This window comes from Oxyura jamaicensis, chromosome 5 (assembly GCF_011077185.1).
Source record: "Oxyura jamaicensis isolate SHBP4307 breed ruddy duck chromosome 5, BPBGC_Ojam_1.0, whole genome shotgun sequence".
Lineage (NCBI taxonomy): Eukaryota > Metazoa > Chordata > Aves > Anseriformes > Anatidae > Oxyura > Oxyura jamaicensis.
The window spans coordinates 44,330,964-44,475,142 of record NC_048897.1 but is presented as its reverse complement, the minus strand read 5'-3'; the positions used below and the strand labels follow the sequence as shown (position 1 = coordinate 44,475,142).

The following is a 144,179-nucleotide window of genomic DNA, read 5'->3' as shown; positions in this document are numbered from 1 at the left end:
GTAGTGAATTCAAAATAAAATAATAACTACTAAGTGGCAGCTGCACTCCAGAGCTCAACACAAACCAGAACAGGCTCCTAAAACAAGCAAAGCCCATCAAGCCATTTCAGGCTACTGAAATGAAGTGCAGTCATGATCCAGAGAGAAAATTAGCTGTATTTTCCAATTCCCATATTCTGGAAGTCTTCCAGCTCCTAGCTTGAAGTGCCTGATTTACCCACATGGAAGTACCCTGCTTGTTTAATAGTTGTTGATTTCTAATTTGAATCTTTTCTAAAAGGTGTGTCTATGAGCAAAAGATCATTCCACAACCTTCATTTGCCTAGTTATTCTCTATAGGTCAGGTCAGAAACTAAGTTTTACAGGTAGGCTAAACATGAAAAACATCCTACCTACAGACTCATGTTAAATCTAGGATATATTTACAGTACTCTACTGCAGCAAGAAAATGTTATGGTAAGGAGAGCAAATGGAAACACTTGCAGACACAAACTGCATCCAACACAGAAAATATAAGAAAGAAAATAATTTCTCATGGCCTTGTATGTGTAAGTGGAATTAAAATGCGTGTGCATAAGACAGATATTGCTTTCAGTTTCACTAGGATAAAATGTACAAACCAGGATGCAATTAATGTAATGATTATTGAGATGCCCCCGGGGTAGAACAGCTGTCACGCAGCCCCATTCCACATGGCTGATGCCTGTTTCTTGTGAGACATTGGTACGAGGCAGTTGGAGCCGCTTAAATCCGGGACTGCAAACACGTGCTGTTGGCACCTGGTGCTGCTTGCCCCTTTGCAGCAAAGGCCACACACCCAGGAACAAAGTGGCAGTGCCACACTTTGCCATGCCACCTCCAGCACGTCCCCGAGCACACAGACCCAACCAGCCCCAGTGAGCCCGCTGGCAGCCCACCATCCCCAGGGGCTTGTGCCTCCTCTGCCTACCTTATGCCAGGTTCATGCCTTGTAACATGCATCGTGGTGGCATAAATGGCAGGGAAACATTAATTGAGGCCCCAGGGGTGCGTGGTGGCCCACACACTGCCCCACGATGGGAGTGCTGGAGGTGAGCGAGCAGCAGCCAAGGGCAGAGTCACCTACAGCTCCATCACCAGCAGAACAAAATAATGCTGTTCTCCACCACTTTTCCACCCACCAGCCTTCTTCCACATCAGGTACTAGTCATGTCGCCAGCAGAATTAAGAGCCCTTTTTTCAGGCCATTTGAAGAGGCGCTCAGTACCTCTTTAAGTGCCAAGTCACAGCAGGAGGCCATTTCCTGCTCTGGACAACGCCTTTGCGTTTAACCGCAGTGTGGAGTGCTCTGGACCGATTTTTGCTTTTGTTTTGTTGTAATCTTGTAGTATTGCCCAAGTGCTAAGTGCTTGCAAGAAGAATGAGCTCTCCAGTTTCCAAGAAGAGGGCTGGTGGGAGCACAATGACATTGCTTTGCCTCCAAAGCATTCCAGCTGGGCAGGCCAAGAGAGGGTAATTTGGGCAGGTGTTTTGGGTCTGGGCCTGGGGACTGTGAGGACACCACCACGCAAGGCCAGGGAGAAATCCCTGCTCCCTTGGTGCCTCCAGCTCCTTCTGCATGGCAGCAGCCCTGGGGGATGCTCGTGTGCCAGTGCCACATCTCCCTGTGGCCACGACCTGCCCTGCATGCCCAGGTGGGGACAGGGCACATCCCGGAGGCGTGAGCCCAGCCTGGATGTGAGCTTCATCCTGCCTACAGGGCACCTGCTGCCCCCGCCTGTGTCCCTCCCTGCTCTTCTCTCCCAAGCCCCTTGCTTCAGGAGGGCAGGCGTGCTCGCTAATGGCAAGCTGACAAGTGAATCAGTGCATACGTGCAATCAGCGGTGCCGTGGGAAGGAAACAAGGGCTTATTCTCCCCCTGTTGTTTTAGACAGTGCTTCCGCTTGCAGCCTGAGCTCCAGTTAAGGACGTTTATTGATTGTTCCTTTGGTTTACTACTGGCTGCCCAGGGAGCAAATAACAACATTTTAAATTAGCAGCCTGAAATATGGCAATGCAGGACTCGGCAAGCAGTGATTAAACAGCTCTCTGATCCAGAAGAGGGTAGGAAATAAATGGCAATATATATGTGTGATGGCAAACACAGCAGGGGAGAAAATTAACTCATTGCAAGAAGGTGAGGGAGCTTTCAGCTACTCCTGTTCCTGTCTGATGATTAGGTTGCCAGAAGGAGGTATGAGCCCAAGTACATTTTTAAAAGCATCGCTGCAGAGCACTACGTAGCCCTGTTCCTGCAGGACTTGAAGAAATGAGGCGCTGATTGAAGGGCTGCTGAAGCCAATGTGAAGGTTTCCAATGAAGTCGGTGGGTTTAGATCCAGACCTGAAATCCCAGGCATGGTTTCACTGAGAAAAACACTTCATACAGGGCAGCTTTGGAAAGTGGTCCCCAAACCATGGTCCTTAGAAGAAAAAAAACATTGGACTCCAGCGGCTCCTGGGGGCCACAGTAGCACTTTGGATCATGGCCATCCAGTTTTATACTATATATATTCATGTTGCATTGCTCATTTCGAGTATTTAAGGGATAAAAGGCACATTTCCTCCACCCTGAACCTGAACTAGTGCATTTAGGCTAGGTTGGAGGGTCCTCTCAGTGGTGCTCTTTAAAGCCTTTAGCTAAATGGGTCATTTGTGCTGAATGGGTCATTCCTTATAGTTAGTGCAAATAAGATTGTAGACATAAAGAATCCACCTGCTGTCTGCACAGTACCATGTACTACGGCTGTGTCACCTCGAGCCCAGGTACCGTAATCACATGTGCCTGGTGGTGCAGGTGGATTTATCTGCTGATAGGAAGTATTTGCATAAGGCAGAGAGATTTCCCTTTTTGTATACATCCTGATAGATGAGGAAATAGGTTGCTGTAATATTGGCAGAGGACAGGAGAAATACCCTAGTTCCTATGCCATCCCACCTCGACCTTTAATCTCTCTCTATCGCAGGTATTGCCATTGTTGGTGGGGCTGGAAGGCATTTCAAAGAGCTCAGGAGCAGGCAGAACAAGTGCCAGCTGCTGGGGCTGAAGGTTATGGGCTGACGTGGGGCTGGCAGTGGCAGGTCTAGCAAACACTGGAAGTCAGGTGCTCACCTTGCATTTTTTTTTTTTTTGCTGCACATGAATTCAAAAGCCTTTGAAGGTCAAGGACAGAGTTTTCTAGTAGGCTGAAGGTAAAGGGCTGTCTGCAAATAAAGTTTTCACCAGATGCAATGTTGCTGTAAAATCAAAGTCCTCTTCGTTTAACAAGGATAACAGGTTTATAAAGATCATATCGCCGTTAGGAGACTACTGTTGCTTAGTAAAAGTACCCAGCAGGTTGTCTGAGAGCACAGGAGTGACATTATAACATATTAAAACCTACAAGTAAAACGACAGCTCTTGCTTGGAAAAAAACAAACTGAGAAAGCCAATTCTTCAACTTTTTGCAGGCAGGCAGAATGCTAGGGGACCTCATGGAGGTGTAGCAAGTTATCTGTGTCACAGGATGTTGGACTGAACCTTAGAAGAAGCCAGAGAGAAAGCCCAGCGAAGGCTCTTGTACGAGTTGAGCCCCCTGGGTATGATTTTCAGGGGTCCCATGGCAGCAAATGGCTTCCACTGATAGCACAAGCTAGCTTTCATCTTCTTCTCTGGGCTTTTTCCCTGCTTCTCATTAAAACTAACATTCCCTGCTGCTATTTCCTCATGGCTGCTATTTGGTAGTATGTTGGACTTGCCTTGTGGTGAGTTAGGTGAAAGGCTGTGTCATCTAGGCACCATGGACTTTGGAGGATGGTGGAAGAAAAGGAAGCTGCAATTCTGAAGAGAAGCAAAAAAAAAAAAAAAAAAAAAAAAAAAAAAAAATTAAAAACTGCTAATTAAGTTTTAAAAAACAAGGCATTTCTATGAATAAAAGCTCATTAAGACCTCTTTATCAGTACTAGCTCTAAGGAAGAGGCGTTTTCAAGAGGCTGTGAGGAAGAGTGTTTGAGATTCTTGATATTTAGACTGAAAACTGGCTATAATTTATGAAGATCCGCAGAAAAATAACCAAACACTTTGCTAGCTAAATTGAAGCTAAGACCTAAAAGCTAGCTAAATGGAAGCTAAGACAGAAAAAGACCTGGGAACATTTGAGCAATAATGCAGCACCGTTGGCCAACCATTTGAATACCTCTCCGGGCAGCTGGGATGCCAGGGGTTTGTGCCCACCACACAGTCAAGAGCACCAAAATCCATGGTTGGACTTCCTGGGTGTGATCATCGCAATGGAAATCAGGGGGCTTCAGTGCTGGTTTTGGTAGGGTTTATATGTGGGCCTTGCTGATGGCAAGACAGCAGGATTAGGTTCTCTCTGGGGATGGGGTAGGGAGGGGAAGGAATGGATTAAAAGTAATTAAAAGGGTTTCTTGAATTTTTGTAATACAGGATCTGGTAGGCAGGAGCAGGACTTTGTCATCTTTCAGTTCTGGAGAGAGGGCCTGTGCAGGAATCAAACTGTCCCCCCCCTGTAATTGGCCCTAATGCAGATGGTGTGGCTCGCCATGGTGTGCACTATGGCTGAGCTCAGCTACTGCAACCCTGAGTACTTTGCTTTCATATTGCTAAGACAATGAAGAGTACAGAGAGCATAGTTTGCATAGAGATAGGGCTGAATTGTAGTGGATCATTCTCTGGCTTTCAGAAAGTTTGAATATAAATTGTAGACCTAATGATGTAATGTATGACAGACCCTTCTTTCAGTGCACTTAAGCATTGAGGAAGACATTAATTTAGTGAATAAACCACCAAAATATGCTGGCTTTACCAACCACCCTTCTCTTTGCTTTCTGCATATTATCTATCACCAGGTCCATAAGGCCTTGTAGAACAGAAACACATGTTGTAAACAAACATGTTAAAAGACTTAATATGAATAATAAATGGCTAGCACGACGCTGGGGGCAGAGCACACAGCAGTACCAGCCCCGTGGTGGCTGACTGTGATGTCCTTGCCCTGGACAGCTTGCTGGACCCGAGCAACCCATCCAGGGTCATACAGCAGGGTTCAGCTGCAGAAAAAGGGATGCTGGCCCTGCTCCATCAGATGAAGCTTTCCTGCACAGGTATTCACATTTTCCTTGATTTCCTTGCTTTGGGTTTGTGAGAAACTGCCTGTGCAGTGGGAGGGATTCACTGCCCAGATGGGAAACATCCTTCCTCTCCTTGCTGCCCATCCATCACTTTGTTAGTGTGTGCTCACGACAGAGCACATATATTTGTGTGGAAGGTACAATGCTTTGTTTCCCCCAAACAAAACCTTTAATGCAGAAGCCACCCTTACCTAACGCCTGAAGTCGCAGCACATGACGGGCCAGGCAGGGCTATCGAGGTGATTAAGGAGATAAAGTCGAGGCTGCTGACTGCATTGCCCTCACATGTGCCAAAGTGCCAACACGCCTTTCAGGGCACAAACTGACTTAGGAGGATGCACAAGGCCGTGAGGTGATTTGCAGGCACTGGGAAATTTGTCCCCATGGTGCCACCCCCACATGAACTCCTTGTGGCCCGGCTGTCCCTACCTGAATGGCACCAAGCAGCCAGCGCACTGCCTGAGGAGGGACAAACATTTGAAGGGACACACTAAAATGAGCCCCAAATGAGAAGCTGGGGGCGAAGTTTAAATTAATGCTTTGGAGCTGCTAGAGCTTACGCTTGAAAATAACACGAGAGGCGATTTTAGGCCCTTTGCTGTATTTCTAAATGGCTCTTTGGATAAACAGATGAATTCCAGAGGGATTTTCAGTACGAGGTCCAGGATCCAGAATCTCTGCTCAGCCTGCAAACAGGCTTAATCCATGCAGTGGAAAAGGCCTGATTTCAGCTGCAGCAGTTGCATGGGGCAGGGGCAGAAATCTGGGGAAGGAGCGTGCTGATTATATGTGTTTGCACAAGGTTTATGAGGATGACTTTTAGGTATATTTATTGTATCTGGCCAAAAGTGTATGATGCGACAAACCCATCTTTCAAATAAAGGACCATACAGTTTTCTGAGAAATGGCAAAGTGTGTACCTAGTGAGAGGCCCAGCAAAAGGGTTAATTTTTATTTAATCTTCAGCTTGATTTTCCTGTTGAAGAACTAACTCTGTCGTTAAAAGTCCACTCACAGAGAAGTGTGGCCATTTTCTGAAACCAACTTGAATCTGCATTATGGGGAAAGAGCCTGCAGGAAGAGCTGGTGCTTAAGTGCTCTGTCTTTCCAAATAGTTCTTTTTTTTTGGAGGGGGGGAGCATGAGGAGGAAACAGATATGAAAGTGAAGTAGATATTATTAGGCTATGGTTAGTTCCTGCTTACTTTTCCCACCTACTATACCACAGCACAAAACCACCCTGATCTGGGCAGCCCAGAGCTCTGCAGCCTTGTTTCACTCCGGGTCCAGCTGAGGTGAAAGAGGAATTTGTCCTTCTGCTGAAGCTCGGGCGAAACTGATCGCCCACGCTACCCCCCCAGCAAGCTCTGATGCAGTGTGGGGGGAGCTGGTCAGAGCAAATTGCCAGCAAGCTCGAGCAGGAGGCTGCCTGTAAAATCAGTGGTGGTGGAAGCAGGGAAGCATCTTGCCCACATGTGGCTGGCCAAGTGGGAGCACCAAGACACCTCTGAAATTCATCTGGGATTTAGCAAACGCTGTCACACTGCACGTGCCGGGTCTGATTCTGGAGAGACCTTCCCATGCACGCCCACGCTATTCCTTCAAACACAGAGTCTGGGGAGCAAAAATCCTCCGGGACCAGCACCGAACCTGCATTTCCAGTGCAAATTTGTAAGTGCCTGGCTCTCGGTGGCAGTTGTTGGATGGAGCTTGAATGATGGGGCCGTGTTTACTCCTTGTGCTAATGCCACTGCTGCAGTCAGATGGCTGGGTTTACCTCTTCTCTGAAATTCTGTGAATTTTGGACTAGATTCAAGACTTGACAGAATCAACTGGGGACTTTCCATTGTTTGCAGTGATCTTCGGAGCAGCTGTTATTGTTCTTCGTCATCTGCTGGAACATTTATTGTGGAGTTATTGTTGTCTCCTGAGGAAACTTTTAGAAAACTTTCAGAGTGAAGAAGCCTTCACATATTGGCAAAGTGATTTTTGGGTTCATTCCCAGTGCAATAGTCATAGTTTTTCCTTTTCACCGACGTCATAGTTTTCAGATGCACTTGGGCTGACTTGCGGGTGAATTCAATATTCGTCTTCACAGCTTCTGCTAGGTTTTCCCTTTTACCCCACGGCAGTTTATGTCTACTGCTTCCTACCAAATCATGTTGAAGAGTGAACTTGAGTCAGAAAAAGGTCTTCATTCTTGAAATGTTTAGGGAAAAAGCATAAATGAATTGCTGTTGCCTTTTTCTTTTTTCCAAAGAAAAAATTCTCACACATATTTCCATCTGTAGCCATTTTTCTGGTGTGTCTGGGTTTTGTCTCTCTCTCCTCAGGGGAACACTGATGGGCATTGTCAGCTTTTCCAAAGCTGTGGACATAGAGATCCAGAAATCTGCTAATTAGTTCATGTTTAATCTGCACGATCTGCAGAGCACTTCTGGAGTCTTGTAGATTTGTTCCAGCACAGTCAAATTATGCTGATTAGATTGGTAAAAAGCCAAAAAAATGCATAAATAGCAATTATTTTAAATAAATTCCAAGCACATAAAGACTGATTTTAGCCTTGGGTGTTGAAAAATATTCATGCAAATTGCAGTGTGCGTTTACTGCATTTTTTTTTCCCTTCCAAACCAAGTGTAAGAGTTGGACTTCGGGTTGCTCCAGCTGCCTGGCAGAGGAGCAGGGCTGCAGCCTGAGCCCTGTGCAGGTGAACAGGCAGAGAGGTGTGGACGCAGGACAGCCCCGTTTATCCCCATTTAGATGAACAGCCGCTCTCAGACAGGGAACCCTGCTCTGCTGGGAACCATCTCCTGGAAGAATAACGATTTTTTGGCATTAATCTCCAGCATATTCCCAAGGGGGCTGCCACGCTCCCTCCATCCCCACAGCACATCAATGCAACGCAAGGTGTTGCTTGACAGAGCCTTTCCTGTCACACAGAGGTTCCCCCCTCTTTATGGGGGAAAGAAAAGAGCTTCAACAATTTCAATGCCTGGCCTTTTGTTCTTCAAAAGTTTGGGAGCAGGGGCCAAGAGGTTTGGCAGCAGGTAGGGGGCTTCTCCCATCCCCAGTCTCCCGGGATTGCTGCATTGGAAAAACAGCAACAAGCACTCTCAGAGGATAAATACAGGGTACAAAACAAGGCAAGCGTAATCTGAATGTTTATGGACACAGCTGAGCAAGCCCTCTGCTTTTCAAAGGCTTTCACGTGTTTAGGAAACAAAGTTGTAATGAAAACCTCCCATCTCGCAAGTGGGCAAAGGCGCTGCTAAGCAGCACTGGAGTTTTGCAATATAAATCTAATTGCTGTGGTCAGAAACAACTGGGACTTTAATCCGGCTTGCACCCAGCAGCCATTACGTGTTTCGGGAGGTGTCACGCGGCTTTAGGCTGTTATAACCAGGAAGGTGCAGAGGGAGGACGGGCATCAGCTCTGGGGCTGTCTGCCCTTGGGCACGCTTGGCCAGGAGGCTTTGAGCAACTCAGAGGAGGAGCTGCAGGTGCTCACCAGGAGCCCTGGCCCTCTCTGTGCTGTGCCAGCCACATCCCCAGCACCTGGTACCCAAGCACCTATCTTCTTATTTTCAGATGGGGTCGTTCCCCTTTCCCCTCACCTAAATAGCCCCTTGCATTTATCTATAGTGAACTTCATAATAGCTTTATTGCCCAGTCAGTTGTAACAGGGACTCACCTGTGAGGTCTTTCTGTAACCCTTTACAACCTGTCCTCCACCATACTACCTTAATATCTCTGTGCCATCAGCAGACTTCCTTGGCTAGCTGCTCCCCCTTTCTCCAGCTCATGTACAGCCGCCTTGGGCTGCACCAGCATGGACACACAGACACCAGCGTGACCTCCGCTCTCCCTCGGGACCCAACCAGCATGTCCCCGAAGTCATCCTCCAGCCTTCATCTCACAGCTAATGGCTTCAGAAAGCGCCGTAATTCCATTAGATCCCCCTGCTTCTGCAGGGCTGGCTCTGCAGCCTCGCTCATGTTCTTTTAATATTATCTTGGGGTGTAATTTAATACAACCACTGGTACGTGCTCTGTAACAAAGTGGGGCAGGGAGGGAGGAAACCACGGGCTGCGAGACGTTTGCAGTAATTAGCAGTCTACGTGGTAGTTCTGCCTTGTTAATTTTTACTTGAGGAAATCAAGTGCTGGCTGGTATTCTAGGGAAGCATACCAAAATGTGATGGCTAGTCGTACTGCACTGGGTACAGACCACCTGAAACCAGTGCCACACTTTGGCTGCCTGGGAAAAAGTACAGGATCTGTCTGTAGTCATGGATCCATCTAATTCACAGGGAATTTAGGGTGTTTTTTTCAGCTCTGATGAAAACAATGCAGCACATAAGCCTCTTTGAGTCATCCTCTCTGCTATAAGATCAGCCACAAACAGCTGATTTCTGCAAGGCAGATGTATTTATAGACAGAATATAGATTTAAAAATAGCACTTTTCTGCTTCAGAGGGATTGACTCCCAGTTTAATCTGTATAAAATTAGTGAGAATGGCTATGGAGTAGAATGGATTCAAGCTTCAGAAAATCATTAAGCGCTGTCACAGCTGCATGCTCTGACTTGGTGATGATCTGTGACATGGGGAACGTTCCCCAGCCCTGTTTGCATCCAGGTACTGTAGGAGCTGGTGGGCAGCCACGTGTAGCCAGGCAAGAGCAGGGACAGCTCTGCTCTGGAGGAGCTTCGTGCTGAGCACTGCAATGCACAGGAGAAAGGACTGCTGTGCCCGGGCCCGGAGGGAGCTCTCGGTGGCTGACACTGTGTGGCATTGCCCAACACTTCACGGCGGATTTACTCTTGGCCTGCTTGGCTGGCAAGCTCTCACTGTCAGCCCACCTGGGCCTCTTGGTGCAGTGCTCATGACCCATCCGAGGGGCGTACGGTCCCGTTTACGGTCTAAGTAGGAAACCTCAAAGAGCCCAGTGCCGTCATCCTCGCCCTGACGTGTCCGCAGGCTGCTAATCACCTGTAACCACGTGAACTGCTGCTCTCTCCACTGAGAAAAGGCACTTTTCTGGTTTCACGGTACTGCTAAGGCCACTGAGAGGACATTAACAATGAATTATCTTTCTTAAATATTTCCCCATATTTGACAGAGAACACAGAAACACAGTAAGAGAACTTGCAGAGACTGCGACCAGTTTCTTTGCTAGCCCTGATTTCTCAACACAGGCAGTCAAATCTCTTTCTTGTACCCAGCTCATGCCTGTCAGTATATTGAAGTGGGTGATCCTTTCCTGTAGTATATATATGTTATATAACCATACTGCTTATTTTGCTAAGATTTGAGACCCACAGTTAATTTAGACCATAATACAACTCTTGTAACGTGCCACACAACGTACGTGCAGTCCAACAGGTTGGCCTGAATGCAGACCCTTTAAAAACTTTTGCTCTCCTTCCTTTTCACTCCATCAATTCTAGACCCAGCAATGCTGTGGCCTGCATGGCTTGTTAAAACAGGCTGATTAAACTGAGTCAGTACAATGCAAGATTACAATCATCCTCATTAATGAGCATTTCTGATCCACGATTTTTAAGAAAACATCTGCAACCTTCTGGGAAATTGCCTCTTCATTGTAAAACTCCAGGAAGCCTTTTCCAAGAAGTCATTTCCTACCTTGCTGCTGGTCTTTCCTTTTCTTCCTCCATGCAGATTTGGTTTTCAGATACAGCCAATTCCTACAAACAGATGTCTCCTGATTATTTTTTTTTAATATTTTGAAATAGTGCTGCATGGGCAATTCCTAAGGGCATGGGGGGGAGGGAAGGGGGGCAATGTAAAAAGGACCACGGAGCCTATAATCTCATCACCTCCCTCACCCCCACATGGGATAAAAGAACATCTGGCTCAGAATATTCTGGCATCACAACCTTTCGTTCCACGTGCCCAGGGACCAGCCACCCCGAGTCCCACACACCTGCATTAGGGGTAACCTCTGCTGAAGGAGGGGGATGACAGCCCCCCAGAACAATGTGAGGGAGGAAACACCCCCGTAGGCTTCCCTGTCCTGCGCTGCACCTGAAGGGAGGTTGATTGTGCAATGTGCAATGTTTCTGCTGGCTGACCAGGACCAGTCATGCGCATGGGCTTCATGCTGAGTCAGTATCAGTGCTGTATCCGTGCTATCTGGGTAAAGATGGAGAAAGCTCCTTCTCCACTTAGATAGCTTTGGCTGAGCTTAGATAGCTCAGCCAGAACCTCTGTGATCTCTGAAATCACCTGGTCCCGGTCTCTGACATTTATTTCCTGCAGCTATCCAGACCCCGTGGGGATACTTCCCTGCAGCTCCAGGGCAACCATTCATGCAAATCTCCCTCTCCAGCACTAGAAAGAAATATGATATTCAGCATCAACCCCCTCGGTCCCCTCCGAAATAACTCCAGGCTGAGGTCTCCAGTGGCTTGAATGACGCTGTGCAGTTGCCAGGGCAGCACACCACCTCCACGGGGTGCCCAGGTGCCAGGAGCACGCAGCGCCTCGCAGCAGCCGTACCTGTGGGGCCTCTGTGGCCACATGTCCTGATGCTGGGGTGTCAAACAAAGGCTTTGCCCCCCGCCCTGTGGGACAGAAGCTGTAAAGAGAGAAATGCCTGCCTCTGCCAAAAACCTGGCTGTGAGGTCTGTCGCCTTGCAGCACCACCAAGAGTTCCTGCATGCATGCTCTGTTAGCTTTGAGTTTGAAGGGAAGGGACCACGTCCCGGTAGGTTGTCTGCCTTAGGAACCAGGTGAGCAACACGGAGGCACAGTTAAACACTCTCACAGGCTGCTGCTCCCAGCTGCCTTCTGCATTTATTTCCATTAGTCTATCATCCAGCTAACCTAAGAGTTCAAAGCCGCTGCCCTCCTGCAGAGGAGAACAGCGTGTCCTCAACAGCCACCAAGGGGACGCGGAGCTCCTGGGGGACATGCAGGTAGAGGGCTGGGTACCAGTGAGGAGGATTGTTTTTATGTGATAATTTAATTCAAGGTTTATTTGTTCCCTGCATTGATACTGAAGCCGATTCATTCCAGTTCAGAAGCCGTCATGTAGGGAGAAAGGAAATAACACAATCTGGCTCCTGTGTTTTGGCATCTGAACAGCATAGTTGTTCAGGAGCACTCAGGAGGCCAGCAGCATGTGAGCGCTTTCCCTCATGGCGACACAGACAGAGCTTTCTGGTACTGGAGTAACCCCCTTCCTCCCTGCAAGGAGCTCACAGCTGCACGTACCTTTGGTGTAACATCATGGTTATGCAATGCTGACTCTCCCACTTCGCTCTCATGGTGCCTCTCTCACACTTGTGCAAGCAGGAGCTGAGGTGGAGCCCTGCAATGGTCTCCGAGAGCCCAGCCATTTTTTCTCAGCCCTCCTTTCCTGAGCCTGCCCTGCTCCCGCTGGCACCAGAGGTGAGCTCAGAGCACTGATCACCCCCACACAGCAGTGCAGGATCAGAGCTGTCTCCAGTCTGTGTTCAGAAGGAATCTGGCAAGGCACGAACACGCGGGCTGCCCGGTGCACTTGTGCACCTCGATGCAGACTGCTGGGATGTCTGGTAGTGTTTGCGAGGAGGCACGCTGCATCTCTGAGCCCCCCGCCTCCCTGGGTCACCGCGACTTCCGCAATCATCCCGCTCACCAGGACTAATGGAGCACAGATGTGCTCTCGAGGGAGAAAGTGAACCAGAACCCTCATCTCTGGAATGCTTCCCAGCAAGAACCATCTCCTCACCATCACGTATCCCACAGTACCTAAGGAGAGCTCAGAGCGGGACACTGAGAAAAGAGGAAGTTCATAGCATTTTTGCTCCTTTACCCCTTTAAGGTTCTCCAGCAGGATTTATGATTAGAGGAAAGGTTCTGTGCTAACAGGTAAGCAGGAAATAACCACAACGAGATAGAGATCTGCAATACTTTAATTAAAGCACAGCTAAACAGCGAACAACAGCAGGCCTCTCAGTGTTTCACAAGCCTCGTCTTAGTCATGACTGTTTGCCTTGTAGGTTGCAAGGTGCCTGAGACTGCTGGCTTGTAGGGCATGGAGCACAACGGGACAAGTCGAACCTGGCTGTCAAGCAGAGACGTGTATTGGTGCTTGTCCATAACAGCTGAGGGATCCAGGCGCAGAGCCAGCAGTGAAAATGCGTGGCCTGACAACGTGTGACTGAACTGTGTCAGGTCAGGAAGAAGAGATGTTGTGTTCTAGACTGAAGACTAAAATGCATGAGAAATGAGTCTTTGAAAGCGTGGCCCAGGCAGATTCCCCCAGCATGGCAGGAAAAAACCATGCTTCTGATTTACCACTTTTGGCAGCAATTGTAGGCAGAATGTAAAACATGGGTGATCCTAAGCAGAATTAGACAGCGGGATGCTGGCAGCACCGTGCCGCCCATGCTGGATAGCATGGGGTCCTCCCTGCGACCCTACAACAAAGCAACAGCAGGAAGCGGTGTGGTGCTGGCCATGGCCCTGATTGGCAACAAAAACACAGAAGCCTTTTTAATATTGCAAAGACAGAAATTAAATCCTCTTCTTACGCAATGCTTGCCCTTCCTCAGCAGGGATCAAATCAATATGGGATCATGCAAAGTCAATGGTTTATTTCAAGGGGTTTTGAATTGGGCTTTGTAGGCAAAGAAGCACCAGCCTTGTTTCGAGCTCCATGAAGACATCAGTGTTTCCTTTCCATGTCTATTTGTAAAACAGAAACGTGACTTTGTTCCTCTTTAGTCCTGTTTTAATGTTACACTATTTTAAAATACAGTCTGTTGGAAAAGAGAATCAAGTCTAAGGCTGGAATCATCCCTAGTGAAGCTTGGGGACCCCACGTGTCAGAAAGTGAGGATCACCTTCAGGTGAGTTAGGAACGGTCTGGTAGCATTAACTTTGCATTTCCTCGTGCTGTCTTCTGGCTTACCCGAGTACCTCAGCGTTACTTCTGTAGTGGCAGTTTAAGCACACGCAAATGTGCGTATGTGTACGCAGGCAAGCACATCATTCTAACACAGACCTATACCAAACCCTGCTAGCACTGTTAGCAGTTTACTGCATGCCTTTCTGAAGGACCTCCACAGCAGTAGAAACAGAACTTCCACATAATTTCTGGAGAAAAGCTACAATAGCAGGCCTACTTACATAACTGCTTTACTTCAACAGAATTGCTTTCTGCCTTTAATCTGCTCAGCAGTTTATCTTTGCTGTCGTGATCGGTTGAGCTTTCTTTAAACCGTTATGGATTAGCATTCTGCTATAACACGTTAAAAGCTTAGCTTTGTTTATTTTTGTCAAGAATGGGGGAGGGATATCAGGTTCAAATGTTCAGGCAGCAGTTTGTGAATGGTTACTTTTCTTACACCGTATGCAGGTACCAAATGCAAAGCGCAGCCAAATACTTCCAGAGACAGCACTACCGGCTGGAACAAAAATACTTGTGAATTCATTAAAAAGAAAGAAAGAAACAAGGGACTTCATATATTTGCATAATTATTTTACTCTGTGAATATAAAATGTAATCCAGCATTCAAAAAGTTCATCACACCCACCAGCTTTATACGGAAGACTGAAGAGTAAATGGAAGAGTAAAAGTCTAAAACCTTACTTAATAAAGCTGGTTGATGATTTTACTAAGTTTGCATTATTGTTGCAGTTTGGAGACAGAAATCCCATCGAAAGCAACACTTTTGTCATTCAGCTGCAGGAATATAACACACCATAATGCACATAAAACACCAAGCAAACTGAACCTCAGCCACACTGCTTACAAAGAGGTGTTCAGGTAATACTAACCAGCCATTCAGTGAATTGTCACAGTGGACTCATCAACAATGGCAGCTGATGATCTATTAGAAGATTACAGTACAAATCCAGGTCCAAATTTCTACTACAAATTGATCACAATCTACTATTTTAATCCAAATCCAACAATTAGCACGCTTATTTGACCTCTGTGTAACCGAAATGATCTGCAGATGCCAGAATGGAGTAAGCTGCAGTGCTCCCGACTGCTGCCAATAACCCTCTGTGCAGCTGAACTCTGTTCCAAGGAAACACTGATTCTGTGATCAACCATGTTGGCACACGCGTGACCTTGCAACTTTCATATCTAAAACGAAGCAAGTAGGCACTTTCACATTCCTAAGAAAAACGCACACACTAGATAGTGAAAGTGTGTTAAAGAGAAGGGTTTTTTTAAAAAAACAAGGTATCTAGTGGTGCTCAGAATAAATAAAATATAAAACCAGGAAAGTAACTCAATAAAGAGGAGGAAAAAAAATGCCAACTTATTTGTTATTAGCATGCTTTTGTTTTACTTTCTTATCAGGAGGGATCTTTATTCTGCAGATTCCAGTGAATGGCCCTTCCCTATTAATTTATGTTCTTTCTGATGGCAAGTGGAGCACTGTTCCAGAGTTCCAACATTCCCTTAATGCTGCTCTGCTTAATGCTTGTGTGCTATTTAAACAAAGCATATTCCAACCAAATCTGACTATATATGGAATTCCCTGACAAGTTAAAATTTGGATGCCCTACAAAAAGGAACCATGAAAACAGCAAACACACACAAACACACAAAGCACTCCAAACTGCACAAACTCAACATGGACTAAAAGAAGCTCTTGGTGGCAAAGGTCAGGTACCCAGTGTGACCGACCATTTCCCTCTGTGGCACACCGCTTTTGAACTGCGCAGTTCCTTGCTGCAGATTAGTGCACGGGCTACCTTGGTTTGATGGGTTGCTGCTGTCAAAGCCAGCGCTAGAATTATCCTCAGCTGCTTTTCCAAGGTCAGGGATTTGCAAGCTAATTGTCCTTACATTGTACACTCGGAGCAGAATTTCCAAGGTGTTAATCTCTGTAAAACCATATTCCTCCATTGCTAGGCAGGTTCTTTGGACTTGTTCAATGCAGGGGGAGAATGAGCAGATGCGGCCACCTACAAAATAAGGCAGGAAGTGGAAAAAGAGGGTAAAAAACAAAACGAAGCACTTTTTTTAAAAAAAAAAAAAAATTTTTTTCAATCCTCTCAGCTGCACACAGAAATACTGTTATACGGGAGTGTGAATATTCTGAAAAAATCTTCATGAGGCAACTGTGCGGGTTTTAAATGTGTCAAAATCAAACACGGATGACTTTACAAGATGCTTCAGACCCTTTAAAAACTGCAGTGACAAATTCATTCATCTTCCAAACCCAGCGTTGCCCATCACATTTGTTCATGCTAAAACTGTTAACGTTGATCCCTTTAGAATCACTACCCACTACTCTGGACTGAGGCACTGAGCTGCCGTTGGCACCTACACAAAGCCCGAAGTCATTCTTCACACACTGTACAGAGTTGCCTTCATTAGAATATAAGTGTGCGTGCACACACACGCTGACAAAAGCGGCTGTGTTTATTTGAGAACGATGGTATGCGTGTACAGAATAAAGTAATCTCTCCAGGCCATAGATGGAGTGCTGCTAAGACTTTACCCTTTTAGTCAAGATGACCAGCGTGTCTCTCCAGCATTAAAATTTACTGAATAGCACATCAGGCAGTTTCACAGCAAACGTTTCAAAACTCTAGGATAGGCTTTTAAGTGGTAAACGAACACTTGTCTCCTCATCTGCGCGTGGTTCATTTTTGATTCTAAATAGAGTCCTAATAGGCCCCTACAACTTTCTGCTGGCTCCAATGTCACCTTAGCAGCTGAGAATAGAATGATTCAGATTTACTCTGAAAAGCCACAGCCAAATCAGATCAAAGAATTATAAGGACACTGTCTGCCATAAAGCCAGGGCATGTGCTTTCTCCCAGGACACAGTGTCCCACAAGGCGACTGCCCTTCCTGAAAAGCTTTTGTGCTGGGGGAAGGAGAGCTGGACAATGCAGCTTCAGCTATTGTTTCACTTATTACAATTAGATGAAAATGTTTGCTGACCTGATTTGCATTCCTTCCCAGCCCTCTCCCATGCTCATCCAGTCGAGCCTTCCAACACCAGTTGTCTGAGCAGTTAAAGAACCCATGCAAGTGAGAGCAAAGCCTCCTGCTAAAAATAGCAGTTATGCTGGGACTACACGAAGCCTGCTTTATCTCAAACTCTCCCCGTTTTTTTCCTTTCTCGTTTCTAAAGTCATATCTCTAAAAAAAGAAAGCATCAGGTCTGAAAGCGTCAGTGCAGCACTCCAGTTACTGTGCAGCAATGATGTGCTGGGTACTGACTGGGGAAGAACATTTTCCATGACCATTAATCCACCACACACTAACAGGGATTTAATTTTAGTCCTGGAATAAAGTCTCTGCAGCCAGGGGTTCTTATCATGCATCTTCAGAACAAAGCACCCTGGACAAGTAGTTCCCTGGAGTGACAATTAAAAAACAATCTAATAATCACCTGCAAAATTAATGCTGGTATGTGTCATTATTAACCAACTCTGGTGATGCCAATTTAATTGCATGCCCCTTCTGCTAGTTCCTGAAATTAGATTTCTGTGTTTATCAGGGTGGCCAGGGCTACCAAAACGATTTTGAATCCAACAGCTCGTCCCTTTTGGCCAAAGCAGTGCACATTTCTGCCATGTCTGTAAATGTAAAAGAGAAAAGCCCAAGAAGAAATTCCCGTTACATAATTAGAAAGCTACTATAATGTGCATAGGGTACAAAGAAAGCTGCTGCATTCTTACTGTGTATGGAACTGAACAAACGTCTAACTGAGCTAAATGTCAGTTCACAGTGACTCTTTGTCTGCAGAGAAAGAATTTGTGGGGAGATCAGAGACTTACTACTACTTCATTCACGCTTTGCTTTTCTGGTGCTTTGCACTGAAACAAAAACTGGAAGTATATTTACATTTACAGTACGGCAGCTCTCCTGATTTATCCCGACCACAAGGATTTCAAGACATCCTCCGGCTTTCGAATGCACATGCTGTAGATTTACTGAACAGTAAGGAGCCTGCACACAGCTGCTGCAATACAAGCTGCAGGCCCGCCTACGGTTCTTGTCGAGCCTTCAATTAAAGCCCAAGCAACCTTCATTTTGCCTCAGGGCCGTCAGCTGACCGCGGCACGTCAGCACCAAACTTGGTGCTGATTTATCAGGCTGCCCTCTTGCAGGGCAGGCTGCCTGGGGGAAGGAGGGTTACAGCAAATGGGCTTTCAAGCCACTTCGTAGAGAAGAAAGTTCTTGCTTGTAATAGCTGATATCCAGGTGGGAAGTGCAAAATGAAAGTTATTTCACTTACTGCACTGCTGGGAGATTCCCAGGTATGAAGAGTGAGAAAACTGGGTAACAGCCGGTACTCCACATAACTGAGTGGGTTTTATTAGCTTTGCCAATTGCATTTTTTCCCCTTAGTACCTATTGTTTTGGTTGTTATTATACATTCTTCCCAAATAAATGTACCTACAAGTAGCTTAGAAGCAGAACCACCAATTATCTGTCTTTATGGATCGCAGCAAAGGGAAAAGGGGGGTGTCTTCTGCTTTCTCCTCTCCACACCATCAGCAGGATTTACTCACAGGCTAGATGTGTTTGATTAAGCAGGTGTTAACAAAAGGTTGGAAGGCTGCAATTAGCAGAAGGTTGGAAGGCAAGCTTCAATTGACACGATGCTTTATGAGTTGCAAAAATGAGGACTCTGAGCAAGAGAAGGCACTGAGCAGGACATGCTCTTCTGCTCTAGGAGCAGTGATGCTGTCCTCAGCAACCCAGATTCTTCTGAATTCTCTGTAGGCTGCCCTCTGTACCCGGCCGGCTTACCAGCTAGGCAACACCCTTTCTGTCACAATCACCAAACAGATACAAATCTAGATTTCAGCATTCACAGTGCTCAGATTCTCTGAGAGCCCTCTTGTCCTTTACACATCAAGAGGCATTTAGGGCTTAAAGGGCTTGAATATGCCGTGCTTTGTCTTGCCATGCCAAGGATTCCTTAATGAAGGAAGAAAAGACATGTACTGCCTCCCTTTCAGCTCGCTGGGGAATGCTGCGCTGTCTGTGGATGACAAAGGGGTAGACTAGACTACAGAGCAGGAAAAACAACTGAACTCAGACTTCTAAGTACAAACTAGGTTTGTGTTCTCTCAGAGCTCTCCTTTTCGGAAAGCTACCATTCCTAAATTTGTTTAATGAGATCTGTGTGTCATCATAAATTGATACAGTAATTATCTGAGATTAATCCTGTTCGCATTGGGAAGCTGTGTGAGCTTTTTGATCTGAAGAGCTGTCTAAAAATGTGTTTATTCATGTATAATGCATCTGACAAGTGCTACAGTTGAGAAGAGAATAACGAGTCTGTATTAAAGACTTAAATTTCTTTTTCCACCTTCAATTTTACATGGAGTGAGTTTGAAACATTTAATGGAGAGGTTAAACCTCCTGAATCTGTAGGCTGAAACAAGCCCACACAGTCCTGGCAGTCATTATAACCAGCAGTAGGGTCAAAAGCGTATGAAAATTAAAGTACAATTGGAACAATTAGAGAGAGAGCTTAAGGGAAGGGGGGAAATAAGAGAGGATTTGCATCTACATAGCACTGTACATTTTTAAAGCACGGAACAGACAGTATCTAACTCATAATCAAGGGACACACCCTGCTATCTTAGAGATCAGAGCCTTGAAAGTTGCTCCTCCAAGAGCAGTTCCTGGTATGTTCCTGTGCAACGAGCAATTTTGTTTCTGGTTTGTCTGAGCAAGGACTAGCATCTCTACCAGTTCTACTTAGCTAAACTCTGCCTTAGGTTTCTGGTATGGAAAATCTGGTAGCGCTACCCAACTGACAAGAACTCCAACTCATGATATGAAAACATGCGTCCAAGTTACATACTCTCTTCTGCAGGTTGTAGCATGAGTCATGAGTGCTCTGCTAGGTTTTTTCATCGTCACAATATTATTCAGAGGATGTGAAAAGAACATATGTAGTGCAGCACCATTAAGTTCTGGAGCCCATAATTTTGGAAATGATTCCGTGACGTGCAGAATACAGCACAGCATTTTTATTTCTGGTAAAAGAACATGGCTTTGGGTTTTGGGATCTCAGTGCATCGTGGTAATTGGAAGATTGCGTTACAAAGATCTCATGGAAGAAAAAGACGACACAGGCATTAACATTATGTAGGGGCGAGGCAAGAAGAGTCATTGAGCAGCATCACCATGGCATTTACTCTGAGCTAGTAGGACGCTAAAAATATTGCCTCTGTAAAAGGGGACAGAACGTCCTTTAAGTGAGTGTGCTCGTGGGCGATTTGATGTAGCTTCCCTGACAAGTGAAATTAGAGGATTTGGCTGTCGGAAGAAATTAAAGGATGTTTCTTGATTCAGAAAAGAAAATTTTCTCCAAATCACTTGCCAGCTCATTAGTAGGAGCTTGACTAGTAGGAGCTTGTTTTTCTGCAAATGTGACCTTAACCTCCATGTTTGTAGGTACATCCTTCAAGATGAATTCATTCCTGCTCACTGTTACCAGGCTGGCAAAAGCATGTACAAAAAGTTAGTATCAGTTGGCTCCAAACTGGGGAATAAAACCTAACAACTTCCTTTAAGGTTCCTTTCATCCCCAGCTACTTCCTACAAGCTATGCAAGGGCCAATGATTCGGGCCAGCATTCCTCAACATGGATTATGATGCAGGAATCCTGCTGGTCTTACATGTCAGAGAATCACTTCTGCTTCTGGATATGGGGCCAGACCCATCGTGTGCACCTGACCCAACAATCCCCGACGGACCTGAGCTAGGTTAATGCTCTCCAACAAGACAAAACAACTGGGGCTGGCCCAGCAAACAGCCCGTGCTTGGGAGCCGATGAAGGTGCTTTGTGAGTTAGCCCCCACTTGCTATTAGACCCTAGTGGAGCAGCTCTGTGCTTGACCAGACGGCCCCTCAACACTGAGAGGCTGTCTCAATTTAGTTAGTGGATCTTTAACCCCACCTGGAGTGAATTCTCCTTCAAATCAAAGCAGGTACCACACTAGTAAAGGCCCGTGATGACATTTTGCAAGCACTTACAGCTTCATCCATTTATCTCAAAACAATCTCCTGTGGACAGAAGCATTGATACTGCCTTGAGTACCACCTGCATGGGTGGAGGAAGACCGTCTAGACAGCATGCTAGACTGCTAGGCTCCACTTCCTGCCCTAACACATCTCCTGTGCGTTCCCGAGGGAGCCTGAGCCCAACCAGCACTGGCCTTGTGTTGCTATCCTCTTGGCGTCATTCAGCCTGGGGTTCTCCCTACCCTGAGACTTGTGGCTGGGGATTTCAGCTGCTCCTCAAAGCCACACCTGGGTGGTTTAAAAATGGGACCATTAGTAACTTCTGGGCCTCAAGAAAAATAGCCAGTGAGGCTTTTTACATGGAACTGGTATTCCCTGAAAGCTCAGGGGAGGAGGGAGGCAAGCCCAAATGAAAATTGAAACTAGTAAAACCAAGCAATGCCTTACCTACACCACAGGCTACTGGGAGGATGAGATATTATTTATTTGCTTATACATCAACTGGAAGAAGCAAACCTGGCAGGTTAGAACAATTGATGGCTGTGCTAGAGGAAAAAATGCGAGCAAGACCTACCTGTTTGAAGTCCATTGTGAACAAGCAAAACAAACAAAAGACTTTGGAAATAAAAAACAACTACAACTGCAAGGAGTAGAGTACTGCTGAAGGGCATCTGTGATGGCAGGAAAATACATATGGGGAGATGGTCAGAGGGGACTTCCCCCGCAGAGTTTTGGGGGAGATGTGACAGCACCACGTTACCTGATTCACATGATCTATCATGGATCACAATTTGACGAACTCATAATTTATGGGCTTTATGACACTTAAAAGGGAGTGGAAAGTCTGGATGTAAGAGTAATATCATTAATATAAAGAATGGAAATAACAGAGGGGTGGTTGTAATGTTTGTTACTCAGACTGCTAATTTAAGCACCACCAAGGACTGATTTATTAATGCAAGAGGCCAATCCAGCCTAATATATGGCTGTATTTTTCCATCTCCCTATCTGAAAATGTAAGACCTGTAGGAAAATTATTATACAAATGCTTCATCTTCCACGGCCTTGGAAGAAATAGGCAATATTTATGAGAGCAGAGTAGGTGGGTACAGAATTATAATCAAAGCACTAAAGCGTTCAGCCGTGAGACGACTGAGTCAAAAGTTTCAGGGTATTTAAGAACTGTAGGATATGTTTGTTACCTCACTTTTTTCCCTATTGTGTTAATTTATTTAAAAAAAAAAAAAAAAAAAAAAAAAACCAAAGAGGTTAACAGCAACTTTGCAGAAACCACCAAGGTCAGATAATACGAAGAGCAGCCATGACTATAGAAATGCATTCACCAGCTGATGCTCCTAAAGGAAAACAGTGCAAGTCTGGGAACAAAAGCAAGTTCTGCAGTGCAGCAGCGCCTGAGAGGTATTACAAGCAGCATTTCTGCTTGGAAGTGTGACTGGTGAAATGAGCACAGAAGGATGCAGCTGAGATGCACGGCTGAACATCAGCAGAGCACATCACCAGGGAACAAGAACCTTCTAGTCACAAACTCACTGTGCATTTTTATCCTTTTAGCTCTTCACAAACTGGCAGTGCTTTAAATGGGAGGCCAAGCTATTGTAAGCAGCACATTTACAGCCTACTGTAAGGCATAACGTGAGTGATGAGTGTACCCTGTGAAGAGGATCATTAGCACTCAGCCTACTAGGAGCTGCAAGATTCAGGATCTTGAGCCTAAGTAGGAGAGAAAATACTGATTTGATAAGGATTTGTTAAGGTTAAGAACTCTCTATTACACACTGTCTCAGCTGAAAACTCCATAATGAACAGTGTGGTTTTAAAGAGGAGGCTAGCTGATGCTATGTATTGAATTTCTTTAGCCCTGACTTCATTCAAAGTACCTTAAGACTTTAGGGAATGAATGACCACTGTCTGGCAGCACAGCTGCAATATTAGCATTGTGCATCACAATAAAACCCACAACGTGACCCTGTCCAGATGTGAGAGAGGGCATGGAGGGAAAAGAATGGAACAACTCCTTTTCTCCAGCGATGCCCTATCATTATACTAACCCTTGGAACAGCGGTGAACATCAGCAGTATGTGCACAAACTGTTCTTACTGCAGAAGAGCTTTAACTATTTAAAAACAAAACAAAGGAGCACTATAAAATAATCTGCTGGCAGTAGGGAAAGAGAAGCACTTACAGATATTCTTTTATCATATTTTAGATTTTACAGCAGTAAAACAAACAAAACCAAAACAAAACAGAAAACCAAACCAACCAACCAAAAACAAACAAAATACAACCCACATGATTTGGAATAAAACAGAAGTATGTGTAAGTCTGTATCCATTACTATTGCAATTGACTATACACAAAAAACAGCTTTTGTTTATATGCAAAAACAAAACAAAGTAAAAGCTCTACAGCTCAACCAGGTACTATGAAACATAAAAGATGAGCCATAGTCCTACACCAGGTCTCAGACACTGGTGGCTATTTGCAGCAAAAACTGCAGCAAGGATCAGCAGCTTTCCCTCTTGACTGGTACCCAACATGCACAATGCCACTTTACAAACACAGGAATGTGGGGTTTTAAAATATATTTTATATTGGCTAAGCACATGTAACCTTGTAGCACAGGAAAATATAGCCAAAGGATGTGGCCAGTTTGGCCAGATTTAGAATATACCGAAATCCTTTCCTAGGATTTCAAATGCTGAAGTGAGACAGGGATTCAAATCCTGGAGCTGCTCAAGCAGCTCTGCTTAGTATTCTAAACATGCACCACTTAAATAATTCAAATTGGGCTGCGCAATGCAGCGCCTTCTAAGCTGGGAAGTCAGCTGAGTGTTGTGCTCACTAGATTAGATAATTTGAGCATGGGAAGGACATTGTACAGTGCAGTGAAAATTATTTTTTTCCCAGGACACACTGGAAAGCAGCTACAAATTCAGCTGTAACCCTTGCAGGTAGAGTGCCAAGGAGTCTCTCTTTATTTATTTACTTTTTAAAGAAAGAATGGATTACACTGGTATTGGAAAGCTTTCTTGACATTTTTCCATAGTAGCTGAGGGCGTCTAACGCTGGGGTTGGTCCTGACTCAGCAAGGTAGTGCACATTCAGTGACCTTTAAGAACAAGTTTAAATGCTGTGATTTCAAGAAGACCTAGCAATTTACCTAAAGTCAGTATTCTACTAAACTCGTGTTTAAACACCCCACCCCCCCAGCATGGGACTGGGTTTTGCACTCTAAACTTCCTTCACTAGCAAAGTCACTTTTGCAGATGGGAGCAGCCTGGCCTTAGCTCAGATTCACACCGGTACAGCTACAATGGTAGAACAATAATTAGGGGAAAACTTGTTCCAGGATAAAAGAATGATTTGTTCACTAAAGTTTATTTTTCAATAGGGAAAAGATTTATTATAAACTGAAAAAAGCCATCCAATCACTCAATAGCAGCTCAAACCACCTGCTGTCACTGTCCAGGAATAGCTGGCACAAGCTGGAACAGCCTTTATGTTCAATTTCTACTGTTACCAATGGCAAACTTCTCATTACCTCCAACAGCAGAGATTTAAGGCAAAAATTGGCAAGCATATTTCAGAACAACCACATTTTCTTTAACATTACCGATGGAGAGCTCTGTTAAATAGGTCCAAATCTGCAATGATTGATGTAAAGTGCTTCTGAACACCTTTTATACAAACACCTTTCCACTGAAGTGCCAAAGAAATTTGCTTTCAGCATTCATTGTTGCTGCTGCTGCCCACACACTCTCAGATCTAGCAAAATGCACTTGACAAAGCTTCAAACGTGTTTTTTTTTTTTATTATTATTATTATTATTATTATTATTTTAAATACTGCCCCTGCTAATTGTAGCAGCTAGCACAGGCCTGTAGGAAAAAGTTGTTTTGCTCTTTTCAAATCTTTCGCTGTAAATCACAGACCTCTTTTGAAGGTTTTTCATCCTTAGAAATGCCTACAGACTTTGACATTAGAGAACAGCGATCACACAATGGAAAGGAGCAGATCTAGCATATAGCTCAGAGGCAGAGATGTGTGCATGCACAGCACTTCCTAAAAAGAGATAACTGCGGTTACCTTCAGCTTTTAACGCTGCCTTTGCATGTCCTATGGCTTCCCATGGAGATGGAATATCTAGGAACACAGCATCTGCAATGTTTGAGACACCAAACCCATTCTTGCAGACATCCTGGTTGGTCACAGTCACCAGATGCTCCACCCCGTGCTCCCGAAACTCCTCCCTGGCCTTCTCAGCCCTCTGTTGGTGGAACTCCACCGTGTACAGGTGCCCTGTGGGAGCCACTGTCCTGATGAGAGCGTGGGAGAGGGATCCGCTGCCTGTACCTGGAAAAGAAAAACAGCTCGTGAAATGCCTTTTGACAGTGCTCCACATTAGTACGGTGGTCTTCTCCATCAGTCCGACTGCTTGGAACACTACTCAAAACCAAAATGAACACAAACCATTGGTTAAACTACCGAAAGAGAGCAGTCCTTCCCCAACAAGGAGACTGAATGACCTAGTAAACAGTCTTCAGGGTCCTCAAAGCATTAATTAAAATAATGCCAAGGGCCAACTCTAGCTCGAACAAGAGCCACAACGGGACACAAGGAATCAAACCCAACAGCAAACATTCAGGAAAATTAACCAGAGATTTTTTTTTTCTTAAAGTGCCAGACTCTTCTAGGGTAAAAAGAGATAAAGGCAAAGTTTAGCGTTTTCGAAACCTCAAACTTCGTTAAAACAAGGAAGAGATGTTGGCAAGGGTCTATGTTTAAACACCCCACTGGTCCTAAAGGCCATTTATTTACATGGGCACATTTAGTGCCTCTTCAGACATTGGGCACCCTCAGCTCACACTGGAATTATCCAAAACTAAGGCCTTCAGCTCCTTGCAGCCACACTGACCAAATGAGCTGATTATTCAAGTGACTTACCTATACACGTGCTTGCACAACCTGCATGAAGTTTAACGAGAGCCATCACATACCTGGAACTGTCCATAATTACAATGTATAGCAAGGGACTAACTATTAAAACAGACTTTTTTTCTTGTTTTAATTTGATAATTTAGGAAACTTATTTTTAATGATCCATTGGCGTATTAAATAGATGAATGACTAATAACCATTTCACTAAAAAAAAACACCCATATACCAATTTGCCTTGCAAATTACTCACTGAAATGGCATTTAGCAGAATAACCCCCCAAACTCAAAACCCCACAGCTACCCCAAATTATCTGTGTTTATTGACTTACCATTCTGTACTGGGAGCACATTTCTCCTGTAAAAAGAAAATCTATTTCTAGCTATCTTCAGTGACGGTTCAGGCTGTATGTCAGCCTAAAGCAAGTTCTTTGAACTAGCATAGATCTTTAGAAGTTTTTTTTTTCTTTTTTTTAAAGACAGAACCTGAAGTACAGCAGTAGCAGAGAAAGCTTAGACACTGCAGAGAGGAAGTTAATTAGGGGACACAGAGGCTGCTGTGCTGCTTAATTGGAGCAATACTTCCCATAACCATACAGGAAGTCAGAGCTTACTGACAGATCCAAGGCTTTTTCCCTCTAGTCACATAAGGGAAGAAATATTGCTGTGGCCCTGTATTTAATCTGACAGCTCTGAAAAGGGAGCCGTTCAGACTATAAACAGAGCTCTGGGCCTGTGTTTGCCATGGGATCAACCAAATGAACTGCAGAATGGGCACCGCTCCTCAGCTCCCCTCTGAGAGGGCTGCGACCCCAGCAGGCAGGCCAGCAACTCCCCCAGCTTTAATGGGGCAGATTAGGCAGTGGAAGGACCTACAGTTTCAGCACTGGCCCTAAAGAGGTCCATGGGAAGAGAGAAACTGTGGCACAAACATTTATTTAATGTGAAAATGCATGCATACATGCCAGGATCAAAGCAAACAAAAGGCAAATGGCAGCTATGTGTGCACATGTGGAAAACTGTCTGCTCACGGCACCAGTCGGCTCTAAGCGTCGACATTTTCATTGTTCAAAACAAGTAATGGTATCACAGTAGCCACATGGTTGCAAAAACTCAATAATATACTTACATAGCAAAGAAACAGCATGTCATTGATTTTCTGTTGATGATAAAAGCAGCGATGCCCATGGGATGCTAAAATGACTGAAATTCTGCCTTTAGGTTTCATGCCAGAAGGCAGGATTGCACAGCTGAGAACTTTTGCAACCTCACTGAATTTAATTATTTTAACTTTCAAATGGGTAATGCTGCCCACTTTCTGTATCCTTCTCAGCTAATCTGTAAGAGTGAGCAGAAGGTCTGTCAGCACAGCTGGGATGTGAGCAGAAGAGAGGGGCAGCTTGCGCATGTATCCGATTCCCTTGTTCATACTCTTTCACATTTTTAATCACTTTCCTTTCAAATTAGCTTTTAAAAACACCAGAGAAGATACTGGAAGGAAATCCCATTAAGATTTTTTGGCTTATTTTCTGTTACTCTTTTTTTTTTTTATTATTCACAAACACTCCAAGCCAAAACCAGAACCAAAAACAGGATGTTGGAAGTCATTGCTTGCAGGCATGCCTTACAGACTGAGCTTTTGTTAAACAAGGTTGCCAGGAATTATTTGTTGTTGACTGGCTGCAGCAAACATGAGAATAATACATACGTATCACACTTTACTCCATCAAATTCTATCACGCTAACATCACTAATGAGAGTATTTCTGAAGATGCTGCCTGCCTTCTCCTTGACAACACTCTCAAAACTGCAGGAAACAAAGAAGATGGCTATGAATCACCCACCATTGCAATTTTTCTTCTTTTCTTCAAAAGACCGGAGATTCTGAACCCAGTACTGTGCGATTATGAAGACCCTCAACTCTCATGTGCCTGATAGCTTGATGTGGTTCATCAACAGTATCCTCACCAAGGGTCTGGCAGTTCAGCATGAGCCTGTACTCAAGCACAACCCCTAAAACCCAATCAGCACTGTCTGTAGAAGGGAGGGGTTCAGCCCTATGTTTCTCTGCTGTTATAGATGGGGAAATGAACATTTATTTTCACCTCCTCCCTTGCAGATCTGTAACATCCAACATCTGAGTCTTCTCACCACCTTCTCAACTCCTTTCCAATTTCTCTCTGTCCTTATTTCAAAATCACTGTGGGGTTCAGCAACATGTGACACCTAGGCACCAGCCTGAAATAAGTTCCAGCCAGGTTCAGAATTCCTTGGGAAATGAAAGGTAGCCTTAGCATGATAAAGCACCAGCCAGAAAAGCAGCAAAATGTAAGGAGCACTACTAAAAATATGGACTGGAAGAACGCTACCAAACCTGAAATACTGTAGCTCAATTACCTGTGTACAAAGGAACAAAACCTTGAATGCCCCAAATGAGTATTTTCTATGCTCCTGATTTGCCTGCTCCTAATTTGGCCCTGAAAGCAGAAAGTAAGACAACTTTTAGAACAAATGCAGTTTAGAAGTTTTACACCAGGATACTCACCTTTCTGCAGTTTGCACTATAAATACCCTTAGAAACCGTTTGCTCTCTACCACAGGACAATAGCCATTTAACTAGAGCAAATTAATCATGAAAAGGCTCTGCAAGAGAGGTAAAACTGGAATAACTCAAACTGTACTGAAGGCATTCTTACCAGCATAGCTGACATTTTAGAGCTCACTTAGATGAAGAAACGCGATCTGTGAATCTCACCCTGGCCGTTGCACATATGACTTGTGAAAGTATAATGCACTTTTACATTGATTTTTATGACTTTAAACATCTCGGTCAAAAAGCAGACATCTGCATTATAGGCATTTAATGAGACACCACAGGCTCCACAATATGCTATCAAAGCTCAAAGCTCAGAATTTGAGGAAGAAGAACTATGCGGGGAATCAGGATGTGGACCAGGAAAGTAGTCCATCGCAGTCCAAAGGCATGAATTAAGATCCCATGTTAAACCCATGGTTAGCTGGCTGATGGCCCTGTGGATACAGCAATGTGCTATTCGTCCCTTCCCAGGCTCATCTAAGCTCAGGGGAATGTTTCTACCCTCTCCCAAGACAATGAAACCAGAGCAGTTCTAGAAGGATTTATATCCTAAAAGTGGCCACTGAGGTGAAACAATAGCTCAGTACCTATCGATACGTCCTTCTGATTTAGAGACCGCAAAGTATTGATCAGATGAAGAACTCTCTAATTCCCCTGACCTCAAAAAGATTTGTTCTTCCCACTCTCTGCTTATTTAAGTGACAGGTTTTCCACAGAGAAACCGACGCACACCTCAGCCACCAATGTCCACGTTAAGATCATTCCTTTTCAAAGCTGCTGCAGACAACATCTGACCCCTTCAAAACTACCACCTGCTATTTCAGTACTGGATTGATACACATCAAGACACCGTCAAGATAAAGGCAAAGTGTTACCCCAGCACCACACAAAGCACTTGACTGATAGCTGAGTAAGAAAGTACATTTTTACACTGTTTTCTGTTCAGTCTGATTTTCCTATTACAAAGGATATCTGCCTACACTCCTGCAATCGCAGCCATGCTATGATATAGGAGACCTGATGTTGTGTTCCACTACGTTTTCTCAGTGCAAGCTATCACTTGGCTTGCTTTCCCCCCAGATTTCTCTTCTTGGATACTTCTTTTTTTAAAAAAAGTACAAATAGTGATTTATAACCCATAAAGTTCAGAGCTGTGTACCTGCAAAATACTTGCCAAGTTTATTACGGCAGGTTTGTAATCCAGAATAAAGCTGAGGAAGCTCTTAAGTGCATGCTTAAGTTCATATAGCTTGAAAACCTGAAAAGTGGTAACTATGAAGAGTTATTAAATACTGGATCAATACAGCGCGTAGTAATATTTTAATGGAATTGAAGTATCTGGTGCAATATTTGGCTACACAAGGTATTCTAAAATGGGCAAATACAACAAAACAATGGCAGTGTTGCTGTATTAGTCTCCTAGCTACCACACTTAAACCTTGCAAATAGTAAGAGAGGTCATGAGTCAGCCACGAGAACGGATGGAGCCTCAAACCCAGAGGAAAATTAATCTTTAGACAGAGCTAACAACTCCGCAGCTAGTATCTGTCAAGGAAGGCAGAGCAGAGGAAGACTGCTCACTGTACATGACAAGTTTATGTAACAGGAGAGTCATTAATCACTTTGAGTGAATATATAAAGAGATCTTAAGCATCTAATAGAAACTAACCCGGAGATCTTACTGTGAAGACAGTCAAAGGCACAAATGGTGGCAGAAATGAGAGACAGCAAGAGCTGGGATGGAGGGAGGGAAGAGGAGAGGGAGGGAAAGAATTACAAGGAAGGAGATTAGCCCCTTCTGTTGCTTATCTGTTGAGGACAGACTGCTGAAACAGGCATTTTAGGAAGCAGAATGGAGGCCAGAGAGGACCACTGCTCACTGACAAGATCCAGGAATCAGGGGACTAACACTGTGCAAGTTTTTAAGACTGGCATTGCCTACCAAAGGAATGGGAACGTAAAGACTGAAAAGAATTTGCTCTTAGAGATTCAAGAGTCAGAGTTCCTTAAGGGGAGATCTGCAAAACAGGTGTAGTATCGTGCAGTTCAGACCTGCAGGAGAAATGCACTTGGTAGTCAACCAATGGTAAGATGAAAGCAAGCCTGAAAGTCTGGAAACAGACACTTTAGGGCATGAACAGCATTTCCCATCAGCTGTGGCTCAGCTGCAAGGCTGCATGCATCTGAGTGATGCCTCATGTGGCCCCAGTTTTGGTTTAGGTCTTTTGTATGCCGAGAGAATGCAATGTTCTCTGGCATTTGTACTGATGGGGCCTTTTTTCTGCTTCAAAAGGTGTTACACCAGGACCACGTTTTCGACTTCTTCTCCCACTCTAACCTGGACAGCTGCTAAGAGGCAGATATGGGAGACATTATAAACTTAATTAGCATATTTTCCAAAATCAAATTAACAGTTACAGAGCTTTGGTCTGCACTTTACACACAAGATGCAGCTGCAAACAGTTTACATGCACTTGTGCCACTGAGATGGTGCAGACATGAGCAGTGTTTGTCAAAAAGTCACAAGAGTCATGGCATTACAGCTGACTTGCTGGGACTCCACAATACACTATTAATCATTTATTAGGTACCCATTAATCATTAAGTCCTCATTATTTTTTTATGAGTGTACTCTTAACAAAATCTATACTCGGACCATGAGTTTGAAAATTTCATAACTGTTTTGGAGAAGCTCTAGTGTAAGACTAGCCAGGGGCTCTTGTTATTCCTCCACAAAGAAGCCATGAGGACCCAGGGTACTGCCCTCAGCCTTCAGAAAACCTGTCTGTGGCTTCAGAAATCTGTTGCTGTGGGGCAATGAATGGGGTTTAGCAATTTTTAATGTGGGATTTAGCTGGAGGGAAGCAAAAAATCCAATTAACATTTTTGCTCATGTGAGTCTGATTTTGTTGAATGCTAACGGATCAGTGGGATGGTGGTTAGAATACTTTTGACTAAATTACATTTTGTCTAAATACAATGCTCTGTCGGAGCCAAAATAATTCTTAGATTTATCAGATTAAAGAAGGTTACACAGTGCTGTACTGCATTTCCTGGGTAATTCTGAGGGTTAGGACAGATACTTGTTTAGGTCTTACCAGGGAGAGAGGACAATAAAAATGCCTATGCAAGTGGTCACTGAAAAAAAAAAAAAAAAGGCAGTTTTTACATACTTTGGTTTGGAAAAAGCATCTGAAAGGTTTCATATTTGTTCCAATGTAGTATAAAAATAAATTTCAAAGCCTCAAATTCTTTTGTCAAATGGGGTTGTTATCCTATAGGCAGCTGTAATCACTGGACTGAAAATAGCCTTGCCTTGGAAGTTAACATCAAGTTTAGTTTTAGAGAGTGTGGTGGCACGAAATAAACACTCTGTTTATTCCTTTATTTAAACAGGGACTTGTGCATGCAAGAAACACAAGTAAGTTCAGAGTTACCTGATGAGAATGAACTTTCATACTACCAGGCCACCCACAGCAGGTATTTTAGCAGCTATCTCAAGTATCCTTTCATTCTGGAAAGATCGGGCTGCTAAAGACTCCGTCAGGCAGGTGAATTCCAAGTATCAGGGACCAATACTTTCAAGAGATCTTAGCTCCAACAACAGTGATAATGGTTTTAAAATCTCAACATACTTTCATAAATTAGAAATTAGCAGATCATATTCCTATGCCTCCATCATGGAACACTGGGCAGATGCTGAGTTTCCTTATAGCCTCAATAGAGTATGCTTGGATCATTTTAATTATGCATGTGCTGCTGACAAGCTTACTCTTTATGTATTTATTAGAGATAATTAAAATAGTAAAAACTGTATTAATATGTTTATATCATTTGTGACAAATCATTACTAATCATTCTAAACTGAACAACTCAAGTAATACAAAATTGAGCCTCATGGTTGTTTTCCTGATTTCTTCTAAGCACACACAAAAGCTCACATGTACTGGTATCCACAGCATTATAACACGACACAGAGGACATTTCATCTTACTTTATCCATCCATTCTTAACACAGGTGTGCAGATTACTCCACAATTCTGCATGCTTACCCTGGCTACACGCAGAGCATTCCTGCCACAGTACTAAGACAAGGGGAAAAGAGCCTGACCTGTTTATTGTGCCTGCTTTGCCCATCCCTACAGCAGCTACGTGTTCAGATAACAAAAAAGACAGACGTCCATGCTAATTAATGCTCAAGATACATCTAAAACCAGCAGCAATGGGAGGAAGCAGACTCAAATGTCATTATTAGGCCAGATTTCCTGTCTTGTTCCTATTAAACATCATTGGCTAACTCCTTCTAGGTCACGCAAGGTTAATCTAGAACTAATTATTTTGGATCACTGAACATGGTCTAATTTTGGATGCCACCAAAGCAGGTCACATCATCGCACTGGAGGCCCCTGTTGTCAATACACGTAAATTTTTTAAATTCAAATCACCACTTCTGGTCAGTTGTAAGCAAATTTGCAGTAAAGCTCTTGCTTCAAGATTAACCAGATGAATTTGACCCAGTGCTCCTTATTTCTTCAGATACAGTGAATGTGTCAAGCAATACAAGCACAACAAGCTCGACCGTAGTAGTAAAACTGTCCACTTTTCCTAGAAAGCTGAAGTTAAAATACTTTCATTAGAACAGCACAGGCATTAAAATAAACCTGGGGACAGCTTCCCATTAGCAAAAGGATTGTTTGTAGCTGCGACTTTGGACTCATAACATTTCTGGCAATCTGGACTGGTTACCTCATCAAGTGTTTCCATTTCTTAGCTGTTTAGATAAATGAGCTTTTAAAGATTTTCATCCTGTCTGGGTACCTTTGACATTACTGAAAACATTTTATGTGCAGCTCTGTACTTTAACATTCACCTGTCCCAAGTGAGGAAGGACAAGCAGCAACTCACATCTCCCCAATCCAATGTGCTGTATTTATTGTTCCCACAAAGCAAGGAGGGGAGGAGGTAAAGACCTGCACAATGACCAACACTGCTACTTCCACGACAGCCCTAGAACCACCTAATCGCCCTACAGACTGAATTACGAACACGTAAGGGCTTGGCCATTTTACCAGAGGCTTCTCTAGATGGCTTTGCCTGTTTCAAGTGCTGGCCCACAGCAGCCAGCTCCATGTACCCCCTGTTTATTAGCGGGTGTAACTGGACGCCAAGATAAGTGGTATTTCAGTTCTGCTGGAAAGCAGCCATCATGGATCCAAAGCTGCCCAAAATTATGCATGGGTGGGAACAGGAAATGTTAAATGCAAGTAAATGCAGTGCAATACAACCCCATCATGCCGATCCGTTGCCACTTCTGTGCTACAGAGGGAAGCATGTAAGACTGCTTCCTAAAAAGACTTCAAGTAAACAGCCAGAAAAAAATGAGGACAAACTCTCTACAATTCATATTTTTTCCAGACTATAGAAACATGATCAAATCAAGCAAACCTCATACTGCCTGCAGCAATAAAAGCATGAAGGCATTATTATCAACTGTATTAACTAGGAAAATATCCACCTATAGGAAATTTAACTCCTCCTTACTTGTGAATTATGCAAAATCATGGAAAGGGCAATACAGTAAACCAAATTCAGAAACATAGCACAGTACTGTAATGAATGCATCATCCATTATATCGCAGAACTACAGTGCACTCTGCATGCAGTTGAAGTGCTACAAGTGGATCACACTTGGGAAGAGAACAATGAAATATATGTACTTATGTAGTATTTCTTGATCTGCGTACTGACATTTTATTTCCCTTATTACTAGAGTTCAACCTCTCATCTTCAGAGCCTTTTACTACTTCACCTCAGCTGTTTTATCTCCAACTGCTAATTCAAGGTCTGATTTCGATTCAAATAATGTATTTTGAAAATGTTTTTGAAGTGCTTAACAGTTTTAGAGAACGGAAAGAAAAATGTTTATATATTTATTTAAAGAAGATGAATTAATCACGTACTCAATTTGTACACATACGTAAGGCCAACACACTGAAGTAGTATTGCTTGTTGAAGAAACAGCAGCTGATAACACGTGCAAATTAAATAGAATTATTCAATGCGTAGGCTGGGAAAATTATATCACAATGGAAAAAAAAAACAACACTTTTTGCAAAATGTAAAGTTAAGCCTGTTTTTTGTGAAAAGTGTTGGTGTTAGTCCTTAATAAAGGATTTCAACGTATTAATTATTACCTGATTCACAGACTACGGAGCCCGGCTTCAGTTCTAACATCATGGTGATTATAGAAATGTCAGTGGAATACAGAATCTGTGTCCTGTGCGGAAGATTCATGGTCCACAGTTCTGGAGTTGGATGAAGAATAAAAACCCATCCTCCTTTACTGCAGGTCACTTTGGAGCCATACTTCTTGCCTATGAGATCCATGGAATGCCGGATGACCCCATACTTAGTCTGAGTTACGGTCCCATGTTGGACTTTCACAGGGAACATGGATTCGTGGCCCAAGAACACAATAGCTGTGTCACCATCCTTTATCGTATCTCCATATTCAATAAAACTCATTGTGACAGTCTTGTAGTGGGCTGGCGGCTGTCACCTAAAAGGGAATGAACATCAAGACAGTTTTATGGTATCACAATAGGGCTGTAACCACAGACAAGTTATTTTATTTTCCCCAATATACAAAAAAGTACACACTGTGCAAATAAGATGTTAGCAAGAGAACTCCATGAAACTGAGGGACCTCCCTCTGCCACATTGTTGATCCAATTAAAATCAATGGAAAGATCCTGCTGATTTGAATATAACCAGTATTTGTAGCATTTTATGGTACATTTAAAAGAAATTTTACCAAATACATTATAATTTACTCAGCCTTCTCCACAATGCTACTGGGAAACTTGCAAGGTAGTATCAATTTCAGCAGTCTGTTCAATTCCAGTTCACAAGCTCTCAGAGTATGTTGTTAAGCAGTGACTTTTATTTCCTTCTGCTGGTTTATCCTTTGGTGATTTACAACATAAGACAATGGTTACTTGCCTGAATATCAATCACTAGTTATTAGGACCATTTAGCAAAAGTTTGCTTGAAAGTTTTCCCAATGAAACTTTAGAGATAAGATAAAAGTAGTATCCACATTAATTTAGGTATAAATTTGACTAAGTACAAAGAAAAAGCAATATTACGGCCTTTAATTTGCCATTGGGGGTACAAAGTAATTGTCTGGGAAGTGATCTGTGCTGTAACTGAACATAAACAACCATTTGCAAGCCAATGCAAACACAGTTGCATCATTTTAGTCCCGTGTTCTCAGAGCTGTTTAGAGAATTACAGTAAAATGTTGTTGTCTTTGAGAAAAAAACATCGACCTTAGAAGGCAGTTTACAATAAAACCCAGCACTGCTTTTCAGATAAGGTAGCTAACAACCTAAGCTGCAGGTTGATCAATTTATGGAAGGAATTGACTAATGAGGCAATGGTGATCCCAAAGTTAGAAATTAAAGCCAGCACTAATTTTAGTTTCAGAATAATTATTTAGTTTGAGTGCTTTTGTATTGAGTATGTAAGACCTACTTCACTGTTTTTACTAGAAATCTTTCAGTTCTAAAATTCTAGTCTGTTTTTGTTGACCAATGTTTGTTTTAGTTCAATTTCCTGCTAAGCAGCTGGATTTATAAATCGGCTGCTGGAGTCACTGAGACTGAGAAACAGAAATGTTTGTGGCCCAAACTTCCAAAGCTTATGACACATAATAAATGTATTCATATACCAAAACAGTACAGGCTTGTCTGGACATATGGTGAAACAGCAAGAACAACATCCCATAAATGCAGAGATGTATACATACTGGACTTTGTGAGATAGTACAGTGATGCTTAACCAGGTTTTATAGCTTGCACCATCTGATTATATTGATGTTCTTAATCTTTCATGAATTACATCTGTAGTTCTCAGTCTAGATACTACTTGTGAAATACAGTTTTCAGCTCTTGTTTAGAATAATGCCGTTTGGAAAGAGCGGGAGTGCAATCCATTCCTTTCACAGCATTTAAACTGTAGTTACACCCATGTGCAAAGCATCATTTCTGCAGCACTTCTGCAGAAATAGGGAATTATTCTTCTTTTGGCTTCTAATTTCTCTGCCTCCCTTTGAGCACTACATTTATCACAGCTCATCAGAACAATGTATGCTGACATCCCTGGTGACAGCTCTCAGGCACGCACCTGGTATGCTATTTTTGTACACCTGGGGTAAGCTGGGGGTCTGTGAGGAGTTCTGGTGTTTTCATTGCCTCCCCCTATGACATGGAGCACATCACTCGACAAACATCCATTATTTTCATGCATTTTCAATCATTTTCCATTCCCTAGCTAGCGCAGGGCCTAATGTCCTGTTGCTACACTTCCCTCCAGATGTCACGGTGCAGCCTGTGTGGATTTCTGCCACAGGCTGATGTGGAATGGAAGGGAAGGTGAACCTGTGGCTTGTGGCAAGGGGTTGGCATTTTCCTGTGGGTTCACCTTAACTTTACATCACCTGTGACTGCTTCGACCTGCACTCGGTGACCTGGGCGATCCCTTGCAATCTCACACAGGGAATCACCACAACGATGTGTGTTCGCTCAGACCAGACCCCAGCTCTGTCTCTGCCCTTCCTGACCCTGTGGCCGCTGGCTTCCACACAGAGCTCCTTCTTCCCCCTCAGGGCTGCGGCTGCTGGACAGGGCTGCGCTAAGCCCTGCCACGCAGGTTGCGATGACCCTGCTGCGGAGGATGAGGAGGATGAGGAAGGCAGGCGCTGTCACACACACAGAGGTAACACCCCAGACCCGCTGCTGTCCCCCCACAACCCCACGCAGGGCGGGGGCACCCACTTGCCCCCAAGCCACACGCGGCGGCGGCGGCTCGGGCGTGCAGCGCCTCGGTTCTGGACTTGCGGGGGGTTAAAGGCACAAATCGGGCAGGGAAAGGGGGCCAGGGAGCGCCCTCACGTCCTGCCTGGGCGAGCCCCGGGGCCACCATGTCCGCCCGCCCCCCAGCCGTTACCTCCCGGGGCTGAGCCCCGCCAGCACGCCCGGCCCGGCCCGGCCCGGCTCTCCTCACACGCGGTGCCCGCCCAGCGCCTCCTCCCAGCCCAGTCGCAGGCTGCTGACGCTCCCCGCAGCCTCCGCCCCCGCCAGCCCTGCCTGTCTCCGCCGGGTTACCGCCGCCCCTGCCCGGCTGCCGGCCCTCGGTCCCCCGTCCCCTCAGCGGTGCAGGGGGCCCAGACCGCCCTCCGCCGTGGCGGGGAGCCCCCGAGGGCTGGGATGGGGACGCCGAGCCGGTCGCTGCCCGCTGTGGGGGAGCGGTGGGGCTGCCCTACACCCGTTCGTTCAGTGACTCGAGGGGGCCCTGTGGGTGGGGATCTGGGCAGCTCTCCCCAGGTTTGGCTTCTTTCTCCCAACCCCGACTGCTTCCGTGGGGCTCGCAGCCTGGTGGTTTGTTGTGAGCCCCTCTTGTTTATTATGTCAGGTGTGGGGAGTCTCGGGGCTACAGCTTGTGGGGTGAAGCCCCTTCCACGGGGAACGGCACCGCCTTTGCCGTTGACACAGCCAGGCCTTCCAGGCAAAGCGGCTTCCAGAAAGTTCCAGGCACTCCCTGAGAACCCGGTGCAGGGAAAGGCAGTTGAAGACCAACCGACCGCTTAGCACGGGTTTCTGACGGCTGTAGGAGAAACCCACAACTGAATGTGGGCTCGTAAGAAGCAGAATCATTATCGAAACCCCAAATAGCACTGTACTAACTCCTACTCCTGTCTTGTGTTTAGGATTGCAGTGATGTGGAGAGCCGTAGGTGCCCTGGCGGCGCGGGGATGGAGTTGGGAGGCAGGGAGGCACGCCGGAGGACAGTATCGCCTCATCTGCTGCTCGCAACAAGCCCAGGCCACCTGGCCTGGGAGGGGTGCAGGCACAACAGAGAGCATGTGAGTCACCTTGGACATGCAGGTAACGTTCCTGTCTCAATCAGATAACTCTCCGTAGGGTGCCACGTTCACCAATAACAGGTAACGCACAGGAGTGGAGAAAAAGTCACTTGTCCACAATCGAGGACACCATCGATGTACGCTTAACTGAGAGCTGTTTGGATGACCGTTTGTGAGTTTTTTAATGTATGTGATTTCATTCAGTATAAGGGAAATATTGCGCATTATCTTCAGTGAGAACATGTTTTCTGTTATGCTATTGACCTGCCCATATCATAATTGCAGTACTCTTTGTTACTTAGTTATGAAACTCTCCTTCATCTAATCTAAATATAATGTATGCAGTTTCAGAGGTTTCTTAAACTGCAGACTCCTACTCAGCTGTTTTTCTGACTGGCAATCACGGCTCTACTGCGCCTTTATATTTGCACCTACCTTGTTTTTCGTGTCATTTTTTTGTGTCATTGGTTGCATTTGTCATAGTTTATATTGTTGTGTCCTTTCTTTCCCATGAAGAATTGCTGTTCAGATCACTGTAGGAATGTCTGTATGCAAGATTAGGACATTCAACAACTCATAGCTTTCACAGGCACTCCATTTACTGCAAATGATCATTAATTTTCAACAGGCTGCCCAACCAGTGTGGAAAAAATGCACCATGGATAATAACTAAGCAGATATATATTAAGTTATAAATTAAAATGGGAAGAAAATTTTCATTTGTGAAGTTAAGCAGATGCAGCTCCAGCCAGTTCCTTTCATCTATTGAGGCGTTCATCTATGAGCGTTGTATTTAATTTTCAAATGCTGTTTAGTTGTAAGTTAGGCATTGGAAAAAAAAAAACAGTTATATGTAGTAAACTGTTTTCACTTTCTATTTCCTAATTTGGAAGTATTCTTATAGATTTTCAAGAAGATGTTTGTACCGTATTTCTTCAGGTTCGTCTTACGTTCACATGAATAATTTCAGAAGACACATTCACTAGCCAACACCCATCTCCTCATGCAGTTCTACACTGCATAACATTTATAATTAAGCCTCTTAGGAAGTTAGCTTCATGGCCCATGATTAATTTCCCTTAATTCTTCATTGTTAAAGCTTAGTGCAGAGATCTCTGGAGTAATCACTCCACCTTTCCATCACAAACTGCCAAGCTGCATCGTAGTTTACAAGTCAGTATGCGCTGATATCATCCCAGCGTGGAAAGGACGTTTTGATGCCTTTATCACGGCCTAACAGGCAACACAGGCTCATCCAAAGAAAGTATTCTCTCAGCAGATGAGCTAGATAAAACAATTCATCAGAGGCTGTTGGCACACAGCACAGCATCTGTAATTAAGTCACCAGGGAAGCTGGGATGGGATGCTGTAACGAAGGTACGATCCAGTTTACACAGTTTTCAACAAATCTCAAAAAATTGTGTGAATAAAACCCAGTGAGGTAATAGATACTTCTGACTTACTGAATTTTAGAAATTTGACAAATAATGGTGAGAAAAAGGGGATAGGAGGTGCAGTGTTTGTTAAACATGCACACTGGATATATTTTGATTATGTTCCCACCATGGCTCTCTTTACAAGTCTTTTTTCAGACAAAAGTTGTGTGAAGAAGAGGTGTCTGTTTGTGTCGGAAGTGCTATAATGAATGGCACATTGAGAACACTACTGGCTTATAATAACTAAAATGACTGGTATTCCCTGTTCTGCAGGACTGGGAGGGAAAGAGCGTATCCAATGAACTGAAGTGAATCCTTGGATTTGGGTTCTTGAGGTAACCTTGACTCCACAAATCTATAAAACAATTACAGTAGAGAACAGTTGATTGCTTCTCTTGCATGTGACAATACATTATGGAATAGGACAAAAGGAGCCTTCAGTACCTTGTGGTAATGCTTTTTTTTTTTTTTTGGTGATGAAAAACATTGGAAAATATGATTGCAGAAGTTGTTCTTAGTATTATTTGTATTCTTCTACATTAAAAATAATAACTGGTTTACATAAAAAAAAAAAAAGAAAAAATCCTTAATCAGAACTGCCTGTGAATTTGGCAAAAAGAAAAAGAACAAAAAAGAAAATGTTGCAACTGAGATCATCGAGGAATATAAAGTATTGTGAGGATTCTGGGTATGATTTTACACTTACATTCATTTAATACTTGCATAGGAATGGTTTTGCTTTCATTCATTGTATTCTGAAGTACGAGCAATGTGTGAGACTAGTAAAATTCAGGGGAAGACTTCGTGAGGTTAAAAAGGCAGAGGAGACTTAGAGAGGATTTGTTCTTTGATCCGGGAGATAAGAGACCAGCCTTGCACGGATGCTGCGCCTTTGACTTCTGCCAGAGATCTGTATGCTCAGCATCTCAGTATATCAGACTTGGAGTAACTTGGAAATGTGGATGGCAGCCAAACACAACACATTTTTATGTGAGGTAGTCTGTGCTTTATTTTGTAATGATTTATTTATTTTTTTAATCCTAAGCAATTCTGTGTGCTGCTTTACACTTCTTGCCATCTTGATGAGGGTACTGGTTGTGGTGCTGAAAGAATGGAGGTGGGAAATGATTTTCTGTTGATGTCTTCTGACACAACTCATCTGAAGCAAAGCAATGCTGTGACTTAGATCAGCATCCATTTGGTTAAATACACAACCCGGATGGGAAGATAAACATGAATTCTGTTGCACTTGAAAGAAAGATAAAGAAACTGTTATGTGAAGGTGAAAAGCACATCAAGATAGTTGATGGCTTTATTTTGGTAAACAATGAAATTCTCAGCCGCTTCATAGCTTTGAGAGAAATCCTTCAAACCAATGGAAGTCCCTATTTTATGAATTAAAGGTGAGTTTCAGAGGGGCAAATCCCAGCCCTTCTGCTCTCTTGTCTTCAGGGAGAAACCAGACATTAATAAAATTCAAGGTTCCCTTTTTGCATATGACAGAAGTAGGAGACCTTCTGCATGTTACACACTAAACACATGTCCAAATTCAGATATAAAGGAACCAGCACACGGCTGGAGGTGAGGAGAGGCCAATGGCCAGCCCTTGGGGTGGCTCAGTGACGGACCCTGCTCCTCACAGGTGCTGCAGGCTCACCGGCAGCCCAACAACCAGCACGGATGACGTTTGTCAGGCGAGTCCACGGGCCGTTAATCGCTCCCATCACCGCCTCGTGCCGGTCCCGGCCCTACAGAGCCGTTATTTGTGGGGTGGCAGATAATTACACCTTACTGAACCCTCAACCAAGGCACGAAGCCTCAACAGGAAGCCCCACTGCCCGCCCTGCTGTGTAGAAGCACCGTGTTTGGGGGACATTTGCAGCCCTGGGCTGACGGGGCGCGCAAGTGGCTTCGTGCCCGCAGCCCCCTGAGGGACCGGGCGGCCCCAGGCAGGCACCGACCTCCGCCCGCCGCCCGCCCCGAAGCCCCGCAAAATGGCGGCCGGCCTGGCCGCGGCCGGCGACGGGCCGTTGGCTCCGCCCCCGCGCCTCTCCCAATGGAATGAATGGGCTATAAATAGCGGCCAATGGAGCGGCGGCTCGCTCCCTATATAAAAGCGGCGCGGCAGCAGCGCCGGGGCTCCAGTTCGGCGAGGGCAGCGGTTGGGTGCGGAGCTGGGCGCGGAGGTCCTTGCTTTGGCTGCGGAGCCCTCGGTAAGTCCCGGGGCAGCCGAGCCGTCCTGAGGCTTTTTTTTTTAAAAAAAAAAAAGATTTTTTTTTTTCCCTTTTGTATTGTCCGGGTGCGGCTGGGAGGGCGTCGGGGGGAGCGGGTTGTGGGGATGCGGGGCAGGGGGCGCGGCGCAGGTGCTTACCGGGCTCGTCCGCGGCCGGCGCCCAGCTGTAAACCCGGCTTAACCCGGTATTTAGCAGGGTAGTTACATAGGTTCGCCCCAGCCAGGTCCCCCGAGGGAGCCGTCCGTTGTATAACGCTTCCCGCCGCTCCGCTCCCCAGCGGGGCAGGCAGCCCCGGCCGGCCGGCGCTCCGCGGACGCTGCCGGACGCCCCCCTTCTCCGGGGCGCGGAGCCCTCAGTGCTCCCCCAGACCCCCTAACGCTCCCCCGCCCCCCCCAAGCCATTCCAGGACGCCCCTAGGGCTGCCCTGCCCGCCCTTGGGCTCGTCCCTTTGCCTCCTTCTTGTCCCCGAGCAGCCGGGACCGGCCCTGCACTGGCCGGGACAGGGCAAGGCTTGCGAAGGTGGAAGACTTTTTTCCCCAGTCTTTTTATCCCGCCTTGTTTTGGTTGAAGGTGTTGTGACAACAAAGGTGTAAAAGGCACGGGTGGAATGACAGCCAAGGTGACCTTGCTGGGTGCCTGGCGTCCTCCCCTGGGTGTTGGGGAGGCTTGCCGAGCCCCCAGGTGATAGGCTTCCCCTCTCTCTCCCCCAGTGACTGCGATAGGGTCAGACATGCCCTTCTCAAACAGCCACAACCTCCTGAAGATGAAGCACTCTGCTGCTGATGAGTTCCCTGACCTGAGCACCCACAACAATCACATGGCCAAGGTGCTGACCCTGGACCTGTACAAGAAGTTGAGGGACAAACAGACTCCCAGTGGATTTACGCTGGATGATGTCATCCAGACGGGGGTTGACAACCCAGGTAACGGCCGGGCCCGTTAGATCTGCATAACGATCTGTTCTCCCTTGTTCCTGGAAGTGCTTCTTGACAACAGCACCCAAGGCTCTCGAGCTGCTGAGAGGCAGATCTTGTAAAGCACTGCAGGATGGCTCTAACTCATGGCCGTGTTAAAAGAGGCCTTGTTCTGTCAAGCCATGTTCCTTGCTATGATCTGACACATCAATTCCCAGACACTTCAATTATGTAACTGCTCTGCTAAATACTTTAAATGCGAACCAAAAAAAAAGCTTGTTCTAATTTTTACGCAGCTTGGGGAGGGGAAATTCTCTTATGCTGTGTGGGCTTACCCGGCTGTTCTGATCTTGTCCTATTCCAAAGTGGAAATGTGATGTTGTGTAGCACTTCTATGAAAAAAGGGGGAGCAGATATGTTTACGTGTTAACATTACAGTATTTATTTTTACTCTAGCAATATCAAAATGGCCCAACTAAATAATCAGAGACTGCCTCCTGATGAGGAGTACCCGGACCTGAGCACCCACAACAACCACATGGCCAAAGTGCTAACCCCGGATTTGTACAAGAAACTGAGAGGCAGAGTCACGCCCAGTGGCTTCACCCTGGATGATGTCATTCAGACTGGGGTTGATAATCCTGGTAAAATGCATTGAGAATATTCTGTGTGAACCAGCTGAAGTAACTGGTGCTTTTGAATATGGTGACTTAAACTAAGCTTGTGGAGGTGGTATTTATGAGCAGACTACAAAAATGCAGTTCTGTCTGTAGCCGCACAAACAAAGCGATGGGTGCTTGCTTAGAGCAAAGCATGATTGTTTAGGTATCGTTTTATCTGCTGGTCTAAATTAGCTAGTAAAATTGGATGTGCTGTGCAAAATTGTCCTAAACCAAAGCTTGACAAAAGTGTGTTTTAATGGCAACAGCTATGGTTTTCCATAGCAATGCATTTTGACTAACTGGATGAAGGGTCTCTCAGCTGCTCCTATGTGAGAATGCATTTCTAAGTGACTAGACCTACCACTAAAGAACTTGCCTGGCTAGTGCTGCGCTGGAGTACGGCCAAACATCACCCAAACTTAGCTCTTCTGACTTTATTACCACTCCAGGCCATCCCTTCATAATGACAGTGGGATGCGTAGCTGGCGATGAAGAATCCTATGATGTGTTTAAGGAACTCTTTGATCCAGTTATTGAAGACAGGCACGGTGGCTACAAACCAACTGATCAACACAAGACCGACCTGAATGCTGATAGCCTGCAGGTATACGTTTTTGATCAATTACTGGTCTGAGGCTTGGGTAAAGTCATTGGTAGTTGTCTGAACTGACTGCTCAGGCATTGTCCCCCTGGTTTCACCCTGCATGGACTGATGGGCAGTGTGCCCAGTGCAGTCATACTTCAGAGCCTGCTGCTGTGGGGTTTCAATAGCTGGGTAGAACCAGGCAGCTGGCATGCAGCAGGAACTTGCTTGATGGGCTACTGCAGCAGAGGCCATGCCAGACATGTTGAATGTGTATTTCTGTCAGCTCTTGGCTGTAGTCTGGCTGAACAGCCCAGTCCCAGGAGTCAAATGCTGTTCCTAACCTTAACACTTTCTATGTTATTATCTTGTATGCTAAAAATCAGCTGGTGTTTTCATACTATAGAATAGCCATTGTTATGGCTACCTAAACAAGGATTTGTCTTAGTTGATGCCTCTGGATTGCGGATCTAAAAAGGGTAGCAAGCCCAGACACTGGTCTTAGATGTAAAACTGATGGCCTGATGGTGTCCCTATTTTCTAGCATGTACTTGGTAGCCCTAGCCTTAGCCTCAGAACAAGGGTTGTGTTACACAGATACTTGGGCTAAAGCTGAAGAAAATGGTCCCCAAGTACGTCTGCTCAGAGGCCAAGTAGTCAGTCTCAAGTATAAGGTGCACGCCCAAATGCACAGGAGCTGCATTATTTAGGGTAAGTATCTTGGCAACAAGGCTGTGCTCACAGATTTCCTAATCTTGTAGGGTGGTGATGACCTGGATCCCAATTACGTGCTCAGCTCTCGTGTCAGAACTGGCAGGAGCATCCGTGGATTCTGTCTTCCCCCTCACTGTAGTAGAGGAGAGAGGCGGGCTATTGAAAAGCTCTCTGTTGAAGGTAAAGTGAGAACTGGGTGATCAGGGGAAAACTACTAACATCTGGGCCAGAGGTGCTCCTTGCAGTTTGAGAATGGAGACAGCTGGCAAAAGTTGCTTTCCTCAAGGTTTATTCTGAACACAGAGCTCTCCCTGTAAGCAGCAGTTTGAATTCCAGTTGCATCAGCATTACAGTCTGTAGCTTAGAGCAAGAGCACATGTTAGAGGGAAGTTGGACTCAGTTAAGTTGACCTTTGCTGATCTTGAAAGCTTTTCTCTCTGTGTGGGGAAAGAGGTTGGCTCATCATGGCTCAAGCTTGAAACGTAACAGCTATGTAGCAACTTCAGGGCTTGAGTCACATTTGCAGTATTTTGTGGCTGCTTTTAATTGACTTTCATTAAGGTTCAGCTTGCTTAAAGGTGTAGTCTTGCTCCAAGCGTGCAGTTGACTAGAGTGAGCTCTAGTCTTCAGTGGAATTTCTTAGCTGCGGTTCTTGTTGTCTCCCACCTCCTTTAAGTGAGAGGGAAGGAGACTCTCAAGGTGCATTCCTGGAGCCTGATGCTGTCACTGTTCCAAAACTTCTCAAGGGCAGAGTAGCAGTCCTTGACTAGAATGCTGCTTGTTGTATTTGTGACCTTGATTCTCCTTGGAAGAAAGCACTCTCCTTCTACAGTTAAGCAGCCGTCGTGATCCCATACTGCATGTAAGAGAACAAAGGTGACTTGTTTAAGCATGGAAGGTGCAGACAAATCATCTGATACAGCCTTAAGTTCTGCAATGCCACAAAGGCATTGACATTACAGATGAAAGCAAGGGAAGAACCAAAACCAGCAGATAGTTTGAATGCAGTCTCTAAAATGCTGGCAACATTTGTCATCTCTGGTTCCATCCTAAATGTGACTCTCTTTCAGCTCTGGGTAGTCTGGGAGGTGATCTCAAGGGGAAGTACTATGCCCTGAGGAACATGACCGATGCAGAGCAGCAGCAGCTGATTGATGATCACTTCTTGTTCGACAAGCCTGTTTCTCCTCTGCTGCTGGCATCTGGGATGGCACGAGATTGGCCTGACGCCAGGGGGATCTGGTGAGTATATGCCCAGAAGGAAGGAGTTGCATGGAGTCCCTGCAAAAAAAAAAAACAAAACAAAAAAACTTGAAATTTTGGTTGTGGCTAATACTGCTGGGCAGAATGGCAGGCTCTGAACTCATACTGCTGAATCTAATGAGAATCTTCTGTGGTATCCTCTGGGGAAGTTGCATCTAAAAGCAGAATTTGGAGAAGTGTTAGCATGCACTGCATTGGGCTGGTAGGGATGAGCCAGCTGGGCTAGCCTGTAGGCAGAGCCTATAATCCAGCACGGGTTTGTGAAGCACCAGACAGTAACCAAAGGTAACCAAAGCAGCCTAGGAAAACAGATCACTTCTAAAGGAGCTAATGTACCACTAAATTTGTTTCTCATCTTAAGAGTGTAGAATAACTTAAGGTGACAAACCACAGCATGGGGTTAGCTGAAACCTGGTACAGGATGTGTAGCTGCTCCTGTGTAGTCTCATTGCTTCTGCTTGCAGAAACTCACTGATGCCAGACTAGGATGGCTTTACCTGTACCAGTGATATTTTTTTCCCCCCTCTAGAGACTCAATGGCATGAGTTGACCGATGCAGAGGTGTGGAGTAGAAGAAGGGTTCTGCTCATTGGATGTGGGTCACCTACATAGAACTCTGCACCTCAGGAGCCTCTGCAGCATAATTAACTTGCTCCCTTGTAAGCTAAGGGCTAGTTTTTATCAGCTGGAATACTCCAAGCTTATTACTGGAGCTGCTTCAGTACAGCTCAGAGGAAGCATGCTTTGTTTCTGTAGGTCACCTTTAAGATTGCGTCACCTACCTGCAGATGCAAGCACTAGATAGTGCTGTCATCTGAGCATGACTAATGTACAGGGCTTGAAGTGTAAAGTCTTAGTGCACATAAATAACTTTCATCAGGTACTTGTTAATTCTTGATCATAAGCTGGGAAATTATTAGTGTGATAAATATTGACCAGCTGCAAGCGAAGGTAGAGTGGTCACTGGTATTCAGAGGTTTTTATAGCATCTCTGAAGAGCCCTGGATCTAAATGAATAGTGGAGATTCTCCTTAGTTCTCTTACAAGGTACAAAGTGCAGCCTAACAATGTGATAAAATTCTGATAAGTCTTGGTTACGCATTGTCAACATGGTGTCCTTATGAACATCTGTGTACTGGGCTGCGTCAGTGTCTGCATTAATCACCTTGCTGCAAACTCTGACCAAAAAAAATCTAGATTTGTAAACTCAGGACAAAAATAGGTGGCTGGCTGAATTCTAGGCTTTCATACATGACACTAGCCAGGGTTGTAGTTACTACTCATTCCGACCTGTCTAGATACTGGCCACTTCCAACCACCTAATGAGAAGAGCAGGGTAAACGTACTAGGTTAACTCTTAGTGCTAGGATAAACAAAAGAAGCAAGATAATTTTTTTTTTTTTTGAAGGAGCAACTAAAGAGGCTTCTTGAAAGCAACAGCAATGAGTAATTTGGTGCTGTTATATCCATATTGAAAATGGATGTGTTTGTCTTGTCTCCTAGGCACAATGATAACAAGACTTTCCTTGTCTGGATCAACGAGGAGGATCACCTTAGAGTTATTTCCATGCAGAAAGGTGGCAACATGAAGGAAGTATTTACTCGCTTCTGTACTGGACTAACACAGGTAAATCAAATATTGACTGAGCTGTAGGTGTAAATGTTAAACACTTCTCTAGTGTGAGCTGATAATACATGTTCTTCCATGCTGGGAGTGTAGGATCCATCCTGTGTTGCCAGAGCCTTCTCTGTTGTTCCACAGGGTGCTTCTTTGTAATTGGGGTCTCTGGGAGCACCCTGATGAGGTCTTCAGCTGTAAGGGCTCTAAAATGTCTGTACTGGCAAAGTATTATGAAATGTAGAATAAGTTCTCTTAATCTGATACCCTTATCAAAGTGTCTAAACTGCTTAAAGGATCTCTATATGGTTCTCTAAATCCCAGCATTTAGAGACCTTGGGTGGGAGGAGAAATTGCTTGAATGTGGATGGACAAAGATGGACTGAAGTTTTTAGGCTGAATGCTTTTCTCAGCATCTGGTCTTGATATCAACTTGAGCCTTACCAGCCCCTTCCTTAATCCTAACAGATATGCCAATTCAATGTGCACTAAATCAAGCTTGCCAGTAGATAGTGACTTCAGATTTTGTAGTGGAGCTTAAGCTTAATCTTGCTCCCAGCAGTGAGAAAGACTAAGGCCTTATAAGCCCCTTGTTGGTGACTTTCTTTCCCAAATGGAGGGGGCTTATGTGACTGACTGAAATAGCTGCTCCAACTGTTGTGGCTGTTGCTATGCAACTGAAGCTGTAAATGAGCACTAATGGATGACCTACATCTTTCAGGCAGAGAACAATCTCTAAACATTCATTCTCTCTATTTATAGATAGAAAATCTCTTCAAGTCCAAAAACCATGAGTTCATGTGGAATCCGCATTTGGGCTACATCCTGACCTGCCCATCCAACCTGGGAACGGGGCTCCGTGCTGGTGTGCACATCAAGCTGCCAAACCTTGGGAAACATGAGAAGTTTGGAGAAGTCCTCAAGAGGCTTCGGCTGCAGAAACGAGGCACAGGTGAGAAGTGAGGATATGGTGATGCCTGTGTCAGGCTGCCTCTGACCAGGCACCAGCGAGAGTCTGGCTACAACCAAAGCTTGGTTCATGCTGACTGTCCAGAAGGGAGCCTTTGAAGGCACATGGTTAGAACTGAGACTTAAAGTCATGGTTTCGAAGCGGTGGAGATACGGATTCATTTACTTAAACCTTATCATATACAGCTTCTGAGCACTCCTAGGCATATCCTTCCATGTGGTATTCTGAGCTCCAGACAAGGTGGACCTAGTGAGCCTGTTGTAAGCAGGGATGGGAATTCTGATTTAACTTGTGACTGGGAAATAGCTACAGCACGTACTTCTGGCCACAGGTTAGATTACTCATGGATTAAAAGAATTAAAAAGCTCACCTAATGGTGTGCTCAAAGTGGCTCGTGTTTAGTCACATGTAGCTTTATCTCCCTGCAGGGAGGAGAAGGTGGTGGCAACTTGTAGAGAATTGTCTTGCTGTGCTCCCACCTCCTTCTGGTGAGGGAAGACAGACTTACTGGCTCAGGCAGTGGTCATGTACTAATTAAACCTCTTGCTCCAGGTGGTGTGGACACAGCTGCTGTCGGAGGAGTGTTTGATGTCTCCAATGCTGATCGCCTTGGCTTCTCTGAGGTGGAGCTGGTGCAGATGGTGGTGGATGGTGTGAAGCTGCTCATTGAAATGGAAAAACGCCTTGAAAAAGGCCAGTCCATTGATGACCTCATACCAGCTCAGAAATAAAGCACTTTATTCTCATGCTTCCTAACTTATTGGATGAATAATAAAATGTCACTCCAATTCAAACCCCTGGGGTCAGAGCCCACTTAGTTACACTGTAGAGAAGTCTTCCATCCATCTGTGTTAGAGTTTATTTTTTGATGGCTGAGATGTTGTTGAAAATGAAATAAACTGTTGTTTTGGCCTGATGGTGTGTTAGATGTGTTAACTGAGTGTCTCTTGAGATTTAAGCGACTTGATTTTTCTTAGTTACGCTAAGCTGGCTGTTTTTGTGTGCTAGCACATCCTGGCTGCACTGCTGCAGCCTATTTGCTTGAGTGTGCTTACAGCAGTGTCAGAAGTGAGCCTTTAACATGACTGCAGTTGCTGTAAAGCTGAGAACTAGTGCTAAACATGAGTCATGTCAAACCTGCCCTACCTTGGAGGCTTCAGCTTGTGCATCTGCTCATGGCAAGTGTAAACTGTTATTAGCCTGACTAGGGCAAGCCAGACTGACTCCTGGAAGGGAGGGGAAGTGGAGCTGGGTACAAAGGGCTGCTGTTCAGAGACAGGCACTCTTGGGGCTGCAGGGCAATGCTCTGAGGTCAGACCTCAGCCTGTAATAATACCTTCACTAAACTAGTTTGTGAAAAGATCATGTCCTTTAATCTCTGGAGATGTGCAGAAGCTTGGTGTAAATGCTAATTGCTCTTCTGGGACTGAAAGTGAGGTGAAGCTCAGACTGAAGTGATGCTTCTATCTGCTATCTGAGCTCTTTTGGTTTAACCAAGGAAGAGATGGGGATTGCAAGCCAGTTACAGGAAAATACCAAGAGTGCTGCTTTCTTTGGCTGTTTTGTGTTAGTCTGAGCCAATTAAACAGCACAGTCAACTAAAACATACCAAACACATTTTTTTTCCAGTTTTTCCAGCCTTGGTCTGGCTTGCACTACTTCTCTGTAGTGTCAGCTACATTGCATCAAGTAGGTCTGTCCTTCAGGGTGCCTGCAATCAGCCCTCGTGTGCTTGCTGTGTGGGATACCAACCTTACTCATCTACAAGAACAACTACAAGTTTTTTTCCCAGAAACTGGGAGCACTGCACTCTAAGTAACAGCTTTTGCAGCTCACGCAACCTGGGAAGTAGAGCGCTTTCTCAGCACCTGGGGTTTACAGAGGGAGTGTGCTGAAAGGCTGATAAATAGCTTTACAGAGAGCAGCTTTATGTAGGCTTGTGGAGATAAATGAAGCTTGCTTTTGTAGAAGCTGTGATATTTCTAAGGCAGTGATTGCGTGCTGTCGCTGAGCTGAAGTGATGGCTCCGGCTGGGGTAAGTTAAAGGCTGAGTCAATGTCTCAGATGAGACTTTCTTTTTCCTAAAATGCTACTTTTTGTCTGATTCAAATTTAGCTGGGTGAGGGAGAGGAGATCACATGTAGGAATTTTGATCTGTGCTGACTCCTTTTTGAGTTATTTGCCACAAGGCTGGCAAGAGCAGGGGAGGGAAAATGGTGCCAGAACCAGCCGATTAGTTCTGTGTACTTTTTAGATCCTCCTCACTGTACTTTGTGTCACTGTTCCACGGACACTCGGCAAACTGCTGGTGCTGCATCGTGTAATCAGAGAGGCACTGCTAAATTAGTGCTGTCTTCAACACAGCGTTGTTACTGCAGTCAGCAATTATCTAATGCAAAGAGGTGCCTGAAAACTTTGCTATTTTTTTTAGTTATCAGCTGGACTAATAAACCTGCCTTTCCTTATGCATCCTGTTTCCCTTAGCCCGTCCGAGCTGCTGCATCTCTGGTTTTAGCATCCGTGTCCCCCCAGTCTGAGGTAGGAGCTGGAGCTGGCTAGCACATTATGGTGAAAACGGCAAGCTAGTCTTTAATGCCTGAACCCAACTAGAAAACATTTCTTTTTTTAATGGATTTTCTTTGCCATCCACTACCTTAGCTGTGTTCCCTCTCTGTTTTTGTTTCAGTTTGTAGCAAGTGATTGAAAATGCTCCAAAGCACAAACGTGGCATGGCAAAAGGCTGGACACAGCGCTCTGCCCCTGCTGGTACTTGCTAAAAAAACGGTGATCAAGAGAGAAATTAAACCTTCCACCCCCATGTCTTAAAATTGTCAATGTGCAGCTTGGTTCATTGCTCCCTATTGTGCCCTGGGTTTCTAGCATGGGGCTCTAGTACCTTCTGGGATGTTGCTGGCCATGTGCAGTGGTCGCTCCTCCTGCCTTAGGCACCTGAAGCTGCAGGGCCGCAGAAATCTGTCGTGTATCACGGATGCCACAACATTAAACCAGGGGGAGCGGAGGAAGGTTGCAGGTGGCCGGTGTGCTTTGTACAGGGAGCTGAGTTAGCCACACTGGCGGAGCCGCCTGTGTTGTGCAGCTTTTGGGAAGGAACCGGAGCCGGCAGGGCCGTGTGGCTGGGTGAGCTCACACCGAGCATCACCCAGCGGCGATGGCGTCACCCGCCAGCGAGCCTCAAGCGCTGCACGGGCTCCTCTTGGCCAAAAAAGCACTGATGATCCGAGGGGGTGGGAAGCAGGGCAGGAGGAGCCCTCCCAGGAGCGCTCTGCCAGGGGTTCAGCAGCTCAGGGCTTCCCCTCGGTGGCTCGGAGGCTCGGGCTGCACTTGTTTCACGTGCAGGTCTGGGAGCAGCGGTGGCTGCTGACACCCTCCTGCCAGGGCTGCTGGCTGTAACGCGCTCCTGTTGTGCTGCCCTGTTGCACAACCTCACACGTGCTCCCATCTAAACACACGCTGGCTTTAGAACATTTTCAAGGGAATGTCTCCCTTTTAATCCCTTTTTCTCCTGGATTTTCCCCTCTGGGAACAGGTGCCCAGCTGCAGCTGCCGGGGGCAGCTCGGGCAATGCCAGCAGTGGGACGCAGGGTGAGCCACCCCATCCCCTTGCTGCCGCTGAGCAGGCAGCACGTTGCCTGCTGGGTTCCCAGGATCCTTCCCCGAGAAACGCAGCTATTTGGGCAGCCATTTACTTCTCTGATTACGCTTACTGGCAGCAGACTGCCCATAAATGATTCTTTTAACATTTTTATGCCATTTACTGGGAAATCATTCCTGGTCTTTTACCCGCTCGTGGACTAAGCCACTTGGAGGACGGTGACGAGGAGGCTGCGAGCTCAGCACCGCGGCGCCAGCCTGGGCTCCCTGCCACACCACGGGAAGCTCCCGGCCCTGTGGGAAGAGGCCGAGCTGCCCACAGCCTCCCTCGTGTCCCAAGCCAAGCAGGGGATGGGGGACAGCAGCTCCACCAGGAGGTCCTGGGGCTGCAGGGGGGCTCTGGGCTTCTGCACCGAGGTGGCTGATGTGGATGAAGCCTCTGTGTCTTGAAAAAAAAAGGCTGGAGCAAGGTGGCTTGATCTGTTGGCTGCCCCTGCCCATGTGCCATCTGCAGCCGGGGACAGGGCAGTGCTTGCCTCCAGCTTTCCATTTTGCCCAGCGTAATTAATCCATCATTAAGCTAAGCAGGAAAACGAGGGTGCTGTTGCCTAACAGCCCCGGCACCCACCTGGGAGGGAGGGGGTGTAGGCTCCAGCCCGCCCTCGGCGCGTTCCCATATTTTACGCAACGCGGACGAGCTGGAGCTGGGCTGTTGGAGCGATTTCTCCCCACCCACCCACAGCAATGTGGTGGCGTGCTGGGCAGGGCACGCTGCCGGGAACGGAGACGGCGTCGCAGCCTTTTCATCTCCTGCTTGCTTTGCTTTTCGCCCCGGGTAAGGAGCAGTCAGCAGGCTCCTTTGGCTGCTCTGCCTTCCTCTGGCTGCTCTGCCTTCCTCCATCTCCTAAAAAAACATCCCAGTTCCTAACTGGGTACAGCCAAAAGGCCAGGGGATCCAGCCCTCCACCAGCGGGACAGGACACGTCTCTGCCACCCTGTGCAGGTTTATTTGTCCCAGCGAGGGGGGAGCCAAGTCCTGCCCTGGACCTCACAGCCCCAGACGTCGTGATGAGCCTGTTCGGAACAAGCTCTTGCATCACTTGACCCTCTTCCCCTGGTTTTGACATGTTGGGATTTATTTCCCCAGGCAGAAATTACGCGTTCAAAACCTCCCAGCCAGCTCCATGTAGCGGCACGGCCCAGCGGGGAAACGCCACGGCTGGCTCTGTGCGTGGATTTCAGAGGTGTTTGGTGTGTCAGGATGCTGGGTCTTCCCTGGGTTTTGAAAGATCATCTTTATTTATTTTTATTTTTTTTTGTACAAACGCTGCCCAGAGCCAGGCTGAGAGCATCAGGTGGGAAGGCACGTCTGCTGCCCGCAGTGCGGGGCTAATAAGTAAATAGGCAGCGTGGTCTCAGGCTGGAATTAGCAATTAATGGGGAAAATCTGCATTTAGCAGACAGGGTAAAAATAAACAGAGACACATCCAAACCTAGCAAAGATGTTTGTTTTCCTCCTCCAAGCAGTGAGCAGGAGCATGAGAGCCCATATAACATTTCAAGTGGCAAAATGTCTCATGCTCAACACCTGGGAAAATGGAGAGCAAGGGTACCTGTTAGACCCCAGACGAATGGAAACATCGAGGGTTTTGTTGAAAATCAAAAGCTTCAGCATAGTGAAGCATTCCTGGATTACTCAGGAATGAGTGAAACCCTGGCAGGTAAGTGAATGTAATGCAACTGAAAACCCATGTTCATTACCTGGGTCTGGCAGGGGTGCTTAGCGTGCACACTGGATGCTTTGCCTCCTGTTTGGAGCACTCTGAGTGCTCAGAAATCCCCCAAACCACCCCAAACAGTGGCTAGGGCTGGCGGCAGGGCCAGCTGCTCGGCAGAGCCCTCCTGTAATGGAGGACGGGCAGCGGAAGGCCGGCGGGACAGTGCGGGTCGTCCTCGGCGAAGGGATGGCATCGGGTCGGCTCGCTGCTGTGCAACAGCCTCCGAGTTGGGACTTGTCTGGGGAGAGCTGACTCCAGAGATACCCGTGGGAACCTGCATGGAAGAGGATTGCAACGGGTGCGAACGCCCATGGCCCCAGAGAGTCTGCTCCTCGCCACGGGAGGGTAAGGGCTGGCTTGCTTTTTCTTTCTTTCTTTCTTTCTTTTTTTTTAAGGCCAAGCGTCACCAAGCATCCTAATGCAGAGCTGCGAGGAGCCCCCTCTGGGATGTCCCCTGCCCAGGGGTGGCACAGGGGTCCTGCAGCAGGGTGGCTGTGGGGGCCCTGAGCCTTGCACCCACCCCAGAGGGCAGGAAGGGCCACCAGGAAGCAATGGCTCACCTTTTTCCCACTGCTAAGGAAGCCCAAATCCTATCCCAAATCCTATTTCCCGAATACTAAGAAGCCCTCGGGAGAGGTTTGAGGACTTGTTACAACCATCATAAAGTCCTGAGCAGAATAAGGCTGCCGAGATGTCCTCTAGCCCCTGTTTATCTTGCTAAAGCGCTCACTTTGACTTAATCCCCCGTGGGGTGCGATAAAGCGGGGTGCAGAGCACGTCTGGGTGCCAGGCTACGATAACCACGCTGCCAGCAAGCAGGGCACGCGTCCAACCACGAGCTGTAAGCTGTGTGTCTTCTGGGACTTGGTGGTTCGGTTTGGTCTTTGGTTGGGCTGATTATTTATTTGTTTACTTATTTTGCAACGAGCCCTGTGGTTTGCAGAGAGGCTTGTCAGCAGGACGGGCCCGTGCAGCTGAGCATGGGGGGAGCTGCCTGCCCTGGGGGGGCAGCAGCGTGTGCCACTGCCCAGGCTGAGCAAGGTGACAAGGACAGCAGCAGCACGGGGAGGGGATCTGCTGGCTTAACAAACTTTGCTTCTGCTTGCGAAAATAAGAGCTGGGTGAAAGCCAGCAGCACCCCGAGGGGCAGGGACGGTGGCAAAGCTGTGTGCTGCTGGCCATGAGAAGGAGGCTTCATGCAGCTTTGGTCTCAGCCTCTCCGTGACCCTGGCAGATACCTGCAGGTACACCCGCGGTGGCAATGCTGGGGAGCAGAGGGTTATTGAGAAAAACCCTTCTGCTTGGCCACCAGAGTGATGGTGACAATGACAGGCTGCGTCACAAAACTGTGTTGGTGGAAGCGTCCTCAAAGGAAGCTCTCCTGAAATGCCCGCCGTTTTTTGTATTTTTTTTTTTTTTTTTTTAAAGAGGATGGAAGTTTTAGTGATTTTGTTTGTGTGATTGTTTTTCCTGACAAGGAATCAAAAAAAAAACAGGTTTCAAGCAGTGGTTATGAGAAAGGTCAGCGAGTGGCTGGTCAGCTGGAGCCCCTGAAGGGGCACAGGCAGCAGATGGTCAGTGTGCCTTTTCCAAATACTTTTATATAATCAGTGTTAAAAACAGCAATGACACATGTTCGTATTTAGCCTATGTGCTCTTTCAGCCATCCTTTCCTGCTGTACCTGTGCACCCTCCTTCTCTCTCTCCATCATCTCCATTTCGCTTGCCATTGGTGTGGCCACGTTGAGATTTTTCATACAATTTCGTTCAAGAGTGGAGCCTATGCAGGGAACAGCTCCTCCAGAGAGCCATCCTCTAGATTTGTTTAAAATGCCCTGCTGCTTTGCCTTTCAGCTCTGTTTATTCACTTTAAGTTAAAGCTAACCCAGAGAGGGGATCACTGAAAACCCGTATTAGTTTACCTAAAAGGGTTTTGCATTATGCACATCAAGAAGATACAGAGAAACAATGGAATGCACTTATAAAACCAAGAGCTATTTGAGGCTGAGCAGTTATTAAAAAGGCTCAGAACGCCAGGAAGCGGGATGAAACGACTTGTGCCTGCTGGTAAGATGCTAAGATGTATCCTCCTGGGTGCCAGCAAGGGAAGGGGGGGCACTTTGTCTCTTGCTGCAGTCTCAGCCCCACCGCCCTCCCAAACACCAGTCCCTGCCACTAAGCCTTGATTAATCTTTGCTTCTGACTTCTGTGCAGGCCATTCAGCATCAGTTAATATTGAGCTTAGGGGAAAACCCAATAAAAGAACCACTAATCTTTGAACTTGGCACATAATCCTCCACGTGCTGTTGCCCAGCATGTCCCTTCTTGCCTTTCTTACCCCCCGAGAAAGCCCCCGAGCGCTGGCTGTGACAAGGCTGGGACACGATGGCCGTGTCCGAGTGGCTGCAGCTTCCCAGCGAGCCCTTTCTGGGAACATTTTGGGCCGCAGAAGTGAGCCTCTCAGAAAGGTAAACTGTGGTGAAAGACTCTTATCAAGCCAGGCTCAGACTGCAGGATATTTGCAAAATAAGACGGAGATTAAATATATATTTATTTTAAGCCTTGTCGTTTCCACTCTGCACAAAGCATGCAGCTGAAGCATATTTGAGAAGCTCCGACAGCTTGGCAGTAATTTCTTTCCTTTCCTTTCCAAGGCAGAAGCCCACAGAGCCCCAGCTAGCAGCAGCTGCTCACTGGGGGCTGTGACCCTGACCCAGGAAACCCCCAGGGCTGGGGCCAGGGACATTGACAACTGTGAAACCTCAGCCTCTGGCTTGGAAAAGGAAACAAGACCACTCCTTCGGCTGATGCTAGGCTCAGTAACAACATTACTACGCCTCTGTATAAGGCTGCAGTTTTTGCAAAGCAGCACACAGGCTTTTAGCCAGCCCTCCGGGAGCATCTTTATCCCTGTTTGCAGTGGAGGAAGCAGTTCTGCTGGGGCTGGGCAGGAAGGGTGGCTCTTGGTGCCTCCCTCTTGGACATGATCTTCTGCCTTCCCACTCAGCTTTGGAGGTGAGCTGTGGAGTCTGATCACTCCTCTTCTCCAGGACTACAGAAAATATAAAATCCAGGTTTGACATGCAGAATCCCCCCTTAGCTGAACGTCTCTCAAGCACAAACTCACTCACAGCCCTGGGCAAGGATTTTGACCAAGTATTTTTGTCCCAACTAGCTGGATTTTTATTTATGCCACTTTTAGTCTGTTCCTTCCTCAAGATTAAAGAAACAAAAACAAAAGTAAAAATAAAGCACACCGGTCTCAAGAGAGCTCAACCTTTCCTCTCCCTGCTGCCTGCCCTTCAGAAAGAGAAAATGCCTGCAGAATGTCTCGTGGGAACTGAGAAGACTGTAAAAAAGCAAATTATCAAAGGTGAAGAGCCCCACGGTCCACTTGCTCCTCCCCAGCTGGGGACCCTGGTCCCCCTGAAGGTCACCTCCCACTGATGTGGGGAGACCACCACAGGGGACGTCACCCTACCGCCCAGCTTGGTGCAGCCCCTCACTTTCCCAGCCCCAACACCCCAGAGCAGAGGTGGCCCTCTCCTAGCCCCCAGTTTCAGGGGTTGTGCTTTGCCCTTGAGGCTTTGGCTGTTGGGGGCCATGGGACCCCTTGTGTCCAGGTGCTGGCACTGGCAGCAGAAGGGCTCCGGGCTGGCAGGAGCATTTGGAGCCTGTGGGGATGGCAGCCAGGCTCCATCCTCAGCAGCCCGAATAAGGAAAGGGGGTAAAAGCAGGCACGAGCCAAGGAGAAAGCCCATCAGCGTGTGACAGCGCGGTAGGAAACCCGCAGCCGGAGCCAGGCTCTCCTGGCAGCTTCCTTCCCTCGTTCTCATGGAAACGGGAGCGATGCCCTCCTGCTTCGCTGTTTTCTCAGCTTATTTTTAAACACACCGCCTGTTTATGCTTCAGCATCTCCCTTCCTGGCCCCACCGTGTACAGGACGTGGGGTGAGCTGCACGGAGCAGGGCAGCCCATTGAGGGCTGCAGCCCCCGTGTAGGGGGCCAGTGAGCCCCAGACCCAAGCAGGGTTGGTGCTGAGGAGCTGGCAGTAGCTCCTGTGCTTGCCGGAGGTCAAAGTCACGTTCATCGGGGCCAGGAGCGCGGGCTGGCGTCTCTACACTGAGCAGACACTGAGTAATAATATCTCCCTTGGCCCAGGCGCACAGGACGGCCGCTTTTCTAGTAGAGACTTCCAAATCAGGGCATTTCGGTTCCCCCTCAGTCCTCTCGCTTCCTGCGTGCAGGCTTTGAATGGGGAATGCTCCTTTCTGCCTGCGCTAGAAGCAGCCGCCCGGTGTTCCTATTAAAGGATATTGTTTAATCTCTGGTCTGTCCTGGTGTTTGTGCAGGCTGGAGGCAGCAATCCTTGGCAAGTGTCAGGAGCTCGTGTGTGTTTGGGGATGCTCTCTGTTTGTGAAGGGTGCAGCTCTGGAGCACAGCAGGGCACTGCTACACATGGGGCAGCCCGTGGCAGAGGGGATGGGTCCCAGGAACTGACTCCCCCTTCCTACCACCTGGGTGGTGCTTCTCTGAAGCAACCCCACCAAGGGGGCTTGTAAGACCTGCAAGCCTGCCGTGATGCTTCCTGCAGAGCATTAGGGTTTCTGCTGATGTGTTCAACCTGCCAGCCTGAGAAGGTTCAGCTTGGTTCAGAGGTTCACAGAAGCCATAGAGTTGTCTGGAAACAGTGGATGGGGTTACCTCCCAGAAAAACTTGCCCATAGACAAGAAGCCTTTTTCCATACATGCACACCAAGGCATGAGGCTTTGCCTTCAGTCAGGTCTGGCCAGCAGCGTGTTGGGCTACCCCCATCCCTCCTTTCCCTCCTTTCTCCTCCTCCCAGCTCCCCAAAGGCAAGGAGGGGCACAGGCTCATCACAGCAACAGAAGACTTTTTCCACGGAAACAGATGTCTGCTTCGGTCGACGGGTTGTCTTTGTGTTGAGCTCAGTCCCCTCTCTCATGATTGTCACTGCTGTTATTATCTCCGTAACCACTTTTCCTCCAGGTTTCCGGCATGTTCCTGCTCCAGGAACTCAGCACTTCAGCCCTGTCTGCTCCCAAGTGCCTTCAAAAGGCATCTGCGAGACCTGTGCTTCCTGGTGACAAGTGCTCCTTCCCTCAGATCATCTGGGGATGCCACCCCACAGCGTGTGGCACGGGGCAGCCCAGCTGGCACCCCAAGAACTGCTCTGGGGACCAGGCAGGAGGGGAAGTGGTGATGCTCTCGGTTAGCGCCAAATTGGAGGGCGGCTTCGCTCCTTCTCTGCCAAGGGAGAAAACATCGAATTAAAGTGGGTGACAGCCCAAGCAAGAGCCAACACTACGTTTTTTTCTCAGTTGCTGCTGGGTAAGAGATTCATAAAAAAACTTGCTGTTTCCTTCTGCAGTGGTGGTGAGATGGCCACAGTTATCCAGCCAGGGAGACTTCAGGACATGTTCCCCAGCCTCAGACACAATATTCCCGGGTCTCATCTCCTTGCTCTCCTCTCCTGGATACACACAGGACAGCTCTGGTCCAGCTGACACAGGTGGCCACGTTGTGGCTGTAGCCAGAGCTGTCAAAAAGAACTGCCCTTTTCAGCACTGCTTCAGACAGATATCAGATCCTTGCAGTGAGGATTCAAGAGATTTTCTGGCTCCCCAGAGACATGGCTGGCCATGCATCTGCATGAGCTGACTATTTATGACCTCTGAAAAGCGTAGCAGCAACTTGCCCACAGGACAGATAATCACAGGGTTGATGAATCATTCCCATGGAAGATGAAAAAAAAAATATCCCTCCTCCAAGTTCTTCTCTGAGCTCCATGACTCTAATGCAAACTTGAAGGTCCTCCTGGTCATCCTTGGATGCTATGATCCCCTTTCCCTTCTTCTCTCCAGGAGAGAAACAATTTCAGCAAAATTCGCACAACACTGTGAGAAGTTACTGCTTTACTTCACTGAGAAGAAAATTTGGGATCTTCTCACAAACTCCTCTGCTTACATCTACCAACAGAGAGCTTTTGCTGTCCTCCACGTCAGCCAGACTCATCCAGAAGTCTGAGCCAGCCAGGAAGAGACAGCCTTAGGAAAGTTTGACTCCTGCTCTTCCTGCCTTGTGACAAACTTGCACAAGCAGCACCAGTCCCCATGAGCACAGCCAGGCCCTGCCCTTCCTCTTTCACACAGTCCCTAACCTGGCCAGCATGGAAGGGCCTTCCAAAGCAAGGCCACGTAGCAGCCAGCACAACAGCAAACAGCCCACAAAAGAAGAAGTTAGTCTAGCAACTAGATGAGAAATATGGGGTAGGAAAAGTCCTGGCCACAACACAGCCTGGCCTCAGGCCAGAAAAGAGAAATGAAACCAGCTGAGATAGGAAGAGGCTTTTGCTATGGTTAGGCAGCATTCCTCCACTGCCACCAGCCGTGGCCACTGTGACAGAGAGGAAGGTGGCAGCAGAGGAGGGTGCTCGTCTGTGGAAAAGTACAACTAGAGAAGGATGTGCCAGGAGTTGGAACTTCTTTCTTCTCCCACACCTGCCAGGCTGCCTCCTGGGGGCAGGAAGGCAGCAGTAGCAAATGCTGGTGAATACGCTTGTGTCATTACACAAAAAACGTCACAGAAGTGGGTCTCTCCCTCAGGGAGGTCAGTGCTGAAGCCTGTCCCCTTTGGGACTCTGCTCAATTTGTGTGCAGTCTCCTGGTTCTGGACATAGAATCACAGAATATCCTGAGTTGGAAGGGACCACAAGGGTCATCAAGTTCAACTCCTGGCTCCACACAACACCACCCAAAAATCAGCCCCTGTGTCTGAAGAGTGGTGTTCAAACACTCCTTGAGCTCTGGCAGGCTCGGTGCTGTGACCACTGCCCTGGGGAGCCTGTCCCAGTGCCCGACCACCCTCTGGGTGCAGAACCTCTCCTAACCCCCGGCCTGACCCTCCCCTGTCCCAGCTCCATGCCGTTCCTTCGGGTCCTGTCGCTGTCCCCAGAGAGCAGAGCTCAGCGCCTGCCCCTCCGCTCCCCTCGTGAGGGAGCTGCAGGCCGCCATGAGGCCTCCCCTCGGCCTGCTCTGCTCGGGGCTGAACAACCGATGGACCTCAGCTGCTCCTCACACATCCACCTCTCCAAACCCTTCACCATCTCTGTAGCCCTCCTTTGGGCACTCTCTAATAGTTTTATGTACTTTTATCTTGTGGTACCTGCACACAGAAGTAAATGACTAATTGCACAGTGTAGACAGGCTTCAGTCTGCGCTCTGCCTCTCGGCACCCCCTTGTCCTCCATGTACTGGGATCACACAGTCTGCGTGGATTCTCTGGAGCGAGATGACCTACTTAGAGACCCCATCACTCTCAGAGATGGAATTCAGTACCTTTTCCTGAATCTCAGCCCACTCTGGGATTTTCCACACCGCAGCTGTTGAGTGGGATTGCTGGCAGGCCTTTTTGTCTCTGATGGCATCAAGGCTGAGCAGGGTTGCATTCTAGCTCCTACTTGGTTTAACACCTAGTTTCCTTTGCCGTATGCCCCAGAAATGTGGGTAAAGGAGGCCACGTGCCTTTTAGACTCAACAGCAAATTGTACAGTTACATGGCAGCGCAGACAACTTACTGCACTAAGATCTGAGGCACTGGTTTGGGAGCTCAGGTTTGCTGATGGCCACACTCTCTTGGTGTGCACACTGAAGGCTTCTACAGCAGCACAAGCCTTTCTTCAGGGTGCCAAAGAGTGGCCCCAGGTCCTCCTAAGCTGCACGAAGAGCACCTGGGGAAGCCGCCTCTTCTGCACTGCACTTACAGATGCCTATGGAGCCTGTCCTTCAATGAGTACTGCAGCAGTGTGAGGCAGGCAGAAAATCTTCCTCTAGCACAGCTAGTTTGACACAGCCAATACCACACAAGAGGTCACCGCCAGCATGAGCCACATGTTGGAGATGTCTCCAGCCTGCCTGCTTGTCCACTGTTACAGTGGACTGCAAGTTACACTGCAAGTTACTACAGGGCACTGCAAGTTACAGTGATGAGCATGGACTTTGTAGGCTCAGTTTGCTGTAATCTTCAGAGCTGTTTCCAGTGGCAATATCATTTGAAAAGATGGAGTTACTGCACTGTTTCCAAGACACTGCTGGGGATGCTGAGAAGTGGAAGCTCCTGGATTTGCCCCTCAGCAAGCTGCAGGGTGCTCAGGCTGGGCAGAAAGCATGGCTTTTAGGCAGCCCAGCCCCAACAGGCGGTTCAACAAAGAATTAGATATCATTCTAAAAAATACATGTAAATTTGTGCTGGTCTTTTAAAAAAGGTTTGAGGTGTTGGAAAAACACTACTGAACTCATTGCAGAGATGGGCTAGCACCCCCACTTGTTTACATCTCTGCACTAACAGCTGAAGTGTTACTGCATTCTGGGGGAAGCCACTGTCAGGCTGAATCAGGGTCTCCCACCTCTCAGGCTGTGGGGCTTCTGCAGCTGTTGAAGCAGGCCAGCGCAGCCTAGACTTGGTAAGGGCAAGAAATTACCTTTTTCTGTCTCCATGCTCCAAAGGTTGAACAGTGGTGGCAGGAGAGTGGTGGCCAGCGCAGTGCCCTGCACCACCCTGGGGGTGAGGGGTAGGGGAACAGAATCAGACCTCTTTCTGAGGTCACAATTTGGCCTCATTTGTCTTCATCCTCTGCAATGCCCTACTGAGAGTGTTGCCTTATCACTGGTGAATTTCTCAGTACAAATCTCTATTTCTCTGCCACCAGATGACACTGCATGAGAGGTGACTGCCAGTAAGATGCCCCCCCCCCCCCCCCAGAAAGGACCTGTGTCTGAGCAGTTAGTAAAGATAAAAGGGCAAGTTACAGCCATAAGTGCAACAGGTACAGTCAGCAAACCACCAATTTTCATGCTGATCCAGAGCTTTACTTCCAAGTTTTTGGTTTTCCATTAGCAACGTGTCTATGTTTGGCTCATTCCAAATTTAGGACTTGTTTTCATCCCCTCCCTTCCCCTAACTCAGCTGCTAAATCAATGAAACTCAGCCTTGCAGTCCAAATGCTGAATGTTGCTGCTTCCAAGACATACAGAAAACTGGAAAATGGCATCATCCAAGTGACATGCAAGGGTAAGACTGAAATAGTTGTTCTCACATGTTGTTGTAGGGCAGAAAGGGAGGATAAAGGTAACAATAAGTTAATGAGAGATGCTGGATGCAGGTAACAGATGGTTTAAACAGTGTTTTCCCCTAAACATTAGTTCTCATTCTTCCCATTTTGTTTTCCTTTGCTATAAACGTTTTAAGTTACCAACATCATTACGTACACAAATGAGACCTCAGCTCTCTTGTGCTCAGCTGAATCCATCCCTATTTTACCAAAATTCACCCTGAGTGCAGCTCTGACCTGAAAAGCAACCATTTAAGGAGAGCTGCCTCCATTGTGGGATCTGGTCTCTGCTGTGAACCATCATGGGCTTTTATTGCCCAGTTTCCTGGAGAAATAGGCTTTATGCAACCATGTGAGCACGTGTACCCGTCTGCTGGATCCGTCCTCCCTGTAACTTGTGGACCTGCAACCTGGCATCAGCAGGGTTTGTCAAATGGATCTGAGAAGTCCCTGCAAGCCCTGTAAGACCTGAGAGCTCAGAGAAGGGAGAAGCCTTTTTGTGCAGCCTCTGCAAGCTGCAGCTTTACCCCAAGAGCTGTTTGCACCACTCTGAGACAGTGCAGGGAGGTTTGCAGCTGAGCCTGACAATCCATATGGCCCCAGGCCACTTCAGGTGGTGCTCACGGAGCTCCTCTTCCACCACCAGTGCCTGCTCTCTTTCTCTTCACAACTTGTGAAAACTACTTGCAATTCCAATGTCTGTCATGTGCAGATCCAAAGGGCCATGGAGGAGAAAAACGGAATCACTTGCTGGTGCAGCGTTCTCTTCCCTAATGGGAAATCTGGAAAGTGCTGAGGGGCAAAAGTCATCTCGATGGGATGACTCCCGCTCCTCTTCATCCCAGGGACTGCACTGAATTCAACAATTCATTAGTCTTATGCTTCCTTGAGCTCAGCCATCCTCCAGGTGGAAGGATTTGCTGCAGCAATTTAACACTGAGGAGACACCTTCCCTTTGCCAAGCTCTGTACCACAGACTTGTGTTGAGACACTTAAGTGGGCCCTGGAGCACTTGTACTCTTTCCCCAGCTAGAACAGCACCTACCCTGTCTGGAGAGATTCACAGAGCTCTGACAGCAGAGGAAACCTCAAAAATTGACTGTTACTCGCATCTAGACTTTAATTAGAAGAAGCATTCAGCCAGGAGGGTTCAGCCAATGCTCATCTCTCCCAAAGATGAGAAGACAGCAGTAAATTTCAGATGGCGGTGACAAAGGGGTCAGTTGTATAAAACCATTGAAGTACACGTATTTGACCAAACGCATTTGCTCCTGGTGGCTGCTGCCACGTCTCTCGGTGACAAGGAGCAGAACTAGCTAAGAGCAAAGCTCTGCTCACTGCTCCTCCTGCGTGCCCATGCCCAAAGCGCCGAGCTCTGCTCACCTATGTTGTGACTCTGGTACAGAGCAGCCTTGCGAGGCACACAAGGGCTCAGTGCTCCTGCCAGCTCTATCTGCAGCTAGGAGTCCTTTTTGCAGAAAGAACATGGAGCCTGAGATCAGCTGCAAGAAGCAGCCTCTATACTTCCACTCCTGGAATCCAAACATCAGGGCCATAAACATTAGCACCAGTCACTGCTAATCCCTCGACTGCAAACTTTGGTTACAATAAAAGTGAAAGCCTCAGCAAAATATGTAATATGAAAAACTCCTGAGCAAATAAGGAAGTTTCATTTCTTGCTTGCTCAAAGCATGAGTGACAAGATTTGTTTGAAGATTAAAACAGACTCCAGGCATGGAAAATGCCAGGCATAAGGCTTTATGGAGTTACTTAACACAGCGCAATATAAATGGTAAGCGATCCCGGGTTATTTTAGAAAGGGCTGGCTGCAACTTCCAGCCTTGATGAGAGCGATTACCAAAGGACAAAGAGCAGAGCAGCTTCATTAGTTACATTTCCAAACAGGAAACCGAGGACTCCAAAAAGCTGTAAAGGCGTTTAGCTGCTGGGTATTACACCTGCCCTGCTCAGTAGGGTCGCTTTTGGCGAAACTGGAGAAAGGCGAGCCGAGGTTTTGCTGTGCCGCTGCCCTGCGGAGCCGGCCGGCCCCGGGGTGCTCCCGCAGCGCTCCCCGCGAGCACCGGCCCTGGAGGGGCACCCTGCGGCCGCTGCCGGCACTGCAAGCTGCCCTCCTGCCGGCCCTGGGACACGGCTGGGGGGTCGGGCTGCCCAGCAGAGCCTCCTGGCAAATAGCGGAGCAGGGGATGGGAAAGCCAGGGGCTGCGGCGGAGGTAGAGGTTTGCTTCTTCGTTTATAAAGAATTATTTTTCTTAATGAGAAGGTTGAAGAGCTGATTTATTCACCTAATACATTCAACGTGATCCTATCAGCGACTACAAGGAAATACGAAGCACATGAATACTTTTTCATATGAATATAAAAACATACGAATACTTTATGCCCTGAATTTCCTAACAGATATGAAGCAATAACAGACTGGTATTAAAGCAGCGGCTGAGAACGGCGGCGTTTCCATGCCTTGAAATTCAGCACCATGGTTCCCACAGCAACCACAACCACGGGCACTTCACACGAATCTCACGGCTGAGTCTCAGATCACACAGTTCTGAGCACTCAGCACATGTAACCAAAAGACAGGCTTTTTTTTTTTTTTTTTTTTTGTCCTGCAATAACTATCTTACCTGCTAAGTCACATCCGCTACAGGGCGTTAACGGCACTTGCAGGCAAGTATGAACTCACAACTGGCAATTAATACCCTGAAAATAGTTCTGTACACAAATACTTACAGGAGTCAGTCAGTATTGACACATTTTCTGTCTTCAGTTATTGCTGGAATGAAAAGCTCACTGTTCATAGCAAAGTTTAGAAGGCTGAAAAAGAGGGGTTAGGAGTCTTTAAATTTTTTGCTTCAAATGCAAGACTGTTTCAGCTTCAGAAAAGACCATTTCTTCATGGTTTTGCTAATTTTATCTAGCCCCTTTGCTTGGAGGCAGTAGCTGGTGGCAGACCAGAAGAAATAGGAACATGAAAACCAGAGCTGAGTGAGTTTAACTGGTAGCAAGGAGCGCACGCACAGTAGGACTGCTATATGTCTTCTTTCTTCCCCTCCTGAAGCATTTACTACTGCTGTACCATTGGACACTGATGGGCCTTTGGCATGAAGCAGTATAACTTTTAAAAAAAATCTTATTACATTAAGTTGAGCTTTCATCCAAAACTTACACATCTTCCTGCTGGATAACAGTTTGTTCTTTGAAGCAACAGAGCCTTCAAAGCAATGGTCAGTGGTGAAGTCAACGAAACAATTTACGACTGAAGGGAAAATTTCTGGTCAAACACAGAACTGTCACAACCACACGTTATCAGAACTTCAGATGGGGGGGTGAGTTATTTGGCAGAACTAGTGATTTCTAATAACGTGAACTTAGCTTGATAGGAAAGCACCAGGGCGCTTCTATGAAAACTTATAAAGAGATCACGCTGACAGAAACACAGGAAATTGCAAATCTACATGCTTAAATATTAATGTACACTGGGATCAGCTTTCCAAAACTATTTAATGCTTCCTAAACATCTGCAATAGGAATTAGAGACAATTTTACATCAGTATGAACCCCCCAAATAGTAGAAAATGCCATCTACTGTCAAGATACTCTAAATATTTAACTGTTCAGGTTACTAAGACCTGGTCTTGGATAGCTGATCAAGAGAGTGCATTGCAAGAAACCCTCAACCACCTTTGAAACACAGAGAGCACTATGGTAGCTCGCTGGTGGCCTCTGCCCATAGCCAGCCAGGTACCGAGCAAGCACTTGAACCTAAACCAGCCAGAGCAAATGGGTCTCGACCCAAAGCCATGCATGCGCTGCTACTCTAGCTGATGTCTTTAACAGAGAAAAAGGTTCTCTGGGTTGGCTGTAGTCCAAATTAAATTGCAATCCATAACACATTGTGTGACAAAGCAGCTGTGGGAAAGATGATTAAAGCCTCTGCATGTTATCCCAATAGGTCCCCGTACATTTGAACTTATAACTGAAGTGGGGAGATCTGTATTTAAACTCCAGATCTGCTGCAATCTTCCCATATGACTGGAAGGACTCCTGACCTTCTGGGCTTTATTTTTTTAACAAACGTGAATCTTAATTTTAGGTCCCAATTTTATTTTTTTTAAATCTAGTTTATTTTGACAGAAAATGTTACAATTAAAAAATCTGGGATCCAGTATCTTACTGCATTTGATCTTCAAATACAGAAACTTCACCATAATGCAAGAGAAAAATTATGAACCTTGCCCAAATCTCTAGTAAAACCTTTCAATCTACAAAGATTGGACCAGATGCTGTAGCTTGAATAAAAGTAGTGTGCCAAGCACTTAGACCAGCAGCACTAGCTGTGCCCTTAACCTACTCCCTGGATCAGCAGCACTAGCTGTTCCTTTGAACTACCTCTCCGTTTCTCAACATGGTCCAAGACCTTAACCTTGTCTTATGTCTATTCCATGACAAGTAAAATAAACCAAGGCATTTTAAAAAGCCTAAGTATAGATAGAATTTATATGAGGAAAAGTTTATCTGAACCTATTTATTCCTCTTCAGTGTTCAGTTTTTCCATGTACGTATCTATAAAAAACCCTTTCATTTAAAGCAGTCAGCCTCTCCCGTAACTCTGAAAACATTTTTCTCTACCCATTAGCCAAAAGACATCTTCATAATCAGATGACATGGGTTTTAACCATGCAAAACTTCACTCACAAGCCCATTATAAGCCCTCCCCTCACCCTAACACTACATTTGGACCACACATTCCAGGACACCAGTCATGTCATTACAAAAAAAACACTTTTTAGCTGCTAGACTTGCATCTTAAAATGTCTAGACCCACTGCTACATCCTTACCACATGCTGGCCTCAGATTAATTTTAAAACTCATTTCTTATGCAGAGAGAAAACAGCTGTAGTGCTGCAAAGCTGTATCAGCAGCAGCACTGATAGACCTGCACTGATCCTCAAAGCAGATGAATAAACAAAAGGCCTACGTTCTTGGAAGAAGGTGAAGGTCTGAAGAAGTCTGCAGATCTGAAGGAAGCAGTTTCCTTTCCAGGCAGCTCCTAGAGGCTTGAACAGTAAGTGTGCAGTATGATAAAAAAAACAAGGGTATATTCTTGCAACTTGGTCATATATGGGAAGGAATCTGTTGAAAACTGTTTCTGGTTATATTAAGTCTTTTTTTTTGAATACCTTAAATACAGATTTACTCTGAAAGAACCTTTTGAAAACACCTTAAGAAAAATACTTAAGTACAAACTTTAAATATCCAAAGTATGATACTGGTGCACTTTTTAGAAACAATTACATACTTAACAGGTGAAGTAGGAATGGAGTATTTCAGAAAACATTTAATATGAAACCTTTTGGAACTTCCATCAAATACAGATTTACATCATTTATCAGAATACTTTTTCAGTTCAGACAACAAAGTGCACTGCCAGGTGAAAAAAATACATTTGGAGGAGTGTGTAAAATGTAGTAAGTGAAACGATAGGTGACTCTTCACCTGAGAAAGTACAATGACTGCCCTGAAATGTCTTATTGCTATTACAAAATGGAGTTTTCATGGCAAAAACCATACCGAGCAGCACAGGCACGGGCAGAGCACTGAAAGCCAACTGAACTCCAACTGAACACCTGGAGTTCTAAAAGCCATGGCAGGATACAGAATATACAGAGAATAAAATGCAAATTCAGGAATATTTACTACATTTAACAACTATGATTACCCTTTTAACTAGCATAATCAATATCAATGCTTAGGGAAAGAGAGGGGAAGTCTGCTGCCTTCACAGACTACAGGTCACAAGAACTAACTTGCAAAATATTAAGGGGTTTGCATTTTCACCTCGTGTCAAATCTGAACTGTGTACTATGAATAACTATTAGCTCACTGCAAATTTAAAATGCAAATTTCGGCTCCAGTTTAAAGCACATGTGAAGTACATGCTCAAGTGCCTCAATGAAATATAGCCATAAAACATCAATACAAAAAGTCAAGTAGATAATGCGGGATATTATCTACAGAAGTCCTTCATGAAATAAATTGAGTATCACTAGGAAACAAAGCCTGAAGAAATCTCTTGATTCTAGTCTGCAAAAATCAAATCCAGCTCACCACAGTGACGGTTAAGAAGTGGGGACCATCCGATAGCAGCTTCGTGTCCTATGGAAAGCTAGTTGGCCATCAGAGTTCATCGGGGTAGGTTTCCACACTGTATGTCACAAAAGTGACAATGGACTCCTCAGCAGAATCTAGAGACACAGCTGGCATAAAGCCATCAAAAGCAACACAACCAGAGCCAAGTGGAAGCACGCTGGAAGAGAGCTGCAAGGAAAAGTTTCAACTGCTGCTGCCTATGGCTGTAGTTTAGTACGCTGGATGTTACAACGGAGGAGATCAGTAGAAAAATTAGATTCCCACTTTTGGGTTTCAGTACTGCAGACACCCAGAAAGCAAAGGACTGCCACACCTGCAGCAATACCTCAGAACGACACTGACTTGGATGTGGTGACTTGCATCAAAACATGGTTGCTGTTTGAGAGTCTTTTTGTGCTTTGTATCAGCCTGACCTAGTCTAACATGGAGAACTTGGTCTGAAAGAAAAAGTCACTAGTCAATGTTTAGCGTACTGCATTGTTCTGTAGAGGAACTCTGGAGCAATGGAGAAATGCTCTTAGCTGCAATCAATACTCATAGACCAAAAGGACAAAGATACAATTTTAGTAGTTTAGCAGAAGCAGAAGAATGGAAGCATTTACCCAAATTTTAATGCACAAATCAACTACATTTTAAAATTTTGATTCAGACTTAAATAATAAATAGGTGGGCAAAATATAATGCAAGACTTACTCAGTAAAAGTGAACTTTTAATAATCTCATGAGCTCTACTTAGAAAACAGGACTAATAATGTTCACAACCGTAAATCCAAACCCTTCACACACTTTTTTTTCTTCCTTAACACAGCAGTGAACTGTAAACCTGCGTTTACTAGTTATCTCTTCAGTTATTTTAAATATTAACTCAAGTGTTTCCTCCTTGGCCATTTCAATTTTTAGCACCAAAATTAGCCCAAAAAGAGGTACTGGTACAGCTCGATGTTGTAAATGAATTGTTTACATATAATACTTTATATATTATACACACATACTGTACATTCACACGTCCACACAAACAGGAGGCATATTTAAATGAATATATTCTGTGTTTCAATTTGTTGTCAAAAGACTTAGGAGCAATGGAAATAAAGCAGAAGGGGTAATATTTTACATAGTAGGCAACTTTAATGCTGTAGTGCACTTATAAAAAAGTCCAACTCTCCCTCCCAGCTCAGCAGCTTTTTTTTTAATATCACTATTCAGAAGGATGCAGAAGTTATTGCCTAAATGTTATTCTATACATTTCCATTGGAATTCTCAAAAACACTTGCTAACTAATTTACAACTTAACTATTTTTCTTGTTACAGCTTTAACTCATTGGCAATTTTGGAAGCAATGTTTTTAAATGCTATGGATGTTCCCGATATCCGCTTAAAGCGAACTCCATTCAGGGACAGTCTTGGCAGTTTACACACCTCCATCTCCCACTGTACAAGGTTTTCCGCATGCCCATCTCCATGGACGCAGAAAAGCAAGAAACGCTCTCTTTGTTCATAGTCACAATTATTGGCATCCAGGACCTTTCGGATTTCCCTCATCATGTCATTGGGATCCATGGAGCTGGTGGTTTTCATGCTCCACGTAAAACGCAGCGAGCGAGGCTTGGCTTCCTTGTTTTCATCCTTCTGATCCACAGCTACATTGCGGCTGAAAGACAGCAATTTATTAATTAGCAGGGCAAGAGACTTCCTCCGAGTTTCGTGTTAGTGAAGCAAATTCACACTCAACACATACTACTTGTACAAAAGCAGTGTCTAGGGGCCCTGGTGTGAGCAGCGCCCCGTGTTCCTCACAGCTACACAAACACAAGATAAAGCATTATTAGCGTTTGGGGCTGAAACAAAGGTAAGGTTTGACTTGTGAAACAACTGGAAGCCATTGGAGTCGGGGGCATGAGGGCAGTTACCTTACTGTGGTAAAACTACACACATCAGCTATGATTCAGTTTTATGTTGGGTGCTGCTCAAAGCCCTATTCTTGGGCCATGTGGCCTGGGGCACCCAGCATCTGCTTGGTGCTAGAAGTTTCTGGAACATCAAACAGCTGCTTGGCAACGTGTGACAAAATACTGTGATGAAATGGCGCCCAGCCTGCCTCACAGGAGTGCTGGGCCATGGGAAGTACCCACACAAATACAACGGCGACAAACTTCTTCTCAACATCTCCTCCTGTGCAGGAGGTTGGGGACCAAGGACTGGAAGGGCCATAGCGTGCCTCAGCAGAGGCAACCAGCAGGAAGGAAAATGGAGCTTGGGGCCCTGCGCTGGGTCACCCGCCTGTGGACCCAGGCCCAACACTTGCTGCCCAGTTCTGGGCTAGATGGGTTTCACTCTGAAATCACTGTTTTCACAGACAGGAGTTTGTGAGGTTCACTGAAGAACCACTGTATTGTAGGATGTTGGGGTTACTTTCAACAGGGTGGAAATACTCTGTCTTTAAGTTGGTCACTGATTTGTTTACCTACATCAGTTATTGGTATTAAAGTGACAAAGTCTTTCAGTGCTAGAAGCTATGCAGCTAAGCACCTTGGAGTTTAAATGCAGGAGGGAAAGCTGGAAGTCACTATTAAACATCTTGACATTGTTAGCAAAGAACCTAGGTAAAAGGGTTCCTATTATGGCGACAGTTTTAAGAAAGCACAAAATACTGAGGCTGCATTTCCCAAGTCTACATTTTTTTTTTATTATTATTATTATTTTTTTGAAGCTTTTCCCTTGGTAAGGAGAAATAAGGTTATTCAGGCCAATGAAAAAGAAACGTTCCAGAAATTTCTAGTTCATAATGATTTAACTTTCATTAAAATCAGTGGTCATGCAGCTAAAGAGTAAGGAGCTACATTTGGACCCTTAGGGTAAAAAAATGACAGATTTACTTTAGGAATGTCTACATGCTGTCAGTCATCTCTTCAAATTTACTTGTTCCCAGGGCAAGAGATTTTAATATATTTACAATGATGCTTTAATATTTTCTGAAAACACATAACCTAATTGACCCTAAACCATGAAGTTTAGGCCTCATGTTGAATTTCAAAGTTCAGTTCACAATTATTAAGTCAAGCTCTTCCTTAAAGTATTTGGCAATGAATTTTTGGTTACATGATCCCTTCCTTCTCCCAGCATTAAGCAGACAACTATGAAAAAGTTACATAAAAAGCAATAGCAAAGTCAAAACAAAATAAATCTATCACAAAGATAACACATTTCATAATTTTACATTCTATTAGAAAGACTTCCAGTAACTATGAGAATCATAGGATTATCTGTCAAATCCAGCTATGTGGTTTGCCAGATGTTACAAACATCAGCAAACAAATTAAAGAGTATTTTTTTTTAAGGTTTTAATTTAATAAAGCTGCAAGAACTGGCAAACGGATAGGGGGAGGAACACCAACTTTTATCCAATGCTCATTTTATTTCAGAAAGCTTTTTCTACTTGAAAACAGTTGGCAAAATGAACACAAATCTGTTGATTTCTAGTATTTTTTTTGATATGAAGGTTTGAGGAAGAGTTTAATATGAAAACAGCTTAGACATTTGTGATTTTGGAGATGAAAAATACATTTTAATGTCCTTCAGTGGTTATCCCACACATCTGCAGTCTCACTAGACACAATTTACCTACAGATCTACAAGACAACAGCAAATCATAAATACTAAAATGCAAAAACACACAAGGGAAAAGGCAACATGAAAGATGAAAGTTTAGAAACAAGCCAGTCAATGCTTTAATAGCTGTTCCGCAGACAAAAATGCTTCTTTGTTTAGTTTCAAAGCCTTAAACAAAACAAAACAAAAGCTGCTGCCTGAAGCCACTGTGCCACATAATCAAGGGGAAGAAGGTTCAAACTCACCTAAGTAACATTTTAAACAAAAATTTTACCCTCACCTTGAGCCCTCAAATCTCCCGTTCCTCTCATATTCAGTCGGGAGCCTCATTGAAAAGAATGCAGAAGCAAAAGGAAGTGGGAAAGAGAAGACAAATCTTACACTACAATATACAATATCTGAATAGTTGCTCAAAGACACTGTAATCATATCAAAATTGTGTTAAAATACAAAGCAATAAAGATGTAATGAACTTACTAGATTAGAACAAATTCAGAATATAGCATCTTGCCAAAGTGAAACAAAGCCTATTAACTACAGTTTTTTAAAGACTCTTAGCTACTTTTCACATTGTATGCTTTATGTGGTAGTACTCATCAAATAAATCTGAATACCTAAAAGTATAAAACATTAAACTAAAATTACAATATATTAAAATGACTTTACCATTTAATAAATACCCGCTAAATGATAAGTATCTCCTAATCATTAATCTATTTATTTAAAAAATCATGGTGCTTGCACACACACCAAATACCAAACTATTAGATGTTTAAACAATACCAAACCATTAAAAAAAAAAAAAGAACATGCATATACATTTTAACAGAAGCTTAGAGGTAAATCTGAGATTTCTCATGCTGTGATAGCTATTAATTCCCACGCTGATGCATCTTCTACATCCAAAAGAAAGCCTAAGCTTTCTTTTTGTGCTGCTTAAAGCTACGTTGCTGATCACTAACATACCACTACCCAGTATCAAGGAGAATTACGGGGAAAATCATCATCTTCCTCTACGTTCCTATTATTGCAGTACCATGTCTCTACATCTCAGTGTTAATTCTGCTTGTAGGGAAGCCGTCTTTATAGAACTCTTATCAATGCCACTCCAAGTTAGTACAAGGCTTCACCCAGTAAAGTAGATATATTAAAACACTTTGGCTATCAGGTGTCTCGGGACAAGAATGTAGGATAGCAAGCTTATTTTTTGATGCACATGATATTTATATTAGGTTGTGTGAGGTGTTACAAGGTTTAGTGTTCTCATTTTCTTCCTTTTAAGGGGTTGTGGTGAGGAAACAGGCCTTTAAGATCAGTGGAACAAGTGCTCTTGCTCTGTACAGTCTTGTTGCAATGGAACAGACACTGCAAGAGTGCACCACAGAACGCAGTGACAGCACTTGCTGTGCAGGAGATGGAGTTCAAAATCCATACTGCAATATAAATATAGGTAAAAAAAATGCTAAGGCACTCATCGTGTTGTTCATCACCAGAACATCCAGCCAGAACCCTATTCTGTGAGGTACTGCACAGCACAGGGTAAGATCTCTGCTGGAAACGTTTTCCAGTGACAAAAAGCTGTAACAAGCAAAAGGGATACATAAGGAAGATGGTGAGAAGAAAACAACTGACAAGTCTTCAGATAAATCTAGCACTTCAAAATGTGCTTTGCTGGCAGTCATTTTTATCATATTTTTATATTCAAGTGTTAAAATTCAACCTTCTTAAAGGGGGAAACTTCCAGTTGTTCCCCGCGGTAACACAGGAGGATGAGCGACTCTAAGGCTGCAGTCCTCCCAACATCCCTATTAGTTGACAGCGACCAATACTTCTATTTGATTACTGAAATCCCTGTTAAGAGTTTAAAACATCAATAGCACTGAAGATCATTTACGTGTGCATATTAAGACTGTGTGCTACTCTACTATGGTGCATACCAGAGAACGTACTAAAAAATTGATTAGGTCTGCGAGTACAATCCACAAACTCATCTTTTACAATTTTGTAAGACTGAATTAGGAGAAGGTTGGCAGGGAGGGAACTATTACTTGTACCAACTGGACAAATCCACACCTCCAGATGCTGGAAAGAGAGGCTCTTTTTACTAGGGAAAGCAAACAAGTGTGAAGACACTGCTCAACAGAGAAATTAAGAGTACTTGAACTTTAAAGAGACGTTGTGTTCCTGCAAAGTGGAAGGCAACTGTCCTTAAGAGCTGCAAGCATTTACAGATCATTTTACTTCAATTTGTTTTGATTTTAAACTTGCCAAAGCTTGTACAAAATGGGATGATAACCAGAATTCCCAATGATGAATAGCCTTACTGTTACTGGAAACTGTCCAGTAAAGTTTGAGGAAGTTATTTTCTCAAACCTTTTTAGGCTGAATGGTTCAGGTTCTGAAACACTGTAGTCGGAATTAAAGAAAGAGCATTTCCAACTGATCATGCCACCTTTAAATAACACTACTTCATGGGAAACTTTCTGAAAAATCTTACTTTATTAAGTTTTTCCGTGCATCAGTGTTCCACTCACTTAGCACCAGGAACTTGTACTCGGTGACACTCACTTTCACATATGAAACACCAAGCCAGAGAGTGGTACCTGTCTCTGTAGATGCTCCTTCCTTCAGGAAGGAAATGGTTACAGTACAGCACTCATGCCTTGGGAACATTAACTTCCTGTGCTGCCAGTATTGTTTTGGTGGGTCTGCAGCTCAGATGCAGCCCTTAGGGCTCCTCGCTGCTAACACAATTGTCACGTCTGTAGAAACCACAAGTTGCTGTGTTACGTTCTAAATTTTCTGGTTTTGCTTGTATTGTTACATAAATTAATTTTATGGACTAAGATGCTCCTTTGCCTTGAGAATGGAACAAATATATAGAAAAGTTATGTTCTCATTTGTCAGGCAATGACTATAACATTCCTTAATTTAATTTTTTATTTTTTTGCTATAGAGTTTCTGAAAGGCTTTCAAAAATAAGAATGTTTCCATATATCTGTCCTGAGTTATACCGTGTTTTCTGTTCTTTACATCTTTGTATGATCTTTGTTAAAAATACAAGTAAACATAAAAGAGAACTGTCTAAAATGATACAGAAAAACAGCAAAGAGGGCAAGATTAAAATCACATTAATTTACGGAAATAGACAAAACCAGTAAAATCTAGAACAGAAAGTGATTTTTTGCTGTCAGAAGAAAGTTAGCTTTCCACAATATGCGTGTTGGCAAGCACAGTGCACAGCACAAGATTTTATATATGTAGATATACACATACATATATACACATGTGTACAAATATATACACGTATGTATATACACACACATATATACACACGGATATGTATATAGCAGCTCTGTTTACCAGGTACACTAGTAGAACTAAGTTGTTTAAAAAGGAATGACTATATAGTTACTTCTGTTCAGTTCCTCAGGAATGATGCTGCAGTACTGTACACGTGTGGGTTACAATAGTTCTTGCAGTATCAAAGACAGTGAGTTTAGGTAAGATTCATAGCATATGAAATAGGAAAAAACCGCTAACAAATAACATTTTCAATTTAATTTTGTACCTACATGCAGCATCAGGTGCAGTGGGATAAAATGCACATGTAAAACAGAATTTTAAAAGCACAGTCTGGTTCTGTGTAGGTGGTATGAGACTCTGCAAATCTCTTATTCAAAAGACAGCTGCTGCAGCGTCCACTGAACGTATTTCCACTATAGTCTAAAATTCCTGGCCAACTAAAGATATATATATTTTTTAATAATTAGAAGTTACTGCTCTTCTTTAAATCTCAAAGTTGAAGAGTAGCGTTCCAGTTTAAATCTGAACATCTTAGCATTTTTCATTTTTCTTCAGAGCAACAGAATGACAAACTTACACGCATCCAGTTGCGGCGGTTACACAGATCACAATACTTTGTTTTAAAATGAATGCAACTACAGAGACAAAAGCTCCCTTTTACCAAGTGCCCTGTAGCTCTTTATGCGTGATGGGTTAGAACTACTGCCTCTGCTCAGTTTCATCTCTATACTGTGTTGGATCTTTCCTTAACTGTCAGTTCATGCATGTTCCTTTCTCAAGCTAGCTGTGACAATGCCAGCCAACCCAACCAACATCAGTTCTAAACATTGTCATGTTTGGAAGTGCCCTGATAATTATTCAAGTGGAATTAGATTTACTTGTTTAGCCGGGGGAGTTCCTTCAGACTATGAACAGAATAAACCCGAATTTAAGCAGCTATTAACGTATCTCAGGTCTCCCTAATACTAAATACTTCCTTCAAATGGCCTGACTAATTTAAAATTAGTAGTACAAAGCCTTACAGTTTGAAAGTTAAAAGAGATTACTTTTTTTGGCACTGCCTACTTATTTTTGATCGATAGTTGGAAATTGGAAGCATCATCCTTTAAGGATCTGCAAGGAATGATTCAACATAACTGAATATTGCTGATACATCATGAAGATTCTACTGGAAAATCTACATGCAACCACAATTGCATAACCAACTTTAATGCCTCATAATGGATTAAAAACGTATAGGACTCCCAAATTGTAAGGCTAAATTCAATCCTTTGGGCTTGAAACGCGCATTACACTTCTCAGCTTTTTCCTTTTGTTAATACATTAGTATAAACATTATACTTTGCTTGTAACTGAAGTGCTCTACTTGCAGTTCAGCTGCAATTCACTTCAGCAAATGCATCCCATTTTAATTATTTGATCTTCAATCTTCCATATAAAACAATTCACAGCCATGTTTTTTTGTTAGATTCACAGCCATGTTCAGTTTGCTTTCTACTGTATCAACTACAGACAATGCTTCACAATGACTTTTTTTTAATACCATAAAACAGAGAATGTAGGTTTAGCATTACTTACCTTTATTTGCTTGTAACATTGTGTTTTTTTTTAATATATATTTTTATCATTGTTATCAAACACCTCATTTTTCAAACAAGCATGCTAAGTGTATTAGTACAAAGAACAGAATTACTTTGGTACTATCAACTCTATCAAAGAAAGAAGAATTCACAAGGCATGCTTAGCATCTTGTTATACAGGTGCCACAGATTCTTAGAAATCATCATGAGTTAATGGATGTATTCTATGCTTTCCTCTCAAGAAAGAAAGTATTTAGTTCTCAGCAGGAAGTTTAGTTTTCAGAAAACCAAGGCTACAAAGCCAAATCTGTTGTTAATTGCAGGAGCCGCTTTTTTTAAATATAAATAAATCCTACCTTTTGATAAACCTGAATGACATGTTTCTAAAAGAAATTAAGCCAAAATAATAATTAACAAAAAGTTTTGTACAAAATAAATTGAAAAATCCATTTAGAGTGAAGCATGCAAAAAGACCTCATTTAAACGCACACTGAAATTACACTTCAATACATTCCAAAATTAGGCACACGATTTACGGTCTGAAGACTTTGAACTTTTTTTTTTTTTTTTTTTAAGCATGAATACTTCCAAATTTATTTTTTTCTAGGAAATACATCACCAGTACGTATGTTAGCATACGTACTGGTTTCAAAATACCTTAAAACTGAAAATGTACAAAGTCACAGAAAAACTTGTTTGGATTTTCCTCACATAATTCATATAGAAGTAAAATCAGTAACTCCAACTATTATTAGACCTTGAGTACCTTCAAAGTTAGATTTCTTCCTTCCTTCCTAACACTGTCATCCACGTTGTGCTAAAAACTGCCTTAAATACTTAGCTAATTTAGTGAGAGAAGCTGTAACTGTTGCCTACAGCAGAACATATGTAGTTAATAAGCAAAATGATTCTGATTACCCACAGAGGAAACTAGAATCAAATAATGTTTGTTTTGTTTTTTATTATTATTATTTGTTTTTAATTTAAGAGAAGAAATGCAACTGTGTATACTTCGCTGGGACTGTCCATTTCCCAAGTACATTGTACCTACTATAACGGAGCACCAACTGCAAGAGGTCCTCCAAATGCAAACTTAACCATGCTATTGTGTTATAATTGCATGTTATTTAATCAAGTCCAGATGGAATTTAAACTATTGCAAAAGCACTGGGGGAAAAACTTTTTAAAGCAAACCACACTGCACTGCCGAAGTTGAAAATCAGAGGTAATGATAGAAGTTTGACTGCTGTCTAAGCAAGTGCGTCACACTGAATGATAAATACTATGTTCCAGCAGCACAAGTAAAAAGCTTGCATGTTCACAGTTTGAGTGTCCACATTTGGAATGTCAGATGGAAAATTAAGTAAGGGTATTACAAACAAAAGTATAGAGGGGAAGACGTGCCAAAAGGATGCATCTGATTAAGACTTCACTTGACAAAAAGCATAAGGCTTTATGGAAAAAAATGAATTTCATCTTTTATCTCTAAAGAGAAAAAAAAAAAGTGACTTCCTACAGTGCATTATTTCCCAGAGAAGCACTTGCTGAGAATGCTGAGTAGCATAAAACATTTACCAAAAGGCTAGGCTGTCCTGTTTTATTTTTTCACAGAACTCAAACTTCTCCTTGCCTTTTTTTTTTTTTTGTATTTTTTAAATAAATTAATTCCCTAAATTGAAATCAGCCAGTTGTGAAAATCTGGAGTTTGGCTTAATATTATTTTGTAGAAATGGGAGACCAGGAAGAGGATGCTGGGGGGGAGGCAATGTACAGTCACAGAATGTACAGGAGGGAAATGGCTTGATGCCAATATGATAAGCCTAAAATAAATGCAAGCATACCAGGATCAGAATGATGTATTTCAAAAAGTTTCACATGATGAGGAGGGTACAGAAGTATGGAGATTATCTTAAAACAAAGATAAAGAAACATCTGCAAAAGCAAGTTGTGAATATCTGAGTGGTCTCAAGCATGTGATATATGAACCTGCAGGTTATAAAAATGTAAGGAAAATAGGTGTTTTTTCCCCCCTTGTGGTCTCTATTTTACTGCTTGTGGGAACTAATGAAATCATACAGATTTGAAACCAAGAAGCCAATTAAAATAAAAACTGTCAGGAACAAGCAGCTGCTTAAGCCAAGCCTTGGCTAGCCCAACATATCTTCGCACCAAAACCAGAATCTGCACATGAACTAAATGTCAAAATAGGATTAAATCTTTCAAGGCCTGACCAGACTGCTGCCTAGATAGAAACTGTAGTACGGCCATTATTTTAAGATGACCTGCGCTAGTACCGCTGCTGAAAGAAATTGTTGTCTCTTGCCCATATCCCTTCACCTGTGCTATTTCTGCCCATGAGGAAACATCAATAACCTCAGCCTGGGAGAAACAGCCAGAGCTTCTAACACATTAAACATCAAGACTGGGATCCTAGTTTATACATTCTACTGAAAGACCATATGGACAGAGTGAGCAGCTTTTGAACTGAGCTGCAGTATTTCAGCTCTGCCACATTTGTACCCCAGACGTGAGGATTATGAGCCCAGCATAATCAGCACAGACCAAGCTGTCTCAGTTTTTAGCAATTGAATCAACCAGTATAAAACCAAATGGCTTTCTGTAACTAAAAAGAACTGAAAAAAACATAGGCAGGTGCATTTAAGTTGCAGATATATAGCTAAGCCGTTGACCAGGGTATGTGGACAAAACAACCTAATGGACTACTTGGTAATTTCTACTACCTGAGAAAAAGAAAGCATTCCTGGATAGCCATCACTGCTCTAGATGACTTACCTTCTTGTTAGTTTCGAAGTTAGTTTGCTAAATAGATTAGTGGAACCCCTGGTTCGAGTCTGAGAGAGCGGCGTCGCTTCATGGGACAGACTGGGGGAGGCCGGGGGTCCGTTGTAGGTAGCAGTGCGACGCTCTCTGAGCTGGCCGTGGAAAGTGCTCCGACTAGCTGTTCCTCTGGGGAAACGAATACGATCAGGTGTGGTTGCACTGCTTATGCTGTGAGTTGAAGCAACAGGAGTTCTTTGATCGGGAATAGTGCTAGAGCAGAAAACAAAAAGACAACGCTAGAACTTCTTTACGGAAGCACAACAGTTTTGCAGGAAACACAAAACACTAAATTCTACAGTAAAGCATAAGCAGACACTTTTTTATAGGCCAGGGTTGGAAATATCAACACTATTACAGCACTGTATGGAATCAAAATTCGTAAGTTAGGATTAAAAGGCTGTCGAAACAGAAACCTACATAGGCAGAAAAATGCAACACAAGTATCCTGGAAAAGACCAGATAAACTAGGCATACAGTGTTTCATTGTGAAGACTGATAAAAGAATAGATGAGCAAAGTCTCCTTCCAGGAAAGAGAAGCAATGGATAACTTTAGTACCTCTCCCTCCACATTCTATCCATCTTTGAAAAACTTTCTAATTTGAAAATATCCTACAGAAAATTCTCTACATGCGAACGGTTCCAAGTAGTGAAGTCCTTCAGAATACACAGATTACAGTCTCCCAACAAACTTTGTCAATAGGGAATGTCCAATACTCCTACCGCTAAAAAATAATGTTCATTATTGCAGGATTATGTCACAGACAGCCTAACACACCACAAGACAAATGTAAACAAGACTAGAAATGAGGAAACACACATCTTGTGGGCAATATATACTAGAACACTCTAGGACTAAAATTCCACAGCACAAAGTTAAGAAGCAGTGGGTATAAGTTAGTTTCACAACGATTTCAGGTTCTTACATAGGCCTGAAGTTATCTGCGCCATTGTCTATTGGAGGCAACATCATCTTCGTGTGCACAGAGGCTGACATGGACATCGACTTCTGATGTCGCAGCCGAACACTGGAGAAGGATGTAGTACAAACTGAAGCAGGGCTAGCTGCGTAAGCGAACATTTCTGTCAGGCTGTGAGGGGGTTTGGGTTCAGGCAGAGGCAGAAAGAAGAGCGTGATGGACCAACAACAAACTACTGCATAGAAAAAAAAGCAAACTTTTCCTTCTATTAACCAGTTTGTGAAAGAACATGAACTCTATTGGCCATCTTATATGTACACAGCAGTAACTACCCTAAGCTCCTCTCAAAAAGCATCCTTACTACATATAGCACGTGACATCTGTGAAGTGATAATTCTCGTATCAATAGCATCAGTTAGCAGTGCCATCCTCCTTAGCTGGGGAAATGGACAGAACCTGAATAACCCACTGCTCTGAGCTCATGCACAAGTATAAAGTACTAATGTAATTTGTATTAGTCTCAACATTAAAGAAATGCATTAAAAAAAACAAGTGCACTTTCCAAAATTGACAAAAGATAGCTCCATTACTGCAATGAAATAACCTGTTTCCAGAAAGTATCCATGTTTAGAGAAATCAGTGCAAGTCGGACAAGCATTAGCATCTTGATCTACATCTAACAACTCAGACACTTCATGGGCACAACCAAGAACAGTACCATGACATTTAACAAGTCCAGAGATGTCCAAACAAAAAAGCTACTATTAATCAACCTGCACATGTAAGAAGAAATGAGTTGCTGTTCTCTGAAGGTGAAGGTATGACTGTTGGAGAGCACCTCATTGGTTGGCTCTGAACCCTGAATTCTTCAAGTTAACATTCAGGATTTGAAGGAAGATCTACAGTGCTGGCCAGTAATCTGTCAGCCTTATAATATGCTAACATAGAAACATTAAATGTTTTTCTTACTTTGGGCCAAAGCACTCTTTGCATCCTTCATATTATCTAGTAATGAAGGGGATGGGAGAAACCTAAGAGGCCACACGATGTATCATACAAAGGGCTACATCATATAACATACATCTTAAGTTTGTTTTAAGAGTAAGTAAATTATAATTCTACAATGTTGTTTGGGGTTAAGAAATCAGTAATTGTCAGTGCATTTTATGACACTGCTTGTTCACTTACAAGTTATGAAGTAACTACGCATACTGAAATTCAGGTCCTGTTGTTGCATTCTGGTACATTAGGCTTTGGAGAGGAGAATGCTAGTCTAGCTATGAGTATCAGCTGACCCATTTCTTGGACCTAGCTCTCAAATTGCTAAGTAGAAAATACATCAGAATTCAGACATCAGAACTCCCTGCTAAAATAGTTAACAAAATGTGGTCCCTTCTGTAGATCCTGAAGTTAAAACACTAGAACTTAATCTGAGTCATGCCTGCATCTCTTTACACTGCTGAATCCAGCAAGATGCCACCTACAATCACTGCTAAAACCAGGTTTGCAAAATAGTCCAGCTTTTACATTGTACCAAGATATTAAGAAATTCTAATGAAATGAACAGTCATCCCAAAAGCAATACCCCAAAGTAAAGTAATCCCCAAATATCTGGTCACTAGCCACTCAAGCATTTCACAATTATAGCTCCTTTCCTACCAGTCTGTTGCAAAGGACAAAAGAGAAAAAATCTAGTTTTACAACATATTAGACCCAGGTTTTACTTAGCCACATATACCTTAAGTCATCTACCTCCAAAGATGTGGTAACTAAAGGTATCAATAAGGTACCAGAACACATACTAAATTATGAAAGTTCTTTCTCTGAAGCTTTGCTGGAGATCAGCTTCCTTGGATTACCAGCCTGGGAACGTAGAAACAGGAAGCTAAAATTCATCAATTAGCACTAAGGCTTAGTGAAATCTGAGGCTGTTGTAAATCATTTGTGTTACAAATGATTTTAAGCAATTGCCTATCATTATGAAGAGCATTTAATGAGTCCCCAAGTGCATTAATTAATGCTTAGGCTTTGGAGGAGAGCCAAGAGTCATCTCCAACAGAATACCTGTGTTGGCCACACAATATGTTGAAGTAGGGATATGAGATTAAAAACCCTTTTCTATCAGTCTGGCACAGGGTGTTCAAGATTGCTTTCTTGAACATCAGCTCCACTAACTGACTACCAATTCTTGAAAGCTTCCATACCTCCAAAACCAGCGCCTTCTCATAATTCAGTGTGTAAAATAAAAACAGAACATTTTATTACTTTTTCTACAGAAAGACTGGAGAGTAAGTCTGTGCATCTTGCACATCTTTTAAAGCAAGTCTACCAAGTTTTAATTGGGTCACTGTCAGCATCTAGCTACAGAAAATCAAAAATCCAATCTGCAACAAACCATTTAAAGTAATTACTCCTGCCTTTAACATGTGCCACCAACAGACATTTCAAAAGCACAGAAAGCAATTTTATCAAGACCTTGGATTTTTACTAAGCCTAGCATCTACTTCAGATCTTACTTCACAGAGAAAAAAACATTACAAGTTTCTAAAGTTACTTTCTACCAAATTGAGAGAAAAATATTGATATTGCAAAAACACACCTGAAGAAAGGCAGAATTCATTCTGAAGAGCCAGTCCCATCAATAGCCATGTTTGCTTAACCTGCATTAAAGGTCTGCATTTCATGCGATCAGTCAAGCCTTCGCCCAGTTACAGCAACAAAATACATTCAGATTTAATTCTGCAAACCTCTACAAGAACTCTGAAACTGTGCTGAAATGAACGTGCAGTTTAACATTGAAGCATTTCAGACAATGAGAAGTCTCCAACTCTAAAACAATTAGCAGTACAGTCTCCTCTTAACTTCTTTAACGCTCTATAAAGAGTCAAGAAAGTAGTAAGCAAAAACATGGGATAAAAGTTGTATTTTTTTCCTGATAGCCAAAATATAAATGCTCAAACATTTCAAGTGATCTGAACAGAGGTACAGTTTGCAGGATGAGCAAATGATGTTTTGATACCATTTATTGTATTGACATTAAAAGGTAAGTTACGTAAGGAAAACCAATTATGGAACTAAAATAGAACACAGTTGCCAAGTACACAATGTAAACTCTGAGCTTCAAACCATTATATGACAAACTAGAGAGGCAGTAGTTTGTTGAGAAAGTCAAGGCTGGGGAAAAAAAACAACTCCAGAAGACAACTCCTTAGCAGTATGACGTTATTCCTAAATTAAGAGCATACCTGATTCTCAAGCATTCCTAGTAAATAACAACTTGGAAGAAATATAATAAAGAAATTGTCAAGATATCACAAAGATATTAGTTGATGAACAAAAATGTTATTAACAAACCAAGAAATCAAGTAATTAAATCAGATCAAAACTATTCTGGACAAAGATTCATTTTCAAAATGCATTGGGAAAGAAAAAAGCTATTAACATTTCAAATGAAATAAAGGATGGTGAACTTCAACCTAAACAAACTTGGTAACATTAACAAGGACTAACCAATGGAGTCTGAGACAGACACACTAAGAGACAGTACCAAATAGCTGTGCTGTACTTCACAAGACAGTTGACTGTGGGCCCAGCTGGCCAGCTAAGACTTTTGGCACTCTTCAAAGCTAGGAGGAAGAGAGAGGGTCAAAATCATGTTCTTTACCCTACACTCCAGAGGTCAAACAAGGGACAAACTTTCCATTCAACATCACAACTTCATCACTCTTCCTAATATGCTTTTGAAAAAAAGTGAAAAAATACGTGCAAAAAATTGCAAATCTTTCACCAAATTCAATATAAGCTAGAAGAAAAAAATATTTTCTTCCAATGTTTTATTATATATTCTAAAATTAAGAAGGGGCAGGGAGAACTCTGGACAGTAATCGAGTAAACTTTTCCAAGCTTAAGCATTTTTGTTAAATACTAGCTATCTTCATGCTCTTCTGGCAACAATCAACTACTCAATTGTTACCAGCTTTTGACACTAGCAAAAATTCTGTGAAGCACAGTTGGCTGTAACTTAAAACACTTCTGCCACCCAGGAAATTTGGTGGTATTCTCCACAAGCGTTACTCTACAGCTAACGTCTATATTCACGGTAACATCTACATTCTGCAGCTCCTCTCAGTCCTTGGTACACAGGAAAGGATGGCACTAGTGGTGGCTGTGGTGCTAACACACTGGAGTTAGATGACTCCAATTTCACTGCACGCGCCAGTCATATTTTTCCAGTCATATATTTTAATAAAATAACAGTAAACATATTGTTCCTCTCTGTTTCCACTCAGAATATGGAGATATCAATGCTTTCCTTCTCAAGATGAGTTCTGTAAATACTGGGAAGCAATTAGACTCCAAGAATATCACTAGTGAACATTACCAGGTCAAGATAATGGCCTATCACCAGTTCATCTTTGCTTAAAAAATTTGACTTTTTCCTCAAGACTTTACAGGGGGAAAAAACAAATTCCAAATAATCACAACTGCAAGCACAGTTTAGAGTGAGATGTAAAAACAGAATGGCCCGGCAGAGATACACTTTGTAGCTTGACACTAAATAAGCCTCATCTGCAAGCTTATGTTGTTTGACCACAGGAGTTAACCACTCACTTAAGATGATGGCTGTACAAATACGAGATGTATTTAACCAAGCATTAGGATCTTCCTTCTGTGTATAAAGACTGCATGAATTAAACATAGAAAAAAAAAACAACAAACATACTTACAGGTGATCCATAACCAAAGATCTGTACTCACCTTTAGGAATTACTCTAGAATATTACTGTTTTTTAAATTAGGCATTACAATATTTTGGAAAAGTGAAGACAAGGGACGTACACCATAGGAAGACATTTCATATACCTGTTCTCCTTGCCATTTTGTATCACTGAATGCCTATCAGCAGTGGTTCTTTCACTACAAACATATGTGTTGCGCCGTGTCATTGCTCCAGGGGCAGTATTATTCTACAATTAAAAAACACAGGCTTGTTACTCCCTGCAAAAAGGCTTTTCTAGTGTTAAGACTACATATAATTTACAGCTGTTTTACTTCATGCTACTTCTACACAGTTATAAAACTTGCAATAATTCAATAACTAGTTAATATATGAACACCTTCCAGTATTTTTAAAGAACAATGCAATAAAAAAAAAGAAATCAAGTTGTTCTTGTATTTCATGTTGATGCCTCAAAATTAGTATAGCTTAAAGTTTTTAATTACCAATGTTCTGAATTACAAATTCTCAGCATGTACATCATTCATCTACATCTGGAGAGTCTATTTCTTTATCGCCTATTTTTGAAATACTTTACCACTTGTAGATTGTGGAATTTCCCTTTAAGTTATGATCATATCCTTAAACAAGATAGCAAAAGCGAAGGCTTAAGAAACAGATATGGTAAAATTCAGTGGGAAAGTAAACACAGACTTTTAAATATTAAAATACTATAGAACACTCAACAAGTTTTGAAAAACAGGGAAGAGTAAGTCAAATTAAAGAGACAAATTGCAGAGAATTTTAATAAGACATTGTAAAAATATACATGTAAATACAAGCATAAGACATTGAGGACAAGAGAACCAGGGGAATATAAGCTACAGACCTTATTTTATAGGGGAGAAAAGAAATAGAATTACTTTGCCTCTGTCTTTACAGAGAAAGAGGGTGGAGATATGCCCAAGTTGGCGGTCAATTTTCCAGGAACGACTGAGAAGCTAGGTAATTCACAGATAACAGAATTATAAAACGTTAGATGCAATTACTGTAGGAAAAGTATGGTGGTCCAGATAAACATGCACCCCCAGGTTGTAGAGGAAGAAAAAGCTCGCAAGGCGTGTATTTTTTCCCCACCCCAAGAACATAACACAATAAACTGCATATGGTTGGAAAGTAGAAAAAACCTTTAGAAATGTTCTTTAAAGAAAAGGATCACGGGGCAAAGCAGGAAGCAAAATAGGATATTAACTTTAAACATCACTGCTGGGGAACATCTTGGAGGCTAGCTTAAGGGAATTACTGGTCAGCACCTGGATAAGCACATGTTGATAAGGATGGCCACTAAGAGTCAGGCAGGGGACTTCATGCTCAACTAACCTTTTGGAGTTCTTTGAAGAATTACTGCTATGACAGGCAAGGAAAATTCAATGGACTTTTAAAATAGCATTAAGAAAACATGTCACAAACTGGTTACATTACAGCATCGTGGGAAGAAGGATAAAAAAAAAAGGAAAAGGTAGTTCAAGCACAGAAGGAGAGTAGCCAAACCTTTTTTGTTTCCAAACCTGAAATAAAACTGTTAAGTGGAATATTCTTGACAACAAGCAAATGCTCCTCCTGTGCCTTCTATACGCACAGGTTTTGCTGCCCTAAGGCAAAATATTGGCTATACAGTCAGTGAGTCTCAAGTAGCACAATTCCTGAGTTGCGGATTTAGGAATGAAGTCATCTTGTCTATTTAAAAGACAGACAACTTGTTAAATGTCTTTGCATGAACGTACAAACAAATGAAAAAGTGAACTGCGCAATCTCCTGGCATTAAAAAGTACTAAGAGCATAAAGAATATTTTACATTAGCAGAACTGAGCACTTACCCAGCTCTTTTTCTAGTCTTTGCCTGTGTTCTAAGACAGAAGTATCAGGATACTTTTTGTTGTCTGGCTCAGATTTCAGAGGTTGCGACAGGAGATCTAAGCATTTCAAGCTTTCAAATTTGAGTTTTAGCAAGAATTCAGTCTTGGTATAGGAGCCTTTACGCTTTTTAGTGTACAACCTTTCATGATTTGATTTAGGCAGCTCTTCAGCTGTGACTTTTTTGGTTCAGCCAGTCTGTAGATTACTGATCTCTGGACATGACTAACTTGCACAGGTGCACAGAACAGGACGCCTGAAACTGGTGTCAAAAGCATCACACACACTGATGGAATGACAGGACAGAATCGAGCTAAGTTCATCCTCGTGGCATTGGGTGCCTTCTTTTCAGGAGGTGATGACAGTGCAAAGGCGCATTTTAAGACTTCTGAGCACATATACAAAGTCCCATCACAGCATAAAGGATGAATTTGTGGTACAAAGTCCTCCTCTCTTCCTAGAGTAAGTTTTACGCTTACTGTTTAGACGGGCGATTTTCACATTAGGAGACAGCAAGATGAGGACTGATGAAAAATTTTCAAAGAATCAGCTTCTGACTTAAAACAACGAATCAATCTATGTACTTAAGAGCACTACTATGGTTTTTGGTCTAAATCATTTTCCAAACATGCCATCCATTCTTTCTCTCCATTTTTCTGCGCTAAGGGTTCTGGGACAGCCTTATTACAAGCACTGAGGAAAACCTGAAGCTGAGAGTAATAAACAAGGAATTATTAGTTGCTGCTAACTACACATCCTCTGTAGCAGGACTTCATTATTAACTTGTTATTTGCCGAGTAAAGCTGAGGCTCTCTCACACACGTTTGTTCAGCTTGTAGAACTATTTAGTTGGCAAGAGCTCATATGCTCTTTCAACTTCAGAAGTAGGGCCTGGAGTCTCAAACTCCAATACCAGACTTAGTTCTCAGCTCTACAAGCATAATTCTTATCCTTAAGTGCATGCTTGTAAGCTTTGTTGTTAAATGAGTGGCATGCAACTGGCTAAAGGTCCTAACAATTCAAAAAGAGAACACGAGTCTCTAGTGCAGACCAGTTCTACTACTTTTGCAGTATCTGTCAAAGTAGCAATTACTTTTAAAGATGCTATTTTGCTGTCTCTTCAGTGATTTTCTGATCATATTACTGATTTTTGGACATAAACGCTTGGTAAGAACACCAGCTCTCTCGACGTCAGAATACTTTTTTTTTCCTCTACATCAGGACAATATGGTAGCTCTAACACCCTTCTTCCTTCTAGACTCATACTAATATTACAAGAAACAGAACTCTCTAATCAGGTTTAGAAATTGTGTAAAAAGTCAGTACTCCTCTCCATTTCCAACAGCCAGAAAGCAAAAGACTAATCCCTAGCAGAGAAGGGGAAAATAAAAAATAAAAATAAAAATAAACTAAAAGAGGTGTTTGCACAGTGACATGAAGAGCTATAAATACAGAGACAATTTTAACCACCAAGTGACATCGAAAGCCTGGCTACATGTTCAGTTTTGTTCAGTTTGTAGTACTGCTCATAGAAGATCAGAGTTACACACAGAAGACATAAGTATCCTATTTTTGTGAGCTCAAATTTTGCTTCTATTACAGTAGTATGAAATTGGAAATAAAACAACTGGAATAAATACCTAGGATTTGGGAGTGCTGTAACAGAGCAGATCAAAATATTGAAGATGTTAAATGTAAAATATATCGCAACTGTAAGGCAAAGCTCTTGACTAAGGCATCAGATAACACAGAGAGGTCCTGTTTGAAAATTCTACAATTTTGGGACTTGATAGCCAAAAACTGCCATGTAAGAAGAAACAGAATCTGAACAGTTTCTGGACTGATCAAAACCAAGAAGGGCGGGGATCAGAAAAATCAGAAGAGGATCCACCCAAATCATGAGCTCTCATTCACATTTATAAAGAGCTGATGCAGTAGAAGACACGTCTTCCTAAGGAAACTGTTAGACTGAAATCCTCCAGCCAAGTCACTTTCAGCCACTGATCCAATTGACAATATGTAGCCAAAATGAAGTAAAACTAGAAAATCTTATTTCATTTCTATCACTTCATACTGTCAAGGATCTCTGAGCTCACAAAGTTCTGTTCTTTATTTTAACTAATGATGCTATATGTTTAACTAATGATGGTATATGACCAAGTAAGACACCTTTGTGGGTTAAAAGCTTAGAAAATCACTCCATAGTGAATTGAATAAAGGATTGGGAAGTTACTTCTGAAAGAAGGAAATCTTCCAATACAAAATCTCAAAGTTTTAGAAACTAAAAGTTACAGAACTCAAGAGTTATTATATGAAAACACATTTCCAATTTGGCCGTGTGGAGAGGCACCACAAAGTATACATGTTAAAGCCAAACTGAACAAGGATTTTCCAGGTTTTTCCTTTCCACCTATTACTTGACCCTGTAGATTCATTAGTTATGCATCTTAGTGAGGCTTTTGTTGTTGTTTGGTGATGGAGGAAAGCCCATAAGGACATAGCCAGACACTTTGCTTTTAAGCAAAGGTTGAAAGACATCCTTTGACTTTTGAAGTTTTTAGAGCAACACCTCTTTGAAAATCTCAGTATACATAACTATGACTTGGAACAGCCTGTTTGAGAACAAAGATGAACTGGCTCCTTAAACATATGAAACTATGAAATAGGATAATACAAACAGGGACTTCATTCTTCTGTACAAAAGGCCACAGAAGATTAATTGGGGATATCAAAAATAACCTTATACATACTAAGTTTCAGGAGGCAGCCTGGTTAAATTTCTTTTCCTTTTTTTTTTTCTTTAAAAAAAAAGTTTGTGTTTTTGTTTTTATTTTAATAACTAAACTACTGCTGCTCACTAACAGCTGCTAGTGCTAATTTCTAATACCTACTAATTACTTCAGGAATATTAACAGGTAACTTTTAACAGATAACTTGTGTAGCTGACTGATGAGGGAAGAAAAAGGCAAGACTATGAAGAGTATGAGATACCTAGATTTACATTAGATGAAAAGTAAAGCCAACAGCACTGATAAATCGCAGGTTTAGCATTCCCCCCCCTTCAAAATAAGCGTTTAATGGTTTTGATAAATAAGTGCTTCTACTTACACTAGGAACAGCCGAACTTTTCTTACGTTCAGGAATATCAGCCTTATTTGGATTGCTGGCATTTCCAAGCATTGGGCTAGCTGGTGCAATTCCTCTTCCAGCAACCGCACTACTGCTAGATTTTCTTGACTGAATTCCTTCCTCTTTGAGGTCACTGTCTGTAGTGCTAGTCTGGCTTCTTTTGGGATATGCCACTACTGGGGGGATGGATGGTCCAGCTTAAAAAGCAAACAAAAGAAACAGAAAATTGATTTTTCTTCTCAAAATTCCAGTTGATATTTTTCCCCACAATGGAAATTTAGTCACAAACACGAGGATAAAAGTTGAAAAAAGCTTGTTCTTTAAATCGTTAAAATATGCTCATTTTACAAGTCAGTAAAATATTGTGAAAAGAAAAAAAAAAAATCAAACATTTGTATCTTCATCATATTTGCCTTTGCACTTTGAAGGGGAACCTAAAGCAAGCTTTCCCCCACTTCCCTCTTAAAGAAAAAAAAATTAAATTCTGACAAATCTGAAATTCAAGTCACCTCTAGCAAGGCCTTACCTTGTACTACAATTCAAAGATATGTAACACTTCAGATTGCTAAAGGCAGGGAGGGTCATAAGAGACAACTATTGGAATTTATTAGGTGAAGATATTATTTGATTTCAATGGAAGAATTAAGAATTTTATAGAGTATTTTGGTGTTTGAGTACTGACACTGTTTTAGCTTGCCAGAAAAAAAACACACTGAAGAGTCACCTTAAAGATGCTTAACAAGTAATTGACTCATTCAAATCAGATTACCCTTCGCTAGCACAAACCTGGCACACACTATCTAGTATCTGATAAAAATGGATTAAAAAGACATGTACCTGGAGATGCAACCCTGTACTACCAGCAGTACTAATGGCCTGCATGCTGTGTTCTTAGAACAGCCCAGAAATGGCTTCAGTTTGCCACAAACCTCCCCAGGCATGCCAGGAGCAACGGGGAGGAGTAGAAAACTGTTCTGGCACACCTGAGAGTGATGCAGCCACTCAACAGCCCCAAACTCCCACTTGCATAAATAGGTTCCTAGATACTAGGCAAAAAAAGCCTGTGAGGATGTCAGGATTTTGTTTTCTTCTGTTTTCCTAATTGCACTTTCTCAGAAGAGGATACATCAAGATGCATTAACCTAGTTAGTATTTTCAGTAACAGCTAATCAAGAACATGTATGTTTGTATACACACAAGTACATTACATATATGTAAAAATAAAAGACAGTATCACAAAACACATCATCCCAAGAGACTCCCCAAGAAAAGCAACCTCTGAATGCACTAGGATTATTTCCAAGTAGACCAAATGGACCTTTTTATGAGGTAGCGTCTAGGCAGGAAGATGTTTAAGATACGTAGAAAACCCTAAGCACAGTCTTGCAAGTTCACAAAGCAGAAGCATGCTAAGTTTGTCTGAGTCACAGATCTTTAGAAATTTAATTTTTGCAGGACAATCAAATGATGCTATCCTCAGGAAACAGGATACAAGAACTATTGGCAAACTGGCACTTCTACAAGTTTTAGATACAAGCTGACCTACTAGTGTCAACAGAAAACAAAAGCTGAACAGACATACAAGTGTATGGGGGAGGAGTGCTATGCTTTTCATTAAAAAGGCTGTTGCAAGACTCTCTTCAATTTGTGTAACAAGGCTCCCAGAATGGTCAGGAATGCAAGGGAATACACGAGGCGAAACAAGAAAATTAAGTTTACGTATTCAGCATTCCTCTAGAAGCTATTTTGGAAGGCTTTTTAACAACACTGATTTTAAAAAATATTAGTTATTCAATAAGTTATTTAATCACTGTGCTCTGAACTACCTTGCCATCCTTCTCCTTACCTTTGGGGGATGGAGACAATTTCAGAAATCAAACAACCAGCAGTCACAATATTCCACAACACCAAAAATGAGAATTGCTCACCATGATCACTGTACCGCCGCTGCTTCTGGCTAGAAGATATGCTTCTCTGAACTTTGTGATGAGGAGATTGTCCAGTGCTATTATTTAGATCACTACTTGGCCTAACTTTGGCAAGTGAAAGATTGCTGCTGGAGCTTGAATCACTTGCATCCAACTACAATACAAATATTAAAACAAGGAGTTCAGACAAATCAGATTAAACATCCACCAACATGCCTCTACTACATAAGAAATTTTTTGATAGCAAGAAGTTGCTTAGGAGCCCAGGCATCAGTGCCTCTCTATGCAAACTCCAACTTCTCTTAAATTCTTTGTAACTGCCTTAGGTGAAGCTAAGCAGAATTTGAAACTCTTGACTCCTGTCAGATACAGAAAATCTATCTTTATATTTCCCATCCTCTCCTCAGTTCTGTAAGATTTTAACAGGAAGAGAGGATACACTCAGTAGCAAGCTACCACACCAAATCCTCCAGCAGAGGAACCAAGAGCAATTTACTGATGCCTAGCCCTCTCAGCATCACATGGAAAAGTAATCTACAATGCAAGAAAGTTTTTAGGCTGATCAGTCCTATTCTTCAGTTCTCTTAAAATATTTGTAACTGGCACATTCACACTTGAGCTCCTGGACTAGAGAATATAATAACTGTCATACAACACCTGCTCACCAAGCAGAACAGTTCTTGGGAGCCTAAAGAGAACTGTTTGCTGAACCAGATCATGCTGAGAACACACACAACATCATTTGGACAGTTCAGTTGACACTGATGATCAGAATAAAGTGATTTCAACCGTACTTGACTTGTATACATTACAGGCATGTAATGGCTGACTTAAATTTTGCTTCTGATTTTGCTATGGACACCAATTCCTTTGTTTCTTTGCATTTGGAAGAGTGATACTCACCTCTGATGATTTCCTTCCTAGCAGTAAGTACGTAGCTGTGATTTCATCATACTTCATTTTACTAAGGGATTCTTGAATTTCTTCTTGAGAATATCCCATTCCTACCATAATATCTAAAAACGAATATATATGCTCTGTAAGGAACAAACACTTGGATGCTTACACTGAGTGTTTATGTTCAAGAGAAAGAATGGAACATTTAAAGTATGAAACAGTTAAGCATGAGAACAAAATCTTGATGAAATATCAGTACTAAAAGATTAGTTATTTCTCCCAAATGGGAAACAAATACAGAGTGGTGAAAAAAAAAAAAAAAAAAAGTATAATTCTGAAAAATCCTCAATTACCTATTCTTTTCTGGTCCGAGATGTCTAGTTCTGGTTCAACAAAAGGTTTGAGTTCATCCTCCTCATGCCCTGCATTGATCCACCTGTCCTTCATAATTTGCTATAAAGAAAAAAAAATATTATATTTATTAGCAAAGCAAATGTGCCGTGGAAAAAATAACTCCCCCATCTATCAACAGTAATGCTTTTTCTTATTTTTCTTTTTCAGAATAGGCCCCAGCACCTACTCTAGTTTTGCTTTGCTCCAGTGAGGAGAAAGAACCATGCACATCAAGGCAAGCTACTTTCCAATGAGTGGCACAAAGCTGAAAAGTGAAAAGCCCAACAACACAGACCAGAAGCTGTGCTACATCTCTGACAAGTCTAGCTAGTAGGTTCATACCAAACGATGGAAGCATACGGAAACCAGTATTATTTTCACCTTTCTTCTCCATGACAGTACAAAATGCAGACAGAAAGCAACTACAGCATAGCCTAGTACTGAATACTTCCAGATCACTTATGTTAAGTCCTGGTAGATCACGCATTAATGCAGGAATCCAAAAACTAGCTATCATGAAAAATTGCATGATGTACACTGTGTAATGTCCCATTCATTCTGGAAGTAACTATGGGGTTAGGTGACTTGCAATCCCTGCAAATTAAACCTTAAAAAACAAAAGTAATGCCCTTTACTCAGCCCCCTTGGAACCCACTCCAAATAAACTATTCATGAGCTGCATGACAATAACTTATTGATCAACTCAAAAATAAAGTTTGAAAAATATAATGCCTAGCTTACTGAGGCAGTTTATTTGTGCCATTACCTCTAGAGTGCCTCTTTTCGTTGGGTTTAGCACCAGGAAACGTTTGAGGAGGTTTTCACAGTCTGTGGACATGTAGAAAGGAATCCTGTATTTTCCCCTTAGTACTCTTTCTCTAAGTTCCTTGGTAAAAGAGTAAGAAGTAGAGTAAATTGTAAGCAGCACATAACTAAAACATTAGGTAAACATGCCCTCTGAAGGCCAACATTTTCTACACAGACTCACCTTTAAGTTCTGTCCATCAAAAGGAAGAGATCCACTCACAAGGGTATAAAGAATAACACCTAAACTCCAAACATCTACTTCAGGTCCATCATATTTCTTCCCTTGAAAAAGTTCTGGAGCAGCATATGGTGGGCTGCCACAAAAGGTGTCCAGTTTATTTCCCACTGTAAACTCATTGCTAAAACCAAAGTCAGCTATTTTAATGTTCATATCTGCATCTAGTAATAGATTTTCAGCCTGGAAGAGAAAGAATGGTTCGTAGAATTAATTTAAAACACTTGATTTAAAAAGCTATTGCCCTTTTTTACTCATTCTTAGGATGCAAAAAGCTGAAACATCTGTTAAAATTCTCTTCCTTGCAAGGTATTTTGATACGTCTGTCATTCATATATTCTGTTTTTAAAAATGTCTGTACAATGGCTTTAGTCTATTGTAGCTGTTAAGATAACTGAAAACTGTGCTACTACCATCCATTTTCTCCACAGAAATTCATCCTGAGGTACTGTAACTTACATTTTTCATCTATTAAGCTAAAAACAAGAACACACTCACTATTCATACTTTACATGACATCCCTTCAGAAGTTTGGTGATACACAAAACCTTTAAACATTTTTCACTATTTTTTTTGGAACAGGATATGTAGCAACATTATTAATACAAAAGGCACAATTTAAAGAAGGGATATACCACTTTGTAATATGGCTTCTTTGCAACTTGGCACAGTTTTTTCATTACAACCGATAATTCATTCTTTTCAAGACCAAAACTTGTCACACCTCTATCAAAGTACTTAAAAAAAAATTAATAATAATCCTCTCATCTAATACTGACCTGCATCAGATTTAAATCTGATCAGAGGGTAAAAGATTATCTTTCAGAAATCATTACATTTCAATATTGAGAAGCCTTACAAATCCTTTTCTGTTTATTTTAAATTGTTCTATACCTTAAACATTCATCAAAACTTGCTATAATGCAAGCAAAAAAAAAAAAACAAAACACACACAAAACCAAATAGCTTAATATATGCTACATTTTATAGGTACAATAAAGATCCCACCCACAAGTACATAAACTGATTGACAGACACACAAATACCTCACACACTTTTTCCTACTCACCTTGAGATCTCTATGAACAATATGCTTTTGATGGCAATACTGCACTGCAGATACTATCTGGATAGAAAACAAGCCCAATTATATAAGTGACATCTCAAAGAAACAAAGTTTTAATTAAGAAGTTCAACATTTATTACTAAAGCTGACATGAACTTAACCATTCAGAGCTACAAACTACTACAGTGACCAGCATATTTGGGAGAAAGTTGCTAAATAACTTAGGTGCTTGTTATTCAATCTACTTGGTTTCTACTACATTTGAGAGAGCATTTTGCTCTCTCCAGCGTGGCTAATTATAGACCAGTAGAAGCAATGACTTTCAGAAAGGTTACTGAAGTATTTCCATTCCAATACTGTATACAGCTACAAAAGCTTTCCAACGAGACTGAAGTTTTCCAGTCCTTATGCAAAGGTGATTTTTCATGCCATAGCATGGCATGAAAAAGAGAAAAGGCTAAGAAATGGCCTGGCTACTGAAGAAATTACTGGGGGGAAAGCTGGTTTGTCAAAACTTCAGTTATTGGTGAGGCACGACTATGCATCTGACAAGAGGTCTACAGTGCATATTCTGTATTGTATTTGTATACTGCACGAGAGTAGCAATCTCAATGGAAAAAACTATGTCTATGTCTCTCGTGTAACAGAATAATTTCTTCCATCATAATTTCCAACTATCTTCATTTTTTTCTGCTTTATATAGCAAGCTATATAAGCTACTTACACAGTTGTCCTAGTATATCGCTCTAGAGTTATGAGCATTACCAGGGAAGTTTGCACGTATAGAAAAGCCGGGTAAGGTCATATTGCTACATGGTCACAAATGCTGTCAAATACATTTTACTATGATGCACATGTGGTCAGAACTGAGGCAGCAGATGTTATGACTTTTCAAAAGTAAGTGGAACTGCACATAAAAATAATTTACTGTAATAACTACACTTAAATATATTTCCATTCTTTGTTCAAGATTAACTTTTCTAGTCCAGAAGTATGTTACAAAAAGTATCGACATTACAAAAAATATCTCAGTATTCCAGCTTAGCATAAGAATCCTCTTGTCCCTGTAGGAAGCAATGTTTCTTTTTCAGTGTTTAGAATAAGTGAAAGTAAGGTCCCTGGTAGGTCAAAGAACTGACCTACCAGTCACTTTGCATTTAAAACTTAAGCAACCAACATTGTCTTAATCCTTGTGCCCCTGCATTACTGAATCATGCATATGTGCAAAATGCCACCTTAGGAGCGAAGTATTCAATGACAAGTTGAAATATTTCTATTCCCTACACTTTCATTCTGCTTTTACTTGTTCCTTTATGCACTGACTCCCTCTTTCAGACTCCCAGCTCAGCTTTTTACAGTTACAGCAATTGCTGAAGTCCTCCCATGGCACCGCTTGTACCATCCTCGTGGTTTTCCTTCCTTCCCTCCCCGCTGCCATTACTCAGCTCCACCACCAGCCCGCTTTCCCAGGTGCTTCCAAGGCTGACAGCGTGACAAAGACCTCATGCTTTATTCAGGACTGCAGAGACAGGGCACTATGCTGCTTGCTTCTGAAGTGCTTTTACTTTGACTAACTAAGAGCGGAAAGTCTAGCAGATTATCAGTCAGTTGTTTTCCCTGGGGATGCTGCTGAACTGCTCTGCATTGCAAAAGGATAGCACAGAGACTGCAGAAACGAGTCAAATCTCAATGGAAGGGAAATCATGCAATATGTGTAAGAAAGATTAACAGCAGTCAAAACTAAAAAAAAAAAAAAAAAAAACAGCATAAAGCATGGCTTCACTGAATTGAGTTCCTTGCCTTCCACCTTCCATCACTTCTTCTGTTGACAGCCCCCTCGCTCCAACCTACTGAATGTGAGAAATTTGCTGACACTTGGGCAGGTGGGGAGAGCAGGGGGAGAAACAGAAGACTTGTACCTGTAACAATAGGAGCATTTAAATACATTTCTTTGGAGGGATTTCAAAAATTTGTATAATCACAGGATTTTAAGAACAAGATAGAACAAGTTACCTCTAAGTAGACAAACTATTCTTCCTAAGGATTAGCTGATAGAACAAAACGAGAGAAAAGTGACCTCTCCAGGTCCCTTCCACAGTGCTACAATGAGCATTTATTTTCCTAACTGGAACATACAATAGTAAGGATTTATTTGGTGGATTTTTTAAAAATATAAATTTAAGACTTGTCCTAATATCTACCAATATTAAAAATTCTATAATTTGCTTCTACAGGAAAAAAGTGGGAAGAAAGAAGGAAGCCAGATCTAATCTGCAGCAGTAAAGGAGGAGAGGGAAATAATACATATTCATTTTCAATTTTTGCTGGTGGGAGAGCTCCCCTTCACCCCTCTGAGATTTGACTCCCTATTTTTGCATTCACTCTCATCCAGATGGGCAGACTTCCGTACGGAGTAAGGATGGTAAGATCGAACCAGAACTGCGTGGAAGTCTGCTAGGGAAAGACAAGCTAAGTGACATTAAGAATGCAAAACATTCTGGATTTGGATTTCTCATACATGGCTGCACAAAAGAAGACTGCAATAGAGAACTGCAGAGCATGGCTGTATTTTTAGTGTCCCTTGTCGAGCATGACTGGAATAATTTGATCACTGTCTTTTACAGAGTTTTTTCCCCTTCTAAAAGCCCTGAATATGCATAACAGAATGGACAATATATATATATATATATATATATATATATATATTTAAACAAGTGAAGATGGGCGAATTAGCAAATTCATCATTGCCTGAGAGGGAGAAGCTAAAATGCCTCCTCAGATAAAACACAGATGTTTTATGCAGGAATCACATCTACTGAAAGAAAAATTGGATCCGAAAATATAATATAACCTATTGTAAGTACTAAGCTCAATACCACAGCACAACTGTTTCTGCAGCTTAAAAAGGCTCCTGCCTGTTAAACTAGCTAGTGAATTAAAAAAAAAATCCCTATTATGTCCTAGTCTAACATAAGAACAGCTGCATTGAATCAGATAAAAGTTCTACACAGAGTGTTATCCCTCCAGCAATAGCTAAAAGCTACATGAAGCTATTGTGAGACTACAGCAAAGTGAATAGCTTCATGACCCATAAACCTAGTAAGATCTAGGTTTGATCTGTCCCACAGAGTCCTGGTGTTGAATAAATGTCAATATCTGATGAAAGTTTTCTGACTTCTGTCCCACACACATGCTCATTTCTCTAACAAACTATGATGAGCTTATACTATAGCTCCTCTCCTTGGGAAAAAAAAGAGAACCCTAGCAATAACCCAGACACTCACACTATTGATGCTCTCAAGAACCTCCTATCTTTGAGATCAAGATTCTCTAAAATTGGATAAATTCAGTACCCAGCAAGTCAGCTATTCAGGAAGGATTGGTAGCTAATTCCTCCAGGTTTCTGAAAGGAAACCAGACTTATAAAAAGAATCTTAAAACATATTTCAGTAGATTGAAGAGCAGCCGTCTATATATCTTTATGAATAGCATTTACCCTACTGAAGTACAGAAGTAAAGCAGGGAATCTGAAGTAAAACATTTGATGGGTCAAACATCCAGCTTAGCAGTTATCTATCTTTTAAATTCTTTTCCTTCATGCTTGTTTTTGAAAACGCTTGTTTTAAAGTTAATATATCCTGTACTACACATATTTTTCCATAAAATGAGGCCCTAAGTGTACTTGTAAAATAAGTCTGACATGTTTCCACAAGTTTTCACGTAAAGGTGAGTTGAATCCTTAGACAAAAAAGGCCATTGTTGAACAAATGTGCAGTGGAATTACTACAAAATCTTTTTCCACACGACTCCTGATAAAAGAAAGGTAGCACAGAGAGCAAAGAACCACACCAGTGGTAGTTTTCAACATTCACAGGAGAGAGAACAGCAAATCCTCTCAAACTATTCTGAAGTATTTCAGGTGACACTACAAAAAGAAAGGTTATGGTCTGGGATTTAGGAAAAGACAGCTAAAGTGGAAATGACTGCTTTAAAACCCAGTACAATTGATCAGATTTATTCCAACACACAGCACAGAAGCATGTAAGAAATTCTTAATCACAAAGGAAAGCGCTCTAGAGCTGACAGAACATAAGATATTAAGAGACATAAGATTTTATTAAAGAAGAAAAAAATTTCCTTACTCTGAAGCTGTATATTGCTCTAGTACACACAAATCACTTCTGGGAATATGAAGGCTGCAGCTGCTTTTTCTGGGGGCTTGTTTTTTGTTTTGATTTTTATGTTTATTTTTGCAAAAGATTAAAGAACGTATGTACAAGATTTAAAATGATGAGAGAAAAAGAAACAAGGTTTTTATAGAAATGCTTTTGTTGTATCCTTACGTTGGATTTCTATTTTTCTCCTTACTTTCACTGCTACTTTTGAGTTTATTATTTATATCGCTTTAGCAAATTAGATGATTTCTTATGGTCACACTATCCACTCTAGAGAATTGTAAAAGTTTTCTTTATATGGCGTTTTGTGAAAGTAATTAATTTCCTGGAAGTTTCATACTTATTATCAAATTACTTCTATTTTTGTATGGCTGTGCTTTAAGATGTGAAGCTACCGTAGCTTTTCCCTCCAGCAGTGAAACTGCCATGTCATTGCCACAATTTACCAGTTGAAAACCCCCACATATAGTTCAAGCAAACCCTCTTGTCCGTATTCATTATTTTAAAGTGTCATTAAACAGAAGCATAATTTTAATGTTGTGAGAAGAAATATCGTTTAAATTATCCAATGGGGTGGAAATAACATAAGCATTCACAAGTTTCTGCACATGAGCAGAAACCTAAATATATCAGACCAAATAGATCTGCAAATTAAACTTCAAATACTGCAAGAGCAGAGACTTGGATTTTTAACTAGTTATGCAAAATGATGTGCATATGTTCAATACTGCTTTACTGTAGCATAGAAATGCTTTTTACAGATCAATGATATTCTAACATTTTTGCAAGTCCAGTTTACCCATCATAAAGAAAACAAAAAAGCCTAGATATTATTATTTTTTTTTAGAACAGCTGTTAAATTGCATCTCCTTGTGCAAGTGCTTGGTTGTAAATGGGTGCCTCTTCCAGGCACCGCCCGTGTTTGCTGCTGACCTGTTTTATAGCACATTACACTTGAACAACTTCCAGAAGGTTACAGACAAGCTGAATGTAGAATATATGAAATCAACCCAGAGGAAATGAATTTTGGAACAGAATCCGTGTCCAAATCAAGCAGCCATTGTGTTCTGGCACTCCTGGACACCCTGGCACGCTAAGGAAGCTAGCACTGCTGACTGGACTACTAACCCCTTCAAAGCACTACTGTAACCAAGTTTCTTCTTACTCAGTGCTACAAGTCCACACACCATGCTGAACACTGTTAGAAGTCGAACACAAAGGACAGCTGTTTTACCCATTTCACCACTAAAAATGGGTGGGGGGGGTAGGAAGCTGATGTATAGGAATGTTATACATACCTGTCTAAATTTAGCTCTAGCCTCCTTTTCCTTCATTCTTCCATGTGCAACCAGATAGTCAAACACCTCCCCTACAAGTCAATAATGAGACACGTTAATGCCAGTGTCAGAATGTAAAGATTCCTCTCTAGCAGTTACCCACAGCAACTTCACTGGAATGATTACACTTCAAGTTGATCTCAAGTTTAAGATTACAGGTTAGCTCAAGAGAACAAGACGTAAGTGATGTGAATACAAACAATTTACAACATTCTCTCTTACACAAGAAAACAATAAGGCTGGATATAGACAGAAACATTTCCTTCCAATTATTTAGGACAGAAACTGAGTAGCAGTACTTCTGTTTTGTAAATAAAGATGACCTGTACCCCTTCACAGACTTTCTTACAAGGGTATCGAAATAAGCCTCATACATGAAAGCATCTGATGATATCTGTAATATTGTTATATTAGCACCAGAATTTTTCTTTGTACGTGTGTATACAAGTGTTCTAATCAACACAGAAATCTTAGTTCTAACCTAGGCTTAGAAGAGGAATCTGCAATGAAGTTCTCAATAACGAGGCCAGTAGGACACTGAGATAATCCATCCCACAAGCATCAGATAGGTAAGGTACAGAGAAACACCACTTCTGAACAAGCCCAACGGTGTATGGTTCAGATGGCTAAAGGAGAATAAGGTAGTACTACAGAGCTGTGTTTTTTGATGTTTTGGTTTTTGTTTGCTTTTAAATAAATAAAAAAAGGTAGAGTCATACAGCAGGAAAATCAACAACTTAGCTATCTGAGAGAGTGTCAGGATTTTGTACAAAATAGTCTTGCTTGCCCCTGTAGCACATTATTTAATATCCATCTCAGAAAATTCTCTCAGGTGAATTTCACTGCTGTTTCTTGAGAAAATTTGAAGGAGTAAAGCTGAACACTCCACTATAATTCAGGGGAAAATTATACCAGAGAAAGAAATATAGGCAACCTCTGCAAATGTTGCAGTTGTAGGAATACAGTTTCTCTCATTCTCCAACCACAGAATTCGTACAGTTCACGTGTGACCAGTATTTCAAGGAGGAAAATAGGAAAACAATCCCCGTCACTCAGGTCACTGGCCATGCCTGTCTTGCACAACACTGCATATGCACAGGGCGCTGCCCACAGCCCTTCAGACCTGCACACATTTCTCCATTATTCTAGGATCTTCAGAGCACTGTTGGCCCTTCTACCTTGTGGAAGCCAATCACTAGATGGCAATAAGACTTCACTTTTAAGTCTAGCACCAACAAACTGCACGGAGACGCCTTCACAAACATGCACTAGCCAATATCCTAACAGCGTTTTACCAGCCTTGTTTCTGGTTAGACAAAGCTTGGTGGAGCATTTAGGGACACACTAGAAGACAACTGAGGCAGTTAGAGGATCTTCACCTGATTTAAGAATTAACTTCACACAATCTAACAGAGTTAGAATTCAATGCTGAAACTATTATCTGAGAAAAAACTCTGTATTTCCCTCCCACAACTGAAGAAAATCCTCAACTACTTGTGATTCCCAGATGCTGATGCTAAAGAGTCACATTGACAAACAGAGGAGTATTAAGTTTTAGCCAGCAAGGAGTAACTTAATCCTCAATATCTTAATTCCAGCTCTGGTGAAACTATCTGACACTGCATGATGCAGTCTTTTTTTCTTCCTCCTCTGCAATCAGGAATAAACGTTCAAGTTCTTCCACAACCTCCCTCATGAAATGGACATTAGGCTAAGCTTAATAACTCTTGACAGTAGAAGGTCTGTGATTACGGTATGTCAAATGCCATCAACTTTTAAAAAACCAGAAGTTTCAGTACTCATGCTTTTGAAAGCAATAGTTAAAAATACAAAAGTGTTTCTCTTTTTTTTTTTTTTAACCAAGCGTCTTATATAAGACAAGACACCAGTCCTAGGGAGCTTAATACAATAAATTTTGAAAGGTTGACATTTATTATAGACAGAACCAATCAAAGGCTGAACAAAGATTCCAGTTAAATTTAAGTTTTAAAAACAAAGTAAATGTTACTAAATTGCAATAAGGTTGGAATGAAGTTTCACAAGTTATAATTAAGTAGCCTAAATGAGTAACTTGAGAATATTAAAGACTTTGCTTAAAAATTTTACATTACCATGACATTAATTATTGATAAACAGGAAGGTAAAACATCAAAGAAAAAAAGTACTTTCTGCCACTTGGCAATTTATTTACATTTGCCATCACAGCAGAGAGGTACTTACCCCCACTCGCATATTCCATTATTAAATAGAGAGTTTTTTCAGTTTCAATGACTTCAAATAACTTCACTGGAAAAGAAAGCAACTTATTAATCAGTTAGCTGGTTGCAGAAGTATTAACTCTATTAGGAATTCTATCAGGAAAAAAACCCACAATTTTCTTGATTCTTGAAAGTACCAGATCATTACTCTAAACCATCTTTTTCTGTCCTAAATAGAAAATAAAATAGTATATTTACTCAACTCATAAAATACAATCATTTGATGTGTTTATATGAGAAAAGCAACTAGATTAAACAAAATTTCCATAAATTTGAGCGTCAGTAATGGCCACTTTGACACACTGTACTGGCATACATGGCGACAAGTAAGTTCTCAGTCAGTTGGCTGACAGTACCATAACAATACATACCCTAATACCCTAACAATACCCTAAACAAGTACATTTTTTAAACTTCACAATCCAGATCAATTTCTTAACCATTTCTTGTTTTGGTACAAAAGTATTTTAATGAGAGCCTGAATCCAATTAAAAAAAAAAAATCAGCATTATGATAACTCTGCTACTTTTGAGCAATCAGCTACGAAAATAACTATTTTGTGGAGAGGGCCTAAAACATTTTTTGTTTTTAAACACACAGCTATGACAAGGTATTTCTTACTGTTATTTTACAGTGAATTACCCCCCTATTTTAAGATTATTTTACAATTATTACATAACATTTTTAACGGTGAAAAAAGAAGTAACATTTCACTGGATTTGAATATAAAGAGAAATAAACAAGGTACCTATATTTGGATGATTTAAGATCTTCATTATTCTTACTTCTCTAAAGAGCTGAAATAAACATAAAACATGAAATAAGTTAATGAAAATAATAGGTAACACTCTTTCTTTGTAAAGCCTGATCATTTTGATATACTTGCTTAATTTTAAACATAAAGGGCAAACTTTATTAGCATTTCAAGGAAGTTCATAAAATAACTTATTGGAGAAAACAGTTAAGTGCTTGCTTCTTTTAAGCTTCCCCTCAAAAACCTGCAAACACCCACAAAAGTGCTCCAGATAGCTCAGGAGACAAGTGTTCTCAGCTCTGTGGTTCTCACACTTTTGGGGCCAGAAGACCATTATGAGCCCATGCAGCTTCTTGATGGCTGCTGTACATCACATCTCATATACTCTTTCACATCTTCATAGAAAACGCTGGTTTCAAAGTTTTATGAACCCCCTCCAGAGCACTGTCTGAAGACCATTGCACTGTGTCAGTGGTATGGGCTCTTCAGCACTGCGTCAGAGCCTAGCCTTCCGCAGGACACCACGGAAATACTGGCCTACATGACAGGAACTGAGAGGTGAAAAATCAGCTGCTTATATTGCACAAAAACTGCGTTATTCAGCTAAACCAGCAACAAACAAGTTTTAAGCACAGATGGTCAGGCAAGGTTCCTTCTTGAGCCTTCAGAAGCATTCCTTCAGGTCGACTGAGGCACAAAAACATCTACCTCTTGAATTGTCACCACAGCTTCAACAACTTTCGTTGCCAGACATCTAGCCTCCAAGACCGCTGATGCAGTACACTGAACATTAGCCAAAAATAACAGGACAAAACAGTCTTTTCCTGAGCAAACAATCCCCAGCAGACAGAAGGCACACCACTGCTTGAGGGTACAATCTCAAAGGGATCAGCCTGCTGCCACCCTCTTCACCAACCGCTTTCCTACACAACAGGCCTGTATACTTGCACTTAAACACCCTGAAGTGCAAATACTGTTGTGTTCAGATTCCCTTATCTTCCTACAGCCACTCTCTACAAAAAACAGCTTCTGAGGTAGCATGCTACATGGCAGTCATGTGTGTGATTTTTCTCCCTCTATAGCTTCCCCCCATGACAGCCTAAGCCTCCAGATGGTTGACATTCTTAAGCCTTGATTATTTTCTAACAGCATGCTTCCAAACGAGGGAGTAATCAAGCAGTTTTATTATAAACCTAACACCAACATCTACAGGAATACCAGTAACGTAACAGGTCACACTGAACATAATGTAAAGAGACTGAAGCAGAAAGAAAGCACACAACTCCACAGGAGTGCAGACAAGGAAAAAAAGAAAGGATTTTGTAAAGTAAGAGATAACAGCATTGTTATTAACGGTAAGAAAGCAGAAGGTGCTGCTGTAAGATTCTCCTCAGGTCAGATTTCACATAAAGTGAAGATATTTAATGGCTACATTTATTAATAATGACGTGGAAAATCTGTAGGTGTAGTTACTCAAAATAAAAAAAGTAAAACACAGGCAACAAAAGAAAAACAAAGCCAACAAAACAGAACTGTTCCACCTTTCTGCCTTTTAATAAAACAAGCTGCAGAAAAAAATAAAAATCACAATATGGAGACCATTTCCAACCATTCTTTGCTTTCTAATGCTTCTGTAAGGCTACCATTTGGATAGCAATACTCATTAAAATGCCTAAAAGGCTTTCTCCCCTGTCACAGCTGTGAAAGGCACAGTACCCGAACACAGAATAAAACTAAACAGTTTTTAAATAGTTTTAATTACGGTATATTCATTATCTAGATCTATGCCTGACACTTTGCTAGATGATAAACTGCCTAAAAGCAATCAAGATTGATTGATCAATTACATTTTTGGCCATGGAAGACAGTTTCACAAGCTGTGGGCATGTTTTCTTTTCCCCCCTCAGATAAGTAAATTGCCTTTTTTATTTTATTACATTGTTTCTGGAGCTTTTTTCATACATAGTTCAATGAGGTAGAACACCTAACCATAGCTCTCTAAACACAAGACATTGAAATGAAGTTGAATCTACTTTTTTTTTTTTTTCTTCCATTCAGTTCAGATGGAATAGCCTGTTAGAAATATACTCTGAATACTTAACATTTTTTATTGCAGCTTGTATAACTAAAAGCCTCTGGTCAGCCTGTTTTGAAGACAGCTTGCAGAATTTGCTCACAACTGACCATTAGTTTCCTCTGGACTCCCTTCCGACCCCCAGATCAAAGTCTGTTGGGTCAGACTGATCAAGTGCAACCCCGCTGCTGCACAGATGCAGCCCTGGGCTGTTGTTCAGCCATTAGTCTATTGATCCTCACCTCACCTCCCTACAAAGGTATATTCAGGGGATTAAGTATGGCAATATCAGCAATGACCAAAATCATAATTAGTCCCACCAAACAAGAACAAACAAACAAAGGCAATGCAGAATAAAACAGTAAAGATGAGGCCAAAATTCATGGTATCATCATGTAAACAAATACACTCATTAATCTAATCTTTTTATAGAGAACGCTGACTTGGCTGGAGCCAGCTACTTCCTCCGCTGCAGTGTACAGTTTGATGGTCTAATGTGATCACATTTTGGGCTGTTGTAAATATATCATTGTTCCACAGGACTACTACTCTGCCTTACTAACCCAGATGAAGCCTATCAAAAAGTGGCATCTACATATGAGCTATTTGCAGTTGGTGACTAGAAACAAGCTCTTTAAAAATAGTTATTTTTGTCTTAGGGGAAGTTTGAAATAGAAATACTTGAAAATAGGACACAAACTCCACCAAATGTTTTATTATAATTTTAATTATATACATGCACTTCAGATTGCGTTCTGTAGACAGTTTAAATGTTATATTTGGCATTTTGACACAGACAGCAACTTCAGCAGGGACATCTGCAAATGTCTGACATTGTATTATATTCTATTTCTGATAGAGGAATAGAACATAAAACATGATACAACTTTCACATATTACACTGAAAGATTTTCTAGATTTAATTTCCCCAAAATGCTATTTGCATCAACCTCCAATAGATGAAGCATTAATTATTGCCATACTTTCTAAAGCCCACAGCACAATTCATTATAGATAGAAAGGTCTGGCAAAGGCCCACACATCTGAGGTTTTGACACAGGAACGCAGAAGAATGTGTAGCATCGTAAGATGTAACATAAGGTCCTCTACTCAGAAAATAATTTTCTTAGTTTCAGGAACTTGTCATAATGTGACCATAGAGGCAGACTATCAACTGTAAACAGTGCTTATCAGTTTAATTTCTAATACTGAGATTGAAAACTACTCCCAACTTGTTGAATAGCTCATTTTCCGTCAACAGGAGCTCTGCAAATGTTTCTAGGGAAAGACAAACATCCTAAGTCTGCCAAACAAATGTCTTTCAGCTTTGTTGTGGTCTCGTCCTTTGACTGTAAGTCGTGTTAGATACAGGGAAGGAATTTAATATTGCCAGTGGACAAACAGAGCAAAAAGAAAAGTAGCAATGGAAACACAGACACATACTGAGTAATAATCTTGAACCAATTTTACTTGAACTTTATTATGCTGATACATCTAAAACAACATGGATTGGGGAAATAGGGAACCAGCTTTCAAGCCAACTCTTTGAATAAACTGAAAGACAGATCACAAAGTGTTCCTGCGTTAGCTATTGCAAGAGATTCAGTAACAAAGGATTTCAAAAAAACACTGAAAAAAAGTTTGCTAAAAAGCAAGTCAGTACGCTAGTCAGATGCAGAGCACATTTCCTGGCCTTCCCCTCAAAGCAGGGAGGCTTTTCACAAGATGTTCTCCCAAGCCAGCTCAAGCTTTAACTGTGTATTAGGCTCCTCCTGATAACTGCTCACAGAAAGAGGCCCTATATATAGTTAGCAGTCTCAATCAGGAAGCCTTTACACAATGCAAGTTTGCACCAAGTAACTCACAACTTGAAAACACACAAAATACGTGCTATAAACAAAAAAGTTTGTGCCTTTTAAATTTTCATACCTTCCTTGCACATTTAAAACAGATTGATCAAAAATCAGAAAGAACATGGTGCATATGAATATTTGTAGTTAAGAACGCTAAAAAGATTTTACAAAAGGGTCCAAACAAGTGGCAAAACATCTGCACATAATGAACAAAAAAAAACTGGCTGAGGAGCCAAGTTCTAAAAAAGGAAAATGAGAAGTTATTTAGTGCTATTACATGGGCTTAGGAAAAAAAATATATTGCGTATAATGGCATTGCTGATTCAAAAGAAAAAAAACAAACTTTTTTTTTGTCTAGAAGGAAGTGAGCTACTGTAGCATCAACACCCATTTCGAGCGAGACCGATACTCACTGTGACTGGGTACAAAGTACATTTGGGAGAATAATGATTATGACTAACAACACTAGCATGGGAAAAAAGCTCTGAGAATTCTCTTTTCTTTTAAGGCAGGAAAGTAACACTTACAGTTTCCTCTTCACTAAGCAAAAGCAGCGGAGCTGTAATAAGCTCCTAAAACTAGAGTGAGGAGTAGCTGCATGTGGCTACCACTGACTTTCCCAGCAGCACAGAGCCCCTCAGTGCTCTGAAGAACTGCACTCTGAAAACATATCCGTCAAAGCTGCAGCCACCCGCAGCTCACTGCGAAGTACTGCTCCAGAGAGTACGGCACCCCTTAGCATGGGTAACTCCCCTCTGGCAGCTGGAGTATCGGCGTGAAAGACGTAAGACAGAAATCAGGATAAGAAACCTTAATCACCACTCGTTTCACCACCTGAGGATGAGTAGGGTATGCAGACACTACACCACACCCTCTTCTCGGCACTGCCCTTCCCTCTCCACCATACCTCACATATTTCATCACTCCCTCCAGGAGCCCTGATGAGAAGCCCTGATGAGCACTTCATCTCAGCTTGCCCTGACTCTACAGGTCATGCGTGCAGCTTGCTTCAAATGTGCTGAGACTACAGCAGTGCTGATAGCACTGGGGGGAAGCAGGCGAGTGCTTTCAAAAAAAAAGCCTTGATGAAGCAAAATCGATAAGTAGAGCATTGTGTATTTACTGTTTTACTGTGAGAAGCAGGTGCTTAAAATTAAGAAAATGACTTTTCACTTCTGAATTGAGAACACTGATATATCTTGCTAAACCTTTTTAAGTGTTTATATAGCCAGTGAGGTTAGAGAAGAGAGCACATTAGCAATCACTCCCCAACTCTGATTGGATTTCTACCTCACTATTTCATACTATTCTTCCAGACTCCCATTTAAAGACCATAATGGTAGAAGACACTGACTTAGAAACCACACCTTACAATCTAATTTTATAAACTGTAAATAAAAATGAAATTACAAGTGAGACAGAGATGAGAGTGGAGACCGAAAAGGCTGAAACCAGGAACCAGAGGGTCACCAAGCACACTTCCAACCACTGCTGACTGAACTCCAGTGACCGGTGAAAGGTTGGCTTTGTACCTATTAGCTAAAGCTAGCAGCATTAAGACACAGTCTCCAGCTAACACTATTTGAAGGAGTAAGAATTTTTTTTCTTTCAAAACACATCTTCTCTACTTTTCTCTGACCATTTTCTCCCATACTCACTGACCCCTTCCCTTACCACCACAGCGTTTCTTTTCCAAATACACCAAGAAGTTAATACAACTTTTTAGGTACTCCAATTTGCATAGATCTGCTGCACTTTATGTAAATCATCATATGACCTCATTTGCATTTCATTTATTCTCTGCTTAGACAGAAATTAATAATGATGTCAGGAATTAAGCTGAAGAAAAAAACTGAGAAAACTGCAACCACATTATCTACTTTTACAGTTTACTGTGGCAGTAATGATGTTGCTTCTTGCTAAAATGATAGTGCCTTTCTCCTGGAGGCTGTTCCCTGCCTCTCAACCAAACCATACAATGCAAGGACCTGTGTATTTTTCCAATTTACTTTTGCACCATTAATTTTGATAAAACCATCTTGCCACACTATCTTTTCAGTATTTGCATAAAAACTGAATGTGTATATTCTCCAGTTTGCTCTGGTTATGCAATTTAATATTGTTTGCAGTTAAGTTCTGGGTATTCTCTCATTCAAACAGAAATATTGCAAGGAGCTTGGAGCTTTTTTTTTTTTTTTCTAATCAAAGTACTCAAAGGTAAATACAAAGATTGACTGCAGCACTTAAAAGGACAGAGTTAGAAAAGTCCTAGGTAAAAGTGACATTTAAATGTACTTCCTGCAGGCACTCCAAAGCAGATTGGCTTGCCTGATGAAAGAGTAGGATTTATCACTACTTACTAAAATAGATAAGGCGATACAACTGTAATGGCACATTAAACATTTGAGACTAGAAGGAAGAAACCAGAATAGCCATGCTTCAAGTTATTCCATAAAACTGTAACACCTTTTCTGCTGAAAATTATGTGAAAGCCATAGACACTGCTTGGCCTTCAGTCCAGAGGCAATGTTTTCAAGGCCAGCTTAAGAGGACAGAACATACGCTTTCTGTTTTTAAGCTCAACAAAATGACCAGCATGAAGGAGACATGCAGGCATGACACCAAACCACGAACATCCTCGCTACAGTTGTGAGACTACATTTGTGAGAAAGGAAGCGGCTAACACCACTGTCTTCTCTTTGCAGCTCTGTATGAGCTCATCCGTAAAACAGTACGTGCATCTTGAACAACTGCAAAGTCATCAAAAATATCTGTTAAAAATGCAATTATTAAATACAGTAGTCAGATTTTGAAAGTAGTGCAGTGCTTCAGATTCTACAGCACAGGCATTCACAATTAATCGAAGGAGGTGGTAAAAGGAAACAAGTTATAATACAAGTTTAAAGATTAAATGCAAAAACCTACCTTTTGTAGACTAGTTGGATTCAGCTGTGTTTTGTCAATTATTTTTATGGCAACCTAAAGAAAGAATTCATAATCAGTATTTTCTATATGAATAATTGTACCATTACAACAATATGGACAAATCCAGTAACAGATGGAAAGCATGAAAATTAGACAAATACACTCAAGGTTCTTCAGAAAATTATGTACCTGTATTCAGTTTTAAGCTGAAAGCATTTGGAATGAGTGACTAAAGTATAATTTATTTCTATTTCAACAAATTAAAAACAAGAGTAGAAAAAAAATGGTATTTTGAGACAATTAAGACAAGAGAAGCTCACTTCGTCTTTTGCTTCACAATAAAATCATCACATAGTACAGTGGAAATTCCAATACCAGACAGTACCCTGACAGAGAGCAGGGTGCCTACAGATGATATTTACACAGTATAATTACACTTCAGATTACACAGTACTAACTGTGCATTGGCAGTTTATGAAGATGCTTCTAAAAGCAAGGACTTCAGAGCAAATTGAAAGTAATGCAACATAAATTTTGTAAGAATTAAGTTCACCTTTGGAAATTCACTGAATATTTGTATCGGTTTGCTCCCTGATGGATATGAAAGGAAATATCACTTTTGTGTCATCAAAAATCCATTGGTTGTACTGCAACAATTTGTGAAGTTTGTTCCTTTCCTGAATCTCACCTTCTTGGTAAATACTTCACAGAAATACTAAGGAACAGAATGAAAATTTCACAAAATAATCAAAAGAAATTCAGTACCATGGTAACTAGTCAGAGCCTGAAGATTTGAGACAATGAATAGGCAGAGATGAGCCCCAGTGCAGTATAATTTGGATACAGGCTGAGTTAAAACAGGAAGAAGGAATCTTTCTAGAATTACTTGCCAATTGGTATTTTTCCTTTCTAAATTAGAGGCTAAACATACCAGAAGAAACTCTGCAAAAGCCAAGGAGATGGTGCCTCTCAAAAAGGAAAGATGCTGCAACTCCGCTGATTATCATCCTTCACTGGTACAAAGAAACAGCTCTCAATGCCCCTTGAATTTTTGGCTCAAATAGTAGACGCTGCTCCTTCCTATGCCACAGCTCCCATTTTGCTGCAACGCTTTGTGCCATCTTTGTCATTTCATTACTGTGGGCTTGGTGACATATGGAATATAAAAAAATCTTACACCAAAAGAAATTTATTCCCCTATGTTCAAGTGCAAAACACGTGGATGGGCCCTCATGGCAGAAAGGGTAAGAGGTGAACAGTGTTCAATGACTGGGTGTGTCACAGACTTACATGATGGATATATATGTGTTGTTTTTTCTTTCTGAAACTGAAATTCAAGATTTAGTTTCAGCACTCTAGATTCAAGATATGGTAAAATATTACTAAGAAACTATTTAAGAATACTTTTGCTTTGGAGAATATTTTCTTCTCAGGTATGTTACTGAAATTACAGATGACTATTTCCCAAGGCAAAATTCCATTAGAAAATCTTGAGAAATCCCGTCAAAAATACAAACAAAAGACATACACATTAAGCAACAGGTATTTTTATATTAGCAGCTGTACACAAAACGAAGACAGATTTTTATCTCTACCTTTATGCCTGCTGAACTGTTCTTACGTAGGTTAACAGTTATTTACTTTCTGCAATTTCTCAGATTCAGGCTAGATGTAGACCACTGCCTTTTTCAGCAGCAGATGATGGTATTTGATAGGCATCTGGTGTCCCAGAACTACATAGGCTGCGGAACATGGCTGTTTGCTGAAGTGCACTTCACTCAGAAGCTGCATTTGTGTTCCAAGCTCTACTATTCTCATCAGTCTTGTTTCAACCCCCAGAGTCTTGGGGCACTTGGTTTCAGAGAAACACACCTCACCTCTCGCTCTGTGCGTCAGCGCCCGATGAACCGAGAGCTCTCTGACACTGGCAAACAAATTCAGCCCTGGAGATACAGGGAAGGAACACACCTCAATTTTCTGAAAGGTAGATACACAGGACTGTTCAGTCCACTAATTATAGCCTTAAAGGCAGGATGAATTTCGAGAACTCCTATCCACTTGAACACTGGTAGTCCATGGACTTTGAGAGCTTGAACTGCTCACCAGAACAGGGGACAATTTCAGGCCCCTTGATAAGGCCTCCAAACCAAAAACAAAGGAAGGCTGCCCTCAAGAATATTCCCAATGAGCCTGAGAAAGAAAATCCTGTTTTACTCAGCACAGTTAGTGAAGCATCAAATTGCCTTCTAAAGCAGAGACTTTGCTCTCTTTACACAAAGCAAATTTGGAACGATTTCAAGCATTGTGTGCAGCGGCCAATGTTGGAGGAATGAAAGTCCACCTACACCATTACATTGTTGCAGGAGCCATAATATTCTGCGAGAGATTATTAGCAGAAATAAAACTGACTTTGCTTTCACCATTGACAATAACGTGACTTCAAAAATTCCTCCTACGTTAGTTAAAGTGGTCAAAAAGAGCTGAGACACTAAGCAGATCGACCAAACTGCTACCATTCAGATTATTTTCTCCCTCTTAAACTTCACTGTTTTTCCAAGGGAAGACAAAAAAGATGACAATGGATTCCTTGGAGTCAGGCTTGGATCCTGGAAGAATTTTGTCTTAGTAGAAAACTTTCACCTCCTGGCTATTAACTCAATACTGCCTTGACTGCACAGAAGCGTCCATATGTTTTTGGCTGCAATTCCAACCACCTTGGAAACAGCAAAAGGTAGTTTTATCTTTTAGATTAATTTTGGCAAGTATGGAAAATTTGTCAGAGGAAATAACCTCTGATAAGTTACAACAGAAAATACATGGCTTAAAGTCAAAGAATTAACAAAAGCAGATTTACAATGAAGATTCTTGATTTTAAAAGGGCAGACAGACTACAAACAATACCTTCCTTGACAAAGGATCTCAGAGGAGTGTATTTCCAGACACCAGCTCTAATGCAGGGAAGCCAACTCTCAATCCCTCTGTACCTCTGCTGTGAACATTGACTTCATGGCCAGACAATTCAACACTCTCCCCCCCCCCCCGCCCCCCCTCAAAGACCAATGTTCTGCTCATCCCCCAAAGGGCTGCACATTTCTCCCTGTAATATGAGGGTAGGCTCTCTTTCTGCAGATACATCCTGAAGATGGGAATGGAAAAAAATCCAGGAATTTACTCCAGTTGGAAACATGAAAGCTGTTATCTCAAGCAAAAGGAAAATTTGTAGGGGACGACTACAGAGGTAAGGAGATGAGTAACTACCCTAGAAGAATGCTTGAACAAACATACCCTTCCCCCCAGAAGCGATGGAGAAGTGCTGATCTGATGCATGATTTAGAAGTTAATCAGTACGGAGAGATTAAAAAAAAAAGGAACTGTCATAAAGTGAAATAGAACTGGACTCTTAAAAGGACATTAGGAATAGACACACAGATAACAGTAAGATAAGATAAGCAGGGTTAAAATACAGCAAGGATACAGTAGAGAGGAAAACTTATTCACTAAATATTTTATTTTAGGTTTCCATATATAAGGTGGAAAAAGGAATGGGAACAAAGACAGGATAGCCAGCAGGAATGAGTGTATAAGGCAGGAAGTCACAAATTCAGGAAGATAAGTGCTGTCTGAGCCCAGACAGAGAGAATTATCCCAGAATTAAGTTTTGTTTGTTTGTTTTGTTTTTTAAAAAAAGCATTCCTGCTGCAAAGATTTCTAACATTATCAAGAACAAAATGGCAGCACAGGTTTAGAAAATATCTAATAGTTTATTTTTAAGGGAGGAGTGAATAAAGTGCCTACAAGCCTTGTCGCAGAGCCATTTTTCATTGAATTCTTGAACTCAAAGCTTGCAGAGAAAAAACAGGGAAAGAGAGAGGGTTAAATGCAACATACTTTCTTACTGTTAATTGTGCTTGACGGAAACACACCAGGTATGGTTATCTTGACTATTGTAAAACCTCATTTAGGAAGACACAGAAATTATTGAACTAGATAAGCTGAAATGTGCCCAGATCAATTAACTAACAAAAACCACAACAGGGTAAAGAGATATCAGGTTGGAAATAAATAAGTAAGAGTTTTTCAAGGATCAGACTTCTGACGAATCTTGTTTATTATCTGTATCAGTGGCCTTGACACAGGAAGTCAAACCATAACTCTTTCAACAAAATTAATTATTAAGAGGCACTGTCACACACAATGGAAAAGTGATACAAACAACCTTGGAGATGAAAACTAGCAAAGAAAGTGAGATTCAGTAAAGTACAAGGTGCTGTAGATGATCACAACCAAACCAAACATCAGTGTGCCAGCTATGAAAATATGTGAGTGCAATCCAAAGATGGATCAGATAAATATTTCTGTAAGGGCAAGAATAAATTAATGCCACCAGGGAAATAGTTACCCATTATGTTGTGAACAATCCTGGTCACACACATCTAAAATATGAAAACTATCAATAGTTCAGCCAGTAGGAGAAGAAACTTTTGCACATCTCTCCTACAAAAATTGTTTAAAATACCTTCAAGATATTCCTGTAAAAATAGTTTGTTTCCTACAAAGGAAACCTGGACCAATAGCCAGATCCTTGGAAGTATTTATGCTCTTAATTGATTGAATGACATCAATCTCATGAGAATTATGGAAACTCGGTGTCTAAATCTTTCCAAGTTTTGTCAAAGATTTTACACCATAACTTGATTTGTTGAAATTTCAAACAATAACAAAACAGAGGGCAACACACTTTTGGACAAAGAAAAGAAACCATAACAAAATTTTTGCAAAGCCCCAAACAGGCCACATGATTCTCTCTCACACCCATACCTATAATAACAGCAAAGAAATACTAACCATGCATTTCCTGTATTAAGTATCAGTAAAAAAAAAAGGAAATTTAAGTGGAAAGCAGTTAACTGTAAACTTTGTCTAGAAAAGAGCACTAGCTTTAACACCAGAAAACAACTGCTGATCACCAGAACTGACAGCTTAACAAAATCAACAATCCCGCTCAGCAACTCTTACAAAATACCTCCTCAGTTCCTCCTATGGATTCCATATTAACCCTGGAAAAAGAAATTCCCCTAAAGTGCTGTAGTCAACTACTTAGCTTTCTTTAAAGATTTTTGCCGATATCAACAAACATTTAATTAACTAGACACGCTTGTCAAGAATAGGTCAACAAGGAGTTTCTCCCTCTTTTTCAATATGTAGTGTTGCTATTAATAAGAACAGCACCAAGATACACCTTGCTCTAACAAGCAAACAGCAATATGGCTCACCAAATCAGAACCATCACTAGGTTCAAGTTATTAATTACAACAGCATGCAGAAACTAATTATGGGGCTGACTTAGACACTATGAAGAGACACAAGAGAAAGCTTGTCTGCACCACACAACAGAGCAGCAGACCCGCCAACCAGCTCCAAACAAACTGGAATGTCTTCCCAAGGCAGCCCAGCACTGCAGACACCAGCAAAACTCCTGGGAGATGCGTGGCTCTGTCCAGGAAATGCTGTGGTTAGGCTACTTAGATCAAGAATAATCAAGAAGGTGTATTAATTGTCATTCTTGCTTTCACCTGCTATACAACCCTGCCATGTAGCAACACCAAGAAGCAATCTTTCCAGCAAGCTTATTTAATTGCTGTATACTTAGCCCTATTTCAGGAATGGAGGATTTAGCAGAGAATTCTAGTAGCAAACTTGAACACAATTCAGAAGTGCAGGGACTCGTCAAAAACACAAATCTGAGACCATTTTCACGAGTAGTTGTTTTGGAGTCATTAGAAATAGAAAAATGGATTTTCTTTTTATATTATTTTTTTCCCTGCATCAGTGACAACAGGTCCAGTAAGCAGTGCTAAATGTTCACAGACTTGGATGACACCATTCTGAGAGAATATGCAATCCCACTACAATTCACTGTTGTTTACACTCACACCACTTTACCTCTCTGCCTGTAAGGATGTGCCTTGCCAGCTTCACTTTTGCAAAATTCCCCTTTCCAATCGTTTTGAGGAGTCTGTAATTTCCAATATGTGGCTGCTCATCGGCGCAGGAAGCTATAGAATTCCTGCAACGAGCTCCGGACCGCCCAGTTCGAGAGGAAACTTCCTGCCGTCCATCTCCGTGGGACGTATGCTGCAATAAAAACGTACACAGATAAGGCTGAGAAATAAAGAAAAAGACATCAATAATGAGAAGCACACAATATGCAAAAAGATTAACAACTCCTTTGCAGAACCCTTCAAAGGATCCAGCTCAAACTTCAGATTCTCACTCAACTTTGCTGTAGCTTCCAAAAACAAGGAGGCTCTCACTTCATAATGCTATTTATTCCGTAAGCTGGGAAAGAGCAATTGCAATTTCAGCTGAGCTGCGGGAACAGGGAAGCATTTTTAGGCAACATACATGGATTGCAGAATCAGTCAGGGAACACCGAGGTGTTTGATGTTATCTCCTGTTTGAGTTACCTCGCCTAACTAGAGCAGGAAAGCTTTGTGAAAGGAGACAAGAACAAAGCTTTGCCAGAAGCAGACAGTAGAAGGTTCAACCTTATTGGACGCTTTAGTACTACTGATAAAATACAATTCCTCTCTGAGAGATTTTTTTTTTTCTCTTGTGCTGGGATTCTTGTTCCTACAAAACCTCATGACTGAAAATACTCAAGACAGCCTGAGAACAAGGGAAGAAATCTCTCCCAATATAAAGGAACCTCAGATATCAACTATCATCAGTTAGGGAGACCTGAGATGCTGCCTGGAAACTGCTAAGTTCCTTCCACTTAGTTTCTCTGAACAGCTATTAATTGTAAAAATGATTGGGTAGATATCCATAATATTCTTTATTTATTCATCAGATCACATGGCTAGGGTAACAGCAAAGTACCTTTTCACTGCCTGGTAGGGAGCCTGTTTCTGAACGAGCAGGTCCCCCTCACGTCCCTTAGCTCTTAACTCATGCTTGAGGTCTCCATGCCACGTTCACTAATTAAAGCATTACTCAGAAATGCTCACTGGTCTGCAAATGTGGAGCAAGTGTTCAGCTACCCAGAGATGACATGCTAAATTTACTGCCATCCCAGAATTCCCATGTCATGCTGCCTGCCTGAAGACACCCAGAGGAGGTTCAGGACAAAAAGAAGATTGTCCTGTTTAGTTCTTTCCTCTTAAAATGTTGAGTTCTCTAGCTCTCTCTGCTCGTTCTTTTTGTTGATTACACAGTTCTCTGAAGCAACAGCATTCATCAAGAAGTTAAAGCATTAGCCTCAATTAAACCTTTGCTACAACCCAAGTGCCAAAGCAGCCCTATTTTCTGCCTGAACTCTACCCAAGAACACAGCTCAGTTTAGAAGACAAAACTTTGAGGTTCCTTCAAAACAGTCCTAAGTATTTTGAGGCCTAGCTAAGATGCTATTTGTTTCAGTGCCTTAGTATCAAATACCTCTTTATTTAGAAAATCATTATTATTAGGTATCTGTTACATCAATATGCAACAAGAATTTGCATCAATGTGCCCAGTTACCTGTTTAATTGTAATACATTATAGGTGGCTTCAACTTTTCTGTAAAGCACCACCTTTAGAGAAGAGGGTCTTTAAACACATAACCCAGGGTAAGATTATATTGAGCCTGTTATCCACTGGCAGAACAAAGTATATTTTGTTCTATGTCTTTTCTACTACTTTGGGAATTCAGGAAAAAAAAAATAGAGCAGATACATTAGCCTACAAGAAAAGAATGTTCAATAACAGCATGTAGAGGTGGTTTTTCCTCTCAAGTTGTCTAAGCACGCTGTCCCGTTTCTTAAACAAAACCTACATTTTCTATATGACTAAGTACACTTTCTGTATTGTACTGTAGCATTTCCTCTTATTTCCCAAACACTGCAATAGTTTTCTCCCTTTCCATGAGGCCTGTATCATATACCCAGCAGCACAGTGTTACCTCCATGTGTCCTGCGCTCCCTTCTGCTCTTTCTAACACTTCCCATGGTGTTTATTTCAGCCCCAATGGGCCCCATCCAGTTACCTATCCTTCCATCTCCTTTCTGTGCCAGTTGTAGCTCTCCTACTGCTGCTCTTGCTGAAACCCAACGGGGACAGCCAAAACCATGGCATACGGCAGCACTCAGTCTGAAAATCACTGCAGCAAAGGGATGAGAGATCAGAACTGAAGAGCTAACAACCATGGTACAGCACGAGTGAAAAAAATACACGCTTGCATGACACTTGGCAAGTTCACAATATGTAATAACCTGATGTGACCTTGTGACCATACACTCTGGCATCTTAAGTTCCTTGGTTTGTTAATTTGAGTGCAACAGCTGTGATCAAATTATTTTTAAAAAGACATTCATTTCATTTAAGAAATACTACTGAGAGGAAGGCTATGGCAACTCCTGGAAAATTGTTTCAATAGTTACTATTAAAAAAGAGAACAAAAACTGTGGTGCATATAACGTTTTAGTACTAATCTGGCTTTAGCTTCTCTTCATGGCCTCATTACTATATTGTTACCAGATTTCCACTTCCAATATAGCACTTAATTATGCCAGTCACAAGACCCCTTCACTTTAATAAGATATATACATATATATATATACACACACATATATATATACACACACACTGAACTCCCTAAACAGACTGCTGTAAGAATAACTAACAACTAGGAAACACTTCTTGTAGTTCTTTTCAGAACCCTTTCTATTTTTTCCAACATCTTTTGTTAGGGTTTATGCTAGAACTTGGACGAGCCATACCGACAGCAGTTGCAAGAAGATTAAACACTGATTACATCTTCTGTTCAGCGCTCTGCTGAAGGGCATCTGTACCTGATCACCCCAAACTAACCCCAACTCTTAAAAAATGATTGCTTCCCAGTCCCTTAGCACAACTTTCATACACATGAGAAAACAGCAACGATGTTACATTGGGCTGTAGTGAAATACAGTTTCCTTACACACAGCTTATGATGTGCTCCTGTGATCAGCCCATCCTGCCCTATTTAATATTGCAGCAATCTCTATCCTAGTTTTTCGAGCAGCAGTACACAATTCTTCCAAGCCAATGATAAAAGGCACAGGAACAAAAAGCGCATCCATAACAAGATCCAGTAGAAATGCAAGTGCTTGATAACAATTCCTTGTTTTCAATACTGTCTCGAGACCTGACAACTGGTAAGTGCTTACCAATCGAGCATTCTCAAGGAGAGGATCGACAAGACCAACTGCCCAGCTGAAGGAACTACTGAAGCCAGTGAAATCCTGTACCAACAACGTCACCGTTCTGCATGCCATTAATGCCAGGCTGGCGCTAGTTGCTCAGGCCATCCTCTCCATCCCTACATGCAGTGGCAAATCAGCGCCAACCCTCTGTGCTTCACTGAACTGTGACTCCTAACAAACCTTGCAATAGACAATGCAGACAACTTCCCTGTCAGCTCCTCTGGTACCTTCAAGTGTCACATTATTCAGACCAGCTAGAAAAAAAAAGTAGCAACTGCTGATGCTGGATGTGAACATCCTCCTACATTGCTACCCCCTGTAATCATGTACCATGATGTCCTGTACAGGACCATGAGGATATTTCTTGGATATATTAGAGGAAGGCTCACTTTTTGCAAGTACAGTGCCCTAGGAATACAGTTGCACTGCTTTACACGGCACTACGCTGAGCTGAAAACCTGCCTTAGAAAGGGAAGTTCAGCAGAACTGCTCAGGCAAGAGCCCTTCCACACCCAGGCATGCAGTACAGGCATGCATACTGGCTTTAGCAAGAGCCAACCTACCTCCATGCAGGGCTTACTACTTACTAACCTCCCCTTAAGCTCCCCAGCACGTGGATTCAACAAGAAGGCAGCTTTTAAACCACACAAAAGCCAGAAAACTGTATCTGTGTGTTTGCTGTCTTGTGCTCCAACTAACAACTGTCAGACCTGAGCTACCTTACGGTGCAGTTCAGACATGGGCAGTGGGTACAACATATTCCCAACCAGGGAATCTGTGCAGAGACTATTCAGGACTGATCTTATTCACGTTCTACCCTGCATAAGCAATACACATGGTAAAAGGCATCATAGAATCACAGAATTTTTCACTGCTAACATATTCCTATACTAACGTACTCTGTTCTGTGTAGTAAAACATGCTAACACATGCTAACACATTAACACATCTTAAGAGCTTCACTGTCCTCTGTTGAGGAATGAATTCTTGTGTCCTATCATTTTTTTCATGCTTTCTAGCTTTGCACTTAAAGGGAAGAATTAACAGCTGTGAGCTTATTTGGACTAGTGTTGATAAATTTAACACAATCTCCTTGTATGGAGGTTTGCATTTCCACCCCAACTCTGATTATTTCTTTTCAAGAATATGACCTTTTTCAGCTGTGTTTTTTGAATATCAAGCTGTGTGTTCCTAAGCAGTTCAGTTCTCTCCAACTGACTTGTTCATAGCTGCGTTCAGCTCTGTAGAAATCTGTCCATTTACAGGAATATCTAATTTGGACTTTTATTTCACTTCACATAAGTAAATCCATCAGCAAGTCCTTCCTCTGTCAAATACAGAATCATTATGTTGAACAAAACACAAACTTCCTAAAAACTGCAGAAAACAGCCTCCAAGTTTCAACATGGATTTTTATTTATTTTTAACTTATGGAAATGAAAGAAGAAGAGGGCTTGGTAGCATACAGTACTAAAAAGCATAAACTCAAAACCCAGTAAAAGTGTTGCTCCCACCCAAATCATTTTTGAGAAGCCGTGGTAGGTAGATGGGAAAAAAAACTTCTATGGTGTAGGCAAAAAGTACAAATATAGATGGTCAGGGAAATGTTCAAGTCAGGCACTGGCTTGTACAGCATTTGACTGTACTTGGCTACTTCCCAGGGTAGCTTCCTCAGCAGCTACTTTGAGGCAGCAAAACTGCCACCACAGATTAACAGCTCCTACCTCGCCCTGAAGAAATAGCAATAGCATCCTCTGCTCTCTTCATCGAGATGCAGGTCATTTGTCTTTTCCTAAGCAGACCCTCAACACTAAAGATTTTGCTTCCCTCAATCCACCAATGTCTAGATTCTGCTCAGCCTCATACTTCTTTCCCTGGTCCACATTTGTAGGGCTAAAGCCTTCAAGGAGAAAGGGGTTTTGTCTTAAGAGCCTAACATTTAGAACAAGCATGGTTTTATTTGTAATATATTTCCATAGATTGTGGTAGATGAGTGGTGTCTCTTGGATGTGCATTCATCGTAAGCATAGCACTTGTGACAGACACCATGCCTGAGGGATTCCCAAAACACCTTTCTTCATGCAATAGTCAATGCAGGAGAGACTGCTATGCTGCAGATGGGGACTGAAGCAAGGAGACTGCACACATTGTGTGGCCCTGGGCTAGCCAGTGTCACTTTTTTTTTTTTTTTTTTTTAAAAAAAAAGTCTTCTAAATTCCATTCACAGCAAGACAGCCTGTTCTTCTGTATCTTGGTATGCATCAAGTTCAATTTTAAAATCCTTTAAAGACTTCAAAGACTTTTTTTTGCACACAGTAGGAGGGTCCTCTTAAAAAAAAAAAAAAAAAAAAAAAAAACAACTAGAAAGCTTCAAGCCAATGAAATAACCTCTCTCAGAAACACGCATTCTTCCCCAGCCCCCCCACCCCAACCCCACCCTGGTATTACTCAACCCTGAAGGACTCGGAAATGAAGTAAAACATCTCCACTTGTGAGAGACCTTACTGCGAGGGAGGGGCTGAGCCTAAGACCTACTATATTTGGAACACAACACAAAACCCACCTTTTCGCAAAAGCCTTCCCCCAATGATGAGCCGACATCCTTTCATAGCCAGATAATGATTAGCATGAAGAGAAAGAAAAAGAAAAGAAAAGAAAGTAAAAAGCAAATGAGGTATGAAGGTGCTGGTAACTGAGATCTCTTTGGCAGGTGTTAGCTTTATCCAGTAACTGCATGTTTAGAGGTTTCTTAACGTCCAGAGCGTTAGAAATACAGGACAGGGGATGACAAGTGTCAGAGTTCTTCTAATATTTAAGGTGGTGCCAACAGCTGAGAAAACACCTGGAAGAGACCCTCTGATATCCATTTGAAGAGCTGAAAAACATTAAGAAATTAGAATGGCCAAGACATGCAAAAATCCATGTTTATTGATAGTAAATAAGGAAGCGTTCTTTCTAAATCAGGGAGGACAAATAGCATCAATATTTTTAAAGCAGTACACAATAGTGAAAATTACTTTCTGATCAACCCATTGAAGTATGAAAAATTAATCTTACAAAAATCTCTAGGAACGTTCATTACCCTAGCTGTTATCACATTTGTATGAAATGCTATGAAACAATATCATAGAATTTCCTGGAGAGCTGTCAGACTAGCAAGAACCATGATAGTCTCATAAGATTTAGCATTTTTACTTATATTAAGAAAAAAAAAAAATAAAGCCTATCCCTTACAGTGTTAATAATCTCAGCACTCCTGGACACGATGAACATTTGAAATGGAGTAAATATCTTAATTACCTGAACTGGGGTACAACGTATAAACACATGGGAATTTCTCATCCCCCACGCCTTTCATAGCACTCATTTACAGAAAACCATATCAGGACATAAAACACAGGTTTTTAAAACAGCAATGTATTTTAAATTAAATATCTGAAGACTAATTTCACTGCAGCCCACCCTAATAATGCATTGTATTTTACTTTGCATTTATCACTAAAATATTTAAGAACACACAGACTGCTGAGTACTACTCAGCGTAAGAGAAAAGAGGTTAGCCCTAAAAATATTCACAAAGGGAGTGTCTTATTGTGCAGATATAACCATGAAAAAGCACAGTAAGGCATCCTGCAACTGCTTACGAAGGAATTCTACTGGAAAGTCAAAACAAAGACTTAAATTTCTAGTAACCACTAAGAGGGTTCACAGCAACGTTTAGCCACAGTTGTCTAAATACAAATCACTGCTTAGGGAATCCGTAAATCATGACTTATTTTAAAATATTATAAAAGATAGGAAATACAAGAAAATAACATAGTAGAAAGATACCGGGTAGGGATATTTTGTGCTTACCCTGTTTTTTACTTCCCTCCTACCCTTGACCAGGGCATGAAGCAGGACACCAAGGGAGGTGGATTTTTTCTGCTTACGTTTGTGTAACCAATTCTTTGGTTCCAGCACATATCATTAAAAGACAGCTTTTAAACTGGCTTGCTACATAATCAATCTTAAGGAGGAACAGACATGGCTTCCATCTCATGAAATTTTAAATGCTGTCTTACAAAGGAAAATACTCCCAGACGTGGCCCTACAGTTACCAATCCACAAAGGCAGATTTATTCACTGAAGTGATAACCATTACGGTTGCTGGGATCAAGTGGAACAATTGAGAGGGTCAGAACTCAGCAAGAGAGATAAACAGACCTTCTGTGAATGCATTAGAGCTGGTAAAGGAGAGAAAACGCTAATTTGGATGCTTCCATTGTCAGAAGGGGAAGGATTCACTGCACAGTTCTCAGCCCGCTGTACTCGTTTATTTAACTGGTATGACACTTCATGAAAATGAGCGGCCGCTTTAATTGGGTCATATTTGTCAAACAAGCAGCTTAGAGGGAGAACCTGGAGAGTAAATACCATCTTTAGCACACACAGACTATACCCCTTGGCACACATTCCCAATTCCCTGCGTGGAGGGGAGGGGGAAGGAAAGAAAGAGGGAAAAAAAGGGAGAAATGTGTCATGACAAGGCAGCTACAAACCAGCCGAGCACAGCAATCTGCCTCCCTGCACGGGGCAGCCTGATGGAGGCTGACAGCAGGGACTGCTGCTTTACAGAGGGAATGCTACTAACTGGAGGCTCGCATTCAACTTGTATGGTCCCAAAACCTGCGTGGAGGGCTAAGAGACAGAGCTGACCCTACAGATCAGGCTGGGACAGAGCCGGAGGATGAGCGCTAACAGCCTCTGGAAAAGGCAAGATGCTCCCATCGCAGGCGTGCGGAGTCCTTTGCACCTCTCCCTGCCACACGCTGCGTTGATGCATTCGATATTGTTCGGTTCATACTCTATACAGCGTATGAAAGAGGGAATTTGCAATTCTGTGATTAGTGCTGAACCACACAACAGTGAAGAAATCCTGCTTATACAGTCAAAAAGATAAGTCTGGGGCTGGCTTGAAAAGCTTTCTAAAAGCTCTTTTGTTGCTTCACATTATCAAGATCTGACATTTACCATATCTTTCAAGCCAAAGTTTCTTTACTGCTGATTAAAATGGATATTTATTGACATCAGCCTGGGGAATAATAGCTGAAGAGCCAACCATATTCTATCCTTCATCAACAATACTGCCAACTAAGTTGTTTCCAGAATCATCATTGTCAGTAATTACATGCTAAACAAAATAAAAAAACCAACCTCACGGTTGGTTTTCAAAGACCACATTGAGCTTGCAGATAGGAAACTTTGTTTAGGCTTTATCCCTGCAGGAACGAATTTTATTTGAAAGTTAATTTTTGTTTATATGTATACACACACACACAGAGCTCAACAAGCTGCTGCTGCACGGGCCAAGAATTGTTACATACCTAAGGGTTGAATCTGGGAGGCTTACTGCAGTTATCACAGGTCTATCTTTTAACAGCAGTAGGCACCTACTCCCCACACATACTCTGAAGATTTTTAGGGGCAGGTGATCTCTGCATTAAGTGGAGCCAACCTGGACAGGCCACAAGCCAAAAAAAAAAAGGTGACCTCCGTTTTTGATCTGGCTGACATCCACGGGGCAGCATTACTTGACTGAGAAGGGGAAGTTGCAGACACATGCTACTTCTGTATCAGATGAAATGGAGATCTAGAAAGACAAATGCCTCTACTCTTAAAATTCCTTAGGCTTAAGTCACCTGAGATGTGCAGTTAATGGGAACTGTCTGCTTACATCAACAGCAGCGTTTCTCGACTGGAATTAAAATAGAGAATTGGGCAGGTAAGGGTATTACGTGATTTGGTAAGAAAGCCTAGAAAGAAGCCTACCCAAGTTTAGTGTACCAAAACCCATATTTCCTCTTGTTTATTTTCATTCAGTAATTTCTGTAGTTGTATTCTGTTGTGCAGACCGCTTCTTCTAAGGTCACAACGTGAGTCACATTTGATGAAACACAGGAACACAAAGTCTGAGCTCCTTCTGGGGTAAGGTTCCATAGCTAGTTTTCTTAGCTACTGAAATAACATCTTAAAAAAAAAAATTAGTTCCCAGAAAGACACGAACACAAATTGTGAAAGGCGCACCACTCAGTCATGTCTTTTTAAAACCCCTCTTTTACATTATCTTAGCCTTTAGGTGCTGTACTATGACTGGCTTAAAGCAAACAAAACCCAAATAAGTGTTTCTAGCCTTTCCCACCTGAACTGGAAAATCCCATCTTCTCCTTTGTGTCAGCATTTGCAGCCACACAGAATGGGGATAAAACCACTTTTTTTTTTGGAGGATTAGTTTTAGTCAGATCACAGAGCTGACCAGACCTGTTGTACAGCTACATGATAATTACTGCCAACACAAACCACAGGTGGGAAGAGGCAGCCAAGACTGATTCCTGCAGCAGCCTTACGCTGGTCAAGCTGACAGTGAAACTGAATGATTAAATGATACAGCACAGATTGTTTAGCAGAGCTGAAGAGCAAACCATCCCCCTTCAAGATGTGAAAATGCTTGCAGTCAGTGAAGTGCAGTATCGCACCACCTGATCAGGTATTTTTTGAGTACAACCACCGCAGCACTGAGCCTATCAGGTATCGCAGGTTCTAAGAGAGGCACAAAAACCATTTCCTGCTCTCTGAAAATGATAAAAAGAAAACATAAATAATAAAAATAGAAAATTACATCCCAGATTAATTCCTAAAACATATTTTATTCCTAGTTATCTTGTCACCTTCACTTTATTTAATTCAAAACAGGACTTTTATAACTGGTGAAAAATAAGAGACAAGGTAGCTGTCTCTGTAGAAGAAAGTCTACCACAACTTTTGGCCACAGGCACACTTCCTCACCCCCTTCTTACAAAAAAAAAAAAAATCACTTACGGAAGAAAACATTCTGATTACAGATCTATTTGTAATAGGAGAAGTCTGATAAATAATATATAGAATAATGCAAGCCTGTGTACCGTTGGCTCTAATGCATTTCATATCTAATTGGTAATAAATCAAGAGGTAATGCTAGCCTTTGCAGTATCTTAAAAGTAAATTTTTGAATCTAATCTTTACTATTTTTTAAATAAAAAATTAAATGAGATACTTTCACTGCACAGAACCTTTTTGTATGGGCTTGTACAAGCACAGTTGCCATCACACTGGCATTCTTCAATAGCAAATTTTTCACATTAGGCACAGTCACGGAGATAAGAGTGTATTTCAGTCTCGCTTTTACTCAAATTACTTACATTTTCAATTCAGATTGGTCTAGAACTAACATTCAAAGCAGTTACCTTACCCCCCCCCGAAAAACAGCTGTGCAATAATCACAAATTAAAATTAAGCCTACATTTTTTCTTTTCTATTTCATGCTCTTAAAAAATAAAAAATAAACCAACCTCCATACCACTTGTCTTTCCTTCTTTCTATCTACAGTTCTCTATCGCCTTGCCACTCCTGGTTTTTTTTTTAATTAATATTTGTCCTATGGTCCAAAACCTTGTTCCTTCTGCTCCTATTTCTTCGTCACTGGTTGTCCTCCATCCTGCCATATATATGCTCCTCTGTGCTTCCTCTTATCTTTTGTTTTCCACCATCTATCTTCATTTCCATTGTGTTTCCACACTCCTTTCTCTTCCATCAATCTCCTCTTTTCCTCACCACTAGTAAAACAGGTTTACTCACTCTTCTGTCACCTAAAGGTCCTTCTTCTGTATCTACCTTCACTCCCAGCTTTGGGCAAAGGAGGTCTCTGCTGCTTCTGTTGCTTCTCCTACACGCACGATGTGATTCTGCAGATGACAGAGAAGATCTGATCCTCTCCTTCGCGTCTGTGCCCTAAGCAGCTGGCAGCCATTGCTGGAAGCGACAACACCAGCGAGGAGTTGTTCCACCTTTGTGGTGAGGAGCCAGCTCATTTGCAGGCAAACAGCCAGCTTCCAACTGTCCAAGTGTGAAGTTCCTATGATCACAGATCATCTGGGATGCCTTTCCTCTCAAAACCAGGTGACTCGTAGCCAAATTCTTTAATCTCAAAGGCACTAATGGCTTGATTGCTGCTAGTGGCTTTTGGGGAAACTCACTGTGACAGTATTTCCACTTCAGCAGCGTATGCGTGAAACGTCTCAATAAGAAGTGGTATACGCTGCTTTAAAAGAAAAAAAATAGTAAAAGCACTGACAATTAGACCATGACTACTTCACAGGAACTGCCAACTGCTGAACGTGGTTAAGTGCAAGCATAGGCAACGATAATTTATGTTCACCATCATTCTGGAGGCTAACTTCATTTTCAAAACTGCAAGTATAGGCATGGATAAACTATGATCAGTACACTTGAATCAGATTCAACACCAGCCAAGGCTTTGTCAGCAGCTGTAACCTTCCCAACAGCGAGAAGGCGTTCAGGGGCTCCCTGACCACGGCCCAAAGGCTGGCTGAATACTTTGGCATTTCTTAAGCCTCTTCCCACCTGAGCTTCAAAGAGTCCTAGGAGCACTAACTAACTTCTCAAGTGACAGAATATCAAGGGCTCAATTTACCTGCCAAAAGAGCACATCAAGCTTTGGGGTGGAAGAGCAATTACTGGAAGCATCAAGAGCATTACATTTTGTATTTTAAAAAAATAATAGTCCTGGGGTAATTTTGTATCCATTCCCAGCTGTACCAGTAACTCACACAGACTAAACGTGGATTTCAATGTAAACAAGGCAGGACAGGATACATTTTGGTGAATTTGTACATAGCTGATGGTCAAAACATGAGAGCATGCCTTCTGAGGGATACAGCACTGTGCCCTGGCATTGATTCAACAGATCTGGCAATTACTCAGATTAATCACTCCCTGTCAATATCAATACCTACAGGTATTCCTGTGGCCACCAGCCCAAATTACTGCAGTTGAAAGATATGCCTTAATCAAAACCTAAGGCTATCCATCTGCAAGTAAGAAAATCCCTGTATGGTAAATTATGGAGATTACCAAAGAGAAGTGCTAGACCAATATTCTGAAGTGCGAACAAGGTGCCTTAAGTGGAGGATATGTAAAACCTAACTTCAAGTGGGAGAACACACAGCTCGTGAGCTGTGTATTTCCTCAAGCATATGCTGAGCCTTTCTACCACCGAGTTACCTGTAGCGGAGTCTGAGTAAACTACACTGGAGAACCTGATCTGAACAGTTTTAAAAATGATTTACTGGGTGGCCTTCATGCATTTATGTGGAGCCTGAAAACCTCAGCCAGGTTTACTTCTAGACTAAAATAATTATCTGCATAAACTCTGTAAAGTATTTTCTGAAGTATGCTGCATCACCTCTCCCTATGGCATAGGAAGAGCCACATAGTACTTTAATTATTTTCTTCCACAAGGCAGGAAGCTCATTGAGATTTTACAACCAAATATGCTTAGCTAGCTTTTTGTTCAATGCAGCCCTTAGCCTGCAGGTTGAATCTAGTGCTAAAACAAATAAAGATCACAGAAGTTAGAAGTGCCTATTATGTCAATAAAATCCAAATCCCTCCTAATGCAGTAATTGTTCCATGCAGCATGTTTTCCAACGCTTTGTCTGGTCTTGTTTTAAACAATGGGGCTACCATCACTTTCCTTGGACTATTTATGGTCTGAGCAATCCAACAGTTTTTCCTGATCTTTAACCAACGTTCACACTTTTTATGTCAGACAAAAACATACACAAGACCTCACAAAAATCCCCCCCTCCCCCCAGTCAAGTTAAGCATCTGACTTGTAAAAAACATCAGACAGCCTTTACAGAAAGCTAAACACCAAGTTCACCGATCAACTCGTTTTCGACCACGGTGACTGACAACTCCCTTCTGCATAGGCAATTACATTTTCCCCAAGCAATAAAAGGATAAATGGTTAGGTAGGGCGTACTGGATCGAGGGAGTTTTAGCACAGGAGCCACACGGTTCTGTGTGCAGAAAGGGAGGCTCCCACCGAGCTTCATTTTTGGCTGTCTGCTCATGCGGTACAACTATTCCCCCCCTCCTTTTTAGCATGCGACCTGTGTTATTGTTAATACGGCGTTTGACTCGGCCTGGTAAACACAACGGCGATTCCTGCACCTTATCTTTGTCTAGAATAATACATTTTAAAAGGGGGGAGGACGGGAACCCTGGTTAGGGAGCTGATTTCGATACGAGGCACCTTTTAATGCCCCCCGAACAGGTGACATTCCCGCTCAGAGCCCTGCAGACGAGGCAGGGCCGAGGCCCACCGTGTAGGTCACCCAGCCCACCCTGCCCAGCCGAGGGGCTGCCCGCTGCTTACCGCAGCTCCGTGGGGCTGCCCCGGGCACCGGCCGGGCTCCCTCCACCCCGCCACCCCCCTCGGCGACCTCCCCGGAACGAAGCGGGGCCGGCCGGGGCGCTGCCCCGGGCACTCACGTTCTCGGTGTCGCGCTCGTTCACCGTGGGCAGCGGGGTCCGAGTGGACATTTTCCTGGGCTCGGGCGGCAGCGCTGCCGGGGCCGCACACACGCACTGGGGCCGGGCCGGGCTTCTGCTGCTGCTGCTGCTGCTGCTGGGAGCCGGTGGTCGCGGGCAGCCAGCATGAAGGACCGGGGGGCGGCGTGGCGGCGGCCGAGCTAGATCCCCCCCGGGATCCCCTCCTCCGCCTCCCCCGGGCTCATCCGACGGCCGGGCCGGGCTCCGCGGGACTCAGCGGCGGCGCCTCATGGGGCGCCGGGGAGGGGAAGGGACGGGAAGAACGAGGCGAGGCAGCGGCTCGCAGGAGGAAGCGGCGGCAGCCGGGGGTCTCCCGAGCAAGCCGGGGGGCTCCCCTTCTCCTCCTCCTTCCCCACCCTCCGCCCCCCCGCAGCCCCTGTTCACCGCGCGGCCGCCGCTCGCATGCCGGCCCTGCCTCAAAGCCCCGAGAAGGCCGGCGCCCCGCGGCCGGGCGCTGGGTGCCCGCCTCGCCCTGCCCGCCCGCCTGCCTCCTTCCCTGCCCGCCTCTCCCTGCCTGCCCCCCGCCGCTCCCCGCAGAGCCAAGATGGCCGCCCGGCTTCCTCCGCGCCGAGCCCAGCTCCGACATGAACCGGAAGGGCCCGCCCCGCGCCCGGCCGCGGCGGGGAGGCCGGCGCCGGCGGCCTGTTGCTAGGGGCCGCGCCGCGGCGGGGCGGAGCGGGGCCGGCGGCAGCCCCAGCCTCCCCGAGCCTCCCCCCCGGCCGGCGGGGAGCGGGGCGGTGCGGGGCGGTGAGGTGCCGCCGCGGGGGGACGGGTCCTGCCCCTCCCCGGGCAGCCATGGCCGTCCTGCCCCGTCCCCTTGGGGTGAGGGAGATGGGGCTGTTTGGGGTGGGGAGGGAGCGCTGAGGGGAGACCTCGTTAACGTGTAAAAACACCTGAGGGGGGTGTCAAAAAGATGGGGTCCGTCTCATTTCAGTTGTGCCCAGCCACATGACGAGACGGAAGCGGGCACAAACAGGAGGTCCTGGCTCAATATCACAGAATCACCTAGGTTGGAAGAGACCTCCAAGATGACCAAGTCCAGCCTCTGACCTAACACTAACGAGTCCTCCACCAAACCATGTCACTCAGCTCTACATCTAAACGTCTTTTAAAGACCTCCAGGGATGGTGACTCAACCACTTCCCTGGGCAGCCCATTCCAGTGCCTAACAACCGTTTCGGTAAAGACGTTTTTCCTAATAACCAAACCTCCCCTGGTGCAACTTCAGCCCTTTCCCCCTCGTCCAGTCATCAGGCACATGAGGGGCACTTCTGTACTGTGAGGTGACAGAGTGCTGGCACAGGTTGCCCAGATGTTGTGTCTCTCTCTTGCATGAATCTCCTGCTCTGGAGATATTCACAACCCGCCTGGATGCCGTCCTGCACAATGCGCTCTGGGTGATCCTGCTCGGCAGGGGCTTGGACTGGATGACCTGCAGAGGTCCCTTCCAACCTCGGCCATGCTGTGATCCTGTGAGGAGCAGGGCAGGAGGAGAGGCAGTGTGTGAGGGAGAGGTGAAGGACTGTAACACCACCCTGAGGAGCAAGTCCTTGCCTGCCCACGGGACACAGGGACGAGCCCTGCTGCTCATGCCCAGGACCGCTCTCCCTCTGGAAACTCATCCGCTCTATCATGGTGCTCAGAGCAAACAGCGCGGCCAAGATTTGGTCCTCAAGCCTCCAACTGCCAAAGCCTATCCTTGCTGTCGATCGCCGCCGGCCCCAAAGAGGGTGTGCGCAAGTGTGATAAAGAAGGGAGCTCACGTGCAGGGAAGGCTTGTGGCTGGTGTTAGCGGATCTAACCTGGTGCAGGCAGGCTCCAGCAACGTGATGCGGGTTTAAGGGTTCGTTGGCTGGAGGAGAGTGGAAGCCTGTGCTATCTAAATACACTTCATCTGCCCAGCAGATACTCTGCACAGTCATTTCCAAGTTTACAAGAAAGAAAGAGCATGATATAAGTAGGTACAATTATGAGTAAAAAATGAGAAAAGGAAGTAACTTGTGTGTATTCATTGTATAGCTGGTTTACAAACAACATCTATTTTTCTCTTTTTGTTTTTGCTTTTTTATTTTTTATTTTTTTCTGGAGAAAAGGCAGAAGAAAACTGCAGAAAAAGTGCTGGATTGGGTGGGATTTGTAGAAACTTGGCATCTCTGGAGATCTGGCAGTGTAGCGATAACATTTTGTCTTTCTAAAGCATAGTTTATCTGACAAACTTTATGCCTCTTATAAATATTTACCAGCTTGGCCTTGAAATCCATCCTACAATGTAGGTAATATTTTCCTCACTTTTAGAGACTCTAGTAAGGAAATACAGCCCTCGAACACTACTCGATAAATAAGTTGCATGCCTGTTACTTTATCATCAGGACCAGAAAACTCCACACCACCTCAACTGCAGAAGGAGAAACTCGGGATTTACATGGAATCATATCTTCCTTGCTTGCTCCCAAGCTAACTCCTTGCTCTGTATCACTGAAAGGAATTTAGGGTAATTTGAAGAATATTTGCCTCTTGTGCAAACAATCTGTTTTCGTATATATGCATATCTATACGTCTGTATGCATACATGCTCAGCTTGCACACATCCACGGTGGAGCTGCTCTCCTTCCGCAGCTAGGCAGGACCCTTGGCGCTGGGAACGGCGAGGGAGTCGCCTCTATCTGGTGTGCCAAGGTCAGTCACAAAGCCTGAAGCAAAGCCAGGAAAAGTATTCAGATCTCCTGACTCTCTGTGCTTGCCACAGAGCTGCTTCTTCATCTCTTCCTTTTCTGTTGCCAGTAGAATGTGGTCTCTAGAATTTGATTATAAAAAAATGGTAATTGACTTATGGCAGAGTCAGAAAAAGGTAAAAATAGACAGAGATTTACTTTGTTTGTTAACCAGATGAATGGTCTCATCCTGCATTTTTGGGAACTGCAGCTAGCATGGGAATGCTGAACTGCAAGCAGCAAAGCCTGGGAGCAATTTTCAGAGCGTGAGCTGAATTCACTGGAGCTGTTTGTGCATACAAACATAAACTAAGAGACATTAAAGTATGGTGCTATATCTACTTGTGTTGCCATTCCATGGACACAGATCAGATTTTATGCTGTATAATTCTGGAGAGTTATGTGAAAGTCCTAGACCCATCAATGCAATAGGAGTTCTGCTGTTGCGTTCAGTGGAGCCCACATTTAACGCTCGCTGTCCAAATAAAAAGGGGCTGTGGAGGGGGTGGCGAAGGAAGAGAGCTTGTGGGGGAAGGAATGTTTGTTTCTATCAGGGTCATGTTTCTGACTGGCAAAGTGATTTTGAAGTAAGAACTTTTGAAGAAAATGCTTCAGACCACAAAAATAACAGCAGCTCATTTTGCTGTTTTATGGCCGATAAATGGCAACATGGATTAGTGTTGGTTGTCCCATGTAGCAAAACCTGAGCAGGAAATGACAAATTACACAGCAGCTACTTTAGTTTTTATTTCATTGTTGCTATATTCTGCCTCTCATGTTTAGACAGATGAGTTCATTTCAAAGTGTATTAATTTCTTAGAAATTTGGCCATAGTAAAAAAATAAAATAAACAATAAAAAAGCATGGGATTTCTATTTTTTTGTTGCCCATAAATATTCACAAATCAAAAAGTGATTTTTTTTCCTATCTAAACATTCAGAAAACTCAGAAAGAGATCTGATAATCAAATTGTTTTTTCTGGTTCTTGTGCTGGTGATAGTGACAGTGGTTTCATAAGTGGGATTTAGATGACAAAGCTTGTATATTATATATTACCCAGAATAGGCTGCAGCTTTTGCTTTGAACTGTACCGACTCTATCATGCTAACAGTAGTAAAAACTTGTTTTTGTCAGTAAAGTTGGAGAATATGACTCAAAGACACACAGGAAGCAGCTTTGCTAGTTAAGGTGCCATTTTTATGTCACTTTTTTTGGCTATCGCCATGCATGGAAAACAAAAGAAAACAACATGATACAAAACAACATCATTGTGTGGAAGCATTTAGATTTTTTTTTTTTTTTCTTCTGAACGTTAAAAGTCACGGCTAGTCACAAAGAATCTCTTAATACTACACTGCATGTACGTAGTAGATCCTAACTTTAACATTGTGATCAGAGCAAAACTGATGGAATTGATTACAACTGCTGGACAAAATGCAAGGATTTATTTAAATGTATTCAGATGCATGTTTTTTTTTAGTGTTAATTCTGGAAAAGGGACTGCATATGTAGAACTGACTGAGATATTTATATTCCCCTCACCTCACTTTAGAGGCTGGGGACTGAAAGACATCAGCTGGTGGAGGCAAGTAGAAAATCAGCTAATGTAATTGTTATAGCTGCCTTGTCCTGCACTGCGGCTGTGACAGTATACACCACCTGGGAATCTGCTGAAATATTAAATCATTTTCGGTTAGACAAAAATACCAGTTTAGACTGACAATTATTAATCTGATGTGACTTCTTGGTGTTTCTTCAAGCATTTTTTTAAAAAAAAACAACAACGCATTTTAAAAGCCACAGGAATGTAGCCAGTATTATGCATTCTTATTCTGATGCCTTCTTTTTTGGTTGTTTCTTAGGAATTCCAAGATTATTCCATGTGGTAGATGATTTTTAAGGACTGCTTCATTATCAGAGTTGCCTATAAAGCTAAAAGTGTTATTTGTGTGTGTTTTCAAAATTGTAACTTCCAAAGAACAATTTTAACAGTGTTTTATAATAGGAAGGAGAAATGTGTGATTTTGAAAATGGTGGTGACAAAGCTATTGATAGAAAAGCACTGATTGCTGTCTACAACCTCAATCAATAGTCCACACTCAATTATAATGAGGCCCAAGTGCAACCCACTGCAAGGCCAGGGTGAAATGTGTTTTTGACAGAAGAGAAAACAATGGAAAGAGAAAAGATTTGCCTCCTCACCTTCATGTCCATGCTGTCACATCAGCAGAGAAAGAGAGCTAGAAGGCGGGATGAGATTTTTTGTATTGACTTCTTCCTTACATCCATGCGGTTTTGACTTCCAAGCTTGCCTTTCCATACAGGGGAAGACTGAGACCTTGGGGACAGCAGAACAGTGGGAGCAGCACAATTGCTCCACGTACCTCAGACATCAGAGAGCTCAGGCACCGGACTGCAAATATGAGGAAACAGGAGCAAGCAGTGGTGGTTCCTGGATCACAAGCTCCATTTAATTCCTTACCTGCCAGGCCAAGCTTTGCCTGCAGAGCCATACGGCACGGTACTCAAGATGTGAACTTTCACGATGGGATCGCTGTCAAGTGCACGAACTGCACTATTTCCACCACCATTTGACTCAACGCCTGCCTGTTCTGGCAGGTTGGCACAAGGTGAGTGTTGAGAAAAGTAAGAGAATCAAAAATGTCTCCTTAGCTTTCCATAAACCTGATGCCTTGCGGGTTATAAAGGAAACACCAGGACAAGGAGTCAGTTGGCAGTCATGCTCTGAACTTGACTCTATGAAGCTAAAATAGGTGTTTTATAACAACCCTCTTCTATTCCTGCTAGTGCATGACCCCAACAGAGTTTCATCTTAAACATAAATCCTTTCGGATGCCTTGCGATCTGAGTCAGGCATGTTACTGTTCCTCCTACACCGTTTCCTGTGTGGTTAGTACTGAATCAAAGACTCCATTCACAATGATGGGAAAAGAATAGATGACTCTAGTACACGTAATGTTTTCAAGTGCAAATTAATAATTGGTGTGCCTGAGTGTTAGTGGGAAGCAATTGTTTGGTAGCATTGAGATAAATTCCAGGCTTTCTGGGCACAGGTTATCTAAAAATGGTATTGCCCACGCTTGTTTGAAAAGGAACATCTAAAATTGTCAACAGGCTAATGGGAAGTACGCAGCTCAGCTGAAATTCCCAGGGCCCACCATAAGCCCCAAGAGCAGTTTTTGCCAGGAGAGACTTGCCAAGAAGATGTTAGGCACAGCTTCCTTCTCTGTCTCCAGCCCAGAGCATTGGGCATCCAACCAGCAGCTCGTGCCTGAGATAACCACATGTACCTTCATGCGAATTAATGGTCCGGGAGCCTCTCAGCTGCCATCCCTGCTGATTACACACCTCTCCAGAGACCTCTAAGGGTGTCTGCACAGAGTCAAGTGCACACGCACACCCAGTTGTAAGTCCAGACTGATTATGCGACAGTGTGCATTGAGGTAAGAGCTTGGGCTGAGCACGGTGGTCTCTGAAGGTGCCCCAGATGCAGGCTCCGGTTCTTGCTCGAGCTGTCTGCACAGCTTTGGCAGAACCAAGCCCTGAAGTCCCTCTTTGGATTTCCCTGAAATGACTTGCATTTGATTTAGATCTTATCTTTCAGGGAAAAAAAAAAATCCTTCATCTTCATTTGCATATTGCCAGGGGCAAGGAAGCAATGAGCAATCTGGGAAAACTGTTCCTGTCGTTGTACACCCTCACCTTTAGAAACGTTTGCTTCTGCTTGGAATATACCTAACGGCAGCTTCCAGCTACTGGATCTCTCCTGCATTTGTCTCTTGGATGATCAAACGTTCTAAATCCTGGGGTCTGTCACCAAAATTCACCCTATTCAGTTTTGTCAGCGTTCACATGCGTGCTTTCTCAGCTTCGTCCCCACCTTATCAGTCCGTCTGTGCTGTGGATACCAGACATGAACGTGGTATTCCAGCTGTAATAACACAAAGCCCAAATACAGATGTGATAGAACTTTGCTGATGCCACAGTCAAAGAACCCATTTAGCCCTGTTGGATACAGTAACTGAACTCTGGAAACATATGTTTGGCTATGACTCACATGCCCTTTCAATATCTCTGACCTTTCCCCTCCACACACATGGAGTCTCCTGCCTTCAAAGTGTGCTTTTTTTTCCCCCCTACAAGCGGGATTTTAAACTTATACTCAAATGTGTATCACTCACCTGAACACATTTTTTTCAAACTGTTTTACTTTGCCCCAGTGACACATCTTCTCTCCATCTTGTGGTCATCTGCAAGGCTTATCAGTGATCATTTCTGTTCCTTTATGGTCCTGATAAACTTACGCATTGGTGCAGATCAAGAACCTTGACAAAAATGTGAATTGGTGCAGACCAAGAATCAGCTGTGCTGGGTTACAGCACCATATGGCATTTTTCTGCCAATAAAAAAACGGTTTCATAAGTAATTGCCACTTTAAATGTTCACTCAATGCACCAGCATCCTGGGGTGGGGAAGGGCTGGAGGGAAAATATCTCGGAGGAAAGCCAGCTGGTGGCAGGGGTTGAGCAAAGGGAAGGAGTGCAAGGACAGAGGGTTCAAAACCCAACTGGGGAGGATGCTGAGCCGAGCAGGGAGCAGTGTCTGCTGCCCACGGTGCCCCCAGCGCCCCTCCAGGAGCAGCCTGGTGGTGGTGTAAGGCGATCAGTTAGGTGTTGGGTACGTGCCACACGGTGTTCCCATCGTTCTGCTTTCTCACTCAACGTGTTCTGCTGCCACAAGTCAAGGGCCTTAAAGAAGTCAAAGATTTTATTTATTTATTTATTTTCCATCAGCTTTGTTAACTTTATCTCTCTATCTGCTCAGTAAAAGATAACAAGTCAGTTTGAAAGGGTCCCTTCCCATAAAATCCTGTTGATTGGCATTAATTATATTTCCCTCTTTGTTAATCGGGATCCATGTGAGTCATTCCATTGTACTGCTAGGACTCGTGTCAGGGAGACATGCCTATTAATACATCTTTCTATCTACCTTCTTCATAAACTTCTACGACATTTACTTTCCTTCAGAGCTTCCCCAGTGTCCGGAAAGTTACCGCTGACCGCACACAGCTGCACGCTGTGTTGGTGTGCTGGGGATACACCCTCAATGATCGCCTGACAAAGCCAGGCACGTTGTATGTTCCACTGAAGGGAGGGTTTGCTGAACAATGAATTAATGTTGCAGACGTGAACAACCTTTACAAAATCACAGCAAGATTTACTTTGCCTGTTTATCTTGAGTTTCTGTATCATGGTAGAGTACCAAGACCGCAAAACATCTTTTTTAAATGCATGAATGAGTTTTAAAAAAGGATTTACAGGGGCTGCAAAGCACAGGTGGATTTTGTGTATGGCCCCCAGCACGGGGCTTCTCAGCACCTTTGCTCTTCCAGTACTAAACCACCTTTTACCTTCCATTCTCGACAAATGCTGACAGTGACCCAGGAAACGACGAAACAGCCCTGCTGTTACAGTAGCTGTGTAGTAACCTCATCACTTTTTTTTTTTTTTTTTTTTTTTTTTAGTTTCAGAGCATCAAGGAGGTGAGAAATACATATTATATTTGGGCTTGTTTCACAGGAAAAGATGAGCTGCTGATTTGAAAATACCTGACAGGAGGTCAACAGCTTCAAATGGAATTGGAAAAATATCAGATTAATGCTGTTGCCACAGTCCTGATTAGAATTCACATCACACAAGAACATAAAAACACTTTTGGAGAGCAAGAGGATGTTTTATCATCTGAGCACAGTGCTGTTTTCAAGATGCACAGAAGAAAAGAGCAAAATGAATTAGGAGTGCCTTCCGATTATTGAAATAAAAACCAGCAATTGAAAATTAGGACTGTCCCAGTTGAAACAAACACAAATAATCAGCTCAAGCTCTGTATTCTGGTGTCAGACCGCGCTGACGATGGCTGGATTCCTCACTGCTGCCGCTGCCGTGAGCCTGGTGAGCTCTGGGCTTGGAGCCCTGGGACGTCGTCATCCCCAGAGAGTCAGGCCAGAGACCCTGCTTATTCCTGGCCAGGAGTGCCAGTCGCAGCTCAGCTTTTCTTCACTGATGACACTGTCTCAGAATTAGCTCTGTGGTTTGCATGAATCACATGGCTCTGTATGACTTGCTCGAAGTGCTCGGCGCTATATAAACCTAATAAATGAGTTGTTCCTCTTGGCAGTGAAGTCTGTGCATGCTGCAGGTATCCTCTGTGGAGAAAATTCAGCCTGCGGCATAGAGCTGATGAGTTTTCTCATTTTCTGTATATCTTGTATCGGTTTTCTTTCTACAGAATCACATGATTTGCAGGCAAACGCACTCACAAACATATTGTGTTAATTACCATTCATCGCTTTCCTTCCCTCCACCTTTGCCCTTCCCCGTTTTAGCCTGGTGCTTCCCCTGGGATTTCATGACCGAAGTCTCCTTTCACCATTCACAAAAACCCTCTCCACAGGCTGCTGGGGGCAGGGTTGGGGAGCCCCGGGGTGCTGCAGCCAGCCGAGGGCTCCCTGTGCCCCATGAGGGCTGTTACAGGAGTGTCTTTATGTCCCCTTTGCCACCTACCTTCTCCCCCACCTCTCTATAACAGAGCTATAAGTCTTGCTGGCAGGACTTACCCTTACAAGTATAGGATCCCGTCGAGCCCGTAAATACTTCCCAGCATTGCCCGGGACTGCCAACAGCAACATTCCCTACCCGTTTATAGGAGATGCTGCACATGGCGTTAGTATGACTGTTAACACCCTTAATATTTTCCCCACTGACATTCTCTGCCTATAAACGAGTTTTTGTATTTTCAGTTGGTTCTGGTTTGACTTTCTTCTGTACCTACTGAGCCACCTGGATGTCAAGGAGTCGTCCTTTTAAATTTTTGTAAAAACTTCCGTAACAGTTTTACATTTTTCAAGCTGATTTTGGAAAAGGAAGTACTGTTGTTGAGGAATCTGGGGGTATGACTTTTAATGCTTTAGAAACCTTTCATAGTTACCTTTCTTTTTTCAGTAGCAAGGTGGAAAAAAGGAAGAAGGGAGAACCAAAACACCCACCAAGAAGAGCCACCCGTAATTTTCAATATAAGCCTTTTGTAAGACTTCTTGAACAAAGGAGAGATTCCTCTCTCTGGAAGTCAGCAGAATGAAAAGGACTTGCAGATTTTTGAAGATTCAGCAAATGTTTGTTCCAATTTTTCAAACAACTCCCGTTGAAAGCACTTTTGTGCATCTACAATAGCAGGTGGAAGGGTTCCAGCCCCAACGAGGTGGGCGATGGGCATCGCCTGCCCCGCGCGGTGCTCGCTGCAGGCCGGGAGCAGCACAGCTTCAGCGGCACAGAGACTGGCTGGGGGGGAGCAGGGAGGGAAGGAACCTGCGGGACACGAGGGAAGATCTGACAGACTGGAAAAGCACACGGGCCTGAGGAATGGGGAAAGAGCTGGTGGATGGAAAAACACCCAGACACTAATCCTGGGAGGATTTTCCTATTTTAGTAACTTCTCTCATAAGGAAGACTGAACCGAGAGGTTCTACATTGGGTATGATCCTTGGCATTTTACCTTTGAGTTCTTATTTTCTTGTACTAACTGCCTCAGTGACCTTCAGGTGACCTGCCAGAGCGCTTGGCCCCAGGAGATGTTGCTGAAGGACCAAGGCATCAGCTGCAACCACCTGAGACCAATCCTGAGCTCACCTGGGGCCAAAGTCCCACCGCAGTGAGAGGAGAGGGGACATTTGGAGGACGTTCAAGGGCCTGGGCTGTAAGCCCTTTGGTAAAGAAGAAGGAAGCTTAAATTAAACTTCAAAATATTTGTTCCAAGGCAGAGAAAATGTGCTCTTTCCATGCATTTGCTGTGTGTGTACACCATACGCCGCCGTGTCCTGTAGCCCCATCTGTCCTCCAGGTTCCCACATCCTCCGTGGGAAGACGCAGCGCAGACTGGGGCAGGACTTTGGAAATGCATGCTGTGCTCTGCAGAGAGCAGCACTGCTGACAAACGCTATGTAAGAACCTGTACACACACAAATATATTTATACCCCTCTCTGTGTGCATATATAACCTTCTTGTTGCCTTTACAACAAACCCTCCTGCTACCTGTGTCACACACGCACCCCTTGGGAATCCGTGGAGGCTGTAGTGCATAACGGAGGAGGATTTATCACCTTCTCTAACACCTGAGGAAAAGACTAATACTATTTTCTAAAGTACTGCATTGTTTTTGGGCTCAACTCTACTGCTCTTAATATTTTATGCATGTGAATATGATGTACTGCAATGAAAATATCCTTACATCTTTTTCTAGTAAGTGCATCTATCAAAACAGAGAATGATGTAGAGGAGCTCTGGGTCTGGAAGGCACAAGGAAATACATAAAAGATGAAGTCCTATTTATGTTGCTTGTGCATGTTAAAAAAAACACCAACCCAACAACAACCCTCCTACATTAAAGGAGCGCTCTTCAAGGTACAAAGTAAGTCAGCCGGCATGTGGCCTCGCTGTGCTCGCGCATAGGGATCCAGGCTTTAATTACAGATCCCACTGCATTTCCAGAGGAATCCCCTTTGCTTTGCTGTGGGAGTTGGTGAGGCCAGGGAGCAGGGGAGAAGGGGTGTGCAGGGGACTGCAGCCTGCCCCAGGGTGCAGGGACACATTTTGACCCAAATCTCTTCTCATTCCTGTTCCCCGGCTGTGCTGCCTCCCCCAGTCGTAGCCAGACTCAGCCCAGCAGTGACTGTGCAGCTCTGGGACACTGAAGCCCAGGGGAAGTTTGTGCAACCAGCTGTAAACGCCGGGCAGAGCCAGCACTCTGGGCAGCTTGGAGCTGCTCGTTGGGATACGCCGGCGGTACTGAGCCGGAGCTGATGCCTCTACCAGGAGCAATGCGCATGCATTAGTGCACTGGAGTGGGCTGATTTACCCTAAGCTCAGCAGTTAAACTGCTTTAGGGCTCACACAGGGCTACTTCAGGTCTCTCTCTGAGCCGGATTTTTGCTTAGCTGTGGTTCTGCAGGTGGGAGCCGTCCATTTGGAGCGTGGTGAGGAGCCTGGGTGGGGAGCCTTGGGGAAATAACGAAATGAGAAACGTGCAGAGGCAGCCTTCCTTCTGCATTTCCTAACTCCGGAGCAGCTGACTTGGTAACCTCAGCCTTCTCAAGGCTGCCTGCATGTCTGCGGGGGCACTCCTGGGCTGCAGGGAACAAACTGAGCGTGGTGATGGGGCTGGGGCAGAGCTGGGACCCAACGCAAGATTCTTGGGTTGCGGACCAGCGCAGGATTCGGGACCAGCAGGCTTCAGCTGATGGCAGGGAAGCGCAGATGGGAAGAGCTTGTTCAGCCCGGCTGTTGCAGGAGACTCTTCCTAATGGGGACAAGGTGTCCTCCTTCTGTCCTACGTCCCC

General features: G+C 42.9%; 3 protein-coding genes across 20 annotated transcripts; 1 reads left to right on the top strand and 2 right to left on the bottom strand.

Annotated features, from left to right (window-relative positions):
• Positions 1-14,623: 14,623 nt before the first annotated feature.
• Positions 14,624-37,805, bottom strand: TRMT61A (tRNA methyltransferase 61A). 2 transcript variants are annotated; one of them, XM_035327920.1, is made up of 4 exons: positions 37,682-37,805; positions 34,873-35,237; positions 25,234-25,500; positions 14,624-16,085 (listed from the first exon to the last, which is right to left on the bottom strand). In XM_035327920.1, the coding sequence occupies exons 2-4, from the start codon at positions 35,201-35,203 to the stop codon at positions 15,757-15,759; spliced, it is 927 nt and encodes a 308-aa protein (XP_035183811.1). In that variant the 5' UTR covers positions 35,204-35,237; positions 37,682-37,805; the 3' UTR covers positions 14,624-15,756. The 2 variants fall into 2 exon arrangements, with proteins under 2 accessions (XP_035183811.1, XP_035183812.1); XM_035327921.1 differs by having other exon boundaries at positions 37,633-37,755.
• Positions 37,806-42,133: 4,328 nt separating this feature from the next.
• CKB (creatine kinase B) lies at positions 42,134-49,913 on the top strand. 3 transcript variants are annotated; one of them, XM_035327917.1, is made up of 8 exons: positions 42,134-42,252; positions 42,984-43,196; positions 44,299-44,453; positions 45,194-45,326; positions 46,217-46,388; positions 47,913-48,036; positions 48,790-48,979; positions 49,550-49,913. In XM_035327917.1, exons 2-8 carry the CDS (start codon positions 43,004-43,006, stop codon positions 49,726-49,728), a joined length of 1,146 nt encoding a protein of 381 aa, XP_035183808.1. In that variant the 5' UTR covers positions 42,134-42,252; positions 42,984-43,003; the 3' UTR covers positions 49,729-49,913. The 3 variants fall into 3 exon arrangements, with proteins under 3 accessions (XP_035183808.1, XP_035183810.1, XP_035183809.1); XM_035327919.1 differs by lacking the exon at positions 42,984-43,196 and adding an exon at positions 43,644-43,831 and having other exon boundaries at positions 42,158-42,252; XM_035327918.1 differs by lacking the exon at positions 42,134-42,252 and adding an exon at positions 42,623-42,628.
• Positions 49,914-68,857: 18,944 nt separating this feature from the next.
• Positions 68,858-132,601, bottom strand: MARK3 (microtubule affinity regulating kinase 3). Of its 15 annotated transcripts, none has more exons than XM_035327893.1 (22): positions 132,390-132,601; positions 131,996-132,112; positions 124,185-124,223; positions 118,344-118,535; positions 112,401-112,454; positions 105,543-105,591; positions 104,757-104,822; positions 102,498-102,568; positions 97,028-97,084; positions 95,905-96,141; positions 95,683-95,802; positions 94,877-94,976; positions 94,530-94,642; positions 93,627-93,780; positions 91,678-91,895; positions 87,579-87,656; positions 86,802-86,905; positions 81,945-82,109; positions 80,973-81,230; positions 78,536-78,562; positions 73,574-73,618; positions 68,858-71,335 (listed from the first exon to the last, which is right to left on the bottom strand). In XM_035327893.1, the coding sequence occupies exons 2-22, from the start codon at positions 132,044-132,046 to the stop codon at positions 70,990-70,992; spliced, it is 2,544 nt and encodes an 847-aa protein (XP_035183784.1). In that variant the 5' UTR covers positions 132,047-132,112; positions 132,390-132,601; the 3' UTR covers positions 68,858-70,989. The 15 variants fall into 15 exon arrangements, with proteins under 15 accessions (XP_035183784.1, XP_035183788.1, XP_035183787.1 ...); XM_035327897.1 differs by having other exon boundaries at positions 81,945-82,046; XM_035327896.1 differs by lacking the exon at positions 73,574-73,618.
• Positions 132,602-144,179: the final 11,578 nt, after the last annotated feature.

What these genes read in the sequence shown, in the direction of transcription:
- CKB (XM_035327918.1), top strand. An exon ending in TGAAAAGCTCTCTGTTGAAG is followed by an intron (nt 45,327 to 46,216) that starts GTAAAGTGAGAA and finishes ACTCTCTTTCAG; the next exon opens with CTCTGGGTAGTCTGGGAGGT. An exon ending in GCTGCAGAAACGAGGCACAG is followed by an intron (nt 48,980 to 49,549) that starts GTGAGAAGTGAG and finishes CTCTTGCTCCAG; the next exon opens with GTGGTGTGGACACAGCTGCT.
- TRMT61A (XM_035327920.1), bottom strand. Translation starts at nt 35,203, where the DNA reads ATGAGTTTTATTGAATATGGAGATACGATAAAGGATGGTGACACAGCT. An exon ending in CTCCGTAGTCTGTGAATCAG is followed by an intron (nt 25,501 to 34,872) that starts GTAATAATTAAT and finishes TTTCTTTTCCAG; the next exon opens with GTACAGGCAGCGGATCCCTC. An exon ending in GGCAGCGTTAAAAGCTGAAG is followed by an intron (nt 16,086 to 25,233) that starts GTAACCGCAGTT and finishes CTTATTTTGTAG; the next exon opens with GTGGCCGCATCTGCTCATTC.
- MARK3 (XM_035327893.1), bottom strand. Translation starts at nt 132,046, where the DNA reads ATGTCCACTCGGACCCCGCTGCCCACGGTGAACGAGCGCGACACCGAG. An exon ending in CTTAAATCATCCAAATATAG is followed by an intron (nt 104,823 to 105,542) that starts GTACCTTGTTTA and finishes TTTCTTTTCCAG; the next exon opens with TGAAGTTATTTGAAGTCATT. An exon ending in AAAGTTCGGCTGTTCCTAGT is followed by an intron (nt 87,657 to 91,677) that starts GTAAGTAGAAGC and finishes TGAATTACCTAG; the next exon opens with CTTCTCAGTCGTTCCTGGAA.